Source organism: Pseudophryne corroboree, chromosome 8, assembly GCF_028390025.1.
Source record: "Pseudophryne corroboree isolate aPseCor3 chromosome 8, aPseCor3.hap2, whole genome shotgun sequence".
NCBI lineage: Eukaryota > Metazoa > Chordata > Amphibia > Anura > Myobatrachidae > Pseudophryne > Pseudophryne corroboree.
Window position 1 is genome coordinate 39,339,492 of NC_086451.1, and position 144,179 is coordinate 39,483,670.

The 144,179-nt window shown below is 47.2% G+C and overlaps 1 protein-coding gene and 2 pseudogenes across 3 annotated transcripts; 2 read left to right on the plus strand and 1 right to left on the minus strand.

Moving 5' to 3' along the window:
• Positions 1 to 14,147: 14,147 nt before the first annotated feature.
• On the plus strand, positions 14,148 to 104,626 carry LOC134948346 (histo-blood group ABO system transferase-like). 3 transcript variants are annotated; one of them, XM_063936272.1, is made up of 8 exons: positions 14,148 to 14,339; positions 74,217 to 74,295; positions 87,634 to 87,690; positions 89,587 to 89,628; positions 90,268 to 90,327; positions 91,962 to 91,997; positions 100,906 to 101,040; positions 102,583 to 104,626. In XM_063936272.1, exons 1-8 carry the CDS (start codon positions 14,324 to 14,326, stop codon positions 103,268 to 103,270), a joined length of 1,113 nt encoding a protein of 370 aa, XP_063792342.1. In that variant the 5' UTR covers positions 14,148 to 14,323; the 3' UTR covers positions 103,271 to 104,626. The 3 variants fall into 3 exon arrangements, with proteins under 3 accessions (XP_063792342.1, XP_063792341.1, XP_063792343.1); XM_063936271.1 differs by lacking the exon at positions 14,148 to 14,339 and adding an exon at positions 25,613 to 25,817; XM_063936273.1 differs by lacking the exons at positions 14,148 to 14,339; positions 74,217 to 74,295 and adding an exon at positions 25,614 to 25,817.
• On the minus strand, positions 97,083 to 97,202 carry LOC134951510 (5S ribosomal RNA; annotated as a pseudogene).
• LOC134951522 (5S ribosomal RNA) lies at positions 98,675 to 98,794 on the plus strand (annotated as a pseudogene).
• Positions 104,627 to 144,179: the final 39,553 nt, after the last annotated feature.

Here is a 144,179-nt window from a genome sequence, read left to right on the forward strand (position 1 = left end):
GTCAGTGCTCGTCCATAATTGTATACCTACCTGTGGTGGGGGTTTTTTTTCTATCTTCTTCATACTAGTAGTTTAGGAGTCTGCTGACAGTGTCCAGCAGGTCCGTCATTATATTATATATACCTGCAGTAGTGATATATATATATTTTTTATATCATTATCATCTCTATACTAGCAGACGCAGTACGGTAGTCCACGGCTGTAGCTACCTCTGTGTCGTCAGTCACTCGTCATCCATAAGTATACTAGTATCCATCCATCTCCATTGTTTACCTGAGGTGCCTTTTAGTTGTGCCTATTAAAATATGGAGAACAAAAATGTTGAGGTTCCAAAAATAGGGAAAGATCAAGATCCACTTCCACCTCGTGCTGAAGCTGCTGCCACTAGTCATGGCTGAGACGATGAAATTCCATCAACGTCGTCTGCCAAGGCCGATGCCCAATGTCATAGTACAGAGCATGTAAAATCCAAAACACAAAATATCAGAAAAAAAAGGACTCAAAAATCTAAAATAAAATCGTCGGAGGAGAAGCGTAAAATGGCCAATATGCCATTTACCACACGGAGTGGCAAGGAACGGCTGAGGCCCTGGCCTATGTTCATGGCTAGTGGTTCAGCTTCACATGAGGATGGAAGCACTCAGCCTCTCGCTAGAAAAATGAAAAGACTTAAGCTGGCAAAAGCACAGCAAAGAACTGTGCGTTCTTCGAAATCACAAATCCACAAGGAGAGTCCAATTGTGTCGGTTGCGATGCCTGACCTTCCCAACACTGGACGTGAAGAGCATGCGCCTTCCACCATTTGCACGCCCCCTGCAAGTGCTGGAAGGAGCACCCGCAGTCCAGTTCCTGATAGTCAGATTGAAGATGTCAGTGTTGAAGTACACCAGGATGAGGAGGATATGGGTGTTGCTGGCGCTGGGGAGGAAATTGACAAGGAGGATTCTGATGGTGAGGTGGTTTGTTTAAGTCAGGCACCCGGGGAGACACCTGTTGTCCGTGGGAGGAATATGGCCATTGACATGCCTGGTGAAAATACAAAAAAAATCAGCTCTTCGGTGTGGAAGTATTTCAACAGAAATGCGGACAACAGGTGTCAAGCCGTGTGTTGCCTTTGTCAAGCTGTAATAAGTAGGGGTAAGGACGTTAACCACCTCGGAACATCCTCCCTTATACGTCACCTGCAGCGCATTCATCATAAGTCAGTGACAAGTTCAAAAACTTTGGGCGACAGCGGAAGCAGTCCACTGACCAGTAAATCCCTTCCTCTTGTAACCAAGCTCACGCAAACCACCCCACCAACTCCCTCAGTGTCAATTTCCTCCTTCCCCAGGAATGCCAATAGTCCTGCAGGCCATGTCACTGACAATTCTGACGAGTCCTCTCCTGCCTGGGATTCCTCCGATGCATCCTTGAGTGTAACGCCTACTGCTGCTGGCGCTGCTGTTGTTGCTGCTGGGAGTCGATGGTCATCCCAGAGGGGAAGTCGTAAGACCACTTTTACTACTTCCACCAAGCAATTGACTGTCCAACAGTCCTTTGCGAGGAAGATGAAATATCACAGCAGTCATCCTGCTGCAAAGCGGATAACTGAGGCCTTGGCATCCTGGGCGGTGAGAAACGTGGTTCCGGTATCCATCATTACTGCAGAGCCAACTATAGACTTGTTTGAGGTACTGTGTCCCCGGTACCAAATACCATCTAGGTTCCATTTCTCTAGGCAGGCGATACCGAAAATGTACACAGACCTCAGAAAAAGACTCACCAGTGTCCTAAAAAATGCAGTTGTACCCAATGTCCACTTAACCACGGACATGTGGACAAGTGGAGCAGGGCAGACTCAGGACTATATGACTGTGACAGCCCACTGGGTAGATGTATTGACTCCCGCCGCAAGAACAGCAGCGGCGGCACCAGTAGCAGCATCTCGCAAACGCCAACTCTTTCCTAGGCAGGCTACGCTTTGTATCACCGCTTTCCAGAATACGCACACAGCTGAAAACCTCTTACGGCAACTGAGGAAGATCATCGCAGAATGGCTTACCCCAATTGGACTCTCCTGTGGATTTGTGGCATCGGACAACGCCAGCAATATTGTGTGTGCATTAAATCTGGGCAAATTCCAGCACGTCCCATGTTTTGCACATACCTTGAATTTGGTGGTGCAGAATTATTTAAAAAACGACAGGGGCGTGCAAGAGATGCTGTCGGTGGCCAGAAGAATTGCGGGACACTTTCGGCGTACAGGCACCACGTACAGAAGACTGGAGCAACACCAAAAACGCCTGAACCTGCCCTGCCATCATCTGAAGCAAGAAGTGGTAACGAGGTGGAATTCAACCCTCTATATGCTTCAGAGGTTGGAGGAGCAGCAAAAGGCCATTCAAGCCTATACAACTGACCACGATAAAGGAGGTGGAATGCACCTGTCTCAAGCGCAGTGGAGAATGAGATTTCAACGTTGTGCAAGGTTCTGCAACCTTTTGAACTTGCCACACGTGAAGTCAGTTCAGACACTGCCAGCCTGAGTCAGGTCATTCCCCTCATCAGGCTTTTGCAGAAGAAGCTGGAGACATTGAAGGAGGAGCTAACACTGAGCGATTCCGCTAGGCATGTGGGACTTGTGGATGGAGCCCTTAATTCGCTTAACAAGGATTCACGGGTGGTCAATCTGTTGAAATCAGAGCACTACATTTTGGCCACCGTGCTCGATCCTAGATTTAAAGCCTACGTTGTATCTCTCTTTCCGGCAGACACAAGTCTGCAGGGGTTCAAAGAACTGCTGGTGAGAAAATTGTCAAGTCAAGCGGAACGCGACCTGTCAACATCTCCTCCTTCACATTCTCCCGCAACTGGGGGTGCGAGGAAAAGGCTCAGAATTCCGAGCCCACCCGCTGGCGGTGATGCAGGGCAGTCTGGAGCGACTGCTGATGCTGACATCTGGTCCGGACTGAAGGACCTGCCAACGATTACGGACATGTCGTCTACTGTCACTGCATATGATTCTCTCACCATTGAAAGAATGGTGGAGGATTATATGAGTGACCGCATCCAAGTAGGCACGTCAGACAGTCCGTACGTATACTGGCAGGAAAAAGAGGCAATTTGGAGGCCCTTGCACAAACTGGCTTTATTCTACCTAAGTTGCCCTCCCACAAGTGTGTACTCCGAAAGAGTGTTTAGTGCCGCCGCTCACCTTGTCAGCAATCGGCGTACGAGGTTACTTCCAGAAAATGTGGAGAAGATGATGTTCATTAAAATTAATTATAATCAATTCCTCCATGGAGACATTCACCAGCAGCAATTGCCTCCACAAAGTACACAGGGAGCTGTGATGGTGGATTCCAGTGGGGACGAATTGATAATCTGTGAGGAGGGGGATGTACACGGTGATGAATCGGAGGATGATGATGAGGTGGACATCTTGCCTCTGTAGAGCCAGTTTGTGCAAGGAGAGATTAATTGCTTCTTTTTTGGTGGGGGTCCAAACCAACCCGTCATTTCAGTCACAGTCGTGTGGCAGACCCTGTCACTGAAATGATGGGTTGGTTAAAGTGTGCATGTCCTGTTTATACAACATAAGGGTGGGTGGGAGGGCCCAAGGACAATTCCATCTTGCACCTCTTTTTTCTTTCATTTTTCTTTGCGTCATGTGCTGTTTGGGGAGTGTTTTTTGGAAGGGCCATCCTGCGTGACACTGCAGTGCCACTCCTAGATGGGCCAGGTGTTTGTGTCGGCCACTTGGGTCGCTGAGCTTAGTCATCCAGCGACCTCGGTGCAAATTTTAGGACTAAAAATAATATTGTGAGGTGTTCAGAATAGACTGAAAATGAGTGGAAATTATGGTTATTGAGGTTAATAATACTTTGGGATCAAAATGACCCCCAAATTCTATGATTTAAGCTGTTTTTTAGGGTTTTTTGAAAAAAACACCCGAATCCAAAACACACCCGAATCCGACAAAAAAAATTCGGTGAGGTTTTGCCAAAACGCGTTCGAACCCAAAACACGGCCACGGAACCGAACCCAAAACCCGAAAAATTTCCGGTGCACATCTCTACATGCAGGTCTAATGTGTGATACTGCTTATGTGGGTCATGCTGCCAAATGCATCATGGCCCCACTCCTCCCCCCTGTCTCAGCCGACATCGGCAAGTGTATATGTCTTTGCCGATGTCGGGGGCCCCGCCGCAGACGATGTTGCATCAAGCGAACATCATTCTGATGTGTACACAGCCTTGCATCCAAATGTCAATAAGCCCCAGAGCAGTTAGTATGATCTACTGGTTGACGAAAATACACTGATACTTCTCAGGGCTTGCTCATGTATTGTGTTTTACAGGTGGTTCCATATAAGTGGCCACAAGAAACTTTAATTAAAAATACATGTTCCCATAGGAATCCTTGAGCCTGTAAACAATACAGGGAAATTGCACTGATGATTCCATTTGAATGTATATATCTCTCCTTTCTCCACCCCAACCCCCAAGAATATTACAGCTACATAATGTGGGTAAGGTGCAATCAGGGAGATTACTGTTATTTCAGGGAATCTCCTAGACCAGTGGTTCTCAAACTCGGTCCTCAGGACCCGACACAGTGCATGTTTTGCAGGTAAGCCAGCAAGTGCACAGGTGTATTAATTACTCACTGATACATTTTAAAAGGTCCACAGGTGGAGCTAATTATTTCACTTGTGATTTTGTGAGGAGACCTGCAAAACATGCACCGTGTGGGGTCCTGGGGACCGAGTTTGAGATCCTGTGTCACCTACATTGATCATCCAATACTGCCTGGACCCCTGAGGACTCCGCCAAACAGCGCAACTTTGCACCCCATCCATTTATAAGGACCGAACAGAAATTCAGCACGCAACACTGGTGAGGACATTTCCCATTGCATTGCTTACTATCGGGATAGACATTCCTCCAGCGTGGGTATCGGCCCAGGGATTGTGCCACAACCCTAGGATACGGGACATTGAATGTGCGGACCTTATGGGGACATTGGATAAAACAACAAACGATCAATAATCATATGTATGGTGACTATGAGCTTAAGAGTGCAGTGAAATTAGATTTTAACAATTTTTTAAAAATGTTTAGTAAATCATTGTTATTTTAATAAATAGTACAGTATTTTTACAATCCATCTCAGTTAGCGCTGTCTTACTTTGGTTTGTTTCTGTTTTGTATGATGTTGTAGGCGTGACTAGCCTATTCAGACAGCTGCTTATTACATATTGTTTGGAAACACAGCTTGAGCGCCCCTTCCAATTCGATTGGTTACATAGATTCTGTGAGGAGACCTGCAAAACATGCACTGTGTGGGGTCCTGATGACCAAGTTTGAGAACCCGTGTCCTAGACAATCAGGGAGATTTGGCAAGTATGCAGACAGGGATGTCCATGCTTCCTTTCTCGCCTAAACTCCCCTTGGAGGTTTCCATCAATGATTGGCAACCATCGATGGTCTGGTGAGTGTTTTCACCACTGATGGGAGGTCACATCAGTGGCTGATCCCCGATGGTGAGCACAGACCCCTCTATGCACATGCGCAGCCCATAGCCTAACCATCGATGGATTGGTGTATCTATAATGGGTATAAGATGTGCAGTGTAAACGGGCCCCTGGATCCAGGGGGCAGGGTCGGCTTTACTATTAGGCAGCTGCCTAGAGTGCCAGGATCTGGGTCTGCCTATCAAAAAATGAAGGATGTCTCTGAGAGTAGCATTCCTGTTGAACTTAATGCTTAATGCAGATGATAGTTGTTGAACTTCTAAAATGCCACCTAAGGGGCTTTAAGTGGGTATTGATGGCAGGTTTGTAGGTTGAAGTTTTGTCTAGGGTGCCAAGAGTACTTGCACCAGCCCTGCCAGGGGGGCCCACACTGCACACCTTGCACCCATAAAATTTTACTTACCCCTGGGGATGGCCGTCAGTGGATTACCCATCGATGGTCACCATCAATGGTACCATATACTGGTAACCTCGATGGTGGGAAACCATCTGCAAGGGAACCATTGATGGTTTCACCCACCAATGGTCAGCCATGTTTTACTATTCAATGTGCTGCGGGCCAATCAGAGCCCGGAACAGAGCTTCATGGGAGTGTCAGGGGTGGGGCTAAGCTCGTGTCCCGACACCTTGAACAAAAAAAATTAGATGACTGTGCATCATCTGTGGCGGGGAACCAGCTGGTTCTCCCCCGTCGATGAAAAAACGATTCTGCATTGGCCACAACCATTGATAATTTTGACTCATCGATGGTCAATGGCCATCCTTACCCTCCCCTCCAGAGTCCCACAGCAATCTGCTCTGTAGTCCGCAATGACCATACAAATGTCGCGGTGGCCATTTTCCCGGAGACCTGTGCATACACAACAAGGAACACAGGAACAAGGCATGGGCTCCATGTTCCCGGAGACCTGTGCATGCCCCAGTAGACTCTGACACAAAACCAGACTCTGCAGTGTTGCCAGAGAGGAGGAGGCCCTCATGGAGCCTACACATGAGCCCTCCCCTCTCTTAAAACACCCCTGCTTCAATAACTAATTACTAATGGTGAAAAATTATCGACTGTCACTTAGTGATGAGCGGGTTCGGTTTCTCGGAAACCGAACCCCCCCGAACTTCAACCTTTTTACACGGGTCCGAGCCGTGCTCGGATTCTCCCGTGTGGCTCGGGTAAACCGAGCGCGGCCGAACGTCATCATCCCGCTGTCGGATTCTCGTGAGACTCAGATTCTATATAAGCAGCCGCGCGTCGCCGCCATTTTCACAAGTGCATTGAGATTGATAGGGAGAGGACGTGGCTGGCGTCCTCTCCGTTATAGTAGAAAAGAGTGACTTAGTTATAATTGTGGGGAGGATTGGGGACGGGGAGCAGCTGTTAGGGAGTACAGTGCAGGGTTTTGATTATAATACCACCAGTGAGTTTAATCCGTTGTTTCTCTGCCTGGAAAAAACGCTCCACCATATCTGTGCTCAGTGTGCTGCACTGCTGCATGATATATCTGTGCTGAGTGCACTGCTCACACTGCCTAATTGTGGGGACTGGGGAGCGTTATAGCAGGAGTACAGTGCACAGTTTTGCTGACAGTGACCACCAGTCCAGTATACGTTTGTCTGCCTGAAAAACACTCCTGTGGTGGCTTTTTTTTTCTTCATACTAGTTTAGCAGTCTGCTGACAGTGTCCACCAGGTCCGTTATTATTATACAGTATATTATATATAGCAGTACGGTAGGCCACGACTGTACCTACCTCTGTGTCGTCAGTGCACTCGTCCTCCATAAGTAATATAATACTATACTATCCATCCATCTACATTGTATACCTGTGGTGGCTTTTTTTTTCTTCATACTAGTTTAGCAGTCTGCTGACAGTGTCCACCAGGTCCGTTATTAATTATTATACAGTATATTATATATAGCAGTACGGTAGGCCACGGCTGTACCTACCTCTATGTCGTCAGTACACTCGTCGTCCATAAGTAATATAATACTATACTATCCATCCATCTACATTGTATACCTGTGGTGGCTTTTTTTTTCTTCATACTAGTTTAGCAGTCTGCTGACAGTGTCCACCAGGTCCGTTATTATTATACAGTATATATATATATATATATATATATAGCAGTACGGTAGGCCACGGCTGTACCTACCTCTGTGTCGTCAGTGCACTCGTCGTCCATAAGTAATATAATACTATACTATCCATCCATCTACATTGTATACCTGTGGTGGCTTTTTTTTTCCTTCATACTAGTTTAGCAGTCTGCTGACAGTGTCCACCAGGTCCGTTATTATTATACAGTATATTATATATATATATATATATATATATATATATATATATAGCAGTACGGTAGGCCACGGCTGTACCTACCTCTGTGTCGTCAGTGTACTCGTCCTCCATAAGTAATATAATACTATACTATCCATCCATCTACATTGTATACCTGTGGTGGCTTTTTTTTTTCTTCATACTAGTTTAGCAGTCTGCTGACAGTGTCCACCAGGTCCGTTATTATTATACAGTATATTATATATAGCAGTACGGTAGGCCACGGCTGTACTTACCTCTGTGTCGTCAGTGCACTCGTCGTCCATAAGTAATATAATACTATACTATCCATCCATCTACATTGTATACCTGTGGTGGCTTTTTTTTTCTTCATACTAGTTTAGCAGTCTGCTGACAGTGTCCACCAGGTCCGTTATTATTATACAGTATATTATATATATATATATATATATATATATATATATATAGCAGTACGGTAGGCCACGGCTGTACCTACCTCTGTGTCGTCAGTGCACTCGTCCTCCATAAGTAATATAATACTATACTATCCATCCATCTACATTGTATACCTGTGGTGGCTTTTTTTTTTTCATACTAGTTTAGCAGTCTGCTGACAGTGTCCACCAGGTCCGTTATTATTATACAGTATATTATATATAGCAGTACGGTAGGCCACGGCTGTACCTACCTCTGTGTCGTCAGTGCACTCGTCGTCCATAAGTAATATAATACTATACTATCCATCCATCTACATTGTATACCTGTGGTGGCTTTTTTTTTCTTCATACTAGTTTAGCAGTCTGCTGACAGTGTCCACCAGGTCCGTTATTATTATACAGTATAATATATATATATATATATATATATAGCAGTACGGTAGGCCACGGCTGTACCTACCTCTGTGTCATCAGTGCACTCGTCCTCCATAAGTAATATAATACTATACTATCCATCCATCTACATTGTATACCTGTTGTTTTTTTTTTTTCTTCATACTAGTTTAGCAGTCTGCTGACAGTGTCCACCAGGTCCGTTATTATTATACAGTATATTATATATAGCAGTACGGTAGGCCACGGCTGTACCTACCTCTGTGTCGTCAGTGCACTCATCGTCCATAAGTAATATAATACTATACTATCCATCCATCTACATTGTATACCTGTGGTGGCTTTTTTTTTCTTCATACTAGTTTAGCAGTCTGCTGACAGTGTCCACCAGGTCCGTTATTATTATACAGTATATTATATATATATATATATATAGCAGTACGGTAGGCCACGGCTGTACCTACCTCTGTGTCGTCAGTGCACTCGTCCTCCATAAGTAATATAATACTATACTATCCATCCATCTACATTGTATACCTGTGGTGGCTTTTTTTTCCTTCATATTAGTTTAGCAGTCTGCTGACAGTGTCCACCAGGTCCGTTATTATTACACAGTATATTATATATAGCAGTACGGTAGGCCACGGCTGTACCTACCTCTGTGTCGTCAGTGCACTCGTCCTCCATAAGTAATATAATACTATACTATCCATCCATCTACATTGTATACCTGTGGTGGCTTTTAGTTGTGCGCATTAAAATATGGAGAACAAAAATGTGGAGGTTAAAAAAATAGGGAAAGATCAAGATCCACTTCCACCTCGTGCTGAAGCTGCTGCCACTAGTCATGGCCGAGACGATGAAATGCCATCAACGTCGTCTGCCAAGGCCGATGCCCAATGTCATAGTACAGAGTATGTAAAATCCAAAACACAAAAGATCAGTAAAAAAATGACTCAAAAATCAAAATTAAAAGCGTCTGAGGAGAAGCGTAAACTTGTCAATATGCCATTTACGACACGGAGTGGCAAGGAACGGCTGAGGCCCTGGCCTATGTTCATGGCTAGTGGTTCAGCTTCACATGAGGATGGAAGCACTCATCCTCTCGCTAGAAAAAAGAAAAGACTTAAGCTGGCAAAAGCACAGCAAAGAACTGTGCGTTCTTCGAAATCACAAATCCCCAAGGAGAGTCCAATTGTGTTGGTTGCGATGCCTGACCTTCCCAACACTGGACGGGAAGAGCTTGCGCCTTCCACCATTTGCACGCCCCCTGCAAGTGCTGGAAGGAGCACCCGCAGTCCAGTTCCTGATAGTCAAATTGAAGATGTCACTGTTGAAGTACACCAGGATGAGGAGGATATGGGTGTTGCTGGCGCTGGGGAGGAAATTGACAAGGAGGATTCTGATGGTGAGGTGGTTTGTTTAAGTCAGGCACCCGGGGAGTCACCTGTTGTCCGTGGGAGGAATATGGCCATTGACATGCCTGGTCAAAATACAAAAAAAATCAGCTCTTCGGTGTGGAATTATTTCAACACAAATGCGGACAACAGGTGTCAAGCCGTGTGTTGCCTTTGTCAAGCTATAAAAAGTAGGGGTAAGGACGTTAACCACCTCGGAACATCCTCCCTTATACGTCACCTGCAGCGCATTCATCATAAGTCAGTGACAAGTTCAAAAACTTTGGGCGACAGCGGAAGCAGTCCACTGACCAGTAAATACTTTCCTCTTGTAACCAAGCTCACGCAAACCACACCACCAACTCCCTCAGTGTCAATTTCCTCCTTACCCAGGAAAGCCAATAGTCCTGCAGGCCATGTCACTGGCAAGTCTGACGAGTCCTCTCTTGCCTGGGATTCCTCCGATGCATCCTTGAGTGTAACGCCTACTGCTGCTGGCGCTGCTGTTGTTGCTGCTGGGAGTCGATGGTCATCCCAGAGGGGAAGTCGGAAGACCACTAGTACTACTTCCAGTAAGCAATTGACTGTCCAACAGTCCTTTGCGAGGAAGATGAAATATCACAGCAGTCATCCTGCTGCAAAGCGGATAACTGAGGCCTTGGCAGCCTGGGCGGTGAGAAACGTGGTTCCGGTATCCATCGTTACTTCAGAGCCAACTATAGACTTGATTGATGTACTGTGTCCCCGGTACCAAATACCATCTAGGTTCCATTTCTCTAGGCAGGCGATACCGAAAATGTACACAGACCTCAGAAAAAGACTCACCAGTGTCCTAAAAAATGCAGTTGTACCCAATGTCCACTTAACCACGGACATGTGGACAAGTGGAGCAGGGCAGACTCAGGACTACATGACTGTTACAGCCCACTGGGTAGATGTATTGCCTCCCGCTGCAAGAACAGCAGCGGCGGCACCAGTAGCAGCATCTCGCAAACGCCAACTCGTTCCTAGGCAGGCTACGCTTTGAATCACCGCTTTCCAGAATACGCACACAGCTGAAAACCTCTTGCGGCAACTGAGGAAGATCATCGCAGAATGGCTTACCCCAATTGGACTCTCCTGGGGATTTGTGGCATCGGACAACGCCAGCAATATTGTGCGTGCATTACATCTGGGCAAATTCCAGCACGTCCCATGTTTTGCACATACCTTGAATTTGGTGGTGCAGAATTATTTAAAAAACGACAGGGGCGTGCAAGAGATGCTGTCGGAGGCCAGAAGAATTGCGGGACACTTTCGGAGTACAGGCACCGCGTACAGAAGACTGGAGCACCACCAAAAACACCTGAACCTGCCCTGCCATCATCTGAAGCAAGAGGTGGTAACGAGGTGGAATTCAACCCTCTATATGCTTCAGAGGATGGAGGAGCAGCAAAAGGCCATTCAAGCCTATACATCTGCCCACGATATAGGCAAAGGAGGTGGAATGCACCTGTCTCAAGCGCAGTGGAGAATGATTTCAACGTTGTGCAAGGTTCTGCAACCTTTTGAACTTGCCACACGTGAAGTCAGTTCAGACACTGCCAGCCTGAGTCAGGTCATTCCCCTCATCAGGCTTTTGCAGAAGAAGCTGGAGACATTGAAGGAGGAGCTAAAACAGAGCGATTACGCTAGGCATGTGGGACTTGTGGATGGAGCCCTTCATTCGCTTAACCAGGATTCACGGGTGGTCAATCTGTTGAAATCAGAGCACTACATTTTGGCCACCGTGCTCGATCCTAGATTTAAAACCTACATTGTATCTCTCTTTCCGGCAGACACAAGTCTGCAGGGGTTCAAAGACCTGCTGTTGAGAAAATTGTCAAGTCAAGCGGAACGTGACCCGTCAACAGCTCCTCCTTCACATTCTCCCGCAACTGGGGGTGCGAGGAAAAGGCTAAGAATTCCGAGCCCACCCGCTGGCGGTGATGCAGGGCAGTCTGGAGTGAGTGCTGACATCTGGTCCGGACTGAAGGACCTGCCAACGATTACTGACATGTCGTCTACTGTCACTGCATATGATTCTGTCACCATTGAAAGAATGGTGGAGTATTATATGAGTGACCGCATCCAAGTAGGCACGTCAGACAGTCCGTACGTATACTGGCAGGAAAAAGAGGCAATTTGGAGGCCCTTGCAGAAATTGGCTTTATTCTACCTAAGTTGCCCTCCCTCCAGTGTGTACTCCGAAAGAGTGTTTAGTACCGCCGCTCACCTTGTCAGCAATCGGCGTACGAGGTTACTTCCAGAAAATGTGGAGAAGATGATGTTCATTAAAATGAATTATAATCAATTCCTCCGTGGAGACATTCACCAGCAGCAATTGCCTCCAGAAACTGCACGGGGACCTGAGATGGTGGATTTCAGCAGTGGGGATGAATTAATAATCTGTGAGGAGGGGGTTGTACACAGTGAAAGGGGTGATGAATCGGACGATGATGATGAGGTGGACATCTTGCCTCTGTAGAGCCAGTTTGTGCAAGGAGAGATTGATTGCTTCTTTTTTGGTGGGGGCCCAAACCAACCAGTCATTTCAGTCACAGTCGTGTGGCAGACCCTGTCGCTGAAATGATGGGTTCGTTAAAGTGTGCATGTCCTGTTTATACAACATAAGGGTGGGTGGGAGGGCCCAAGGACAATTCCATCTTGGACCTCTTTTTTCTTTCATTTTTCTTTGCGTCATGTGCTGTTTGGGGAGTATTTTTTTGAAGGGCCATCCTGCGTGACACTGCAGTGCCACTCCTAGATGGGCCAGGTGTTTGTGTCGGCCACTAGGGTCGCTTAACTTAGTCAAACAGCTACCTCATTGCGCCTCTTTTTTTCTTTGCGTCATGTGCTGTTTGGGGAGTATTTTTTTGAAGGGCCATCCTGTGTGACACTGAAGTGCCACTCCTAGATGGGCCAGGTGTTTGTGTCGGCCACTTGGGTCGCTGAGCTTAGTCACACAGCTACCTCATTGCACCTCTTTTTTTCTTTGCGTCATGTGCTGTTTGGGGAGTATTTTTTTGAAGGGCCATCCTGCGTGACACTGCAGTGCCACTCCTAGATGGGCCAGGTGTTTGTGTCGGCCACTAGGGTCGCTTAGCTTAGTCACACAGCTACCTCATTGCGCCTCTTTTTTTCTTTGCGTCATGTGCTGTTTGGGGAGTATTTTTTTGAAGGGCCATCCTGCGTGACACTGCAGTGCCACTCCTAGATGGGCCAGGTGTTTGTGTCGGCCACTAGGGTCGCTTAGCTTAGTCACACAGCTACCTCATTGCGCCTCTTTTTTTCTTTGCGTCATGTGCTGTTTGGGGAGTATTTTTTAGAAGGGCCATCCTGCGTGACACTGCAGTGCCACTCCTAGATGGGCCAGGTGTTTGTGTCGGCCACTAGGGTCGCTTAGCTTAGTCACACAGCTACCTCATTGCGCCTCTTTTTTTCTTTGCGTCATGTGCTGTTTGGGGAGTATTTTTTTGAAGGGCTATCCTGCGTGACACTGCAGTGCCACTCCTAGATGGGCCAGGTGTTTGTGTCAGCCACTAGGGTCGCTTAGCTTAGTCACACAGCGACCTTGGTGTGCCTCTTTTTTTCTTTGCATCATGTGCTGTTTGGGGACAATTTTTTGGAACTGCCATCCTGCCTGACACTGCAGTGCCACTCCTAGATGGGCCAGGTGTTTGTGTCGGCCACTTGTGTCGCTTAGCTTAGCCATCCAGCGACCTCGGTGCAAATTTTAGGACTAAAAATAATATTGTGAGGTGTGAGGTGTTCAGAATAGACTGAAAATTAGTGTAAATTATGGTTATTGAGGTTAATAATACTATGGGATCAAAATGACCCCCAAATTCTATGATTTAAGCTGTTTTTTAGGGCTTTTTGAAAAAAACACCCGAATCCAAAACACACCCGAATCCGACAAAAAAAATTCGGTGAGGTTTTGCCAAAACGCGTTCGAACCCAAAACACGGCCGCGGAACCGAACCCAAAACCAAAACACAAAACCCGAAAAATTTCCGGTGCACATCACTATCACTGTAGCTCAGCTTCTAGCCAGTCAGAGGGGAGTAGATAGAGCAGGATAGTGAAGAAAGCGATGGGTGGGGGTGGGCCAAGCATTCTCAAGCAGGATTTCCAGGGAGAAACATCCTACAGCAGCTACACAAGCCTTTCAGCAGCAGTACGCTGAGGATAAGCCCACAGGCACTACACAGATTACAAACTCACAGTGCCAGCACGCAGATCGTCTCTGACCATCAAGATTGGGAGATGCTGCCAGCTCAAGGTAGGCACCATATGTCTCCGCTAATGATGGGATAGGTTTAATATGTGGGAGAAAGTGTGGAAATGTTGCTAAGTTAATGTTTGCAAACTCGAGTCTATGAAATCACATGAATGCGTTCCCTGGAGAAATGTTGATGACAGATAACAATCTATGGTTGTCCCAGCGAGGTCGCTGTTAGGAGGGTTGTTAGTAGCCATAAGGAAAGCACTGGCGATATCAAATGGCTGATTTTTGCTATTTTAGCATTATAAAATGGTAGAAACTGTTTCTAATCAAATTAAAGTATCTGGGCTACTGTATATACAGGTTGAGTATCCCTTATCCAAAATGCTTGGGACCAGAAGTATTTTGAATATCAGATTTTTCCGTATTTTGGAATAATTGCATCCCATAATGAGATATCATGGCAATGGGACCTAAGTCTAAGCACACAATTCATTTATGATTCATATACACCTTATACACAGAGCCTGAAGGTCATTTAATACAATATTTTTAATACCTGTGTGTATTAAACAAAGTTTGTGTACATTGAACCATCAGAAAACAAATGTTTCACTTTCTCTCACTCAAAAATTCCGTATTTCGGAATATTTAGATATGGGATACTTAGCTTGTATATCTATATATAGTTATTTTACTGTGTTTATATTAAAGAGTAAAAAGTTTAGGGGTCTATACTCTATTCATGAAGCAGTGAAAAGAGCTGAGAAGTGAGCGAGTGGAGAAGTTGCCCATGGCAACCAATCAGCTGTTCTATATTATTTTATAGTATGCAAATTATAAATGTTACATCAATGCTGATTGGTTGCCATGGGAAACTTCTCCACTAGCTCACGTCTCCACACTTTTCACTGCTTTATGAATAGAATCCTTAATTAAATTAGTTTTACTTCCCATCTGCAAGTTCAAAAACCCCTCTCCCATCAAACACCTCAACGTACCTGCCCCACAACATTTAATCCATTAATGAGCTTGTTGCAGACATTTCCCCTGAAAACTGTCTCACATGGAGCTTGAAGCTGAGGGGATTCGGAGCGAGTCAGGACAGGAGAGGCAGTCTATGTCATACTTCCCTACCTGACCCTCTCCATGAGGGAGAAAATGCTCTGTTCCTGGACTTTCCTGGTAATGTATGATTGCCATCACCTGTGGTGAGCTAGTTAATTGATAATAAAGGTATTTCACCACAGGTGATGGCAATCATACATTACCAGGAAAGTCCAGGAACAGAGCATTTTCTCCCTCATGGAGAGGGTCAGGTAGGCAAGAATGGCTCTATGTGTGTGGAAGTTAGACATATATATTGCTTTATAACACCTCTCAGGCTATTACTCCAGAGAAGAGCATGTGTAGGATACTTCACAATTGTTATTGTATGTAATTTCGGATGCTGTAGGACAAGCAGCAAGAGGCATATCTTCTTTTAGCTTTTATGGTCTGGCGTTACTTACAGTTTTGTATAGTAGTATAAATGTATTGCATTGTATTTATTTTTGCCAGGATGTGGAGAAGCAGACATAGAATAACAAGTGATATAGCATGTGCATGTCTTGTGTTATTGTGCAGTGCAAAGAAAACATGCACAGTAACATACCGAGTCCCAACATGACCCTCTCCAGGAGGGACACAATGCTCTGCTCCTGGACTTCCTTCTTAATGTATGATTGCCATCACCTGTGCTGAAACACCTTTCCTATCCATTAACCTGTTCAGCACAGGTGCCAGCAACATACCTCCCAACTATCCCAATTTTCGCGGGGCAGTCCCGTTTTATGGGGACTGTCCCGCTGTCCCACCCGCGGGCTGCAGTGTCCCGCGGTGGGGGGGCAGTTGGGAGTCTCTGACTCTCGCTGCCCTGCTTAGCAGAGCAGCGGTGAATAGATGCTGTGCGCATGTGCACAGCGTCTATTCATTGGAGACAGAGGGAGAGGGTGCATGCCAGCAGCTCACAGAGCGCTGGGCATGCCCCTTCAGTGACGAAAACGGGGGCGTGGCTTGCGATCGCGGGTCCTCCCGCGAAGCCACGCTCCCTTTTTGTCGGCCACGCCCCCTTTTCGGGAGCGCGTGCGGCTTCGCCGCGCGTGTGCCCCTCTTTACAGAAGGGAAAAGTTGGGAGGTATGCAGCAATCACAAATTAAGAGAAAAGTCCAGGAGCAGAGCATTGTGTCCCTCCTGGAGAGGGTTATGTTGAGAGGTATGCAGTAATAAATATTTTACTACAATCCCAGTATGTGAGGCAGATTGTCAGCATACACACTCCTTTCCCTTCCCCCTTTCCCACTAACATTCCCACCACCTGCTTACCTGCATTCCCCCCTCCCCCAGCAGACCAGCCCAAGCCACTGCCTCACCCAATACATTCAGTTATAGCCTGTCTGTGTCTATAGGTGCAGGAGATAACATCTTAACACAAACAGTAGATAATAACAAATGAATTACTTTAAGCTAGGGTCCTAAAAGCTTTATGCAGCTAAAACAATTATCCTAACGACGGAGTTATGTGTGTGTAAATATATATATATATAGTCATAATTTGTATGTACAGGTAGGGACACATGTGCATGTAAGTGTGTGTGTGTGTGTGTATGTATGTATGTATGTATATACAGGTTGAGTATCCCTTATCCAAAATGCTTGGGACCAGAGGTATTTTGGATATCGGATTTTTCCGTATTTTGGAATAATTGCATACCATAATGAGATCATGGGGATGGGGCCTAAATATAAGCACAGAATGCATTTATGTTACATATACACCTTATACACACAGCCTGAAGGTAATTTTAGACAATTTTTTTTATAACTTTGTGCATTAAACAAAGTGTGTGTACATTCACACAAATCATTTATGTTTCATATACACCTTATACACACAGCCTGAAGGTCATTTAATACAATATTTTTAATAACTTTGTGTATTAAACAATGTTTGTGTACATTGAGCCATCAGAAAACAAAGGTTTCACTATCTCACTCTCACTCAAAAAAGTCCGTATTTCGGAATATTCCGTATTTCGGAATATTTGGATATGGGATACTCAACCTGTATATATATATATATATATGAAACAAAATAGAGGAGATGGCGCCAAGGGAGTTGTATCAACGCCCTACCTAAAAACGGACCCTTACAGTACTCTCCGGATAAATTACGTCAGATAACAAATACTAACATAAATATTTATTAAAACAACATATAAACCCAACACAAATGTTCATAAGTATACAGAGTTGATACATTTGCATTATGCCCCAGCGGTGGGCTGGTGGTACTGGGCACCACCACCATATTTCTAAATGGTACTCCATACCACCCTGTACCACTCTACTTTCAGCACTGACTCTACGCCTGCGCAGATGTCGCGCTGCACATGTGCAGGAGTCAGGACTCCTCAAGCCGCAGTATGCTGTTTAAAGAGCCTGCATTTCCAGAAAATGGGGGGGGGGGGGGGCTTGTCTGCCTCATTTTCTGGGCGTGGCAAGACCTGCGCCTGCATCTTCCAATGCACATTTACTGGCCTCACAAATGGGCAGGAGGCGGCTTAGGCTCACTCATATGCATAATGCTGTCACCATTGCGACAGATGATCACGATGGTGATCCAATGATGAGTCTTTGGATGCATTGTGTTAAAGTGGACTGCAACATCTGAGAGATGTGTCATAAAAACGCCTTAAGGTGCGTACACACTATGCAATATCGCATATGATCCGGCTGATATCGGCCGGTTCATTGAGATATTGTATAGTGTGTATGCTCGATACAGGATACAATGTGCGCTCACCCTGCATCGCACGTTGGACCTACATGCAGGTAGAGATGAGCGGGTTCGGTTCCTCGGAATCCGAACCCCCCCGAACTTCAGCCTTTTTACACGGGTCCGAGGCAGACTCGGATCTTCCCGCCTTGCTCGGTTAACCCGAGCGCGCCCGAACGTCATCATCCCGCTGTCGGATTCTCGCAAGGCTCGTATTCTATCGCGAGACTCGGATTCTATATAAGGACCCGCGCGTCGCCGCCATTTTCACACGTGCATTGAGATTGATAGGGAGAGGACGTGGCTGGCGTCCTCTCCGTTAGAATAGATAGAGACACTTGAGTTGATTTACTACTAACTTAGTAATTTTGGGGAGCATTAGGAGTACTCAGAGTGCAGAGTTTTGCTGATAGTTACTAGTGACCACCACCAGTTTTATTTATTATTTAATATAATCCGTTCTCTGCCTGAAAAAAAAAAACAATACACAGTCACATACCATATCTGTGCTCAGCCTCAGTGTGCTGCATGATAATATCATCTATGTATATCTGACTGTGCTAAGTGCTCACTGCTCACACAGCTGAATTGTGGGGGAGACTGGGGTGCAGTTATAGCAGGAGTACAGTGCACACTTTTGCTGCCAGTGTGACTGACCAGTGACCACCAGTATATTGTCTGCCTGAAAAAGTTAAACACTCCTGTGGTGTTTTTTTTTTTTTAATTCTATAAACGCATTCTGCTGACAGTGTCCAGCAGGTCCGTCATTCATTATATTATATAAATATTTACCTGCAGTAGTGTTATATTTTTTTTGTTCATCTCTATCATCTTTATCATCTCTATATTAGCAGACGCAGTACGGTAGTCCACGGCTGTGGCTACCTCTGTGTCGTCAGTGCTCGTCCATAATTGTATACCTACCTGTGGTGGGGTTTTTTTTTCTATCTTCTTCATACTAGTAGTTTAGGAGTCTGCTGACAGTGTCCAGCAGGTCCGTCATTATATTATATATACCTGCAGTAGTGATATATATATATATTTTTTATATCATTATCATCTCTATACTAGTAGACGCAGTACGGTAGTCCACGGCTGTAGCTACCTCTGTGTCGTCAGTGCTCGTCCATAATTGTATACCTACCTGTGGTGGGGGTTTTTTTTCTATCTTCTTCATACTAGTAGTTTAGGAGTCTGCTGACAGTGTCCAGCAGGTCCGTCATTATATTATATATACCTGCAGTAGTGATATATATATATTTTTTATATCATTATCATCTCTATACTAGCAGACGCAGTACGGTAGTCCACGGCTGTAGCTACCTCTGTGTCGTCAGTGCTCGTCCATAATTGTATACCTACCTGTGGTGGGGTTTTTTTTTCTATCTTCTTCATACTAGTAGTTTAGGAGTCTGCTGACAGTGTCCAGCAGGTCCGTCATTATATTATATATACCTGCAGTAGTGATATATATATATTTTTTATATCATTATCATCTCTATACTAGCAGACGCAGTACGGTAGTCCACGGCTGTAGCTACCTCTGTGTCGTCAGTGCTCGTCCATAATTGCATACCTGCCTGTGGTGGTTTTTTTTTTTCTATCTTCTTCATACTAGTAGTTTAGGAGTCTGCTGACAGTGTCCAGCAGGTCCGTCATTATATTATATATACCTGCAGTAGTGATATATATATATTTTTTATATCATTATCATCTCTATACTAGCAGACGCAGTACGGTAGTCCACGGCTGTAGCTACGTCTGTGTCGTCAGTGCTCGTCCATAATTGTATACCTACCTGTGGTGGGGTTTTTTTTTCTATCTTCTTCATACTAGTAGTTTAGGAGTCTGCTGACAGTGTCCAGCAGGTCCGTCATTATATTATATATACCTGCAGTAGTGATATATATATATTTTTTATATCATTATCATCTCTATACTAGCAGACGCAGTACGGTAGTCCACGGCTGTAGCTACCTCTGTGTCGTCAGTCACTCGTCATCCATAAGTATACTAGTATCCATCCATCTCCATTGTTTACCTGAGGTGCCTTTTAGTTGTGCCTATTAAAATATGGAGAACAAAAATGTTGAGGTTCCAAAAATAGGGAAAGATCAAGATCCACTTCCACCTCGTGCTGAAGCTGCTGCCACTAGTCATGGCCGAGACGATGAAATTCCATCAACGTCGTCTGCCAAGGCCGATGCCCAATGTCATAGTACAGAGCATGTAAAATCCAAAACACAAAATATCAGTAAAAAAAGGACTCAAAAATCTAAAATAAAATCGTCGGAGGAGAAGCGTAAAATTGCCAATATGCCATTTACCACACGGAGTGGCAAGGAACGGCTGAGGCCCTGGCCTATGTTCATGGCTAATGGTTCAGCTTCACATGAGGATGGAAGCACTCAGCCTCTCGCTAGAAAAATGAAAAGACTTAAGCTGGCAAAAGCACCGCAAAGAACTGTGCGTTCTTCGAAATCCCAAATCCACAAGGAGAGTCCAATTGTGTCGGTTGCGATGCCTGACCTTCCCAACACTGGACGTGAAGAGCATGCGCCTTCCACCATTTGCACGCCCCCTGCAAGTGCTGGAAGGAGCACCCGCAGTCCAGTTCCTGATAGTCAGATTGAAGATGTCAGTGTTGAAGTACACCAGGATGAGGAGGATATGGGTGTTGCTGGCGCTGGGGAGGAAATTGACAAGGAGGATTCTGATGGTGAGGTGGTTTGTTTAAGTCAGGCACCCGGGGAGACACCTGTTGTCCGTGGGAGGAATATGGCCATTGACATGCCTGGTCAAAATACAAAAAAAATCAGCTCTTCGGTGTGGAAGTATTTCAACAGAAATGCAGACAACAGGTGTCAAGCCGTGTGTTGCCTTTGTCAAGCTGTAATAAGTAGGGGTAAGGACGTTAACCACCTCGGAACATCCTCCCTTATACGTCACCTGCAGCGCATTCATCATAAGTCAGTGACAAGTTCAAAAACTTTGGGCGGAAGCAGTCCACTGACCAGTAAATCCCTTCCTCTTGTAACCAAGCTCACGCAAACCACCCCACCAACTCCCTCAGTGTCAATTTCCTCCTTCCCCAGGAATTCCAATAGTCCTGCAGGCCATGTCACTGGCAATTCTGACGAGTCCTCTCCTGCCTGGGATTCCTTCGATGCATCCTTGAGTGTAACGCCTACTGCTGCTGGCGCTGCTGTTGTTGCTGATGGGAGTCGATGGTCATCCCAGAGGGGAAGTCGTAAGACCACTTTTACTACTTCCACCAAGCAATTGACTGTCCAACAGTCCTTTGCGAGGAAGATGAAATATCACAGCAGTCATCCTGCTGCAAAGCGGATAACTGAGGCCTTGGCATCCTGGGCGGTGAGAAACGTGGTTCCGGTATCCATCATTACTGCAGAGCCAACTATAGACTTGTTTGAGGTACTGTATCCCCGGTACCAAATACCATCTAGGTTCCATTTCTCTAGGCAGGCGATACCGAAAATGTACACAGACCTCAGAAAAAGACTCACCAGTGTCCTAAAAAATGCAGTTGTACCCAATGTCCACTTAACCACGGACATGTGGACAAGTGGAGCAGGGCAGACTCAGGACTATATGACTGTGACAGCCCACTGGGTAGATATATTGACTCCCGCCGCAAGAACAGCAGCGGCGGCACCAGTAGCAGCATCTCGCAAAAGCCAACTCTTTCCTAGGCAGGCTACGCTTTGTATCACCGCTTTCCAGAATACGCACACAGCTGAAAACCTCTTACGGCAACTGAGGAAGATCATCGCAGAATGGCTTACCCCAATTGGACTCTCCTGTGGATTTGTGGCATCGGACAACGCCAGCAATATTGTGTGTGCATTAAATATGGGCAAATTCCAGCACGTCCCATGTTTTGCACATACCTTGAATTTGGTGGTGCAGAATTATTTAAAAAACGACAGGGGCGTGCAAGAGATGCTGTCGGTGGCCAGAAGAATTGCGGGACACTTTCGGCGTACAGGCACCACGTACAGAAGACTGAAGCAACCCCAATAACGCCTGAACCTGCCCTGCCATCATCTGAAGCAAGAAGTGGTAACGAGGTGGAATTCAACCCTCTATATGCTTCAGAGGTTGGAGGAGCAGCAAAAGGCCATTCAAGCCTATACAACGGACCACGATATAGGAGGTGGAATGCACCTGTCTCAAGCGCAGTGGAGAATGAGATTTCAACGTTGTGCAAGGTTCTGCAACCTTTTGAACTTGCCACATGTGAAGTCAGTTCAGACACTGCCAGCCTGAGTCAGGTCATTCCCCTCATCAGGCTTTTGCAGAAGAAGCTGGAGACATTGAAGGAGGAGCTAACACTGAGCGATTCCGCTAGGCATGTGGGACTTGTGGATGGAGCCCTTAATTCGCTTAACAAGGATTCACGGGTGGTCAATCTGTTGAAATCAGAGCACTACATTTTGGCCACCGTGCTCGATCCTAGATTTAAAACCTACGTTGGATCTCTCTTTCCGGCAGACACAAGTCTGCAGGGGTTCAAAGAACTGCTGGTGAGAAAATTGTCAAGTCAAGCGGAACGCGACCTGTCAACATCTCCTCCTTCACATTCTCCCGCAACTGGGGGTACGAGGAAAAGGCTCAGAATTCCGAGCCCACCCGCTGGCGGTGATGCAGGGCAGTCTGGAGCGACTGCTGATGCTGACATCTGGTCCGGATTGAAGGACCTGCCAACGATTACGGACATGTCGTCTACTGTCACTGCATATGATTCTCTCACCATTGAAAGAATGGTGAAGGATTATATGAGTGACCGCATCCAAGTAGGCACGTCAGACAGTCCGTACGTATACTGGCAGGAAAAAGAGGCAATTTGGAGGCCCTTGCACAAACTGGCTTTATTCTACCTAAGTTGCCCTCCCACAATGTGTACTCCAAAAGAGTGTTTAGTGCCGCCGCTCACCTTGTCAGCAATCGGCGTACGAGGTTACTTCCAGAAAATGTGGAGAAGATGATGTTCATTAAAATTAATTATAATCAATTCCTCCATGGAGACATTCACCAGCAGCAATTGCCTCCACAAAGTACACAGGGAGCTGTGATGGTGGATTCCAGTGGGGACGAATTGATAATCTGTGAGGAGGGGGATGTACACGGTGATGAATCGGAGGATGATGATGAGGTGGACATCTTGCCTCTGTAGAGCCAGTTTGTGCAAGGAGAGATTAATTGCTTCTTTTTTGGTGGGGGTCCAAACCAACCCGTCATTTCAGTCACAGTCGTGTGGCAGACCCTGTCACTGAAATGATGGGTTGGTTAAAGTGTGCATGTCCTGTTTATACAACATAAGGGTGGGTGGGAGGGCCCAAGGACAATTCCATCTTGCACCTTTTTTCTTTCATTTTTCTTTGCGTCATGTGCTGTTTGGGGAGTGTTTTTTGGAAGGGCCATCCTGCTTGACACTGCAGTGCCACTCCTAGATGGGCCAGGTGTTTGTGTCGGCCACTTGGGTCGCTGAGCTTAGTCATCCAGCGACCTCGGTGCAAATTTTAGGACTAAAAATAATATTGTGAGGTGTGAGGTGTTCAGAATAGACTGAAAATGAGTGGAAATTATGGTTATTGAGGTTAATAATACTTTGGGATCAAAATGACCCCCAAATTCTATGATTTAAGCTGTTTTTTAGGGTTTTTTGAAAAAAACACCCGAATCCAAAACACACCCGAATCCGACAAAAAAAATTCGGTGAGGTTTTGCCAAAACGCGTTCGAACCCAAAACACGGCCACGGAACCGAACCCAAAACCAAAACACAAAACCCGAAAAATTTCCGGTGCACATCTCTACATGCAGGTCCAATGTGTGATACTGCTTATGTGGGTCATGCTGCCAAATGCATCATGGCCCCACTCCTCCCCCCTGTCTCAGCCGACATCGGCAAGTGTATATGTCTTTGCCGATGTCGGGGGCCCCGCCGCAGACGATGTTGCATCAAGCGAACATCATTCTGATGTGTACACAGCCTTACATCCAAATGTCAATAAGCCCCAGAGCAGTTAGTATGATCTACTGGTTGACGAAAATACACTGATACTTCTCAGGGCTTGCTCATGTATTGTGTTTTACAGGTGGTTCCATATAAGTGGCCACAAGATACTTTAATTAAAAATACATGTTCCCATAGGAATCCTTGAGCCCTGTAAACAGTACAGGGAAATTGCACTGATGATTCGATTTGAATGTATATATCTCTCCTTTCTCCACCCCAACCCCCAAGAATATTACAGCTACATAATGTGGGTAAGGTGCAATCAGGGAGATTACTGCTATTTCAGGGAATCTCCTAGACCAGTGGTTCTCAAACTCGGTCCTCAGGACCCCACACAGTGCATGTTTTGCAGGTAACCCAGCAGGTGCACAGGTGTTTTAATTACTCACTGACACATTTTAAAAGGTCCACAGGTGGAGCTAATTATGTCACTTGTGATTCTGTGAGGAGACCTGCAAAACATGCACTGTGTGGGGTCCTGATGACCAAGTTTGAGAACCCGTGTCCTAGACAATCAGGGAGAGTTGACAAGTATGTAGACAGGGATGTCCATGCTTCCTTTCTCGCCTAAACTCCCCTTAGAGGTTTCCATCAATGATTGGCAACCATCGATGGTCTGGTGAGTGTTTTCACCACTGATAGGAGGTCACATCAGTGGCTGATCCCCGATGGTGAGCACAGACCCCTCTATGCACATGCGCAGCCCATAGCCTAACCATCGATGGATTGGTGTATCTATAATGGGTATAAGATGTGCAGTGTAAACGGGCCCCTGGATCCAGGGGGCAGGGTCGGCTTTACTATTAGGCAGCTGCCTAGAGTGCCGGGATCTGGGTCTGCCTATCAAAAAATGAAGGATGTCTCTGAGAGTACCACCCACTAATGGTCACCCATGTTTTACTATTCAATGTGCTGCGGGCCAATCAGAGCCCGGAACAGAGCTTCATGGGAGTGTCAGGGGTGGGGCTAAGCTCGTGTCCCGACACCTTGAACAAAAAAAATTAGATGACTGTGCATCATCTGTGGCGGGGAACCAGCTGGTTCTCCCCCGTCGATGAAAAAATGATTCTGCATTGGCCACAACCATTGATAATTTGGCTTATCGATGGTCAATGGCCATCCTTACCCTCCCCTCCAGAGTCCCACAGCAATCTGCTCTGTAGTCCGCAATGACCATACAAATGTCGCGGTGGCCATTTTCCCGGAGACCTGTGCATACACAACAAAGATGTCCACAGGAACAAGGCATGGGCTCCATGTTCCCGGAGACCTGTGCATGCCCCAGTAGACTCTGACACAAAACCAGACTCTGCAGTGTTGCCAGAGAGGAGGAGGCCCTCATGGAGCCTACACATGAGCCCTCCCCTCTCTTAAAACACCCCTGTTTCAATGACTAATTACTAATGGTGAAAAATGATCGACTTTCACTGTAGCTCAGCTTCTAGCCAGTCAGAGGGGAGTAGATAGAGCAGGATAGTGAAGAAGCGATGGGTGGGGGTGGGCCAAGCATTCTCAAGCAGGATTTCCAGGGAGAAACATCCTACAGCAGCTACACAAGCCTTTCAGCAGCAGTACGCTGAGGATAAGCCCACAGGCGCTACACAGATTACAAACTCACAGTGCCAGCACGCAGGTTGTCTCTGACCATCAAGATTGGGAGATGCTGCCAGCTCAAGGTAGGCACCATATGTCTCCGCTAATGATGGGACGGGTTTAGTATGTGGGAGAAAGTGTGGATATGTTGCTAAGTTAATGTTTGCAAACTCGAGTCTATGAAATCACATGAATGCGTTCCCTGGAGAAATGTTGATGACAGGTAACAATCTATGGTTGTCCCAGCGAGGTCGCTGTTAGGAGGGTTGTTAGTAGTCATAAGGAAAGCACTGGCGATATCAAATGGCTGATTTTTGCTATTTTAGCATTATAAAATGGTAGAAACTGTTTCTAATCAAATTAAAGTATCTAGGCTACTGTATATACAGGTTGAGTATCCCTTATCCAAAATGCTTGGGACCAGAAGTATTTTGGTTATCAGATTTTTCCGTATTTTGGAATAATTGCATCCCATAATGAGATATCATGGTGATGGGACCTAAGTCTAAGCACACAATTCATTTATGATTCATATACACCTTATACACACAGCCTGAAGGTCATTTAATACAATATTTTTAATACCTGTGTGTATTAAACAAAGTTTGTGTACATTGAACCATCAGAAAACAAATGTTTCACTTTCTCTCACTCAAAAATTCCGTATTTCGGAATATTTGGATATGGGATACTTAGCTTGTATATCTATATATAGTTATTTTACTGTGTTTATATTAAAGGGTAAAAAGTTTAGGGGTCTATACTCTATTCATGAAGCAGTGAAAAGAGCTGAGAAGTGAGCGAGTGGAGAAGTTGCCCATGGCAACCAATCAGCTGCTCTATATTATTTTATAGTATGCAAATTATAAATGTTACATCAATGCTGATTGGTTGCCATGGGAAACTTCTCCACTAGCTCACGTCTCCACACTTTTCACTGCTTCATGAATAGAATCCTTAATTAAATTAGTTTTACTTCCCATCTGCAAGTTCAAAAACCCCTCTCCCATCAAACACCTCAACGTACCTGCCCCACAACATTTAATCCATTAATGAGCTTGTTGCAGACATTTCCCCTGAAAACTGTCTCACATGGAGCTTGAAGCTGAGGGGATTCGGAGCGAGTCAGGACAGGAAAGGCAGTCTATGATCATACTTGCCTACCTGACCCTCTCCATGAGGGAGAAAATGCTCTGTTCCTGGACTTTCCTGGTAATGTATGATTGCCATCACCCGTGGTGAGCTAGTTAATTGATAATAAAGGCATTTCACCACAGGTGATGGCAATCATACATTACCAGGAAAGTCCAGGAACAGAGCATTTTCTCCCTCATGGAGAGGGTCAGGTAGGCAAGAATGGCTCTATGTGTGTGGAAGTTAGACATATATATTGCTTTATAACACCTCTCAGGCTATTACTCCAGAGAAGAGCATGTGTAGGATACTTCACAATTGTTATTGTATGTAATTTCGGATGCTGTAGGACAAGCAGCAAGAGGCATATCTTCTTTTAGCTTTTATGGTCTGGCGTTACTTACAGTTTTGTATAGTAGTATACATGTATTGCATTGTATTTATTTTTGCCAGGATGTGGAGAAGCAGACATAGAATAACAAGTGATATAGCATGTGCATGTCTTGTGTTATTGTGCAGTGCAAAGAAAACATGCACAGTAATACAGGTTGAGTCTCCCTTATCCAAAATGCTTGGGACCAGAGGTATTTTGGATATGGGATTTTTCCGTATTTTGGAATAATTGCATACCATAATGAGATATCATGGTGATGGGACCTAAATCTAAGCACAGAATGCATTTATGTTACATATACACCTTATACACACAGCCTGAAGGTCATTTAATACAATATTTTTAATAACTTTGTGTATTAAACAAAGTTTGTGTACATTGAGCCATCAGAAAACAAAGGTTTCACTATCTCAATCTCACTCAAAAAAGTCTGTATTTCGGAATATTCCGTATTTCGGAATATTTGGATATTGGATACTCAACCTGTAAATATTTTACTACAATCCCAGTATGTGAGGCAGATTGTCAGCATACACACTCCTTTCCCTTCCCCCTTTCCCACTAACATTCCCACCACCTGCTTACCTGCATTCCCCCCTCCCCCAGCAGACCAGCCCAAGCCACTGCCTCACCCAATACATTCAGTTATAGCCTGTCTGTGTCTATAGGTGAAGGAGATAACATCTTAACACAAACAAAACAGTAGATAATAACAAATGAATTACTTTAAGCTAGGGTCCTAAAAGCTTTATGCAGCTAAAACAATTATCCTAACGACGGAGTTATGTGTGTGTAAATATATATATAGTCATAATTTGTATGTACAGGTAGGGACATATGTGCATGTAAATGTGTGTGTGTGTATATATATATATATATATATATATATATACACAGGTTGAGTATCTCTTATCCAAAATGCTTGGGACCAGAGGTATTTTGGATATCGGAGTTTTCCGTATTTTGGAATACAGGTTGAGTATCCCATATCCAAATATCCGAAATACGGAATATTCCGAAATACGGACTTTTTTGAGTGAGAGTGAGAGAGTGAAACTTTTGTTTTTTGATGGCTCAATGTACACAAACCTTGTTTAATACACAAAGTTATTAAAAATATTGTATTAAATGACCTTCAGGCTGTGTGTATAAGGTGTATAAGAAACATAAATGAATTGTGTGAATGTAGACACACTTTGTTTAATGCACAAAGTTATAAAAAATATTGGCTAAAATGACCTTCAGGCTGTGTGTATAAGGTGTATATGTAACATAAATGCATTCTGTGCTTAGATTTAGGTCCCATCACCATGATATCTCATTATGGTATGCAATTATTCCAAAATACGGAAAAATCCCATATCCAAAATACCTCTGGTCCCAAGCATTTTGGATAAGGGATACTCAACCTGTAATTGCATACCATAATGTGATATCATGGTGATGGGGCCTAAATCTGAGCAAAGAATGTATTTATGTTACATATACACCTCATATACACAGCCTGAAGGCAATTTTAGCCAATATTTTTTATAACTTTGTGCATTAAACAAAGTGTGTGTACATTCACACAATTCATTTATGTTTCATATACACCTAAACATCCTAATGATACTCGGTAGACCCCTTCATTCAAAGTAAAGCATTCATATACCTCAAATACCAAGAAATAATGACACGGAGACTTGAATTTGGCAGAAAAATTGCTAGCTATTTATTGTACCCTAACCATTAGCAAACCTGTAATTGAAAATTTTTGTTAACATGTCGATTCAGCCGGCATATGGTGGCAGCAAAAAGAACGGCTCTATTGAACTGACGCTAACCTTAAAAACGTTAAAATTCAAAACTATCCTAATTTAAATACAACTATAAAATCGGTAATAGGTGCCCAACTCAACCCCCACGGTGACTACCCACCCTGATGGGTGCCTGCCGCTGCCCCCGGAAGGGTGGTCGAGCGGCCCTAAAAGTCGACGGAGGTGAGTGCACCTAAACCACACCAAACTGTAAATCACTACAGCTAACAATACAAACTACAACCTGCCGTTCTTTTCCGCCAATAAATAGCCAACGATAAAACCAGCCAACAATTCAACGCCAAGGCACTCCGTGCCAGAACATCTACCAACAGGGAGGGAGGGCGGGAAGGCAATTCAGCAGCAAGAGAGACCAGGCTGGGCCTAGCATTCCCTATATATATTAACCCTCCCCTTTTTCCAAAGGCTGTACTTTCCTCACAGCTAGGTCCACCCCTCACAGGATGTTTAACTCTTTCCTTTCCTATGCAGTCAATTCTCTCTCCTTATATACACAGCCTGAAGGTCATTTTAGCTAATATTTTTTATAACTTTGTGCATTAAACAAAGTGTGTGTACATTTACACAATTCATTTATGTTTCACATACACCTTATACACACAGCCTGAAGGTCATTTAATACAATATTTTTGATAACTTTGTGTATTAAACAAGGTTTGTGTACATTGAGCCATCAAAAAACAAAGGTTTCACTATCTCACTCTAAGTCAATAAAGTCCGTATTTCGGAATATTTGGATATGGGATACTCAACCTGTATCATACTTGCCTACCTGACCCTCTCCATGAGGGAGAAAATGCTCTGTTCCTGGACTTTCTTGGTAATCTATGATTGCCATCACCTGTGGTGAGCTAATTAATTGCTAAGAAAGGTGTTTCACCACAGGTAATGGCAATCATACATTACCAGGAAAGTCCAGGAACAGAGCATTTTCTCCCTCATGGAGAGGGTCAGGTAGGCAAGTATGACCTGTGTATATATACACACAATCGTAGGACCGGCACTCCTGTTCTGATAAACAGCTGCTCCCGGTGCCCTCATAGAGGTAGATGTAAACTAGATGTAGAATGCGGCACTCAGAAAAAGAATAAATCGTAGACAAAGTTCGTATCAACGTTTCAATCTATTTAGATTGTCTTCAGGATACAGGTATAACAAGATAAACGTGACTTACCCGAACTTTATACCCCTCACAGTGTACAAACGGGATCGCGCCATTTCCCGCGCTGAGGCTCTGGCGGTGTCCCATTTAGATGACGTCATCGCGTATAGACGCGACGCACGTCCACCGGCCGGGTGGACGTGCGTCGCGTCTATACGCGATGACGTCATCTAAATGGGACACCGCCAGAGCCTCAGCGCGGGAAATGGAGCGATCCCGTTTGTACACTGTGAGGGGTATAAAGTTCGGGTAAGTCACGTTTATCTTGTTATACCTGTATCCTGAAGACAATCTAAATAGATTGAAACGTTGATACGAACTTTGTCTACGATTTATTCTTTTCCTGTGTGCCGCATTCTACATCTTGTTTACAACCTGTGTATATATATATATATATATATATATATTTATTATTAGTGATGTGCACCGGACATTTTTCGGGTTTTGGATTCGGTTCCGCAACCGTGTTTTGGATTCGGACGCGTTTTGGCAAAACCTCCCTGGAATTTTTTTGTTGGATTTGGGTGTGTTTTGGATTTGGGTGTTTTTTTACAAAAACCCCTCAAAAACAGCTTAAATCATAGAATTTGGGGGTCATTTTGATCCCATAGTATTATTAACCTCAATAACCATAATTTCCACTCATTTCCAGTCTATTCTGAACACCTCACAATATTATTTTTAGTCCTAAAATTTGCACCGAGGTAGCTGTGTGACTAAGCTAAGCGACCCAAGTGGCCGACACAAACACCTGGCCCATCTAGGAGTGGCACTGCAGTGTCAGACAGGATGGCAGATTTAAAAAAATAGTCCCCAGACAGCACATGATGCAAAGAAAAAAGAGGTGCAATAAGGTAGCTGTGTGACTAAGCTAAGCAACCCAAGTGGCCGACACAAACACCTGGCCCATCTAGGAGTGGCACTGCAGTTTTCTAGCGAGAGGATGAGAGCTTCCAACCTCATGTGAATCTGAACCACTAGCCATGAACATAGGCCAGGGCCTCAGCCGTTCCTTGCCACTCCGTGTCGTAAATGGCATATTGGCAAGTTTACGCTTCTCAACAGACGCTTTTATTTGATTTTTGGGTCATTTTACTGAACTTTTGTAGTATACTTGACGACACAGAGGTAGAGCAATGAACTACTGTACTGCTATATATATACTGGTAGTCACAGCAACATTCTGCACTGTCCCCTCCTACTATATACTGCGCACAACTAAAATGCAGCACAGGTATGGATGCATAGTATACTTGATGACACAGAGGTAGAGCAGTGGACTACTGTACCGTACTGCTATATATATACTGGTGGTCACAGCAACATTCTGCACTGTGCCCTCCTACTATATACTGCGCACAACTAAAATGCAGCACAGGTATGGATGCATAGTATACTTGATGACACAGAGGTAGAGCAGTGGACTACTTTACCGTACTGCTATATATATATATATATATATACTGGTGGTCACAGCAAAATTCTGCACTGTCCCCTCCTACTATATACTGCGCACAACTAAAATGCAGCACTGGTATGGATGCATAGTATACTTGACAACACAGAGGTAGAGCAGTGGATTACTGTACCGTACTGCTATATATATACTGGTGGTCACAGCAACATTCTGCACTGTCCCCTCCTGCTATATACTGCGCACAACTAAAATGCAGCACAGGTATGGATGCATAGTATACTTGACGACACAGAGGTAGAGCAGTGGACTACTGTACCGTACTGCTATATATATATATATACTGGTGGTCACCGCAATATTCTGCACTGTCCCCTCCTACTATATACTGTGCACAACTAAAATGCAGCACAGGTATGGATGCATAGTATACTTGACGACACAGAGGTAGAGCAGTGGACTACTGTACCATACTGGTATATATATATACTGGTGGTCACAGCAACATTCTGCACTGTCCCCTCCTACTATATACTGCGCACAACTAAAATGCAGCACAGGTATGGATGCATAGTATACTTGACGACACAGAGGTAGAGCAGTGGATTACTGTACCGTACTGCTATATATATATATATATATATATACTGGTGGTCACAGCAACATTCTGCACTGTCCCCTCCTACTATATACTGCGCACAACTAAAATGCAGCACAGGTATGGATGCATAGTATATTTGACGACACAGAGGTAGAGCAGTGGACTACTGTACCGTACTGCTATATATATACTGGTGGTCACAGCAAAATTCTGCACTGTCCCCTCCTACTATATACTGCTGTAACAGTATTGATTTCTGACCTACAGCTAACTATTTGTCTTCTATGTATAAAATGTGTACACATAGCCATATACTGTATTTGTGTTGTAAGACTTTAGTTTTCCATCTTTGTAGGAACAACCTGTTTGTTCTTAATAGTATGTTAACAAGCAATTGTTAACATTTTTAGCTTACATAATAGGCCAGACAACAGGTCTATGCATGATCAACAAACAGATGTTTACCTTTGATTAAGTGGCCTAGACATCTAAAATATGCAAAGGTAAAGGGCTATTTGTCCAACATTAGAATTCAATACAACAATAGATTTCCTAATATTGTACAAGTGACCAGGGACTCCAATGACATGTGGATGGAGATATGATCCCTTGACCACCTCTCAGAATTCTGGGTTAAATAGAGGGTCATGTCAGACTGATGGCAGCCTCCATTGAGACCTGAGATTGGCAATAGGGTTCCTTTGACTGACAAGACCTAGGCGCTACGTAGCGACAGGAGGCTCCCTGGGACTACACCTTATGCTAGGACTCTGATTATCCTGTATAACTGCCTTAAGGAACGTGGATAAGTATATTTTAATTATTGTCAATGATATTGTAAATAAATGATTTGTTAAACTGTATTGGTGTTCCTGACTCCTACTATACTTCCGATATAATAGTCCCACTGGGAACAACTAAAATGCAGCACAGGTATGGATGCATAGTGTACTTGACGACACAGAGGTAGAGCAGTGGATTACTGTACCGTACTGCTATATATATACTGGTGGTCACAGCAACATTCTACACTGTCCCCTCCTACTATATACTGCGCACAACTAAAATGCAGCACAGGTATGGATGCATAGTATACTTGATGACACAGAGGTAGAGCAGTGGACTACTGTACCATACTGCTATATATATACTGGTGGTCACAGCAACATTCTGCACTGTCCCCTCCTACTATATACTGCGCACAATTAAAATGCAGCACAGGTATGGATGCATAGTATACTTGATGACACAGAGGTAGAGCAGTGGATTACTGTACCGTACTGCTATATATATACTGGTGGTCACAGCAACATTCTGCACTGTCCCCTCCTACTATATACTGCACACAACTAAAATGCAGCACAGGTATGGATGCATAGTATACTTGACGACACAGAGGTAGAGCAGTGGACTACTGTACCGTACTGCTATATATATACTGGTGTTCACAGCAACATTCTGCACTGTCCCCTCCTACTATATACTGCGCACAAATAAAATGCAGCACAGGTATGGATGCATAGTATACTTGACGACACAGAGGTAGAGCAGTGGACTACTGTACCGTACTGCTATATATATACTGGTGGTCACAGCAACATTCTGCACTGTCCCCTCCTACTATATACTGCACACAACTAAAATGCAGCACAGGTATGGATGCATAGTATACTTGACGACACAGAGGTAGAGCAGTGGACTACTGTACCGTACTGCTATATATATACTGGTGGTCACAGCAACATTCTGCACTGTCCCCTCCTACTATATACTGCGCACAACTAAAATGCAGCACAGGTATGGATGCATAGTATACTTGATGACACCGAGGTAGAGCAGTGGATTACTGTACCGTACTGCTATATATATATATATATATATATATATATATATACTGGTGGTCACAGCAACATTCTGCACTGTCCCCTCCTACTATATACTGCGCACAACTAAAATGCAGCACAGGTATGGATGCATAGTATACTTGACGACACAGAGGTAGAGCAGTGGACTACTGTACCGTACTGCTATATATATACTCGTGGTCACAGCAACCTTCTGCACTGTCCCCTCCTACTATATACTGCGCACAACTAAAATGCAGCACAGGTATGGATGCATAGTATACTTGATGACACAGAGGTAGAGCAGTGGACTACTGTACCGTACTGCTATATATATACTGGTGGTCACAGCAACATTCTGCACTGTCCCCTCCTACTATATACTGCGGACAATTAAAATGCAGCACAGGTATGGATGCATAGTATACTTGACGGCACAGAGGTAGAGCAGTGGACTACTGTACCGTACTGCTATATATATACTGGTGGTCACAGCAACATTCTGCACTGTCCCCTCCTACTATATACTGCACACAACTAAAATGCAGCACAGTTATGGATGCATAGTATACTTGACGACACAGAGGTAGAGCAGTTGACTACTGTACCGTACTGCTATATATATATACTGGTGGTCACAGCAACATTCTGCACTGTCCCCTCCTACTATATACTGCGCACAACTAAAATGCAGCACAGGTATGGATGCATAGTATACTTGACGACACAGAGGTAGAGCAGTGGATTACTGTACCGTACTGCTATATATATATACTCGTGGTCACAGCAACCTTCTGCACTGTCCCCTCCTACTATATACTGCGCACAACTAAAATGCAGCACAGGTATGGATGCATAGTATACTTGATGACACAGAGGTAGAGCAGTGGACTACTGTACCGTACTGCTATATATATACTGGTGGTCACAGCAACATTCTGCACTGTCCCCTCCTACTATATACTGCACACAACTAAAATGCAGCACAGGTATGGATGCATAGTATACTTGACGACACAGAGGTAGAGCAGTGGACTACTGTACCGTACTGGCATATATATATATATATATATATATATATATATACTGGTGGTCACAGCAACATTCTGCACTGTCCCCTCCTACTATATACTGCGCACAACTAAAATGCAGCACAGGTATGGATGCATAGTATACTTGACGACACAGAGGTAGAGCAGTGGATTACTGTACCGTACTGCTATATATATACTCGTGGTCACAGCAACCTTCTGCACTGTCCCCTCCTACTATATACTGCGCACAACTAAAATGCAGCACAGGTATGGATGCATAGTATACTTGATGACACAGAGGTAGAGCAGTGGATTACTGTACCGTACTGCTATATATATATACTGGTGGTCAGCAAAATTCTGCACTGTCCTCCTACTATAAAATACTGGTGGTCCCCAGTCCCCACAATAAAGCACACTGAGCATAGATATTTGCAGCACACTGAGCACAGATATGGAGCGTTTTTCAGGCAGAGAACGTAGATATTTTCAGCACACTGAGCACAGATATTTGCAGCACACTGAACACAGAAACTGAGAGAACGCTGCACACGTCCTCTCCCTATCATCTCCAAAGCACGAGTGAAAATGGCGCTGATGCGCGGCTCCTTATATAGAATACGAATCTCGCGAGAATCCGACAGCGGGATGATGACGTTCGGGCGCGCTCGGGTTGACCAAGCAAGGCGGGAAGATCCGAGGCTGCCTCGGAACCGTGTAAAATGGGTGAAGTTCGGGGGGTTCGGATCTCAACGAACCGAACTCGCTCATCTCTAATATATATATATATATTAGAGGCCTGTCTGCAGGAATTTGAAAAGTAGATGTGGCCTATGTGAGAGGGGGTGTGGCTTAGTGGGAGTGCTGCGATCACGAGCCACGCCCCATTTTTGTCACTGAGGAGGCATGCCCAGCGCACTGTGAGTGTGAGCTGCTGGCATGCCCCCTCTCCCTCTGTCTCCACTGAATAGATGCTGTGCGCATGCGCACAGTGTCTATTCTCAGTGCAGGAGCCTCCCAACTGGCCCCACCCCCCCTCCCCCCAACGGGTCACTGCAGCCCGTGTGTGGGACAGTCCCAAAAAATTGGGACTGTCCTGCGATAATCAGGACAGGGAGGTATGCACATACCCTCACACTTTTCCATCCTCCTGACTCACACTTTCCCATCCTCCTGGTTCATCATTGCTGTGTGACTATATCGTACAGCCCACCAAGAACCTTTGCAATCGGGTGGACAACTATGCAATAGATGGCATCTATCCTTGTGTATACATGCCTATTTCCCTATAGACTGTAAGCTTGCGAGCAGGGCCCTCCTACCTCTGACTGTTATTACCCAGTTTTGGTTTTATCATTGTTGTTTCCAATTGTAAAGCGCAACGGAATTTGCTGAGCTATTTAAGAAACTATTAATTTATAATAATAATAATAATAATAATAATAATAATAATACATAGTGTCTGCTCAATATCAGTTTCAACTAATATATACTGTATATAGGCCTTGTGTGTGTGTGTGTGTGTGTGTGTGTGAGGCGCGGGTGCATTGCCTGCTGCCTTGCAGGTGTAGTCTCACTGCTTACCTCGCACCACACTTTCACCTTCAGGTCACGGAAACCTCAGCAGACCTGGAATCTTCACTGGAACCTGGACGTGTCGATCCCCTTCCAGAAGCAGAAGACGGACGAGCTAGGAAAGAGGATACTCCCGGAGTGGCAGCAACCTTCACCGGTTAGGTGAAAATCATCATCGGCATAAAGCCTCAGCCACCCAACTCTCACCTATGCAGCACTCACGCGCTGAGGTGTAGCTGGACCTTGCACGGCTGAGCAAGGTCCACTGAACCGGCGCTCAGGGGACAGACAGACACAGATGATGCTCACCGTTGCCAATCTTGTATTCGGATATTCTCTACTTACAGGTCCCTGTAGGAGGCAAATGGAAACAACAGCCATGCAGGGACAAAAGCTAACCTGGTGTGTGTCCGCTATACTAGCTTTAATTACAGATCCCTCAAACTAGCTCAGGTGTATGTGGTGCAACACAAACTATGCACAAACTGTAAACAAACTTTGCCTAGCACGGAAAACAGCACACATCCATACCTCCCAACTGTCCCGATTTCAGCGGGACAGTCCCGCTAATTGGACACTGTCCCGCTGTCCCTCCCGTGGATCGCAGTGTCCCGCGGGCGGGGGGGCAGTTGGGAGATCCCGTGATCACCGCTGCTCTGCTTTGCAAAGCAGCCGGTGATCACACTGAATAGATGCCGTGTGCATGCGCACGGCATCTCTCAGCACAAGGAGGGGAGCCGGGGGCTTTCCAGCAGCTCATGGAGCGCTGGACACCCCCCCCCAAAATGATGAAAACGAGGTGTCTCTGCAATAGGCCACACCCCCTTGTCAACAGACCCGCCCCTTTAAATTAAGCTCCACCCCCTTTTAGCCACGGCCAAGCCTCCGGCGTGGCATGTCCCCATTCCAGAGGAACATAAGTTGGGAGGTATGTACATCACAATATCACAGTACAAACAACGTCCTGTCCCTATAAATTCCTAACTCCTAGAGCTGTTGTGGCTACGTGTGTGGAGCTGGACCGCTACTCTAAACTTACTTTAGATTACTGGGGAGTGGGAGCCGTACAACCTGCGCACTTCCCCTTACGCTGTTTAATTGGGCCTACTGCCCAGAACAAGGCCTCAGGCTATTGCCTGCCTTAATGAGGTTCACTCTATTTATCCTGGGCCTACTGCCCCCTAGCTGCACACAGGCCAGAGGCCTGGGTTTATCCCACGGGCCTAGCGCCTGCCTAACCTGACCTGGGCCTAATGCCAGAATCACCTTATATACCTGATAGGGGGATTTACTGGAACTAGGGCCTAATGCCCTCTAATTGTCCCCACAGGCCTACTGACTGAATTATGCCCACAAGCCTAATGCCCGCCTAATTTGTGCCACAAGTGATCTTGGCCCAGAACTGGGCCCCAGTACTCCTAACTGACCCTCAGGCCTATTGCCTGTTTGTGCCCACAGATCTAGTGCCTGGTGACGTGGTGGTCTAGGGAGGAGGGGGATGGGGGTGACAAGTGCCCTCACCAAGGGCCTACCTGTCCCGGAAGGAGAGGCACCAGGGGGGAGATTTGTTGGCTCTTTTCCATTTCTCCCCTGGTCTCCTCTCCGGGACCTCAGCCGCACTCTTCTGTCTTGTACTGGCCGCTCGTCCGGGCCAGCGGCGCTGCCGCCGCCTCTTCACGTCCAGCTGCCATTGGACGTCTTCTGGCCTTTTCAGTGGCCACCGGATCTCTCCCGAGGCGTCCACTTCTTTCCGGCGCCGCCCGACTCTTCACCACTCTTCCACCCGGCCTGCTTCTTCTCTTCCCCGGCGGCGTCTGACATCAGATGGCAGGGGTTGGGCCAGGTGAGGTGCGGCGAACTCTGTTTCTCTCACCAAGGCCTCTTTCCATTGGCTGCCGCTCCGTGAGCCGTGATTGGCTCACGGAGGGCGCCAGTTTTGAAAGGCCGCAGGTGGCGCTTCCTATTGGCTGCCGAATCGGCGCCAAATTTGAAGCACCGCTGCCGTGGCGCTGTCCGTCGCTGCTAGAAGTCTGGTGCAGGGAACTAATACACAGCTCCTGCACCAGACACCCGCCGCCACTGCACAGCCAGCGCTGGGATCGGACACTTGATCCCAGCACTGTATGCCACAGGGTCTCGCTGGGGAGACAGTTTCCCCTCCGCCCGCTGTACTCCCAGCGCTGGGAGCGGACATACTGTCCCAGTGCTGGGGCTTATCTCCATATGTGTGTGTGTGTGTGTGTGTGTGTGTGTGTGTGTGTGTGTGTATATATATATATATATATATATATATTACTCTGTATATATTATAATGTGTATGTATTTAGTAGTGATGAGCGGGTTCGGTTTCTCGGAAACCGAACCCCCCCCGAACTTCAGCCTTTTTACACGGGTCCGAGGCAGGTTCGAACCTTCCCGCCTTGCTCGGCTAACCCGAGCGCGCCCGAACGTCATCATCCCGCTGTCGGATTCTCGCGAGGCTCGGATTCTATCGCGAGACTTGGATTCTATATAAGGAGCCGCGCGTCGCCGCCATTTTCACACGTGCATTGAGATTGATAGGGAGAGGACGTGGCTGGCGTCCTCTCCGTTTATAGAGAAGAGAGTAGAGAGTTAGAGACACTATTTGGTATTTACTAATTTTGGGGAGCATATTAGGACTGGAGTATTACTACTTGCTGATAGTGTGACCATTGACCACCAGTTTAATTAATCCGTTCTCTGCCTGAAAAAAAAGATACACAGTGTGACACAGTCACATACCATATCTGTGCTCAGCCTCAGTGTGCTGCATCATCATATGTAATACTGTATATCTGACTGTGCTAAGTGCTCACTGCTCACACAGCTTAATTGTGGGGGAGACTGGGGAGCAGTTAGAGCAGGAGTACATAAATAATATATTTTAAGTACAGTGCACACTTTTGCTGCCAGAGTGCCACACTGCCAGTGTGACTGACCAGTGACTACACTGACCACCAGTATATTGTGATTGTCTGCTTAGGACGGAGTACTACTTGCTGATAGTGTGACCAGTGACCAGTGACCACCACCAGTTTAATTAATCCGTTCTCTGCCTGAAAAAAAAAAAAACGATACACAGTGTGACACAGTCACATACCATATCTGTGCTCAGCCCAGTGTGCTGCATCATATGTAATACTGTATATCATTATCTGACTGTGCTGAGTGCTCACTGCTCACACAGCTTAATTGTGGGGGAGACTGGGGAGCAGTTATAGCAGGAGTACATATTTTAAGTACAGTGCACACTTTTGCTGCCAGAGTGCCACTGCCAGTGTGACTGACCAGTGACCACTGACCACCAGTATATTGTGATTGTCTGCTGACCACCAGTATATTGTGATTGTCTGCCTGAAAAAGTTAAACACTCGTCGTGTGGTGTTTTTATAAACGCATTCTGCAGACAGTGTCCAGCAGGTCCGTCATTACATAATATATATACCTGTCCGGCTGCAGTACTAGTGTGATATATATATATATATATATATATATATTTTAATTTTATCTCATTATCATCCAGTCTATATTAGCAGCAGACACAGTACGGTAGTCCACGGCTGTAGCTACCTCTGTGTCGGCAGTCGCTGGTCCATCCATAATTGTATACCACCTACCCGTGGTTTTTTTTTCTATCTTCTTGATACTAGTAGCTTACTTTAGGAGTCTGCAGTGCTGACAGACAGTGTCCAGCAGGTCCGTCATTACATAATATATATACCTGTCCGGCTGCAGTACTAGTGTGATATATATATATATATATTTTATTTTTATCTCATTATCATCCAGTCTATATTAGCAGCAGACACAGTACGGTAGTCCACGGCTGTAGCTACCTCTGTGTCGGCAGTCGCTGGTCCATCCATAATTGTATACCACCTACCCGTGGTTTTTTTTTCTATCTTCTTGATACTAGTAGCTTACTTTAGGAGTCTGCAGTGCTGACAGACAGTGTCCAGCAGGTCCGTCATTACATAATATATATATACCTGTCCGGCTGCAGTACTAGTGTGATATATATATATATATATTTTAATTTTATCTCATTATCATCCAGTCTATATTAGCAGCAGACACAGTACGGTAGTCCACGGCTGTAGCTACCTCTGTGTCGGCAGTCGCTGGTCCATCCATAATTGTATACCACCTACCCGTGGTTTTTTTTTCTATCTTCTTGATACTAGTAGCTTACTTTAGGAGTCTGCAGTGCTGACAGACAGTGTCCAGCAGGTCCGTCATTACATAATATATATATACCTGTCCGGCTGCAGTACTAGTGTGATATATATATATATATATATATATATATATTATTTTTATCTCATTATCATCCAGTCTATATTAGCAGCAGACACAGTACGGTAGTCCACGGCTGTAGCTACCTCTATGTCGGCAGTCGCTGGTCCATCCATAATTGTATACCACCTACCCGTGGTTTTTTTTTCTATCTTCTTGATACTAGTAGCTTACTTTAGGAGTCTGCAGTGCTGACAGACAGTGTCCAGCAGGTCCGTCATTACATAATATATATATACCTGTCCAGCTGCAGTACTAGTGTGATATATATATATATATATTTTAATTTTATCTCATTATCATCCAGTCTATATTAACAGCAGACACAGTACGGTAGTCCACGGCTGTAGCTACCTCTGTGTCGGCAGTCGCTCGTCCATACATAAGTATACTAGTATCCATCCATCTCCATTGTTTACCTGAGGTGCCTTTTAGTTGTGCCTATTAAAATATGGAGAACAAAAATGTTGAGGTTCCAAAAATAGGGAAAGATCAAGATCCACTTCCACCTCGTGCTGAAGCTGCTGCCACTAGTCATGGCCGAGACGATGAAATGCCAGCAACGTCGTCTGCCAAGGCCGATGCCCAATGTCATAGTACAGAGCATGTAAAATCCAAAACACCAAATATCAGTAAAAAAAGGACTCAAAAATCTAAAATAAAATTGTCGGAGGAGAAGCGTAAACTTGCCAATATGCCATTTACCACACGGAGTGGCAAGGAACGGCTGAGGCCCTGGCCTATGTTCATGGCTAGTGGTTCAGCTTCACATGAGGATGGAAGCACTCAGCCTCTCGCTAGAAAAAAGAAAAGACTCAAGCTGGCAAAAGCACAGCAAAGAACTGTGCGTTCTTCGAAATCCCAAATCCACAAGGAGAGTCCAATTGTGTCGGTTGCGATGCCTGACCTTCCCAACACTGGACGTGAAGAGCATGCGCCTTCCACCATTTGCATGCCCCCTGCAAGTGCTGGAAGGAGCACCCGCAGTCCAGTTCCTGATAGTCAGATTGAAGATGTCAGTGTTGAAGTACACCAGGATGAGGAGGATATGGGTGTTGCTGGCGCTGGGGAGGAAATTGACAAGGAGGATTCTGATGGTGAGGTGGTTTGTTTAAGTCAGGCACCCGGGGAGACACCTGTTGTCCGTGGGAGGAATAGGGCCATTGACATGCCTGGTGAAAATACCAAAAAAATCAGCTCTTCGGTGTGGAAGTATTTCAACAGAAATGCGGACAACATTTGTCAAGCCGTGTGTTGCCTTTGTCAAGCTGTAATAAGTAGGGGTAAGGACGTTAACCACCTCGGAACATCCTCCCTTATACGTCACCTGAAGCACATTCATAATAAGTCAGTGACAAGTTCAAAAACTTTGGGCGACAGCGGAAGCAGTCCACTGACCAGTAAATCCCTTCCTCTTGTAACCAAGCTCACGCAAACCACCCCACCAACTCCCTCAGTGTCAATTTCCTCCTTCCCCAGGAATGCCAATAGTCCTGCAGGCCATGTCACTGGCAATTCTGACGAGTCCTCTCCTGCCTGGGATTCCTCCGATGCATCCTTGCGTGTAACGCCTACTGCTGCTGGCGCTGCTGTTGTTGCTGCTGGGAGTCGATGGTCATCCCAGAGGGGAAGTCGTAAGACCACTTTTACTACTTCCACCAAGCAATTGACTGTCCAACAGTCCTTTGCGAGGAAGATGAAATATCACAGCAGTCATCCTGCTGCAAAGCGGATAACTGAGGCCTTGGCATCCTGGGTGGTGAGAAACGTGGTTCTGGTATCCATCATTACTGCAGAGGCAACTAGAGACTTGTTGGAGGTACTGTGTCCCCGGTACCAAATACCATCTAGGTTCCATTTCTCTAGGCAGGCGATACCGAAAATGTACACAGACCTCAGAAAAAGAGTCACCAGTGTCCTAAAAAATGCAGCTGTACCCAATGTCCACTTAACCACGGACATGTGGACAAGTGGAGCAGGGCAGGGTCAGGACTATATGACTGTGACAGCCCACTGGGTAGATGTATGTACTCCCGCCGCAAGAACAGCAGCGGCGGCACCAGTAGCAGCATCTCGCAAACGCCAACTCTTTCCTAGGCAGGCTACGCTTTGTATCACCGGTTTCTAGAATACGCACACAGCTGAAAACCTCTTACGGCAACTGAGGAAGATCATCGCGGAATTTCTTACCCCAATTGGACTCTCCTGTGGATTTGTGGCATCGGACAACGCCAGCAATATTGTGTGTGCATTAAATATGGGCAAATTCCAGCACGTCCCATGTTTTGCACATACCTTGAATTTGGTGGTGCAGAATTATTTAAAAAACGAGAGGGGCGTGCAAGAGATGCTGTCGGTGGCCAGAAGAATTGCGGGACACTTTCGGCGTACAGGCACCACGTACAGAAGACTGGAGCACCACCAAAAACGCCTGAACCTGCCCTGCCATCATCTGAAGCAAGAAGTGGTAACGAGGTGGAATTCAACCTATATATGCTTCAGAGGTTGGAGGAGCAGCAAAAGGCCATTCAAGCCTATACAATTGAGCACGATATAGGAGGTGGAATGCACCTGTCTCAAGTGCAGTGGAGAATGATTTCAACGTTGTGCAAGGTTCTGCTGCCCTTTGAACTTGCCATACGTGAAGTCAGTTCAGACACTGCCAGCCTGAGTCAGGTCATTCTCCTCATCAGGCTTTTGCAGAAGAAGCTGGAGACATTGAAGGAGGAGCTAACACAGAGCGATTCCGCTAGGCATGTGGGACTTGTGGATGGAGCCCTTAATTCGCTTAACAAGGATTCACGGGTGGTCAATCTGTTGAAATCAGAGCACTACATTTTGGCCACCGTGCTCGATCCTAGATTTAAAACCTAGCTTGGATCTCTCTTTCCGGCAGACACAAGTCAGCTGGGGTTCAAAGACCTGCTGGTGAGAAAATTGTCAAGTCAAGCGGAACGCGACCTGTCAACATCTCCTCCTTCACATTCTCCCGCAACTGGGGGTGCGAGGAAAAGGCTCAGAATTCCGAGCCCACCCGCTGGCGGTGATGCAGGGCAGTCTGGAGCGACTGCTGATGCTGACATCTGGTCCGGACTGAAGGACCTGCCAACGATTACGGACATGTCGTCTACTGGCACTGCATATGATTCTCTCCCCATTGAAAAAATGGTGGAGGATTATATGAGTGACCGCATCCAAGTAGGCACGTCAGACAGTCCGTACTTATACTGGCAGGAAAAAGAGGCAATTTGGAGGCCCTTGCACAAACTGGCTTTATTCTACCTAAGTTGCCCTCCCACAAGTGTGTACTCCGAAAGAGTGTTTAGTGCCGCCGCTCACCTTGTCAGCAATCGGCGTACAAGGTTACTTCCAGAAAATGTGGAGAAGATGATGTTCATTAAAATGAATTATAATCAATTCCTCCGTGGAGACATTGACCAGCAGCAATTGCCTCCACAAAGTACACAGGGAGCTGAGATGGTGGATTCCAGTGGGGACGAATTGATAATCTGTGAGGAGGGGGATGTACACGGTGATATATCGGAGGATGATGATGAGGTGGACATCTTGCCTCTGTAGAGCCAGTTTGTGCAAGGAGAGATTAATTGCTTCTTTTTTGGTGGGGGTCCAAACCAACCAGTCATTTCAGTCACAGTCGTGTGGCAGACCCTGTCACTGAAATGATGGGTTGGTTAAAGTGTGCATGTCCTGTTTATACAACATAAGGGTGGGTGGGAGGGCCCATGGGGGTGGGTGGGAGGGCCCAAGGACAATTCCATCTTGCACCTCTTTTTTCTTTAATTTTTCTTTGCGTCATGTGCTGTTTGGGGAGTATTTTTTTGAAGGGCCATCCTGCGTGACACTGCAGTGCCACTCCTAGATGGGCCAGGTGTTTGTGTCGGCCACTAGGGTCGCTTAGCTTACTCACACAGCTACCTCATTGCGCCTCTTTTTTTCTTTGCGTCATGTGCTGTTTGGGGAGTGTTTTTTGGAAGGGCCATCCTGCGTGACACTGCAGTGCCACTCAGTGGCGTAACTAGAAATTTTTCTCCCCCAAGCCAAAAAATCCTTCGGCGCCCCCCCCCCCCCCCCATACACCCCGTAATTGCCTGCGGCGCGCGCTGGCAAAAAGGGTGTGTGGCTTTGTCGAAATGGGCGTGGCTTTGCGTGGAGGGCGTGGCATTGCAGGAAAAGACTACCTTATACCCCAGTTTTGCAACATGCACGCCCAGACGTTGGCCACCACAGGAAAGAAAAATAATCCTGATTCATGCCCCTTACATTATTTGTCATTTTTCCTCCTTATAGTAATGCCCAGTATACATTATTCCACATACTGCAATGGCCCTTAGACATTATTCCACACACAATCAGTGATCGCGCTGAGCCAAAAAAAAAGTGGGTCCCAGGGACCCTTCACTTTTAAAAATTGGGGTCCTACCGGTCTTTTTCTGGGTCCCATTGGAATAAAGGTTCTTATTAATTTTAATCTTGTTTGGACACTACAAAAGTGTTGCAAGATGGGGGGGATGGGGTGACAATGCTGCTGGGCTGTGTAGCATGCAGGACACCCTGCACCAGAGCTGTAACTAGACATTTTGGTGCCCTTAGGCAGAAAGTGAATTGGTGTTAGACCACTCAGACCACAAAGAACAGGCAGTGCGCGCCGTAGGCGCGCCACAAAATTTTAGGGGCGTGGCTTCATAGGGAAGGGGCGTGGCCACATAATAGTGTCAATTCACATTACACCACACAGTAGTGGCGCTTATACACATTGCACCAGGTAGAACCTCCTATGCACACTGATCCAGGTAGATCACGTCATACACTTTGCTCCAGGTACAGCACGTCATACACTTTGCACCAGGTACAGCACGTCATACACTTTGCACCAGGTACAGCACGTCATACACTTTGCACCAGGTAGAGCACGTTATCATACACATTGCTGCTAGGTAGAGCACGTTATCATACACAGTGCACCAGGTAGAACACGTTATACACACTGCGCCAGGTAGAGCACGTTATCATACACATTGCGCCAGGTAGAGCATGTTATCATACACATTGCCGCTAGGTAGAGCAAGTTATCATACACATTGCATCAGGTAGAGCATGTTATCATACACATTGCCGCTAGGTAGAGCAAGTTATCATACACATTGCCGCTAGGTAGAGCAAGTTATCATACACATTGCGTCAGGTAGAACACGTTATTATACACATTGCGCCAGGTAGAGCACGTTATTATACACAATGCGCCTGGTAGAGCACGTTATCAGCCACATTGCGCCAGGTAGAACACGTTATTATACACAATGCGCCTGGTAGAGCACATTATCATACACATTGCGCCAGGTAGAACACGTTATTATACACAATGCGCCTGGTAGAGCACGTTATAATACACATTGCACTAGGTAGAGCACGTTATCATACACATTGCGCCAGGTAGAACACGTTATCATACACATTGCGCCAGGTAGAACACGTTATCATACACATTGCGCCAGGTAGAGCACGTTATCATACACATTGCGCCAGGTAGAACACGTTATTATACACAATGCGCCTGGTAGAGCACGTTATAATACACATTGCACTAGGTAGAACACGTTATTATACACAATGCGCCTGGTAGAGCACGTTATTATACACATTGCACTAGGTAGAGCACGTTATCATACACATTGCGCCTGGTAGAGCACGTTATTATACACATTGCACCAGGTAGAGCACGTTATCATACACATTGCGCCAGGTAGAACACGTTATCATACACATTGCGCCAGGTAGAACACGTTATCATACACATTGCGCCAGGTAGAATACGTTATCATACACATTGCGCCAGGTAGAGCACGTTATCATACACATTGCGCCAGGTAGAGCACGTTATCATACACATTGCGCCAGGTAGAGCATGTTATCATACACATTGCGCCAGGTAGAGCATGTTATCATACACATTGCGCAAGGTAGAACACGTTATTATACACATTGCGCCAGGTAGAACACGTTATTATACACATTGCGCCAGGTAGAACACGTTATTATACACAATGCGCCTGGTAGAGCACTGAGGCACATTGCAGTAACCACTCACTTATCACCTCCAGTTGCACGAAGGGGCCGTTTGACACAAGTGGTTCCGCCCCCAGCAGCAACTCACTGACACTCACCATTTTTTCTGACAGCACAGTGCAGTGAGTGCACTGGCACAAGTAGCCAGCCTGCGCCTGTAGTAGCCGCAGCCTGGAGGAGCTCTATGTGAAATCGCAAGCAGAGGCTGTTCTCTGGCAAGAAGGAGCTCGTCCAATCGCTTCCCCTGACGGGCTGGCCACTGCTAAATATACCGATAATCAGTTCCAACTGTGTCAAAGTAGTGGAGCCCCAGGTGCAATGGGAAAGTCAGTGTCACTGCACAGTTGTACTGATATACTGGTATATTTAGCAGTGGCCAGCCCGTCAGGGGAAGCGATCGGAGGAGCTCCTTCTTGCCAGCCTCTGCTTGCGATTTCACAGATAGCTCCTTCATGCTGCGGCGCCGGCTGGCTACTTGTGCCAATGCACTCACTGCACTGTGCTGTCAGAAAAATGGTGTCAGTGAGGCCCTGACACTCTGAGCGGCCTCACATTGCACACACGGAGCTTGCAGCCCCCGGACATCCCGCATCTGCACCAGCTACTCCAGTTGAAGCGGGGCGATGCAGCACTGTCTACTGCTTACCTACAGCGGGAGCTGCGCAGCCCGGACGGCTCCTGCTGGAAGGTAGTTGTCGGGTCACGGTGGGGCGTTGAGCGGGTCCCGGGTAGGGGGGTGGCGGCGGGCAGATCCGGAGCTGTACTCCCAGTCGCAGAGGAGGGTGCTGGCGGCAGAGCGGCAGTGGAGCCGGATGAGCGGGGCCAGTCTGTTAGCCCTGCAGCACAGATTCATGTGCTGGCGGGGAGCAGGATTCAAAGCGGGAGATGCTGCAGGCTGTGATTGGATGGAGACTACAGGAGGTGATTGGCCGAGGAAACAGCCAGTCACCTCCTGCATTCCGCTGACAGGCTTAACACATGCAAACACATATTCAGATGAGCGCGTCCTGTGGGACCCGCTCATCTTCTAAATGTGAGTCCCGGGCGGCTGTTTCTGGGTAAAATACGCGCCATGGCGCGTTTTTGCGATCATTGACAATAATGCACATGACACAATATGCACACACCGTAATGCCCCCTACACATTATGCCACACACCGTAATGCCCCCGACACATTATGCCACACACCGTAATGCCCCCGACACATTATGCCACACACCGTAATGCCTGTGACACATTATGACAGGAATCGCAAAGCCAGTTATACATTATGCTACACACTGCAATGCCCCTGATACATTATAGCACACACAATGTCTGTGACACAGTATGACACACACCACAATGATCCTGAGACATTATACCACATACCACAATGCCCGTGATATAGTATACAACACACCGTAATGCCTAATACATTATGACACACACCGCAATGTCCGTGATACATTATGCCACACACCGTAATGCCCATTACACATTAAGTTCTACAGTAAGGCTTCCAATTACTTTTAAATTACCTCCTCGTTGCCAGGGGTTTCATGCTCTTGGTTCCATGCACGGTGCCAGGGGTTTTCATGCTCAGGGTGTCATGCTCGTTGCCAGGGGTTTCATGCACTGGGTGTCCTGCTCGTTGCTAGGGGGTAGTGCTTGTTGCTAGGGCCGTGCTCCCAGTGCCACATATGCTCCCAGTGCCAGATATTCCCCCACAGTGCCAGGTATATGCACCCAGTGCCAGATATTCCCCCACAGTGCCAGGTATATGCACCCAGTGCCAGATATTCCCCCACAGTGCCAGGTATATGCCCCCCCCCCCCCCAGTGCCAGATATTCCCCCACAGTGCCTGCTTCCCCCCCAGTGCCAGATATTCCCCCCCCAGTGCCAGGTATATGCCCCCAGTGCCAGATATCCCCCCCTCCAGTGCCAGGTATATGCCCCCAGTGCCAGGTATATGACCCCCCAGTGCCAGATATTCCCCCCCCCCCCAGTGCCAGGTATATGCCCCCAGTGCCAGATATTCCCCCACAGTGCCAGGCATATGCCCCCAGTGCCAGATATTCCCTCCCAGTGCCTGCTTCCCCCCCCAGTGCCAGGTATATGCCCCCCCAGTCACGGGTATATGCCCCCAGTGCCGGGTATATGCCCCCCCAGTGCCAGGTATATTCCCCCCAGTGCCAGGTATATGCCCCCCCAGTGCCAGGTATATGCCCCCCCAGTGCCAGGTATATGCCCCCCCCAGTGCCAGATATTCCCCCCCAGTGCCAGGTATATGCCCCCAGTGCCAGGTATATGCCCCCAGTGCCAGGTACATGCCCCCCCAGTGCCAGTTATATGCCTCCAGTGCCAGGTATATGCCCCCAGTGCCAGATATTCCCCCCCAGTGCCTGCTTCCCCCCCAGTGCCAGGTATATGCCCCCAGTGCCGGGTATATGCCCCCCCAGTGCCAGGTATATGCCCCCAGTGCCGGGTATATGCCCCCCCAGTGCCAGGTACATGCCCCCAGTGCCAGGTACATGCCCCCAGTGCCAGATATTCCCCCCTAGTGCCTGCTTCCCCCCCAGTGCCAGGTATATGCCTCCAGTGCCGGGTATATGCCCCCCCAGTGCCAGGTATATGCCCCCCAGTGCCGGGTATATGCCCCCAGTGCCAGGTACATGCCCCCAGTGCCAGGTATATGCCCCCCCAGTGCCAGGTATATGCCCCCAGTGCCAGGTATATGCCCCCAGTGCCAGGTATATGCCCCCCCAGTGCCAGGTATATGTCCCCAGTGCCGGGTATATGCCCCAGTGCCTGCTCCTCCGGCCCCCCCCCCTATGTGTTGGAGGGACACGAGCGCATCGCGCGTATCTCCTGTGTCCCTCCTGGCTCTCCCCCAGCTGTCTAATAAAGGAAGTGCCGTTCGTGAGCCAATCAGAGCTCACGAACGGCACTTGCTTCCTTAGACCGGCCGGGGGAGAGCCAGGAGGGACACAGGAGAGACGCGCGATGCGCTCGTGTCCCTCCAACACATGGGGGGGGAGAGCCGGGGGAGCAGGCACCGCAGCAAGGAGGGAGAGGAGATCGCAGATTGACATGCGGACGCTCGTCCGCATGTCAATCTGTTCTAAATCAGTGGCGCCCCCGCAGCCCCTCGCCCCCAAGCCACCGCGAGGACTGCGGGGGCAGTAGTTACGCCACTGGTGCCACTCCTAGATGGGCCAGGTGTTTGTGTCGGCCACTAGGGTCGCTTATCTTACTCACACAGCTACCTCATTGCGCCTCTTTTTTTCTTTGCGTCATGTGCTGTTTGGGGAGTGTTTTTTGGAAGGGCCATCCTGCGTGACACTGCAGTGCCACTCCTAGATGGGCCAGGTGTTTGTGTCGGCCACTAGGGTCGCTTAGCTTACTCACACAGCTACCTCATTGCGCCTCTTTTTTTCTTTGCGTCATGTGCTGTTTGGGGAGTGTTTTTTGGAAGGGCCATCCTGCGTGACACTGCAGTGCCACTCCTAGATGGGCCAGGTGTTTGTGTCGGCCACTAGGGTCGCTTAGCTTACTCACACAGCTACCTCATTGCGCCTCTTTTTTTCTTTGCATCATGTGCTGTTTGGGGAGTGTTTTTTGGAAGGGCCATCCTGCGTGACACTGCAGTGCCACTCCTAGATGGGCCAGGTGTTTGTGTCGGCCACTTGGGTCGCTTAGCTTAGTCATCCAGCGACCTCGGTGCAAATTTTAGGACTAAAAATAATATTGTGAGGTGTGAGGTGTTCAGAATAGACTGAAAATGAGTGGAAATTATGGTTTTTGAGGTTAATAATACTTTGGGATCAAAATGACCCCCAAATTCTATGATTTAAGCTGTTTTTTAGGGTTTTTTGAAAAAAACACCCGAATCCAAAACACACCCGAATCCGACAAAAAAAATTCGGTGAGGTTTTGCCAAAACGCGGTCGAACCCAAAACACAGTCACTACAATGCAGCACAGATATGGAGCATTTTTCTGGCAGAGAACGTATAATACTGGTGGTCACTGGTCACTGGTCAGCAAAACTCTGCACTGTACTCCTCCTATATAATACTGGTGGTCCCCAGTCCCCACAATTAAGCAGTGTGAGCACAGATATATGCAGCACACTGAGCACAGATATGGAGCGTTTTTTTTCAGGCAGAGAACGGATAACTGGTGGTCACTGATCAGCAAAACTCTGCACTGTACTCCTCCTATATTATACAGCTGCTCCCCAGCCCTCCCCACAATTAAGCAATAGTGCACAATCAAGTTCAACAATAACGGAGAGGACGCCAGCCACGTCCTCTCCCTAACTATTTCCAATGCACGAGTGCAAATGGCGGAGACGCGCGGCTGCTTATATAGAATCCGAATCTCTCGAGAATCCGACAGCGGGATGATGACGTTCGGGCGCGCTCGGGTTAACCGAGCCATACGGGAGAATCCGAGTATGGCTCGGACCCGTGTAAAAAGGGTGAAGTTCGGGGGGGGTTCGGTTTCCGAGAAACCGAACCCGCTCATCACTAATATATATACAGATTACAATGAGTAAGCAATGAGAGCTTCATATTTACACAAAGACGTGATCTGGCTAGGGAAAAATATGGAGACTTGCCCAGTTTTGTGTTGGGCTGTGATTAGAGAGGAAATAGATTTGATATGTTTTATGCCCTTACCTGGAGGAGATGTATTGTAATCAAAGCGGTAAATTCACTTCTTTTATCATCTAGATAGATACTGTAGATATATTTGTAGTCCCATCCACTCTGTACGCCTGGGTGTGGATCGATGGGTTGGCCAGAAATAGGTCGACCCCATATGGTTGACATGCAATAATTCGACTGGGTCAAAGGGTTAACATGAAACAGGATGACCCAGTCAAAAGGTCAATGTGGAAATGGTCGACACAATTTTTTTTAAGCTTATTTGTGTAATTTTGTATGTTTAACCTCATGTTAGCCAAATTAGTGAAAACGTGTACCCTCGTGTCCTTTCTTAGTTCGCACGCTTCGGGCAAGGGGGTTCATTCCGAGTTGTTCGCTAGCTGCTTTCGTTCGCTGCGCAGCGATCAGGCAAAAAAGCGGCACTTCTGCGCGTGCGGCACAATGCGCACGCGCGTCGTACTATTACAACAAACGATGTAGTTTCACACAGGGTCTGGTGAAGCTTTTCAGTCGCACTGCTGGCCGCAGAGTGATTGACAGGAAGTGGGCGTTTCTGGGTGTCAATTGACCGTTTTCAGGGAGTGCTCGGAAAAACGCAGGCGTGCCAGGAAAAACGCAGGCATGGCAGGGCGAACGCAGGGCGTGTTTGTGATGTCTAAACAGGAACTGAACAGTCTGAAGTGATCGCAAGCGCTGAGTAGGTCTGAAGCTACTCTGAAACGGCACAAAATTATTTTGTAGCCGCTCTGCGATCCTTTCGTTCGCACTTCTGCTAAGCTAAGATACACTCCCAGAGGGCGGCGGCATAGCGTTTGCACGGCTGCTAAAAACTGCTAGCGAGCGAACAACTCGGAATAACCACCAAGGTTACTATTCCCAATCGTAGTCCATGCAGATGATAAATGAAGAAAAAAAAATTGTTCCGACCTTCTGAACCTACCAATCTTTTGTACCTGCAGAATGAATTTCGACCATATGGGGTTGACCAATTGACTGTTCACCAAATGACTGTCACGCTATCATCCGACAACCTTTACACTTAAGCTCACAGAGTGCAGTTATTCCCTGTGGACATCATGTCAAATTTGACTGTCACACAGTGACTGCATGACGCAGTTTTTGCCACGGCCAGTCTGAACTGACCACCTCCTCGTCCTCCTCCTCTTGACTGACTTATGGCTGGGCTGTGGAGGTGGAGCCGGAAGGAGGGAGCCGGACAGTGACATGCTGGACTGTACATTCTGCAACTGCAATGTAGATGATTTCAGTAGCTGCAACAACAATTCCATTTGCTATGAACCAATTGAAGCAAAAAATCCTCTCCTATATACTTCATGTTTACTTGTGAGTGATTGGCATAGACAGGTCCCTCTTTACAGCACTGCAGGCCCTGTGCAAAGCAATGCAGTGGGACCCTACACACCCATTCATGGGGATGCGGTCAAGATCCCGCCAGACGGGATCCCGGCAGTTGGAATCCTGACACCGGAATCCCGACCGGCACAATCCTGACATATTCTCCCTCTGTGGGTGTCCACGACACCCATAGAGGGAGAATAAATTAGTGTGCCGAGCATAGCGAGGCACCGTGCCCGCAGTGTGGCGAGCACAGCGAGCCCGCAAGGGGCTGCGTTGCGCTCGCCCCCCTGTCGGGATTATGCCGGTCGGGATCCCGGTATCGGTATTCCGACCGCCGGGATATCGTCCGGCGGGATCTCGTACTGATCCCCATTCATGCGAATACAGTACATTTAAAAACAAATGATAACTTACTACTCCTGCGGTCCTGCGCCTTCTCTCCACATACTTCCATACAGCGAATTGCTGTCAGCACTCTGATTGGAGGATAGCTCTGGCCATCCACCAATCAGCATATTGACAGCCATTCACTGTCTGGTTGGTAGGCAGGTAGAGAATGCTGCCTGTCTGCTCTGTGTGACCACCACCCAGCCCTGCTCAGAGGCCCCCTAGAATTGTGGGACCCAAGCAGTGTCGGACTGGGACATAAAGGGCCCACCGCGGGAATGCTGTTGTAGGAGCCCATGGTTAAGGGTGTGGCCAGGCTACACTGGGGTGTGGCCAGCCACCACAGAGGTTTGGCTACCCATTACAGAGTACATGTTCTGTACCCCTTGGTAAATATACAATAAACCGTATTCTTGTGAAGTATAATATAACATAAGTATAATGCATAATTCAAGTGCACTAGGATAGAGTCTGGAACCTGATCCCTAGAGGAGGAGGAGGGCCCACAGGCAGTGGGGCCCACCAGTGGTTTCCCCTGTTCCCCTGTGGGCCAGTCCGAACCTGGACCCTAGGCAGCTGCCCAGTGTGCCTGTATGTTAAGACAGCCCTGGCCAAAGGAGCTACTTCCAAAAAATAATAAAAAAATTATGTTCTCCAAGATAAACTACAAATTCTATGAGGAAGACCTTTGTTATCAATTGAAACCGAGACTCTTGCAATGGTGGATTCCTGTGGGGATGACAGTGTTCATTTTGACAAGTATTTTAAATGTAGTTTTAGTCTTGGTTGCTTAAAAATGTGACTGGTTTACAGTAGTGATGAGCGGGTTCGGTTCCTCGGAATCCGAACCCCCCCGAACTTCAGCCTTTTTACACGGATCCGAGGCAGACTCGGATCTTCCCGCCTTGCTCGGCTAACCCGAGCGCGCCCGAACGTCATCATCCCGCTGTCGGATTCTCGCGAGGCTCGGATTCTATCGCGAGACTCGGATTCTATATAAGGAGCCGCGCGTCGCCGCCATTTTCACACGTGCATTGAGATTCATAGGGAGAGGACGTGGCTGGCGTCCTCTCCATTAAGATTAGAAGAGAGAGAGTGAGAGTGAGACACTTGATTTACTGGAGTTTAGGAGTACTCAGAGAGTGCAGAGTTTACTAGTGACTGACCAGTGACCACCAGTGCAGTTTTATTATATTATTATTTAATATAATCCGTTCTCTGCCTGAAAAAAACCGATACACAGTGACACAGTAACAGTATACCATATCTGTGCTCAGCCTCAGTGTGCTGCATCATCTATGGATATCTGACTGTGCTGAGTGCTCACTGCTCACACAGCTTAATTGTGGGGGAGACTGGGGAGCAGTAGCAGGAGTACATATTATTTAACAGTGCACACTTTTGCTGCCAGAGTGCCACTGCCAGTGTGACTGACCAGTGACCACTGACCACCAGTATATTGTGATTGTCTGCCTGAAAAAGTTAAACACTCGTCGTGTGGTGTTTTTATTCTATAAACGCATTCTGCTGACAGTGTCCAGCTGGTCCGTCATTAATTATATAATATATACCTGTCCGGCTGCAGTAGTGATATATATATATATTTTTTATATCATTATCATCCAGTCTATATTAGCAGCAGACGCAGTACGGTAGTCCACGGCTGTAGCTACCTCTGTGTCGGCAGTCGCTCGTCCATCCATAATTGTATACCACCTACCTGTGGTGTTTTTTTTTTTTTCTATCTTCTTGATACTAGTAGCTTACTTTAGGAGTCTGCAGTGCTGACAGTGTCCAGCAGGTCCGTCATTATAATATATACCTGTCCGGCTGCAGTAGTGATATATATATATTTTTTATATCATTATCATCCAGTCTATATTAGCAGCAGACGCAGTACGGTAGTCCACGGCTGTAGCTACCTCTGTGTCGGCAGTCGCTCGTCCATCCATAATTGTATACCACCTACCTGTGGTGTTTTTTTTTTTTCTATCTTCTTGATACTACTAGTAGCTTACTTTAGGAGTCTGCAGTGCTGCTGACAGTGTCCAGCAGGTCCGTCATTATATAATATATACCTGTCCGGCTGCAGTAGTGATATATATATATTTTTTATATCATTATCATCCAGTCTATATTAGCAGCAGACGCAGTACGGTAGTCCACGGCTGTAGCTACCTCTGTGTCGGCAGTCGCTCGTCCATCCATAAGTATACTAGTATCCATCCATCTCCATTGTTTACCTGAGGTGCCTTTTAGTTGTGCCTATTAAAATATGGAGAACAAAAATGTTGAGGTTCCAAAAATAGGGAAAGATCAAGATCGACTTCCACCTCGTGCTGAAGCTGCTGCCACTAGTCATGGCCGAGACGATGAAATGCCAGCAACGTCGTCTGCCAAGGCCGATGCCCAATGTCATAGTACAGAGCATGTAAAATCCAAAACACCAAATATCAGTAAAAAAGGACTCAAAAATCTAAAATAAAATTGTCGGAGGAGAAGCGTAAACTTGCCAATATGCCATTTACCACACGGAGTGGCAAGGAACGGCTGAGGCCCTGGCCTATGTTCATGGCTAGTGGTTCAGCTTCACATGAGGATGGAAGCACTCAGCCTCTCGCTAGAAAAATGAAAAGACTCAAGCTGGCAAAAGCACAGCAAAGAACTGTTCGTTCTTCGAAATCACAAATCCACAAGGAGAGTCCAATTGTGTCGTTTGCGATGCCTAACCTTCCCAACACTGGACGTGAAGAGCATGCGCCTTCCACCATTTGCACGCCCCCTGCAAGTGCTGGAAGGAGCACCCGCAGTCCAGTTCCTGATAGTCAGATTGAAGATGTCAGTGTTGAAGTACACCAGGATGAGGAGGATATGGGTGTTGCTGGCGCTGGGGAGGAAATTGACCAGGAGGATTCTGATGGTGAGGTGGTTTGTTTAAGTCAGGCACCCGGGGAGACACCTGTTGTCCGTGGGAGGAATAGGGCCATTGACATGCCTGGTGAAAATACCAAAAAAATCAGCTCTTCGGTGTGGAAGTATTTCAACAGAAATGCGGACAACATTTGTCAAGCCGTGTGTTGCCTTTGTCAAGCTGTAATAAGTAGGGGTAAGGATGTTAACCACCTCGGAACATCCTCCCTTATACGTCACCTGCAGCGCATTCATCATAAGTCAGTGACAAGTTCAAAAACTTTGGGCGACAGCGGAAGCAGTCCACTGACCAGTAAATCCCTTCCTCTTGTAACCAAGCTCACGCAAACCACCCCACCAACTCCCTCAGTGTCAATTTCCTCCTTCCCCAGGAATGCCAATAGTCCTGCAGGCCATGTCACTGGCAATTCTGACGAGTCCTCTCCTGCCTGGGATTCCTCCAATGCATCCTTGCGTGTAACGCCTACTGCTGCTGGCGCTGCTGTTGTTGCTGCTGGGAGTCGATGGTCATCCCAGAGGGGAAGTCGTACTCGTAAGACCACTTTTACTACTTCCACCAAGCAATTGACTGTCCAACAGTCCTTTGCGAGGAAGATGAAATATCACAGCAGTCATCCTGCTGCAAAACGGATAACTGAGGCCTTGGCATCCTGGGCGGTGAGAAACGTGGTTCCGGTATCCATCATTACTGCAGAGCCAACTAGAGACTTGTTGGAGGTACTGTGTCCCCGGTACCAAATACCATCTAGGTTGCATTTCTCTAGGCAGGCGATACCGAAAATGTACACAGACCTCAGAAAAAGACTCACCAGTGTCCTAAAAAATGCAGTTGTACCCAATGTCCACTTAACCACGGACATGTGGACAAGTGGAGCAGGGCAGGCTCAGGACTATATGACTGTGACAGCCCACTGGGTAGATGTATGGACTCCCGCCGCAAGAACAGCAGCGGCGGCACCAGTAGCAGCATCTCGCAAACGCCAGCTCTTTCCTAGGCAGGCTACGCTTTGTATCACCGCTTTCCAGAATACGCACACAGCTAAAAACCTCTTACGGCAACTGAGGAAGATCATCGCAGAATGGCTTACCCCAATTGGACTCTCCTGTGGATTTGTGGCATCGGACAACGCCAGCAATATTGTGTGTGCATTAAATCTGGGCAAATTCCAGCACGTCCCATGTTTTGCACATACCTTGAATTTGGTGGTGCAGAATTATTTAAAAAACGAGAGGGGCGTGCAAGAGATGCTGTCGGTGGCCAGAATAATTGCGGGACACTTTCGGCGTACAGGCACCACATACAGAAGACTGGAGCACCACCAAAAACGCCTGAACCTGCCCTGCCATCATCTGAAGCAAGAAGTGGTAACGAGGTGGAATTCAACCCTCTATATGCTTCAGAGGTTGGAGGAGCAGCAAAAAGCCATTCAAGCCTATACAACTGAGCACGATATAGGAGGTGGAATGCACCTGTCTCAAGCGCAGTGGAGAATGATTTCAACGTTGTGCAAGGTTCTGCAACCTTTTGAACTTGCCACACGTGAAGTCAGTTCAGACACTGCCAGCCTGAGTCAGGTCATTCCCCTCATCAGGCTTTTGCAGAAGAAGCTGGAGACATTGAAGGAGGAGCTAACACAGAGCGATTCCGCTAGGCATGTGGGACTTGTGGATGGAGCCCTTAATTCGCTTAACAAGGATTCACGGGTGGTCAATCTGTTGAAATAAGAGCACTACATTTTGGCCACCGTGCTCGATCCTAGATTTAAAACCTACCTTGGATCTCTCTTTCCGGCAGACACAAGTCTGCTGGGGTTCAAAGAACTGCTGGTGACAAAATTGTCAAGTCAAGCGGAACGCGACCTGTCAACATCTCCTCCTTCACATTCTCCCGCAACTGGGGGTGCGAGGAAAAGGCTCAGAATTCCGAGCCCACCCGCTGGCGGTGATGCAGGGCAGTCTGGAGCGACTGCTGATGCTGACATCTGGTCCGGACTGAAGGACCTGACAACGATTACGGACATGTCGTCTACTGTCACTGCATATGATTCTCTCCCCATTGAAAGAATGGTGGAGGATTATATGAGTGACCGCATCCAAGTAGGCACGTCAGACAGTCCGTACTTATACTGGCAGGAAAAAGAGGCAATTTGGAGGCCCTTGCACAAACTGGCTTTATTCTACCTAAGTTGCCCTCCCACAAGTGTGTACTCCGATAGAGTGTTTAGTGCCGCCGCTCACCTTGTCAGCAATCGGCGTACGAGGTTACATCCAGAAAATGTGGAGAAGATGATGTTCATTAAAATGAATTATAATCAATTCCTCCGTGGAGACATTCACCAGCAGCAATTGCCTCCACAAAGTACACAGGGAGCTGAGATGGTGGATTCCAGTGGGGACGAATTGATAATCTGTGAGGAGGGGGATGTACACGGTGATATATCGGAGGATGATGATGAGGTGGACATCTTGCCTCTGTAGAGCCAGTTTGTGCAAGGAGAGATTAATTGCTTCTTTTTTGGTGGGGGTCCAAACCAACCCGTCATTTCAGTCACAGTCGTGTGGCAGACCCTGTCACTGAAATGATGGGTTGGTTAAAGTGTGCATGTCCTGTTTATACAACATGAGGGTGGGTGGGAGGGCCCAAGGACAATTCCATCTTGCACCTCTTTTTTCTTTCATTTTTCTTTGCGTCATGTGCTGTTTGGGGGGTGTTTTTTGGAAGGGCCATCCTGCGTGACACTGCAGTGCCACTCCTAGATGGGCCAGGTGTTTGTGTCGGCCACTTGGGTCGCTGAGCTTAGTCATCCAGCGACCTCGGTGCAAATTTTAGGACTAAAAATAATATTGTGAGGTGTGAGGTGTTCAGAATAGACTGAAAATGAGTGGAAATAATGGTTATTGAGGTTAATAATACTTTGGGATCAAAATGACCCCCAAATTCTATGATTTAAGCTGTTTTTTAGGGTTTTTTGAAAAAAAAAAAACGAATCCAAAACACACCCGAATCCGACAAAAAAAATTCGGTGAGGTTTTGCCAAAACGCGTTCGAACCCAAAACACGGCCGCGGAACCGAACCCAAAACCAAAACACAAAACCCGAAAAATTTCCGGTGCTCATCACTAATTTAGTACTGCCTATCTCCCCTTGCCCCAACTATCTAATACCCTTCCTACTCCCCCAGTACTGTCTCTCCCAATAAACCTCCTTGCCCCCAATAGTGCCCTAACTACTAGCCACCCTTACCATCTCCCTACCACTCAGTGTTACCTGCCTCTAACCCCCTCCTTGCCCTCCAGTACTGCCCCAGCCGCTATCTACCCTTATCCCCACCCTATCCTCAGCACTGCCCCAACATCTGCATGACCCCCTCCCCCACACACACACACAAAAATGCCAATAATATGTTATGGGACCCAGAAATGGTGAAGTGTGACCCCAATTTTCTATAGTGAGGGGTCCCAGGGACCCACAATTTTTTTTGCTCCGTGCGATCACTGATGTTGCTCCGGTCCCAGCTCGGCTGCCTGCGGCTGTGTAGAGCGCTTTACTAGCTCACAGCCATACGCCGCTCACCACCGCCAGCCACTCACTGCTCACCGCTCACCATCTGCCAGCCACCAGCCGCTCAGCCACAACAAATGAGTCAGGTAATGTTCCCCTGCTGTCACCCTGTCGTTACTGTCCCTGTCCCTACTGTCACTCTCTCTCTCCCTGTCATCACTCTCTCTCTCCCTGTCGTCACTCTCTCTCTCTCTGCTGTCACAATTTCGGCTCATTCAGTGTGCTATAATGTGTTATTTCGTCTCATTCAGTGTGCTACAATGTGAATTTCGTCTCATTCAGTGTGCTATAATGTGTTATTTCGTCTCATTCAGTGTGCTACAATGTGAATTTGGGCTCATTCAGTGTGCTATAATGTGAATTTCGACTCATTCAGTGTGCTACAATGTGAATTTCGACTCATTCAGTGTGCTATAATGTGAATTTTGGCTCATTCAGTGTGCTACAATGTGAATTTGGGCTCATTCAGTGTGCTACAATGTGAATTTCGGCTCATTCAGTGTGCTATAATGTGAATTTCGGCTCATTCAGTGTGCTATAATGTGAATTTTTGCTCATTCAGTGTGCTACAATGTGAATTTCGGCTCATACCGTGTGCTACAATGTGAATTTCGGCTCATTCAGTGTGTTATAATATGAATTTCGGCTCGTACCATGTGTTATAATGTGAATTTCGGCTCGTACTGTGTGCTATAATGTGAATTTCGGCTTGTACCGTGTGCTATAATGTGAAAGGGGCACCAGTACTAGATAGTATAAGGGGTTCTACTCAGTGGCGTAAGTTCGTCACAATTGCCCGGAGGCAAGATAAATATTGGTACCCCCCTATTTCCTAATATATGTATGTATGTGCGTGTGTGTGTATGTGTGTGTGTGTGTGTGTGTGTGTGTGTGTGTGTGTGTGTGTGTGTGTGTGTATGGAGTGTTCTGAAAAAAAATTAGATACTGTATTTATACATTTAATTGTCTTTTATTTTAAATCACACATTTCTTAGCAGTCATACCCAGGATTAGAACCCAAGACCTGTTACACTAACAGCAGACACTTTACTGATGCAGTTATTTGCTCCTGTAGAGGAAGCATGAGAATTCTAACTATGGGGGTCATTCCGAGTTGTTCGCTCGCAAGCTGCTTTTAGCAGCTTTGCACACGCTAAGCTGCCGCCTACTGGGAGTGAATCTTAGCTTATCAAAATTGCGAACGAAAGATTCGCAATATTGCGAAAAGACTTCTCTGTGCAGTTTCTGAGTAGCTCGAGACTTACTCTGCCAGTGCGATCAGTTCAGTGCTTGTCGTTCCTGGTTTGACGTCACAAACACACCCAGCGTTCGCCCAGACACTCCTCCAGCCACTCCCGCGTTTTTCCCAGAAACGGTAGCGTTTTTTCACACACTCCCATAAAACGTCCAGTTTCCGCCCAGAAACACCCACTTCCTGTCAATCACATTACGATCACCAGAACGAAGAAAAAACCTCGTAATGCCTGGGTGTGACACTTGTAAAATGTGTATAATAAAGAGGGTGTGATTTGTAAGGTGCAGGGACCAGTGAGGAAGTCGGCCACTGAAATAACAGCGGCAGCTATCAATTAACTTAATTCAATGGTGTCACAGAATGGGAGGAGAGGTGCCCCCCTTCAGAGCAGGAGCCCGGCGGCAGATGACTCCGTTGTCTCCAAGAGTTCTGCCTCTGGTTCTACTACACTGGATATGCCCCCTTTTGGATGACCACACCCCCTTTTCTGGAGCGCGTGCGCATAATTGCGTCCTTGACTCTTGCATACCCCCACTTAAAAATTTCCACTTCGACCACTATATATATATATATATATATATATATATATATAATATATATGCATACATGCAAAAGTCCCGGCACTCCTCTTAAGGTAAATACGTGATGCGGTGCCCTCCCAGGGGAATGAATCCTCTATGCATAAACGTGGAAGAATGGCGGCACTCGGACAGTATATATATATATATATATATATATAAATATATATATAATTATTTTTTTCATTTGGTTTTCTTTGAGGGGGGGGGGGGGGGGGGGGGATTTGCCGAAGATTTGCCTAGGGTGCTGGGAAACCTTGCACCGGCCCTGCTCCTACCACCTAGACTTTAAATAGGAACAGTGCGCACATTCGGCGGACAGTTCAAAAAGGGGTGTGTGCTTGCTGGGAAGGGGTATGGCAACACAATAGTACCCCCAATTAAAATTATGCCACACAATAGTGCAACTTTATTCACATTATATCATGCGATAGTGTCCCTTATTCACGTTTCATCACACAGTAGTACCACTTTACCTTATATACGTTACTCCTCACAGCTTATTCACTTTCCATCACACTAAATTGATCCTTATTCACATTACACCACACTATATTGCTCTTTATTCACATTAGACCACACAGCATTGCCCTTTTTATATGGTACGCCACACAGTAGAGCACCTTATACACATAATGCCACACACTAGTAATGCCTTTATACACATAATACCACACAGTAATGCCCCTTACACATACTGTATGACACACATTATTAATGTCCTTATAAACATAATATGCCTTACACATTATGTCAACCTTTATTAATGCGTTATGCACATAATGGGGTAAATTTACTAAGGTGGGAGTTTTATTTAAGATGGGATGTTGCCCATAGCAACCAATCAGATTCTACTTCTCATTTATCTAGCACCTTCTAGAAGATAATACCTGAAATCTGATTTGTTGCTATGGGCAACATCCCGTCTTAAATAGAACTCCCATCTTAGTAAATTTACCCCAATGTCTCTTACACATACTGTATGACACACATTATTTATGCCCTTATACACGTAATGACACACATAATGTCCTTTACACATATGCCACACATTATTAATGCATTTATACATGACACACGTAATGACCCTAACACATATGCCGAACACTACTGCACAACCAACCCACCTGTACACAGTACTCACATGGCCACTAACACTGTGACCTCTGCCTCTGATTGGATACAGATGTGTCCTCATACATCTTATCTCAATACCCCATGCAGCAGGAGATGCCTGGCGTGAGTCAGCTGGCAGCTCTAGTCCAGCTCTGCTAACGTCGGGCACCTTTTTTATTCAGAAAATGCATGTTATTTCCATTGCTATGTGACTAGGAAGCACAAGCATCTTCTGCTAATTAAAATGATATGCGGCATGCCTATATTCTGTGTGCGACTGTGACTGTATCTGCATACGAAATGCTACGCTACAGTGATTTCCAGTAATACACTTTCGGATGCAGATACAGCCGCATTCCCACAGAGAATATAGGCATGATGCATATCATTTTAATCAGCAGAAGCTGCTTGTGCCCCTAGATATTCTAAATGCCGTAGGCATTTGCCTAGTTTGCCTATGCCAAGGGCCGGCTCTCTCTGTGACTGGTCCCCTAGTCTAATGCAGGACAACACAGCAAAAATGCAAGCCAGCAGCACTGGGGACATATAGCAGCAGAGGACACCAACATTGTGACTGGATGGACTGATGCAGCCATTGGCGTTTCTATAATGGGTGCAGTGCACACAGGCCCCTGGGTCTAGTGGGGGCCCACACTGCACCCACTGCACTCATTTTAACACTTACCTTTCTAGAGTCCAGCGCTGGGACCTGCAATTGTGGCGGAAATCGCAGCCAAAATGGCCGCCGCGCATGCAGGTAGCCAAATTGGTCTCCGGATAACGGCGGGTGCCATGTTTCCGGAGACATGCGCATGCGCAGTAGCCTCCAGCACAATGCCGGAGTCTACAGCGCCGTACAGAGGAGGGGGCCCACCTGGAGGTGCACACGGGCCCCCTCTTCTGTAGAAACGCCCCTGGATGCAGCACAATACACTGACTACACTGGACTGGACAGCACAACACAGCACTAGACTCGCCACCCCACTTTCCCGCCCCCACACAGACACTGACCACTGAGAACACGTCCTCTCAATACACTCTCCGAGACTGGAGTGAAAATGGCCGCGACGCACGGCTCCTTATATGGAATCCAAATCCAGTGAGAATCCGACAGCGGGATGATGATGTTTTGCCTCGTTCGGGTTTCCGAGTCAGGCGGGAAAACCCGAGCCTGACTCAGATCCTGGCTTGGAAGGCAAAGTCCGGTAGGGTTCGGTTCTCTGAGAACCGAACCCGCTCATCTCTACTCTTAACCCACAAAATGTTGGGGTGCAGCTGCATTGTTACAAAACCCAGCAAGTACATTAATATACTGTATGCTGCCTTTCAAAAAGACATCATTTTCCCTTTTAAATTACTAGATTAAATGAAAAGACTTTGGTGCCTATTTATCACCATCCGCATCCAAGGATGCGGATGGGGTGTGATAAAATCGCTCGAATCTGCACTGCGATAATTATATAATTAATAATTTTCGCATGCAAGGACTGTCCCTGCGATGACACTCCGCAGCATCGTCTGGGTATTTTTCGGGAAAAATACCCCCGATGTCCTGCTGAGCATGTACCGCCACCGCTCACATCGCCGCTACCGGGTAAATCCCCCTGTGTGTCGTGGACCCCCCCCATCCCCTCCATGGTAAATATACTTACCAATCCAGGGAGCCGGTCATCGCTGCTCCTGCTGGGCTTCCGGGTGCCGGATCCTGTGTGATTCTGTGACCCCAAGTGCTGTAAAGTGAGCTGCCATTTTGCAGCATCACTTTGCTGCATCGGGGGTCACAGCTCAGCATATGGAGGGCCCGGCAGCCTGCAGCGGAGCAACGATCACCGGCTCCTAGGACTGGTGTTTTTTTGTACTTTTTTTGTTGTAGTTTTAAACAGTGATCAGCTTGTGATCAGACCGCAAAGTTCCCACCATTGGATACAATGGAGCACCTCTGCGCTACATTGTATCTACAGTGCGCAGCCTGACTGACAGCTCAGGCGCGCACAGCCAATCAGGAGAGTGCCATGACATGGCGCTCCCTGATTGGCTGAAGGGACCCTCTTTGACAGCAGTCACGGGGGGTCCCACCAGTCGGGGAAAGGGGATCCATGTGTAAACATGGATCCCCTTTCAGTGCGTGGTTCGGGTAATCCGTTTTTTTATTTTGCCAAGTCCCTGGATTACAAACTTATAGAAGAGGACCGATCTACAAAGGATTTTTCGTGAGTATAATATTTATTTACAGGTACCCCAGGATTCTACTGGAGAAGAGGACCGACTCTTCGTGTCAACATAGGTAAGTATGTATGAATGTATGTGTGCATGTATGTTTAATAAAATTGTACTATCAAGGTGTGTGTGTTTTGTTTTTATTTGGGTATTTTTTGTGTAGTAGAACTACAGGTACCAGCGGGCCCGTTTTCCCCGCATGCTGGTACTTGTGGTTCTCCAAGTACCAACTTGCGGGGGAAGCTTTCTGGGACTTGTAGTACTGCTACAGAAAACAATATTCTTTTTTTTTACACAAAAGGCTATCAGCCCCCATCCGCTGCCTTTGGATGGGGGGGGGGGACAGCCTCGGGCTTCACCCCTGGCCCTTGGGTCGCTGGAGGGGGGAACCCCTTGATTTAAGTGGTCCCCACTCCTCCAGGGTACCCCGGCCAGGGGTGACTAGTTGGTGATTTAATGTCAGGGCCGCAGGGACCAATATAAAAGTGTCCCCCGGCTGTGGCATTATCTCTTTGACTAGTAGAGCCCGGTACTGGTGTTAAAAATACGGGGGACCCCTATGCTTTTTGTCCCCTGTATTTTTTGCACTAGGACCAGGCGCAGAGCCCGGTGCTGGTTCTTTAAATATAGGGGAACCCCTGTCAATTTTTTCCCTGTATTTTTACAACCCGGACTGGCTCAAAGAGCCCGAGGCTGGTTATGCTTAGGAGGGGGACCCCATGCAATTGTTTTTTCTGATTTTTAACTCTTTCCCACCCCTTCCCACTGATAGGCATGCACGGATTTCACTGATCCGTGCATGCCTATCAGAACACGGTAAAAAAAAGCAGGTCTATTTTAAGACTTCTTTTTTTTTTACGATTTGTATTTTTTCAGGGCAGTGTTTGGCTATTGCCGGCAGTGTTTGTGAATTCGAATTTTTAGTAAATTACCGAGTTGTATAAAATAACAGGCGTATTTGACCGATAGTGTATTCATTTGTATTTTTTTTCTTTGATTTCCAAAAAAATACGAATGCCCTCATCACTGCCGAGATTTGAGTTTAGTAAATTCCCGAGATGACACTTTGATGAAAAAACACCAAATCGGTCAAAATCGGGAGCTAAGTTAATATACCCCATAGCAGTGGTTTCCAAACTTTTTTGAATCACGGCGCCCTAGAATATCAGAATTTTTTTCACGGCACCCCTGGGCCAAAAATTTCTTATTGAGAAATTTAGAAAGGAATATTACATTAAGTAGAGTGCGTTTATATGTCATGCTTAGGGTCAGTTGTGTGGTGAGGGACAAGATTTGCTTCTGTTAGGTCACATATTTTATGACTGGCAGCCACCAGCACTGGTTTTGCCTATTATATTGACCATGAATAATTTGAATTGGTCCTGGACCACCAACCCAGGGCACCCCTGCAAGTGTCCCGAGGCACCCCAGGGAGCCACGGCACACAGTTTGGGAACCTCTGCCCCATAGAGTTACACAGAAGCCTTCTTGCAGATTTGAGTAGCTAGCTAGTGTCTGACAAACAAACATAGAATGTGACAGAAGCCTGTTCACAAATTTGCAGTTGCTATTGGCTGACCTTGACACAGATGTCTGCTAACTCTCCACCCTTCCCACCCACTCCAACTTCCTACAACTCGATCTAATGGTGACTAGTGTTGTTGCAACAAGCACAACTACAGCCCACGCCTTCACCATACACTTTCCAGTCTGAAATGGCACCTGATGACTTGGGAGGGCCTCTCATCTCTAATATAATGTACCTCAGGTTCTGAACCTTTACCAGTAAATTGGTACAGTCAGATTGAAAGGTCCAGTCACACAATGTTGACCTGGTGGGCAGTGGGTCACTTAAGTGTTAAATGAGAGAAGAGCTGTACAGTGTGATGGAACCTGGTGGAGTGGAGGTATTATAATTAGTATATTAGCTTTAGGCAAGTTATGCAGTGGTTCTGGAATTTGAGGGGTTTGCCAATAGATGTCATTTTTCAAAGAACGCTTCAAGGTTACAGGAAAGTATTGTTGTCTAAGACATAAACCCTCTATCATTCTCGGGTCTACTTTCATCCAAGCACACATGCATATACTTGAAAACACACATGAAATAGAAGATAAGAACAACCAGATTGTCAATTACAAGGACAGTTTTATTTCTAAAACTCCATTAGGGAGTATGGAGTAAAAAGGAGGTCGGCCTATTTAAGAAATAGACCATGTGCAAAAATCACAAACAAAGGAGGTGATTCAGACCTGATCGTAGATGTGCTAAATTTAGCACACCTACGATCAGATTTTCTGACAGGCGGGGGGAACGCCCAACACAGGGCTAGTCCGCCCCGCATGTCAGGCCCTACCCCCCCCCTCTCCCCCCCCACACAGGTACAAAAGCATTGCACAGCGGCGATGCTTTCGCACTTGCCAAGTAGCTCCCTGCCTGCGCAGCAGGTGGCTACCTGCTACCTGCCATGTTCTAGGTCGCAGCGGCTGCATGTGACGTCACGCAGCTGCCATGGCCCACCCCAGCAAAGGTCCGGATATACCTCCGTTGTCCGGACAGTGCCCCCCCTTCCCAATGGCGTTCTAATGCCGTTGGCACGCCCCCTCTCGCCCCGCGACCACTTCTGCCTGTCAATGAGGCAGAGGCAATCGCAGCAGTGAGATATTTTCGCATCTCACTGTGTGCGCACGCACACTGCGGCCACTGCGCGTGCCCACAGCCAAAAGTGCTTAAGGCTGCAATCGCTGCCGTTGCAAGCAATCGGGTCTAAATTAGGCCCATAATCCTAAACAAACCCAAAATATGTTACCAGCAAAACTCAACCTAAAATTTACATAAGATGATGGACTCAAGCTCCATCCCAACCTCCACACCAACTGGAAAGGGGGGACAGTAGCCAACTGCCAACCCCTATCAGAAGCTACAGACAATAAGGATGGTGGCCACCCCATGGGAAAAATGAGCACACCTGGCCTGTTAATACCTCAATCCCCCACAGGGAAATCGCCACACACACACACCCAAACACCTCAGGGTACCCTAAAACTTCAGCCACATGCCAACTAGACCATCCCACCCACAAAGCCAACACCGACCAATTGGGATGGGAGGGCAGGTTAACGTCTTCCAGCTAAAAAGAACACCTAAATCCTGATCATAACTTAAGAACACATAACCACCCATCTTTCTACCTCAAAGACGTAGGCTACCTCTTGTAAACTAGCAACCATAACTCCACCCCCCCCCCCGACCCCCCCCGATGTGTGCCATCTACCAAGCAGCCCCTTGTTCTAGAGTTTAATGACCCCATGGTCATATCAAATGCTCTCCATTTATTTTCCATGGAGCAGGTGCATGGAAAAGGTCTTGTAAACATAAAAGACGAGAAGGTAAGGAGAGTGGGCGAGAGATACAGGCCTTGCTGAGAGCACAGGGGTCAAGCCGAAAGATAAGTGAAAAGACATAGGTTGGTTGTAGTGTGGTTGATGGGCTTCTATGTGAGCAGAAGTATTTATATGGAGTTCAGTACAATACATTCATCCATCCAATCTAGGGGCTGACCGAGTGGACTAGCAGACACTTGATTTGCAATAGAAATGATCTAGCCACTGGCATTTAAAATAGACAATGGAAAAAGGACAGGAAGGCGATTATCGCAGTAATGAGTGCATGATTTTCATGTTTATTTTGCATGGTTTCTTGTGTGAGGTATGTGTGTATTCTTAGGGTATGTAACATGATCTGCAAACAAATCACAAGAAATAGTGATGTCAGGTGTGGCAAAGAATCAACACAGTAAATCTGGTATTTATCTGCACAATACTGACATATGAAAGAGTTGAGTTGTTTTCCCAAAAGAGGTGGTGTAGATAGAGAAAGGCAGAGAACTTTAGGACTGAGCCTTGTGCAGGTTTGGACTGGCCCACAGGGGTACCAGGGAAACCACCGGTAGGCCCCCCTGCCTGAAGGCCCACTCCTTCCTTCCTCTAGGGATCAGGTTCCAGACTGTGCACTAGTATTGTACATGGTAGATATGTTGCATTACACTGCAATAAACCATTGTGTATGTCAAGCCTCTGTGGAGGCTGGCCACACACCCTTTGTAGGCTGGCCACACCCCTAAGTATGGGCCCCTATAACCGCATTCCCCCGGTGGGCCCTTCATGTCCCAGTCCGACACTGGCCTTGTGGTCTCCAACCAATAGAGGAAGTGGAGGGAAGGTGAATCCAGAGGGTACAGTATGCAGTCATAATGTCGGCATCATCTGCAGATTGACATTATGTTCAAAATGTCGGCCTGTGAAATGTTAACATTATACAGAGCGATTTGCAAGATAAACACCAGGATAGGACTGTTTAATTAAGTACCTAGGGAATGTAGAGTTTGTTAGGCTGTAAATGCCCCTAACCACTAGGAAATTTATAGAAGGCTTAAGGTGCATACACATTGGGGGGTTTTGCCCAGCGTGTATGCACATCGATGATCGCTGACATCGCTGGGCTGAAAATCGCTCAGTGCATACACACTGAGCGCTGTTCCCCCCTGCCCAGCGATGTCAGCGGGGGTGAACGGCTTTCCATAGCAGGACGCTATGGAAAGCCGCTCACCCCGCCGTTCACCTACTGGTAATACCAGTAGATGAACGGTGGGCGCCAGCGATGAAGCGGGAGCGCACATCAGCGCTCACCGCTCATTGCTTGTGCATACACACTTTAGGGTAGCCTGGCCCACCTCTTCCTCACTTGCCCTGTAAATAAATAAAATGGTGACGTGATTTTTGCCCACACACATCACCAAGTGATTTATGGGGGAGCCGGAGGTCCAGCCAAGTGTTGCTGTAACATAAGGGAGATTGGGGCCGTTTTACCGGCGGCTGGGATCCCGAGGATCAGCTTTCCGATGCCGGGATCCCGGCAGCAGAATGCCAGTGATGGGGGCGAGCGCAATGAAGCCGCTTGGTCGTGGGCACCCACGAGTGGGAATAGTCCTTGTTAGACTGCATGCCGTCTGTTGGGATTTGCAGGGTTCAGGCTGTAGTGGTCGGTATTGTGACTGGTGGTTACATAACTACATCCCTATAAGGGGGAGGGGCACCAAGGGCCCTGCGGGCCAGCAACACAAAGAGAACGTGACGGGCAGGGATGCCTGTTCTACCCTTCTCACCTAAGATCCCCTGAAATGACCCTATCACTCCAGCCTCAAGGGTTATTTGTTGCTACAGTACAGTACGTATGTGTCTACCAATGGAGCGCAGGTTATAGAGAGTAGACACCAGTGGAATCCAGATACAGCAGGCGGTTTGGTTTATTGTAGTGTAGCATTATGTTTGTACAGCCCTTCTCAGTTATACACTCATGGGATACAGTTAGCATCCCTTTACTCAAGGTGCCGGGATGTCGGCGCCGGACACTGACCGCCGACATCCCAAATTTAAATATCTGGACAACTGTTCGGGTTAATCTAATACACACCATTAGTTTAAATGTAAAATACATAATATAAACACAACCCCCACCCCAGAAACACATTGGTGCACTTTCACTATGCAGTGCCATAGTAGGGGCAGGCAGGATGACAAATGGGGAGGGGGTGCTGACAAGATGTGGAGGACCAGAGAAGTAGAGGCGCCCCCCCCCCCCCCCTCCCCCCCACACAAGATTTAATCCGGTCCTGGTGGTGGCCATTTTGGGAGGATGCTTCACTTATAGAGCATTTATTGAGACAGCGCAGTAGCACTCTCCATATTTCAACAATATTGACCTGCATTTCAGGCTCCTTCAAGAAGCAAATTCTCTATTTCTTTTTTTATTGCAGTGTAGTTTTCCCACTTGCAGTTTAGTGTTAAAGAGCACATGAGAGAACGGTCTCTCTCATATCCCTTTCACACCGCCAATGCCGGATCCCACCTGGGAATTGGAAACGGGTCCTTCCGGGGTGGGATCCGGCATTGGCCGCTGCTGCAGGCTTCCCCGACCCGGCAATATGCCGGGCGGGTTGCCATAGCAGCGGGGGTGGCGGAGCCGGCGGCGGGGGCAGAGGAGGAGGCGGCGCTGGGAGATGAGATCATCCCCGCGCCGACTCTCCCTGCTGTAGTAAACTGGTCACGTGTCGCATCGACCTGGGAGCCCGTTTACACAGCCACTGACCGGGTATTCAACCCGGGTATAACACTGCTTTATTCCCGGGTTGAATTGCCGGGTCAGGCGACCCGCGATTTCGACTATGCCCCTTTTACACTGCACGCCGACCCGGCAATATGCCAGGTCGATAGCGGGTTATTTGTGCGGTGTGCAAGGGGTATTAGTTACACTGATACTGGAAATCTAGCTTGAGATTCCAGTTCCAAATTTACAATAAATATTGTGGGGTTTTATTGTTTGATGTTTTTTATGGTCCCCCCCCCCCCCCAAAAAAAAAAAAGGCTAAAAATAAAAGAGAAACATAGAAAATGAAATTCTGGAAAAAAATATTTATTTTAATAACGAAGCATGGGTTTAGTTCAAGGTTGATTGCAAAAGGGGGTGTAGCCTCATCAAAAGGGGGCATGGCTTCACGGGAATGCCGTGGCCGCCCCTGTTTTTGTCACTGAGGGGGCATGCCCAGCGTTCTGTGAGCCGCTGGCATGCCCCCTCTTCCTCTGTCTCCTGTGAAGAGATGCTGTGTGCATGCGCACAGCGTCTATTCACCGCTGCTCTACAGCAGAGCCACCCCCCCAACACGGGGCACTGCGGCCTCCGAGGGTGTGACAGTCACAAAAAATCGGACTGTCCCGCGAAAATTGGGACAGTTGGGAGGTATGGTGGGGTGTGTTCAAAGTGAAATCTATATTACAGTGTAAGAATAAAGCAGCCAGTATTTACCCTGCACAGAAAAAAAAAAGGAACTCATCCAAACTGCAGTGCACATGGTTTTGCCCATTAGGGGAAAGTGTTATTTTGCAATCAACCTGGAATAGGCCCCATGTCCTTTGCCCTGACAATAAGTGCTCAGGGGTGCAAGGGCCTACTGGCATTGCAGGAAAAACATCTCTGATTAGTAACTTTTTCCCCCTATGGGCAGTGGCGGATCCAGACTTAACTTTTAGGGGGGGGGCGGTTTAAGAATTATGACCCCTCCCCCTAATCATAGCCCCTCCTACTTAGTAATGCCCTTCCCGTTCGCTTCTAAATTTCCTATTGTTGCCATTACTAACAAAATGTTGCCAGTTAGTGGAGAGAACCCTGCGCACTGGTGATACAGACTGGCGAATCGCCATTCCTTCCATCAGGGGTGGTAGAGGCTAAGACAGTAGGGCAATTTAAACATGCATGGGATAGACATAAGGATATTCTTACAAAGAAATAAGGATCAGGTAAGGTTAGAGATAAAAAATAATGTAAAAAAAAAAAGGGGGCAGACTAGATGGGCCAAGTGGTTCTTATCTGCCGACAAATTCTGTTTCTACAGCACACAGAATGAGCCGAAATTCACATTATAGCACACTGTATGAGCTGAAATTCACATTGTAGCACACAGTATGATCCGAAATTCACATTATAGCACACTGAATGAGCCGAAATTCACATTGTAGCACACTGAATGAGCCGAAATTCACATTATAGCACAATGAATGAGATGAAATTCACATTATAGCACACTGAATGAGCTGAAATTCACATTATAGCACACTGAATGAGCCGAAATGCACATTATAGCACGCAGAATGAGCCAAAATGCACATTATAGCACGCAGAATGAGCCGAAATTCACATTATAGCACGCAGAATGAGCCAAAATTCACGTTATAGCACGCAGAATGAACCGAAATTCACATCATAGCACACTGAATGAGCCGAAATGCACATTATAGCACGCAGAATGAGCCAAAATGCACATTATAGCACGCAGAATGAGCCGAAGTTCACATTATAGCACGCAGAATGAGCCAAAATTCACGTTATAGCACGCAGAATGAGCCAAAATTCACGTTAGAGCACACTGAATGAGCCGAAATTCACATTATAGAACACTGAATGAGCTGAAATTCACATTATAGCACACTGAATGAGCCGAAATTCACATTATAGCACGCAGAATGAGCCGAAATTCACATTATAGCACGCAGAATGAGCCAAAATTCACGTTATAGCACGCAGAATGAGCCGAAATTCACATCATAGCCCACTGAATGAGCCGAAATGCACATTATAGCACACAGAATGAGCCGAAATGCACATTATAGCACGCAGAATGAGCCGAAATTCAGATCATAGCACAATGTATGAGCCGAAATTCACATTACAGCATGTAGAATGAGCCGAAATTCACATTACAGTACACTGAATGAGCCAAAATAATGCAGGGACATATACACTTTAGTTAGGAGAAGAGGGGGGAGATATGGAACACAGGCACTTTAGCTAGGAGCGGAGGGGGGAGACATGGAACACAGAGGGCACACACACACACACACACACACACACACACTTACTTTAGCTTGGAGGGGAGGAGACATGGCATACACTGACAGTGACACCTACTCATATTTTGGCAGCAGCCAGCAGCATGAGGAGTCGGATGGAGGCCGGGTCCCGCCGCGGTATTGGGAACGGGGTGGAGAGCGGTGCAGCGCGGCGGGGGACGGGGAGAGAGAGAGAGCGCGTCCTGACGCGCGTACAGGAAGGAGGGGGCGTGGTCAGAACAGAGGCCGCTGTATGCGCGTCAGGACGCTCTCTCTCTCTCCCCTTCCCCCGCCGCGCTGCACCGCTCTCCACCCCGTTACCAACACCGCGGCGGGACCCGGCCTCCATCCCGGTGCCGGTATGTGTAGGGGGGGAGTTCGCCCTAATCGCCCCCCGCTAAATCCGCCACTGCCTATGTGGGAGATTTAGCAAATCTTGGAGAGAGATAAAATACCAACCAATCTGCTTTTATGCATTTTTCTAGCGCAGCCTCTCTCTCTCTCCCTCATTTTCTAAGTCTTCCCCTATGTGTTCGAAACGTTTAGCTCTTTTGATCTGTATACTAAGAATATTAATTTTCGTTTCAACTTTTCTTGTTGTAGGGAGGACCATCTGTCTAAGGAGGCAATGCATTGTTGTATTTTCTGTCACGCTGTGTATACTGCTTTTTTCAATATCTTGGTAAGTAAATACATAAATCAAATAATGGTCATTTCTTTTAGCTATGCAGTTCTGTGCAGAAAAGTGGGTGTGGTATAATAGATATACAGATTTTAGATAACCAGCACCTACAGATAGGTCCACAGTTATCTTGGCTAGTTTGCTGCGCCTAGGCACAACATGGTTTATTAACATAAACCCTTCATCTATTGTTCTCAGCTGCAATACAATACAGAGAACAATACAGCAGGGGATTAAGTCATGACAGCAGGGAATAAAGTCCGACTGCCCAGTCTCAGTTAATCCTATTAAAGGTCAAGATAAACATGGACCCATCTGTATATGGTCAGCACGCAAAAGGTCAATATGTCGACAGTAAAAATGCAAGCTGTATGTGTAACCCCCTAAACATTCAAATGGTCGACACAGAAAAGGTCGACACACGTTTTATTAGTTTTTGGGGTGTAATTTTGTTTCATCATATGTGACCCCAATTAGTGCCCTTTGTTGCACATAAGAAAGATGTGGTTACAATTTGTTTTTAATCCTACTGGTTGAAAAATCCGGCACTGGTAAAAACCACGTGGATTGGGGAATTCGTCCCCGATACTCGTGTTTTCTCAAATTTGCCGGTGTTTTTGCCCGTTTTTGGTCCATTTTTCGCCCGCACTGATTCTGCAAAAAAAAAAAGTGATAAGGCATGGGTGAAAATGGATTCAAAAACAGGCGAAAAGGCCCGCTATTGAATACAGATGGTCGAGTTAGTGCCATTTTTCAGCTAGCAGAAAAAACTGAACTTCAGCGTTGTATTTTTCTGTGGATTTTCCTGCCTTTTATTAACTGAATTTTTTTTTTAATTATTGGCGGGATGGGGGGCGTGGCTTGACACAGCATGGTGTAGGCAGCTTCCTGCCTGAGCTCCTGCTAATATCCTGATCTATCTCCTGTTTCCCTGGTGTTCTGTGGCTGAAAATTTCTGCAAGAATGCAGTACACCCCTCGGTGCCACGAGTCCTATCTTACTGGCTGGTGAAGTCTCTGACTGGATCCTGAGGCAGACTCTGTTCTCAGTGTGGCTGGTGCTCCTGCTGCAGTTCTGCCCTCACTCAGCTGCTGGGGCCAGTGTGCTCTGCAGAGGTTTCGGTGACAATATCCTGTGGATTTCTGTGCCCTGTCTCCAGCTTTGTCATAATGTGCGAATTCTACCACAACTCTGTAGCTGGTGAGCAGGATGGCTTTGCTTCTATGTCCTTTTATCCTGATTCAGTGCAGCAGCTCTCAGGGCCCCTTAGTGAGACTTTATCTGCACCACTTACTATTACACTCAGAGGCGTCGGAACTGGGGGGGCAATGGGGCAGCTCGCCCCCCCAAAAAAAATAGGAGAGGCGCTGCCGCCAATATACAGGAGGAGCGAAGTGCGGTCTTTCAGCTGACCGCACATCGCTCCTCCTTGCAGGGACTGAGCACCAGCGGCAGGATGCGGCTGTGTGCAGACCCTCCTCCCAGACTCAGTTCAATAGGGCTGCCTGCCGCCCTCTCACCCCCTCCCCAAGGCTGGCTCACGGCACAGAGAAGTGCCGCGATTCGCGGGTGTTAAAGGGGGCGTGGCCTAATGCCGAGAAGTGCCTGCCTTCCCTTCATTACAGACCTGCTGTGGCTGGGACTGGGTTGAGTCAGGTAAGAGACTCTTCCACCCGCTCCCACTGACCCACTCTCTCTCTCTCCCTCTCCAATGGCTAATGCAGGATTTGTACGGGGTGGGGGGATCCTTATATGTACTTCATATAAAAAAAATACATATATATATATATATATATATATATGAAAGAGTGGTAGAACCCGGCGCCTTTTGTGTTGTGTGGTTTTCAAGTGAAGCTAGAATAATACTAAGCGTACCGCATCTCAAGTGTGTTCAAGCCTGTAGAATGGATGTAACTTCTCCTGGTCGCGATCTTCTTACTTCCCCGGTTACTCCGTGGGTGGACCGTGAGGGGATTTAAAAACCACAATAGTGTAATATTGCAAAACAACAATAACAGGTGTGCTGGTATAGAAAACGTTTTTCAAATATGATGAATAGTGGGAGAATAATTCACCCAGTGTCAATTTCATAAACACAGTGGTGTATCCGCAACCTAAGGTAGTTTAAAAATAAGTACCATCAGGACTTGTAGATCTTGCATATAGTATGTTCCTTTATGGTGTCCCTCTCCCGTGGTGTGGAGTTCAGGGCTTCTTAACAAGGTGTGAACTTGGCACAAGGGAGTGTTATCATCAACTGGATTACTGATTTATAGCTGATAAACCCAACGCGTTTCATCTGTATGACTTCATCAGGGGTAGCAACAAAAAAAAAAAACTTATTGGGATCAAAATATTACATCAATGGTTCTGCAATAAGGATGTTTAAAAAGCGACCTTTATATAAAGGCTTCATATATAGAAGGAAAAAATGGACCTTAAAAAGTGGTTTCCCACTTAGACTCTAATAAGAGCCTTTTCATCTTTAGTACTGGAACAACCTAGACGCATGAAATGATTCAGTGCACTGGATTAAAATTTTTATAAGAAGATACGGAAGCATCAAAAGGTATATCCAAAGTAAAGATAATTATTATAAAACACTGGAACTTCCAGAAGGACCCACAGTTGTATCATAAAGGATCTCCCAACCTGCAACCATGGGTGTGGAAATGAAGAAGTCTTTTGAGATGAAACGCGTTGGAGAAATCCTGTACCTACCTCACCTAAGATAAGGAAAATCCATTTTACTTGGTTTTATTACACTTTTAAGGTTTCATGTAAGTGTTTTTAGTCCAGCTGTGTATGTGTTATTGTCCCATTTTTATATATGCCTTTTATGTATGCTTCTTTTATGTTTATGTTAATGAATGTTTTTATATAGAAGTAGCAATGGTACATTTTATCAACACTATAGTCGCTATATATCCCACATCCCCCCTTCTTTTTACATTGTTACAGGGGCTTACCACCCCTGTATTTTTTGAGGGACTCAGCAGACGCCCCATCAATAATAGAGGGGAGTGTTTTCTAGGTTGCCGGTTGCACAAACATATCTGTGTTCTAGCACAAGTGGCGCAATGTTATTCCTTGCTTGTATATATATATATATATATATATATATATATACATACATACAGTGCTCAAAATGGGTCGAGCACTGACTGAAGAAGATCCCTGCCTCCGCATGTCACAGACCTCTCTCAAACTGGCAGCCAATCAGGAGCAGCCGCTCCTGATTGGCTGCCGGCCCATGGCAGATTTGAAATAGTAGTGGCGGTCATAGGAACCACACTAAAGGTCGCCGACCACAGCCGTCTGCTCTGTTGCACCGCAGCCGCCATCTGCCTCCTCCACTGCATCACCGCCGCCCTCTGCCTCCTCCGCTGCATCACCACTGCCCTCAGTCTCCTCTGCACCTATGCCAACTCCCACAGCCTCCTCCTCTGCATCATCTTGAATGCCCACAGCCTCCTCATCCACCGCACTGCAGACCACAGCCTCCTCCGCATCGCCACTGCTCAATAGGTAATTTTTACTCTGTTGCCTTTCTCCCTTTGTCCCTGCTGTCACTCTCCCAAACCCTCTCTCCCTATCCCACTGTCACTCTCCCTGTCCCTATGTCACTTTCCCTCTGTCACTCTCCCTGACCCTGTGTCACTCTCCCTGTCCATCTCCCGGATGGTATGTAGGTTGCCGGCTGTTGGGATCCCGGCGCACAGTATACCAATGCCGGAATCCCGACACCCGGCATACCGACGCCTTTTCTCCCTCTTGGGGGTCCACGACCCCCCTGGAGGGTGAATAGATAGCGTAGCGCGCCACCATGCCCGCAAGGGGCTCATTTGCATTTGCCCAGCTGTTGGTATGCCGGCGGTCGGGATTCTGGCTCCGGAATGCTGGCCGCCGGGAGCCCGGCCATACAGCATACCATACTACACCACCCTCTCCCTGTACCTACATCCCTGCTGTCACTTTCCCTGAATTGTGTCTCATTCCGTGTGGCATAATGTGAATTTTGGCTCTTACCGTGTGCTATAATGTGAATTTCGTCTCATACCTGTGATATAATGTGAATTTCGGCTCATACTGTGTGGTATAATGTGAATTTTGGCTCATACTGTGTGGTATAATGTGAATTTCGGCTCATACCGTGTGCTATAATGTGAATTTCGGCTCATACCATGTGCTGTAATGTGAATTTCAGCTCATACCGTGTGCTATAATGTGAATTTCGGCTCATACTGTGTGCTACAATGTGAATTTCAGCTCATATCGTGTGCTTTAATGTGAATTTCAGCTCATACCGTGTGCTATAATGTGAATTTTGGCTCATACTGTGTGTTGTAATGTGAATTTCGGCTCATACTGTGGTGTAATATGAATTTCGACTCATACTGTGGTGTAATATAAATTTCAGCTCATACTGTGTGTTGTAATGTGAATTTTGGCTATTACTAATGCCTCATAAAATCTATATGTATATATATATATAAATAGTATATTACAGTATATATATATATATATATATATATATATATGTAAAAAAAAATATGGCCTCCATAGACCGGCAGCAAGACCCCCCTTCCTCCCCTCCAGGGACTGATAGCACACAGGCACCACAACCACCACCCCACCACATAGACAGTACACAGGCTGGCACCATGATCATTCCTCACTATCCCCCCGCCACGTTCCCTGCACTCATGCTGGTCAAGGAGAGCTTAATTCATTATTAGATACCGGCGCCCACCCGCCCCTGCCATGGACACATCACCTTGCTGCTCTGAAGTCAGTGCTGTGGCAGGGAGTGAAGATATGGAAGACTGCACCACTACCATGCGCCAAGTTCTCACCTCGCAAGCTCCACCATGGGAGATCAGCCTGAGAGGATTCCCCTGGATCGTTGGCCAGGGGGGCTATTAGGTACTCAGATCCCCCCTGCGTGCATGTATGCTTGCTCTCCCTAACACTCTCTCTCCTCTTGCACCTCTCTCCCTGACACTCTGTCTCTTGCTCCTCTCTCTCTCTCTCGCCGACACACTCTTTGTTTCTCTCTCACTCCCCTGTCTCTCCTGCTCCCCTAAGGGGAATTGTAGTGGCAGTGGATGGGGATGTATGGTGTCGAGGTGGGGAAGGGGGACAATAGATATCTGTGTACTAGGCCCCAATATTTCTGTTGCCGTCCCTGCCTGCTCCCGGGGGCCAGCCTCACCTACACAATGGTGCTTGCCAGCGCAATGCTGCAGTCCCAGGCTCCTCCTTTCCCCTTCGCAGCACCTCCGTCAGTGGGACACCCTGCCTCCATCTACATGGTGCTGCCAACTTTTCATCCTCATAGTATCGCCTCCAACCCCAGGGGCACCAAAATGAGGATCTATCTTGCCCCCCCCCCAACCTATAAATGTTCTGACTCCCCTGATTACACTACAGCAGGTGCTTACAGCTGTGGGCTCTTCCGAGCAACGAATTACTAATAGACTGGAGGAGCTGAGGGATGACCTTACGCATATTCACCGTGAACTATGGCTGGTGATGGCGCGTGTGGACCCTCCAGCGGTCTCCGTTTCTTTAGTGGTGATTCCATGGTCCCACGTGAAGATTCAATCTGCAGTCACACAGAGTCACTTATCCGATGAAGAGGGAGAATGGCGATGTAGCATCCTCCAGTTTGCTGACAGTCCGCGAGAGGGAATGGCTTTCCGCTCTAATATTTATTTGGAACAATGTTTCGGTGTAACCCGTGGATGGAGGTTTTTGTCCCTAATCCGGTTTTCTTCAGATGCCACTTGTCCCTATACGTTTATTTGGACACAGCTGTGTGTGATGGCTGATGGCCCAGTTTATCCTTCTGCCCACTCTCGAGGGACTGTCATTTGGCTGGATTACTTTGTTCCAGGGTGGACTCATCCTCCGGACTGATTTTGCTCACCTTGGGACTGGGAACCATTTCATTGGCTGCTGAGACCCTGACTGTGCTCTGTTCTGTATACTGATTCTCGTTAGCTACTGCATAATTTAATATTGTTTGTACATCCTTTCATAGCTCCAGTTGTATTATACAGCTATTCTTGTGCTCATTCTAAATAATTATTTGCATACAACTAATTATTTTCCAGGAGAATTCTGCTATAATATTTAAGGCCATTTATTTAGTGTTATTGTCACTTATATAATTATTCATCTGTTTTCCGGCTCAGTGTATCTAAACCTACTGTATGTGCATTTTTCACTATTTTGCAGGAGCAACTTCCCATATACAGGTTGTGGTCATTTATTTTAATGCTGCAGCCACTTCTATTTATATTATGTCTGTTCTTTACACTCAGTTATCTTGGTATTTGCATAATACTTTACTATTCTATGGGTATTACCTGCTCTATTTAGTTTATGGTCTTTTATTTAATTGCCCCTGTTATTTACAGTATATCGTGTGCTTATCCTGTAGCTACACTTTTGTTGTTCTGCTATCCTTGTGCTCAGTATAGCTAAATATTTGCATGCAACACTTACTTTCCAAGAGAATCCTGTTCTAACTGGTGTATGGCCCTTTATATCGTGTTACATTAGTATTATGTCTGTTTACCAGCTCCTTGTATCTAAGAACGTGTGCACTTTATTATTTTGTGGGAGAAGCTTGCCATATGTAATCTGTGGTCGCTTGTTTTAGTTCCACAGCCATTTATATTTATATTCTGTCTTTAAGCTCAGCTACCTCAGTATTTGCATACTACTTTACTATTCTGCGGGGGTAACCTGCTCCACTTAGTTTATGGCCATTTATTTTAGCTGCCCCTGTCAATTATACGGTATACTTATCCTGTGTTATGGGGTTGGGGGGTGGGGGGATGTTAGGCATTTAGGTATAGTGTAGTTAGGGATGGGGTTCTTATGGGGATCCAGGTATGCCTAGGTTGGGGTTAGGTTATACAGGGTGGGGGGTTCTTGGGAGGTTTGCTTTGGGTGTCTTTATTTTATTTTGTGTATTTGTTTTGTTTGTAGGTTAGGGTATATGGGGTGGGGGGGAACGTGAGGCTTTTTGTTTTGATATTCTGATGGATGTGAGTTATTTATATTTTCATTTATGGCATGTCACCTATGACCCATTATAAATCTGGTTCTCTCATGTGTACACCCGAATGGCGCCTTCGGGTGGCGATTAAATTATCAGTGTTTGATTTGGGGTATTCTGTATGTCATTGTTTTTACTATATCCTGCTATTGTTCCATTTCTCATGTCCGATGGCTTGGTGTTTTGTTATATTACACAATTCACTGAGAAATTGTAAAAATAAACTCTAATTACTAGCGCTTTCAAATTTGTATTGCTTCCATTTGTGTGTCGACCTATTGAACCTGTTGACCAAAGACACAGTCGACATTTCACATTTTATGACATTTTACCAAATAGCGTTGACTTATATAACTATACACTGTCTATCCAGTGTCTGTAACCCAATAAAAATGTATTCCTGTGTATTCTAAGATATTTATATTTCTTTTATGAAATTACTGCAAATTACTTTTATAATTGTATCAAAAAACATAATAAGCCTACTGTAGAGCTATGGATATATTTTATACATACCCAGACCAAAAAAAAAATTGTCAGCATGGGAAAAACAGTGAGACTTCCCTCTGTAGTTATATATCCTGTTGGGTGTAGTACGGGTGACCGGCGGTCTCCTGACCGCCGGTCACCTTACCGACGCCGGGATCCCGGCAGCATACCGACGCCGGGATCCCGGCGGGGAGGGGCGAGTGCAGCAAGCCCCTTGCGGGCTCGCTGCGCTCGCCACGCTGCGGGCTCGGTGGCGACCTGCGGTCGCCACGGGTTCTATTCCCACTCTATGGGTGTCGTGGACACCCACGAGTGGAAATAGTCCCTGTTGGTCGGCATGCCGACCATCGGGATAGTGAGCCGTCGGGCTCACGGAGGAGGTCATGTGACTGTCGGTCAGCTGACAGGCGGTCTTATGACTACCACCCATCCTGTTAATGATGATTATTCATTATATATATATATATATATATATATATATACATATACACATATATACATATACACATATATACACAAACAAAAAACTCGGCACTCACCAAAGTAAGCTCACTTATCCTCAACAATTTAATAAATAAATGATGGGGGTTTAGTTAGTGGATTGGTCAATGCACGGAAGCCTGCATACCGATCTCCAAGGTACCCCACCTTCATGCAGGTCCTACACTATCACAGAGTCTTAAAACCTGACTACTTCACTGCTGTTACACACATCATCTGCCTGCTAGATTTAATGTGTACCTGCCACACCTTTATGGCTTTTATAGGTACACTAGTCACCTGACACTGGCTAATAGATTGCTAAGGAACAGCTGAAACAGGTTCAGGATAATAGAGTCCACACAGGGGTGCATGAGAAAGCTAGTGGCCACGGTTAATAAGAGTTAACCATAGATTAACCCCATCGTATACACACAGAGAGAAAACCACAGCACTCGCCACCCCAGAAGCGGGGTACAGCTATGCACTTACCACTCAGAGGGTGGGGTGCATGTAACACAGCACTCTCCACCACAAAAGCAGGGTACACAGCTGTACTTACCACTCACAGGGCGGGGTGCATGTAGCCCATGACCACATCGCTCAAATAAATACAAACAAAAAACTCAGCACTCACCAAAGTAAGCTCACTTATCCAAAGTAAGCTCACCTCAGTTGACCTTCCATTTTTAAGATAAGCACCTTTCTCTTATCTCAAATATACTTTTATATTTTTATTGTTCCAGATATGTTTTTATGTGTTAGTCAGCCTGAATTTATGTTTTAATTGATTAAACCCACCTTTTTTATTCCATCCCATTTTTTTAACAAATATTGTTATTAAATTGTCTGTTTTATAATAAATACCCCCCCATTTTTTTAGAAATACGTATTGCATCATTCTTCATATATATATCCTTTAAGTGTAGACACTGTTAGTCGCTAGTACCCCTACCCTCCCTTTATATCTATATATGTGTGTGTGTGTATATATGTATATATATTTATATATTATATATATATATATATATATATATAGAGAGAGAGAGAGAGAGAGAGAGAGAGAGAGAGATTTATATATCTCCTATATAATAGGCCAGATATGTGACTTTGTGCCTCACTTGCTAACGCTGGGCGGAGTCACAACACTGGGCGGAGTTAGTCAAATTAGTCACAGATCTGGGCAAATCTATAGAAGACTAGGAGCAGAAGCAGATGGTATGGGCATGGCACAGGCAGGGGTGCATACCTCCCAGCTTTCTTCAGCCAGAAGGAGGGACACATGCGTGGCGGAAAAGGGGTGTAGCTTTGTGGGAGGACCCGCGATCACGAGCCATGCCCCCATTTTCATCAGTGAGGGGGCATGCCCAGTTCTCTGTGAGCTGCTGGCATGCCCCCAGGGGCGGATTATGAGTCCGGGGAGCCCAGAGCACTTGAGACAGGGGGGCCCTATCTCATTGCTATGCCTGCTGTGGGTTTGGGGGCATGGCCTAATCGCGGGACGCGTGGCCATGCCCCCTTATACAAATTCCGGGAATTGTTTTTTTTAATGGGATTTCTGCCCCTCAGCTAGGGGTAAATCCAGAGGGGGTGGTCGCTTCCCCCTACACACCCGCACAGTCAGAAGACAGAACCAACACCACAGTTCTGCCAACACGCAGCAGCGTGTGCTGACTGTAGCACAATGCTGCTGCTGTTGCTGGCAGGACGGGGGAGCTTCAGAGCTGGGACAGAGCTACTCCAGCCGGGGGACCCCTAAAACTGTGGGGCCTCCGGTACGTACCCCCTGGGTCCCCCCTTAATCCGGCTCTACTGCCAGACCCCCCCCCCTTTAATCCGTAACCCCTGATGCCCCCTCTCCCTCTGTCTCCACTAAATAGACGCTGTGCGCATGCGTACAGCATCTATTCACTGCTGCTCTTCTAAGCAGAACAGAGAGTACAGGAGCTTCCCAACTGCCCCCCACCGCGGGACACTGCGGCCCGCGGGTGGGACAGCGGGACAGATTCCAAAAAATGGAACTGTCCCGCGAAAATCAGGACAGTTGGGCGGTATGGGGGGGTGTGAGGGGGTATGCCGTACACACAGACGGGCAACGGCTCACTGTGTGCTTGACCCCCCACACCAGCAAACTCAGCAGGGTCTCTCTGGCGCGAAGGAGCGTCACTTTCTGGGACACTCCACGCTTCTTAGCTGCAGTTTTGTGGGGCACCTGCCGCTGTGCAGGTTCCGTACTGCCTCTGTTATCTCCAGCCCCACTTTGCCCTGTCACCCCTGGCCTTGCCCTGTCACCCTTATCCTGGCCCTTTCACCCTTATCCTGGCCCTGTCACCCCTTTGCTTGCCCTGTCAACCCTATCCTGGCCCTGTCACCCCTGTCCTGGTCCTGCCGCCCTTACCCTGGCCCTGTCACCCCTATCCTGTCCCTGTCATTTCTGTCCTGGCCCCGTCGCCCCTGTCCTGGCCCCGTCACCCCTTTCCTGGCCCCGTTACTGCATACCCTCCAGCTACCTTTTTGGCAGGACCAGTATCTGCAGCGCCTCCAGACCCCTCCCCAATGTACCACACCTCAGCACCTTCCCCTCCACCACATGCAGCACTCCACCCCTCCCCAACAGTCTCCCTACACCACCCGCGGCTCCCACTCCCCTGCCCCTCCACCACCCCCTCCTCACCCACCCCTCCCCCACCCATGGCACCCCCGCAACTGCCGCTCCACCACCTGCAGCGCCTCCAGACCCCCTACCCCGTCCGCCGCACCACTCGCACCTGCCCCTCCCCCACCTGCGGCGCCTCCGGACCCCCTACCCCACCCCCGGCACGCCCGCCCCTTCCCATCCCACAGCACCTCTGGAACCCTTCACTCATCTGCAACATCCCCGCACCTGCCCCTCCCCCACCCGTGGCACCCCTGCCCCTCCCCCACCGGCAGTGCCTCCGGACCCCTCCCCCATCTGCAGCCCCCACTCCTCTGCCCCTCCCCTACCCGCAGCACCTCCCGACCCTTCCCCATCCAGGCCCCACCCGCAGCATCTGCAGACACCCTCCCCCATCCGCAGTCCCCCCCGCACCCGCTACATTCTGTACATCGTGCCCTGCAGCTGCTGTTCATGCCGTCGCAAGGGGCTGCGCCTCCTTCACCATCGCACGCCCTTTCATTGTGCAATATTTAACCACTAACAAAGGAATGCAGGTAATACTCCATATAATACAAATATAGAACCCCAGATAGGCATGCAAGGGTTAAGGGGGCGTAGCCCCTTGCGACTGTGTGAAGAGCGCCTGTAGGGCGCGATGAAGCACCTAGTGTGTGTGTATGTGTATATATATATATATATATATATATATATATATATATATATAAATCATTTTTATTATTATTTTTTAACATACCTTCATAGAAGTTCTGGGCGTACTTAGTCATGAAATAAAATTATTGTAAGTGATGAAAGTAGTGTGATAAATATAATAAAATGAATGTCCGCTCACAAAAGAGAAGTTTGTTTAATGTTTTCTCTGGTAATAGACAAATTATTTACTGTGGTGAGCCTTATTCAGGGTTAGATGCAAACTTACATTGTGACTGGTGAAAAATTTGTATATTGCAACCTATTTTGAGTTGGCCGTTGGTTCAAAAATGCGACCAACATAGCATAGGTACCAACAAGGCTCCTTCCCCACATAAATATCACCAGAAAATGCGCCCAGAATATGACAGACATTGGTCAGTCATGGGTAGTAATCCTGTACCCAATGCAGGGGTGAGTAAACCGAGTCAGTCACTGTAAGGGAGAAGGAAACAAGGTAGAGAAGAACTGATGACATGAATTGTGCTAGGAGAGCACCCCTTCCCCTAAGTATGTAAGCTCTCTAAGGAAGGAGGGCCTTGCCTTTGATATTACATACTAAGGGGAAAGGGTGAACAGTTGGAGGGTTGGATGCTTGAAGCAAGAGGGGGAAAATATTGGTGGGTTTGTAAGTTTTAATAAAAAGGTGGGTTTTTAATAGGTACGTCTCGAGGTGGGAAGACTGCTAGAGAGTCTGACTGGATGAGGTTGTGAGTTCCAGAGGGGGTACCTTGAGCAAATTCTTAGAGGCAAGCATTAGAGAAGGTGACCTAGGTGGAGGAAAGGTAGTAGTCAGAGGAGGAGCAGAAAGGGCAAGAGGGAGCGTGGACAGAGATGAGGCTAGATGTAGGGAATGGCACAAGTGGTTTAAGACTTTGTAAGTGAATGTGAGATTAAACTATTTTCTGAGGGTGATAGGGAGCCAGTGAAGCAGGTGGTAGAGGAAGGAGACAGTTGCTGGACTGATGAAACAGGGAAGTCATGAGAGTGCGATTGAGGGTATTTGGTGGAATGGGGAAGGAAGGGGGGTGGATTCTGCAAATGTTCCAGTGGTAGAAGCAGCAAGATTGGCATGTAAGTGGGGAGTGAAGAAGAGAGTGAAGTTTAGGATGACACTGAGACACAGGACTTGGAAGGCAGAGGAGAGGGTGATGTTGTCAGCAGAGGAAGAAGAAAGACAATGAGTTTGTCTTTTTCCATGTTAAGTTTCATAAAGTGTTAAGACATACAAGAGGAGATGGCAGACAGGCAGTTTGGAGATGGGAGAGAAGTCTGGAGAGAGGAATAGATTTGAGAGCTATCAGTGTATAGACTGAAGGAATTGATGAGCTTTCCAATGTATCAGGAGTAGGGGGAGAAGAGGAAGGGTGGCATGACCATAATCTTAGGCAAAGCCAAAAAGTGGGGTGGAGGTGGATACGGGGTAGAGACATAAGGTTAGTTAGTAGTTGAACCATTATTGGACAGAGTCATGGAAGCCAATGGAGTATAGAAGTGGAGAAGAGTGGTAGACTGTGTCAATGGTAGTAAAAAGATTAAGGACGATGAGGAGAGAGAGAGAGAAGACCCTTGGATTTGGATGTGTTCTTGGTGCTTGAATATCACTGGAGTGGAGGGGCAGAATCCTGTATTGGTTAGTGGGTGGAATGGAATGAGGTGAGCTGGTTACAGACCGTACTGTCAAAGAGCTTTGAGGTCTAGGACAGGAGAGACATAGGGCAGTAGTTATAGTATATACAGTAAGTGGTAAGATATTGTCCCTCTCAGAGATGGGGAGCCTGGTGCCCACAACCACTGTGCCCCATCTAATAAGCCTGTGGCTCTAATGTATAAGCAATGTTCATCAGCCCACTACACCAGTACTCCCTGTACCATGTCCACGTCCTTCTATTGGATTTATTTTGTCATTGCAATTCATTTTACTAAACTGAACCTTTCTAATGTTGTTTAGGCACAACTATAAGGGAACAGAATGGCATTCGTTTACTATCTTTTCCTGCAAACAAGAGTGAGTATATGTATTGTGGTTAATATTCTCATAATATTTCATCTTGTCTCCCTCGGGCACATTTATAATGGGCACAAACCAGGGATGTGTGGTGAGCTAAAAGGCTAAGGAGGCACTAGCTAGCACCAAAGCCAGATTTACACACAATATATGAGCCAAAGGGTACATCTGGGCATTATACACAGGTGCAGCAGTATAAACTCCTGGAAATTTGGTGAAAGGCTCTGCCTCACCTGCCTCACCCCACCCTGGGGGTCATTCCGACCTGATCGCTCACTGCAGTTTGTCGCAGCGATCGGGTCGGAACTGTGCATGCGCCGGCGCCACAGTGCGCCGGCGCATGACAGCTTTCGTTACCTAGCGTTCGTCTCTGAGACAGAGGCGGTCGCTAGGCGGGAGGGGGCTGAACGATGGCTTTTTTAAAAGTCGGATTGACATTGGGGGTCATTCCGAGTTGTTCGCTCACTGCCGTTTTTAGCAGAATTGCGATCAGGCTAAAAAAACGGCAATTTTACACAGGGCTGTGCGAAGCTTTTCAGTCGCTCTGCTGATCGGTGAGTGATTGACAGGAAAGGGGCGTTTCTGGGAGGTAACTGAGCGTTTTCCGGGAGTGTGTTAAAAAACGCAGGCGTGCCAGATGAAAACGCAGGAGTGGCTGGGGAAACAGGGGAGTGGCTTCCAAACGCAGGGCGTGTTTGTGATGTCAAACCAGGAACCAAACAGTCTGCAGTGATCGCAATCTAGGAGTAGGTCTGGAGCTACTCAGAAACTGCAGGGAAATATTTAATATCAGAACTGCTAATCTTTCGTTACCAATTCTGCTAAGCTAAGATACGCTCCCAGAGGGCGGCGGCCTAGCGTGTGTAATGCTGCTAAAAGCAGCTAGCGTGCGATCAACTCGGAATGAGGGCCATTGTCGGAAATGGGGCTAAAACCTGTCGGGTTTGATTCCGCTTCCGACAATACACGTTGATCGGCGTCTGAAGCTGCCGATCTGCGTGTATTCCGACAGCCTTCCGACAAGTCAGATTTCTCGATTTGTTGGAAAAAAGCTGCCGGTCGGAACCCCTTCCAACCTCAATCAGTTGGAAGCTGCCGTCTTTCCGACAAGACAGCAGCTTCCGACTGTTATTGAATACAACCCTAAATCTACGTTTGACTTGTCCAACCTTATTCAGTACAATATGGGGGGGGCCATTCCGACCCATTCGCACGCAGCGGTTTGTCGCTGTGGTGTGAACGGGTCCGGAATGCGCATGCGCGGCGACTGCAGTGCGCGACATTGCCTGGCGACAGGGATTGCCGGGTTACGTCGCGTCCTACGAAGGAAGCGGTCGCAGAGCTGACCGCAAAGAAGATTGACAGAAAGAAGGCGTACCTGGGCGGATCCGGACCGTTGAAGACCATTTTCGGGGAGTGGAGAAGAAAACGCAAGCATGTCCAGCAGAACGGAGGGCGGATGTCTGAAGTCAAAGCCGGCCCCAGCATCGCAGAGATCATCGCACAGGGTGAGTATGTCCAGGGATAGTCTACTTTTGCTTAAAATTGTTTTAGCTTAGCAGGGCTGCACAAGTGATCGCAGCCCTGCTACGCTAAAATACACTCCCCCATAGGCGTGGACTAGTTGATCGCAGCAGCAGCAAAACGTTGCTGGCTGCGATCAACTCGGAATGACCACCACAGTGTCTATTCAATGTCAGTTTCAACTACATGTGTGAGTGTGTGTGTGTGTGTGTGTGTGTGTGTGTTTGTTTGTATATGTATGTATGTGTATACAGTATGTGTGTATATATATATATATATATATAAATATATATTTGTGTGTGTTTAAATATATAATTTATATACACCGTATAGCAGTATTGATGATCAACTCTCATAATTGCTTCTTCGCAGTATCTCCATGGAAGATCTCAGAAGAGAAATGATACTTTACAGGTAACATTGTATAATGTATCATTAGTACTCTGTATGAGCAGGTGTTTTCACCCTTAGGGGCATATCCAATTCCCCATGGCTAATTGTCAGCACGGACCCATGCAATTAGGTCCAGCAGTCCTGCGCGTAGCAAAAGTTTTTCATTGCACCCTCAGCAACTGAGAGGAAAAATCCATGGTAAATGTACAGGCTGGGTTGTAACATGCAGGTCATACTTACCGACATTTTTAATCTGTTCTCCGGGAGATGCCTGGAGAGGAGAAGCAGGTGGGTGGTGGTGAGGGGGTGGCCGAGCTAATTATGTAATTAAGTAGGTAAGTATGATGCAGTGTTTCACACTGAGTTTATGGATTACTGCTCGTTACCCGGGGAGAATGCAGAATGATTGTATGGCTTTTAAACCCAGAGCTTTTCACTGCACAGTAAACCTTGTGCTAAATTGAATATTCGCTTTAATGTTTTCTGCTGCTACTACTATCATCTAGGTTCAGTAAATGTATTTAATCTGAAGCAGCCATTTCCAAACAATAGGACATTTATCTGGTCATAGAAATGAATCAAGATGACATTTTTGTCTGCAATGCTCATTATATGTAGAATTGTAATTTCTAATGAATTGTCTCTCTATCACTCCTGTAGTTATAAAAACAGCTCCAGAAGACTGCCTGTAAACTTATTTCAGGATGTGAAACTTCAGAGGTGAGATGATAGATAGATAGATAGATAGATAGATAGATAGATAGATAGATAGATAGATAGATAGTTCCAGCATCCCTGAACCACTAGCCATTTGCACTAAACACTCACCGACTGGTGAGCTGTATAAAACCCCACTCCGGTCAAATTTATTCCATTGCATTCCATGCATGATGTGAGGCCATAGTTGCCTACCCTCCCGTATTCTGCAGGAGACTCCCTGAAATAGTAGCAATCTCCCTGACTCCCTGAATAGTCCATCAATCTCCCTGAAAACACTTATCCCCATTATGTAGCAGTTACATTCTTGGGGGGGGGGAGAAATCAGAGATACATACATTCAAATGGGCTGATCAGTGCCATTTCCCTGCATTGGTTATAAGGTACATTGATCCTTATGACTACATGCATTTCAAATAAGGTTTATTGTGGCCACTTACAGTATATGGAACCTCTTGCAAAACCCAATACACAAACAAATCCTGAAAAATATCACTGTCTTTTCTTCAACACATAGATCTTACTAACTTTGGGGCTCATTTACATTTAGATGTAAGCCATTTTCATAACACGCCTCTCAGATCTAGCAGTACACGTCCGCGCTGATAGGTGTTATTTTCACACTCTCCCTGAAATGCTTTTTTCAAAGTAGGCAAGTATGTGTGAGGCGGCTTTTGTAATGCGGATTATTCTGTATACAAGAGACACAAGATTGTGTATGTGGGAGGGAATATTACATTGACATACCTACCAACTTTGATGAGGGAGAAACCGGAACCCCTGCGCTGCGAAAGCCGCAAGCGACCCAAAAGGGGGCGTAGCTTAATGTGGGAGGGGCGTGGCCTCGGTCGAGTGGGCATGGCTGAGCGTCACAGACCCATTTTTGGGCATTTTGGGGTCGTACCCAGCGCTCCCCGAGCAGCTGGGCAGCCCCCTGCTCCCCCCTAGCATTGAATAGATGCCGTGCGGGTGTGCACGGCATCTATTCAGTGATCACCGGCTGCTTTGCAGAGCAAAGCAGTGGGTGATCAAAGGCCCCCCAAATGCCCCCCCCCCCCCCCGCCCATGGGACACTGTGACCCGCGGGAGGGACAGCGGGACAGTATCCAAATAGTGGGACTGTCCCGCTGAAATTGGTACAGTTGGGAGGTATGCATTGAGGGTGGGAGTCTGCAGATGTTGGGGACGGTCCTTATTTTGCAGAATTAAAAGAATGCAATGGCGAGGTAAGGAGTTTATCTGCATTAAACCCAACTTAGGGATTGATTCATGTGTGTAAGTAAAGCAAAAAAATCAAGCAACTGGACAAAACCATGTCGCACTGCAGGTGTGGTAGATGTAACATGTGCAGAGAGCGTTAGATTTGGGTGTGTGCAAACTGAAACTAAATTCCAGCGAAAAAATAAAGCGGTCTAACATGTGGGCTACATGCAAAAGCAGTCAGTATTTACCCTGCACAGAAAAAAATATAAATGTATTTACTCCCCTTGAATGGCAGCATGGTTTATTCCAGACACAGGTACTTGCCTTTTTTGCTTTACTTACAAGCATGTGTCAGGCTCTTAGTCTCAGAATAAATAGAGAATAAAGCAATCTGTGGCACTACTAACACTGTTTTTCCTTCAAATATTTTTTAGAATGCAATATGACAAGCCCGACGCCCTCAAACCACCGTAAGTTTTTAATATCCAGATGTTCATAGTTATTCTCAGTAACTAAACATGTCGTCAAGTACAGGATTTGGGATACAGTCGCTAGGTCAACATACACAAGGCGAAGAATTAGAAAATGATAATGTTGATACCGAAATGCCAACATTTTCAAAATGTTGACATGTGGAGTCTAGACAGACCCATGTATGTTGGCATTTGGGTTACGCGGTGGGATGGGAGGGTTAGGGTTTAGTTGGGGGGTGGGGGGGTGGGATTAAGGTTAGGGATAGGAGGAGAATACTCACCAGAATGCTGCTCGTCAGATGTCTGCGCAGAAACTGCTCCACACGTAACCGCGGGGACCCAGAAGTCGCCGCTGAAGAGGTCAATGACATCAGGAGCAGGTAAGTCACCGCTAAACCTCCAGGGGCAGTTTGTCAACATTCTATCATGTCAACATTTCAGTACTGTCCACATGATGAATGTTGACACAGGATATACACAAGTCCTAAGATAAATATAGGAAAGCTATAGGTCCTACGAGAGTATACTCACTAGGGAATACTGTAGGATGCCTCCAGCAGCCGATTGGTTGGTGATTTATCTTGCTCCATTTTGTTCCTCTACAAACTGTGATACAACTCACCATGGGAATAAGTGTAATACGCCACTAGTAATCAAGTGTGGGTGGGTAGTTCATACCTGTATTTCCTGGCCGCTGTCGTATGTCCCGGTGTTCCGGGTGTCTCTTGATCACGCATGCTTCTGGACTCCCTAAGCGGTTAGGCAGAGCGGACCCCCAGAAACACCCAGGCAAGCCACCACATGTGTGGACAGTGACTTAATACTGTATTTAGCTGTAACGAAGGGTCACTGTCATAGAACATAATAATGAGAGTACATACATTACAGTTTACAAACTCTATTTAATTGCGACAGGTTCTCTAGTATCTCACAAATACTATAACCATATAACTGAACTGTAATACCTCTGTCCTGGGTATGGGGCTGATGGGTGGTCTTCAGTTTGCCGGCGGCCGGGCTCCCGACGACCAGCATACCGGCGCCGGCATCCCGACCGCCGGCATATTGACAGCTTTTCTCCCTCTTGGGGGTCCACGACCCCCGTGGAGGGAGGATAGATAGCGCGGCCGCAAGGGGCTCATTTGCGCTCGCCCAGCTGTCGGTATGCCGGCGGTCAGGATTCTGGCGCTGGTATGTTGGCCGCCAGGAGCACGACCGCTGGCATAACATACTACACCCGGGCTGATAATGCAAGTTTGTGTAAGTGGCACACTGTCCCTGTACATTAACAGATCCTCAGCTGCAGTGTCTCCCTACACGGTGGTAAAGAACCAACAAACCCCTAACTGTCGTTTTTTAAACACAGCTTGTGACATGTGACATGGCAGTTATGAGTTGATTGGATGAAATACTGGTGGGCCAGTCCCATGGTCACTGCTCTGTAGGCTTGCGGTATCTGCTGCTGTGGATATTTTTTTTTTTTAAAGGGCGTGGCCACAGTCCGTAATTAGACCACACCCCCAACTATGCCGAGCGGCCTGTCAGTGGCCCTGCTTGCTCCTCATGTAGCTGGCTCCTCTTCGTCTGGCAGCCCCTTCCAGCGCTCATGCAGACATGCACATTTGGCTCCTGCTCAGTCAGAACGGGACCCAGACAGGCCCACTGCTGCCACAGAAACTGAGAAGAGAAAGGTGACTGGGGTAGGGTTGGGGTGCAGGTGTGCAGGGCTGGGGTATATTGTGTGAGGGAGGTTGCTGGGTGCAGGGCTGGGGTATATTGTGTGAGGGAGGTTGCTGGGTGCAGGGCTGGGGTATAGGTGTGTGTGTTGGGGTGCTCAGAGCCGGCCCTAACCAATATGATGCCCTAGGTAAGATTTTGGCTGGTGCCCCCTAGCACCACCGCTGGTTCCGCCTCTGACCTTGCACCTCTTTCCCAGCACCATCACCCCTCACCCATAGCAGTCCTTATTTTGGTGTTTGTACCCCCTATATTTTAAATAGGAACAGTTTGCACATTTTCCGCACAGCCCAAAAAGGGGTGTGTTTTTGCTGGCAAGGGGCATGGCCACACAATAGTAACCCCAATTCCAATTACGCCACACAGTACTGCAACTTTATTCACATTTGATCATGCGATAGTGTCCATAATTCATATTACATCCCACAGTAGTGTCACTTTACCTTATAAACGTTACTCCTCACAGTAGAGCCCCTTATTCACATTACATCACACTGAATTGCTCCTTATTCCCATTACACCACACTCTATTGCTCTTTATTCACATTAGACGACACAGTAGTGCCCTGTCTATACACAACGCCACATAGTAGAGCACCTTATACACATAATGCCACACAGTAATGCCCCTAACACATATGAGACACATTATTAATGCCCTTTTACACATAATGTCCCTTACACATATGCCGCACATTATTAATGCCCTTATACACATAATGACACACATAGTGCCCCCTACACATTTGCTGCACATTATTAGTGCCCCTATACACATAATGACACATATACAGTAGTACCCTGTTACACATATGCCGCACATTATTTATGCCATTATACACATAATGACACACATAGTGCCCCTTACACATATGTTGCACATTATTAATGCATTTTTACATAACACACATAATGATCCTTACACATATTCCAAACACTGCTGCACAACCAACCCACTCGCATGCACACAGCACTCACACTGCCACTAACACTGTGACCTCTGCCTCTGCTTGGATATAGATGTGTCCTCATAAATCTTGCCTCAATGCTAACGTCGGGCACATTTTTTTTAATGAAAATGCATCTTATTTGCATTGCTATGTGGTTAGGATGCACAAGCAGCTTCTGCTAATTAAAATGATATGCAGCATGCCTATATACTGTGTGAGACTGTGGCTGTATCTGCATATGAAATGCTACACACAGAATATAGGCATGCCACATATCATTTTAATCAGCAGAAACTGCTTATGCCCCTAGGCATATCAAATGCCCTAGGCAATTGCCTAGTTTGCCTATGGCCGGCTCTGGGGGTGTTGCCGCCAGAAGTCAGTGCCTCACCAGTCACTGACCTCACTGCATGTCACTGGAAAGTAGAAAAAACTCCTAGGAGAACGTTGGGCTCTGTCCACTTCCAGCAGTGATTCATGGTTAAGCAGTGGCGCACCCAGGGGGGGGTTTCTGAGCGCCCAGAAACCCCCCTCCACCCAAAAAATAAATTAAAAAATTATTATTATTTATTATTTATTTTTTTGCTGCATGAGTATTATTAATGGCTGTCTGGCGTCCTCTGCAGCCTGCTGTCTTCCTGGTGGCACTTGTAAGTGTTTAATAAAAGTTTACTTTATTTTAATTATAGTACATACAGTATATATCCATGTGCATGCATATATATGCACATGTATATAAATACATATAAACACACACACACATGATATATATACATGTGTGTGTATATATATACGTGTAGTGTGTGTGTATATATATATATATATATATATATATATATATATGTGTAAAAAATAGGAGTACAGCGCCACATGTGAGGGAAAACAATACCTGAAATTGAATATATTTATATGTAAAAAACACTCCCTTGTAGGTAATAGGGTGTCAGCCGTCCTCTAAGCAGTTTTACAGCATTGGTGAGATGCTGTATGGAGTTAAATGAATATGGATAGATAGGGGTACTGGCGACCGGCTGGTGTTTTTATTTACAAAAAATATTTAGCGGACTCGAGTATCAAATATAAAGGACTGGAATAAGAAAAAAACTCCTTTTTATATAAAAGAGAAATAACAATTTATTTTATCAATAATAAAAAATATTTAACAATTGCTTTCTAAAAAATACATACAAAACCGATTCCTCTACAATTGTAAAAAATGTATTAAAACGGATTATATAGTAAAAAGCAGTTGTATAAAAATATTTTAAGACGTATAATGAAAAGGAATAAAAATATTTTCTAAAAAGTTAGTAGTTAGTAAAAAGCAGCTTAACTTTGGGTAGAGGGTCATACAGGAGATCCCAACGCGTTTCGTCTGTCTGACTTCATCAAGGGGTAGTGACTCAATGATCCTAGTGGGCTTAAATACCCACTGATAAGGTGCTAATGGCTATGACATCACTTCCTGTCAATTGGTAATGGGAAGGTATAAACTACATACAAATTATATTTATAACACATATAACAATGATGGAGCAGTGAAATGAAAGACATGGGGAGGCTTCCCATGTATACAGAACATAAAAACGAGTATTATAACGTTATTTGATGTTTAAAACAGAAGTTTGAGGTAAAATAGCGCACTTCCGCCACACTTCCGGTTTTTGCCAGTCTGTAGTGCGCATGCGCAGATGCCCCACTTCCGGTTTCGCGTCTCCGGAGTGCGCATGTGCAGCCGCCGCACTTCCGGTTTTCGCGTCACATTGAACGAGTGTATTCAGGGCTTCATGCCCCACTTCCGTCCTGGCAGTTCTGACGTTTTTTGTCCCCACTTCCGGTTTAGCATGTCCGGAATCACATGGTGCTCAGTCTTGCTGTGAGGGAGTTTGGGAGAGTTCCTTTTTTGAACGGCGGCCATTTTAATGAAGTCCATAGGGGCGGACATGTATTCTCCATACAAATTTCCCATTGACATGAAATAAAGGGAAATAGAAATTCATTAATATCGATGTGCTTTGGAAAACGAGTCTTAGTGCATTTCTAGCATAGAGTATGTTAACTAACCACTCTTAACATGTAAGGCAATATATTTGGATAAATAAATCACATTTTATTAGTGATAATTTGCAGAAGGAAAAACGGACATTTAAATCTAGTTATAATGTCATATAGTGTTCAGAGGCAAAAAATGGCTATTCTTGAGTCTACTTGATTTATATCTTAGATATGATATGTGCACTTGTGAATATATCTATATGTATTAGTGCATATATCTAATCATGTGCTTTTATTATTAAATAAATAATGGTCTATGCTAAATTAGGTGCTCAATTGGTAAGAAAAACAAACGTACAAAAATGGAACACATTTAGACACATTAGTGTTTACAAACCATTTTTTACAGTACTTTAGCTTCCCAAGCGGTCACCCTCTTGGTACTGTTAAAGCCCAACACTGCTTAGCTTCCAAGATCGGACGGAATTGGGCGTGGAGCCAGTGTGGTATGACTGTATCTTATTGGCTATAAAAAACACGCTCATTCCTGTGTCAAGTATTTTTATTTTTGTGTTCATATGTACAATTAGTTAAAAATAGGTGTAGTAAAATCGTAGAATGAGTTGTGATGATAAAAAAAAAAAAAAAAAAATGACCTTATAGGAAGGGGGCGATTTCATACCCCTCATTAAATCCTGCTGGGTGCATCGTGTTGAGCTGGTAAATCCAAAACATCTCTCTTTGGGATAGTTTATTCGCCAAGTCTCCGCCTCTTTCTCCAATTTGTACGTGTTCTATTGCTTTGAAGGATAAATCTTCTGGATTTGAGTTATGTTCCAAAAGGAAATGTCTGTAGATAAGATGGGTATCGAGCTTGTTCTTGATGCTCCTGATGTGTTCCTGGATTCTTAGTTTGAGTGTGCGCTTCGTTTTCCCCACATATTTTTTCTTACATGTGCATTCCAATAAATAGATGACTGAGCTGCTGTTGCAATTGAGAAATTCCTTAATCTTGAATTCTTTAGCCTCTCCGGAATCCGAAAAGGTTTTCCTGTTTGGGTTTAAAAATTTGCAAATGTTGCAACGTCCGCATTTGAATGCTCCCGTGCACTTCATAAATGTTTGGGTGGTTCTTTCTTTGTTGGTATTGCCTAGCATGCTCGGTGCGAGGTGGTCTTTAAGACTTTTAGATTTGTTAATCAACATGAGAACCATATCAAAACATCTCTCAGGGAACATTGGAAAATCTTGCGTATGGACCCTGTACTAAAGGAAATTCTGCCGGAAAAACCACAGATAGTGTTCCGTAAATCTAAAAGTCTTAAAGACCACCTCGCACCGAGCATGCTAGGCAATACCAACAAAGAAAGAACCACCCAAACATTTATGAAGTGCACGGGAGCATTCAAATGCGGACGTTGCAACATTTGCAAATTTTTAAACCCAAACAGGAAAACCTTTTCGGATTCCGGAGAGGCTAAAGAATTCAAGATTAAGGAATTTCTCAATTGCAACAGCAGCTCAGTCATCTATTTATTGGAATGCACATGTAAGAAAAAATATGTGGGGAAAACGAAGCGCACACTCAAACTAAGAATCCAGGAACACATCAGGAGCATCAAGAACAAGCTCGATACCCATCTTATCTACAGACATTTCCTTTTGGAACATAACTCAAATCCAGAAGATTTATCCTTCAAAGCAATAGAACACGTACAAATTGGAGAAAGAGGCGGAGACTTGGCGAATAAACTATCCCAAAGAGAGATGTTTTGGATTTACCAGCTCAACACGATGCACCCAGCAGGATTTAATGAGGGGTATGAAATCGCCCCCTTCCTATAAGGTCATTTTTTTTTTTTTTTTTTTTTTTTTTTTTATCATCACAACTCATTCTACGATTTTACTACACCTATTTTTAACTAATTGTACATATGAACACAAAAATAAAAATACTTGACACAGGAATGAGCGTGTTTTTTATAGCCAATAAGATACAGTCATACCACACTGGCTCCACGCCCAATTCCGTCCGATCTTGGAAGCTAAGCAGTGTTGGGCTTTAACAGTACCAAGAGGGTGACCGCTTGGGAAGCTAAAGTACTGTAAAAAATGGTTTGTAAACACTAATGTGTCTAAATGTGTTCCATTTTTGTACGTTTGTTTTTCTTACCAATTGAGCACCTAATTTAGCATAGACCATTATTTATTTAATAATAAAAGCACATGATTAGATATATGCACTAATACATATAGATATATTCACAAGTGCACATATCATATCTAAGATATAAATCAAGTAGACTCAAGAATAGCCATTTTTTGCCTCTGAACACTATATGACATTATAACTAGATTTAAATGTCCGTTTTTCCTTCTGCAAATTATCACTAATAAAATGTGATTTATTTATCCAAATATATTGCCTTACATGTTAAGAGTGGTTAGTTAACATACTCTATGCTAGAAATGCACTAAGACTCGTTTTCCAAAGCACATCGATATTAATGAATTTCTATTTCCCTTTATTTCATGTCAATGGGAAATTTGTATGGAGAATACATGTCCGCCCCTATGGACTTCATTAAAATGGCCGCCGTTCAAAAAAGGAACTCTCCCAAACTCCCTCACAGCAAGACTGAGCACCATGTGATTCCGGACATGCTAAACCGGAAGTGGGGACAAAAAACGTCAGAACTGCCAGGACGGAAGTGGGGCATGAAGCCCTGAATACACTCGTTCAATGTGACGCGAAAACCGGAAGTGCGGCGGCTGCACATGCGCACTCCGGAGACGCGAAACCGGAAGTGGGGCATCTGCGCATGCGCACTACAGACTGGCAAAAACCGGAAGTGTGGCGGAAGTGCGCTATTTTACCTCAAACTTCTGTTTTAAACATCAAATAACGTTATAATACTCGTTTTTATGTTCTGTATACATGGGAAGCCTCCCCATGTCTTTCATTTCACTGCTCCATCATTGTTATATGTGTTATAAATATAATTTGTATGTAGTTTATACCTTCCCATTACCAATTGACAGGAAGTGATGTCATAGCCATTAGCACCTTATCAGTGGGTATTTAAGCCCACTAGGATCATTGAGTCACTACCCCTTGATGAAGTCAGACAGACGAAACGCGTTGGGATCTCCTGTATGACCCTCTACCCAAAGTTAAGCTGCTTTTTACTAACTACTAACTTTTTAGAAAATATTTTTATTCCTTTTCATTATACGTCTTAAAATATTTTTATACAACTGCTTTTTACTATATAATCCGTTTTAATACATTTTTTACAATTGTAGAGGAATCGGTTTTATATGTATTTTTTAGAAAGCAATTGTTAAATATTTTTTATTATTGATAAAATAAATTGTTATTTCTCTTTTATATAAAAAGGAGTTTTTTTCTTATTCCAGTCCTTTATATTTGATACTCGAGTCCGCTAAATATTTTTTGTAAATAAAAACACCAGCCGGTCGCCAGTACCCCTATCTATCCATATTCATATATATATGTGTATTCATGTTTAATATGCTATGTATATGTGTGTGTGTATATATATATATATATAGCTGTATATACGGTATATATATATATATATATATATATATAATATGTGTGTGTAGATATGTGTGTAGATATGTGTGTGTATGTATATATATATATATATATATATATATATAGCAATAGTTTCACAGGCGGCACTCGAGCAGACTCAGCAACAATATTAAATCAAGTCATTTATTGTAGCCAACATGTTTCGGGGACAGCGCCCCGTCCTCAGGGCCAGACTTGTCCCCTACTGGACCTCTAGTGACAGGGAAATGATAGAGGTGCATGACACCATGAACGGGGGGGTGTCTTCAACATTTTCGGGGAGGCTGTGTGGTCACACGCAGCCGTTTCAACTAAAAAATGGCGGTGGGCCTCCTGTTGTCGCAGCCAAGCTGTGCCGGCAGGAGTCTTCCAGAATTTCTGTGATCCTGCTGTAATTGCGGCGCGATCGCAATTACAGAGTGATCGCACTGTTTGGGTGGTGGCCTACACACGGGGCAGCAGTTCTCTGTGATGGGCGGCCCTCAGCATGCAAAAAAAGGATTGTAAGTTCTGCTGTTTAACAGAATTTACAATCCTTACTGAATGAGGTCCTATGTTTCTATGTAAAGAGGTTGAAAAGTAAACTAAACCTATTTGAACTGACACTGAGTTTTCTTCCCAGGAGAGCAGATGTGCTGATGGTAACGCCTTGGTTTGCACCTATTGTTTGGCATGGAACGTTTAACAGAGATATACTGAATGCGCAATTCCATCAGATCAATGTCCGCGTTGGTCTAACTGTGTTTGCTATTAAAAAGTAAGTTCTAGGAGTCAGTGTCGGACTGGGGCATGTAGGGCCCACCGGGGGAATGCAGTGGTAGGGGTCCATGTTAGGGGTGTGGCCAGTCTGCAGAGGGGGTGTGGCCTTCCACCTCATTGGTTTGACTAACCATTAGAGAGTTCAAGGTCTGGGCCCCTTCATAAATATATACAATAAATTCAGCTGCTGCATGCATGATAATGTACCAGATTAATAACAGCAATGCACTGTAGAATATACACCATAGTCCAGTATAAGGGAACATATGTATAATGTATAATTCAAGTACATAGTCTGGAACCTGATCCTTAGAGCAGGAGGTGGGCCCCCAGGTAGTGGGGCCCACCGGTGGATTACCCTGTACCCCTGTGGGCCAGTCCAAGCCTGATAGGAGTACTGATAGGTAAATAAGTGTTACAATATGAAGGATTTTATACAACAATTTCCTCCTCTTTTTCTTTGGGGAATACCCACTTTTGGATACCCCTGATACAGCAGATAGGGGAGTAGGTCAGGTTCCGGATAATCTCACATCCTGATTTTATCTCCCCTTTCCTCCAAGAATGCCAGACAAGTTACAGAAACTCTGGGCATGCAGAGTCCTATGTGGCAGAAGGGATGATGTAAGCTCAGTGCGTATTCATTTATTTTTTTAGTATGCAGTGGCGCACGCAGGGGGGGTTTCGGAGTACCTAGAAGCCCTCCTGCAAGGCTGATTCATACCACAGTTTTGTCTGTTTTTTTTCCTTGTGAGACGGAGAGCTTAGTCTCTGTTTCTTCTGGCTGCCGCAGCCCATGTGCTGCCTTCAGAGCTCCGAACAGCCTAGATCTTTCTGTGATATGTTCATGGCATATTTGGCCCCATTTTCGTCACAAGCACGTGGATCGGCAGCTATTCTGCCGATCCACATGCTTTTCGACAAGTCAAATTCCTCGACTTGTCAAATAATTTGGGGTTAGATTGAATAAGTCGGAACCCCTTCCGACCTAAAAAAGTCGAAAACTGCCGTCTTTTCGACAGATGGCAGCTTTCGACTTCAATTGAATATACCCCATAGGCTGTGTTTGAAAAATGACAGTAAGGAGCTGGTTGGTTGATACTTTTTCTCCATCCAAGGCTTAATAAATATGTAGACTAAAGGCTTGCCATTCAATTTTTTCTTGCAAATTCTTAAATTAACCATGTCACATTACTTTTAATATTGCTTTATTATCACCTAAAGATATCCCTTACCACATTTTCTGTGTTAGCACTACATTGTCGGGATGCGGTTAGCATAACGGCGTTGGGATGCTGGCAGTCGGAAAGCCGACACTGGTCGGAAATGCCAATGCCGGGATCCTCATCAACTATGTTACTATGTTACCTTCCAGGTGTCTGGTTCCTACACATCGGGATGCTGCTGTCAGTATTCTGACCTCCGGCATTCCAAACGGCAGGATCCCGATACCATCCCACATTGTTTTTTCCTAAAAATATGACATTATGTATTTTGTTTTATAACACACTATCATTTGCTTTATTTTGTTCTCTTTTAGATACATAATGTTTTTAAAAACATTCATTGAAACGGCTGAAAAGTTCTTCATGGTGGGCCACAAGGTCAACTATTACGTGTTCACCGATCATGCCAACGACACCTTTAATTTCACTCTTGCCGAGGGGAGACAACTGGTCATTCTGGGAGTACCCGCCTACAAAAGGTGGCAGGATGTCACCATGAGGCGGATGGAGATGATACGAGACTTTGCTACGAAGCGGTTTATCAATGAAGTAGACTACTTGGTGAGCGTGGACGTAGACATGGCTTTCTACGATGATGTTGGGGTGGAGATCCTAAGTAACGTCTTTGGGGCTTTACATCCAGGTTTCTTTATGGCATCGAATAAGCAGTTTACCTACGAGCGAAGGCCACAATCCGTGGCCTACATTCCATCTGGTTTTGGTGACTTTTATTATGCTGGAGGAAATTTCGGTGGTATCATAGAAGAGGTCATCAAATTGACAAATTACTGCCACAATTCCATGATGATGGACAAAGAGAAAAACATTGAGGCTCTTTGGCATGATGAGAGTTATTTAAACAAATATTTTTTATCCCACAAGCCAACAAAAATCCTCTCTCCCGAATATATTTGGAACGATTACTATGGATCTCCGGCTGCTTTAAAAACCAAGAGGTTTGCTGGTATAGAGAAAAATTACAATGAAGTCCGATTCAGATGAGAACTCAATGACCAAGAGATAAAAAAAAGCTTCTAATGCATGATCGCTATGACAGAGGGTGGAAATAGGAATTTTTTTATTTATGTTCCTCCAGTAGACCAAAAGACTGCTCATGAGCTATTCCTCAATTGTACAATGAAAAATCACAGATGCCATTTTTTGTGTGTATTTATTTAATATTTTTATAGGTCCCCTCTAATATTATGCCCCTTGTACAATTTGTCTGCACATTTTGATCCACCCAGTTAGATTTATTGTAGCTTCTACCATGGAAAAGTGGAGGTGTTTACCATTGCAAACAATAAGATTCTAGCTAACATTTATCTAGTTCAGTCTAGAAAATGATATCTAAGATCTGATTGGTTGCTTTGGGCGCTAAACAGGGGGCGTCATTCAGATCTGGGGATAGGGGGGATTGCACATCAGCATCACACCTTGCTGAATCGGTAAGCCGGTCCCTCATCCAGCACCATCTTCCCAGAGGTATTCAGGAAGTTAGAACATTTGCACTAGGGAGCACAGGGAAGATGGCGCCGTGGAGGAGGAGGGAACCGCTTCCCGGAACAAGGAAAGTATACTGGATGGGCGGCCCTCTTACATGCCTAAATACTTAGTACCCGGTACCCCATGCCCTCTCTTGGCACCAATGAACATAATTTAGCATTTATGATGCTTGCAATGTCCAAGGTAGAGAGAGAACTACAACGTAGATCTTTGGGGCAGTTACACACTAGGCCCAGAAAGTTCCAGCATGCACTTCCGGCTGTAAGAAATTGCAGGACTTGTTGTAGCCAAGCCTGTGGTCATATGCCAATGGGAATATCAGGCTCCCTCTGTAGAAAAAGATATTTGGGGCGCATGGGGAATTCAAGAACTTGGGACATATGTTAACTTGTATACAGTGTATTGTAGTGAGAGGAGCATGTGGGGCAAATGTCGTGCTTTGTAGCGCACAGTGACTCTTCATGGCGCCGTGCATAGTGATTTGGACTTTAAAAAAAAAAAAATTCTCGGATGGGGGCTTGGCACCTCCCAGATTTGGCAAAGCCCGGGTTGATGATTCAACGGCCCTGTGCGCTAAACTGTATATCTTTCTTACATTTGATCACAGGCTAAACACACAAAGTCATATAAAGGTCAACAAAGCCCATGAAAATAGAGGAGAAAGCAAACCCAGCTGAATATCAGGACTTTATTCAACATTTGAATGTTTAGTTTTGACTGTTTATCAAATTGGCGTGACTTGTTATTGCTTAAAAAGGAAGGCGTACAGTACTTTATGATTATTTTTATACAGTTAATTTTATATTGCAAATTACATGTTTCTTAATAAAGGTTGCTCATTGTATAAATAAAGTAAGGTTTAACAATAAAACTTTATTTGAAAAAAAAATTTATATAAAATATTTGACTGCAGGGGAAAAAAAACTCTCATTAATTTTGTGGTATCTCAAAGAGTAGGGTATTTTTTTATATGTAAGGACACTCCTGAGTGGGTGTGGTTCACCACACTTAGGCTGACAGTGTCTAGGTCGACCACTATTGGTCGATAGTAACTATGTCGACACCTGAAATACAGTGCATCCAGAAAGTGTTCACAGCGCTTCACTTTTTCCACATTTTGTTATGTTATAGCCTTATTCCAAAATGGAATAAATTCTTTTCCCTCAAAATTCTACACCCAATTCCCCATAATGACAATGTGAAAAAAGTTTTTTTGAGATTTTTGTAAATTTATTAAAAATAAAGAACTATGTACAGACTCTGCCATGAAGCTCAAAATTTAGCTCAGGTGCATCCTGTTTCCACTGATTATCCTTGAGATGTTCCTACAGCTTAATTGGAGTCCACCAGTGGTAAATTCAGTTGATTGGACATGATTTGGAAAGGCACACACCTGTCTACAGTATATAAGGTCCTACACTTGACAGTGCACGTCTGAACACAAGCCAAGCATAAAGTCAAAGGAATTGTCTTTAGACCTCCGAGACAGGATTGTCTTGAGGCACAAATCTGGGGAAGGGTACAGAAATGTATCTGCTGCTTTGAAGTGCCCAATGAGCACAGTGGCCTCCATCTTCTGTAAATGGAAGATGTTCAGAACCACCAGAAATCTTCCTAGAGCTGGCTGGCTGTCTAAACTGAGCAATTGGGGGAGAAGGTCCGTAGTCAGAGAGGTGACCAAGAACCTGATGGTCACTCAGTCAGAGCTACAGCATTCCTCTATGGAGAGAGGAGAGCATTCCAGAAGGACAACAATCTCTGCAGCAATCCACCATTCAGGCCTGTATGGTAAAGTGGCCAGACGGAAGCCACTCCTTAGTAAAAAGCACATGGCAGCCTGCCTGGAGTTTGCCAAAATGCATCTGAAATTCTCTGGTCTGATGAGACACAGATTGAACTCTTTGGCGTGAATGCCAGGCGTCATGTTTGGAGGAAACCAGGTACCACTCATCACCAGGCCAATACCATCCCTACAGTGAAGCATGGTGGTTGCAGCATCATGCTGTGGGGATGTTTTTTGGTGGTAGGAACTGGGAGACTAGTCAGGGTAGAGGGAAAGATGAACGCAGCAATGTACAGAGACATCCTGGATGAAAAACTGCTCCAGAGCACTCTTGACCTCAGACTGGGGCGACAGTTCATCTTTCACCAGGACAACGACCCTAAGCTCACAGCCAATATATCAAAGGAGTGGCTTCAGGGCAACTCTGTGAATGTGCTTGAGTGGCCCAGCCAGAGCCCAGGTTTGAATCTGATTGAACATCTTTGGAGAGAACTGAAAATGGCTGTGTACCAACGCTTCCCATCCAACCTGATGGAGCTTGAGAGGTGCTGCAAAGAGGAATGGGTGAAACTAACCAAAGATAGGTGTGCCAAGCTTGTGGCATCATATTCAAAAAGACTTGAGGATGTAATTGCTGCCAAAGGTGCATCAACAGAGTATTGTGCAAAGGTTGTGAATACTTATGTACATGATTTCTTGGTTTTTTATTTTTAAGAAATTTGCAAAAATCTCCCAAAAACTTTTTTCACGTTGTCATTATCTGGTATTGCGTGTAGAATTTTGAGGGGAAAAAAATATTTTATTCCAGTTTGGAATAAGTCTGTAACATAACAAAATGTGGAAAAAGTGAAGCGCTGTGAATACTTTCCGGATGCACTGTAGGTCGACACAAACATTAGGTCGACATAATAAAAGGTCAACATGACTTTTAAAAAAATGTTGGTGTTGTTTTCTTCGTAGAGTCACTGGGAACCCCAATTAGTGCACCGTGTCCCCTCGCATGGCTCGTTTCACTCACCATGCTTCGGGCAAGGTGCCTCGCTGCGCTTGGCACAGGTTACCGTTCCCAATTCTAGTCCACGTGGATCGTAAAGTATGACTAAGTTAAAAAATGAAAAAAATTGTAAAAAACTAATTTCGCCCTTTTGTCATGTTGATCTAGATCATGTCGACCTAGTAACCATGTTGACCTAGAAATCATGTCGACCTAATTCATGTCAACCAATAGTGGTCGACCTAATGCATGTCGACCTAAGTGTGGTTGACCTAGAGACTGGATACCCTCCTGAGTACACAGGTTTACTTAGAGTAGGGCGAGCCCCTGTGTTTTTTTGTCTAGGGGTTTATAGATAGGGAAATTTTATAGTGAGTGGTGGTGTCCCATAAAAAGCTACAGTATAGGAGCATTTGAGTGAACTTTGAGTGACCCATCCTTTAGGGCCTGTTTTGCGCATGTGCTAATGTAGGCAGCCAGTGACGGGTGGAATGAAGGGTCTAAGGAGGGCTACCCTACTCATCTTTAGGACCCCATCAGGACTCTGGCGGCAGAGGACAATGAGAACTGATTCAAGGAAGTGGAGGAATTGGGAACTTTGAGAACCCAGCTCTCAGACCCAAGAGGATCACAGGCGGTGGAGTCGGGAGGAGCACCAGCATTGTGGAGGACAGACCACATTCGAAAGGACCCCTGCAGTGAGCACCCCACGAGACCCTTGCACTGTCACTCCACAATACCTCCAAGGGAAAGGAGCCTTCTACTGCCCGGCAACCCTGGTCTATGCAGCCATCAAGGAAGCATCAAGAAAGAGATATGAGCCTGGGGTGAGAAACCTTGTGGTGCCAGCTAGAACATGATAGTTGAAACTTAGGGTTCTACTTGCGAGTAGGAGAACTTAGGGCCTGATTTATGTTTGTAAGTAAAGCAAAAAAGCAAGCAACTGGGCACAACTATGTTGCACTGCAGGTGGGGCAGATGTAACATGTGCAGAGAGTCTTAGATTTGGGTGGGGTGTGTTTAAATTGAAATCTAAATTGCAATGTAACAATAAAGCTGTCTAACATTTGTGGGCTACATGCAAAAGAAGCCAGTATTTATTTACCCTGCACAGAAAAATATAAATGTATTGCTCCCATTGCATGGCATCATGGTTTGTTCCAGACACGGTTACTTGCTTTTCTCTAACGTCCTAGTGGATGCTGGGGACTCTGTAAGGACCATGGGGAATAGACGGGCCCTGCAGGAGACTGGGCACTCTAAAAAAGAATTAGTACTACTGGTGTGCACTGGCTCCTCCCTCTATGCCCCTCCTCCAGACCTCAGTTAGAATCTGTGCCCGGACAGAGCTGGGTGCATTTTAGTGAGCTCTCCTGAGCTTGCTAATAAGAAAGTATTTTAGTTAGGTTTTTTATTTTCATAGAGCTTCTGCTGGCAACAGACTCTCTGCTACGTGGGACTGAGGGGAGAGAAGCAAACCTACTAACTGCGGCTAGGTTGCGCATCTTAGGCTACTGGACACCATTAGCTCCAGAGGGATCGAACACAGGAACCTGACCTTGTCGTCCATTCCCGGAGCCGCGCCGCCATCCCCCTCGCAGAGCCAGAAGACAGAAGCCGGCGGGTTGAAGCAAGAAGACGTCAAAATTAGAGATGTGCACCGGAAATTTTTCGGGTTTTGTGTTTTGGTTTTGGGTTCGGTTCCGTGGCCGTGTTTTGGGTTCGAACGCGTTTTGGCCAAACCTCACCGAATTTTTTTTGTCGGATTCGGGTGTGTTTTGGTTTCGGGTGTTTTTTTCAAAAAACCCTAAAAAACAGCTTAAATCATAGAATTTGGGGGTCATTTTGATCCCAAAGTATTATTAACCTCAATAACCATAATTTCCACTCATTTTCAGTCTATTCTGAACACCTCACACCTCACAATATTATTTTTAGTCCTAAAATTTGCACCGAGGTCGCTGGATGACTAAGCTCAGCGACCCAAGTGGCCGACACAAACACCTGGTCCATCTAGGAGTGGCACTGCAGTGTCACGCAGGATGGCCCTTCCAAAAAACACTCCCCAAACAGCACATGACGCAAAGAAAAAAAGAGGCGCAATGAGGTAGCTGTGTGAGTAAGCTAAGCGACCCTAGTGGCCGACACAAACACCTGGCCCATCTAGGAGTGGCACTGCAGTGTCAGGCCGGATGGCCCTTCCAAAAAATACTCCCCAAACAGCACATGACGCAAAGAAGATAAAAAAGAGGCGCAATGAGGTAGCTGTGTGACTAAGATAAGTGACCCTAGTGGCCGACACAAACACCTGGCCCATCTAGGAGTGGCACTGCAGTGTCACACAGGATGGCCCTTCCAAAAAACACTCCCCAAACAGCACATGACGCAAAGAAAAATGAAAGAAAAAAGAGGTGCAAGATGGAATTGTCCTTGGGCCCTCCCACCCACCCTTATGTTGTATAAACAGGACATGCACACTTTAACCAACCCATCATTTCAGTGACAGGGTCTGCCACACGACTGTGACTGAAATGACGGGTTGGTTTGGACCCCCACCAAAAAAGAAGCAATTAATCTCTCCTTGCACAAACTGGCTCTACAGAGGCAAGATGTCCACCTCATCATCATCATCCTCCGATTCATCACCGTGTACATCCCCCTCCTCACAGATTATCAATTCGTCCCCACTGGAATCCACCATCACAGCTCCCTGTGTACTTTGTGGAGGCAATTGCTGCTGGTGAATGTCTCCATTGAGGAATTGATTATAATTCATTTTAATGAACATCATCTTCTCCACATTTTCTGGAAGTAACCTCGTACGCCGATTGCTGACAAGGTGAGCGGCGGCACTAAACACTCTTTCGGAGTACACACTTGTGGGAGGGCAACTTAGGTAGAATAAAGCCAGTTTGTGCAAGGGCCTCCAAATTGCCTCTTTTTCCTGCCAGTATACGTACGGACTGTCTGACGTGCCTACTTGGATGCGGTCACTCATATAATCCTCCACCAGTCTTTCAATGGTGAGAGAATCATATGCAGTGACAGTAGACGACATGTCAGTAATCATTGGCAGGTCCTTCAGTCCGGACCAGATGTCAGCACTCGCTCCAGACTGCCCTGCATCACCGCCAGCGGGTGGGCTCGGAATTCTGAGCCTTTTCCTCGCACCCCCAGTTGCGGGAGAATGTGAAGGAGGAGATGTTGACAGGTCGCGTTCCGCTTGACTTGACAATTTTCTCACCAGCAGTTCTTTGAACCCCTGCAGACTTGTGTCTGCCGGAAAGAGAGATCCAAGGTAGGTTTTAAATCTAGGATCGAGCACGGTGGCCAAAATGTAGTGCTCTGATTTCAACAGATTGACCACCCGTGAATCCTTGTTAAGCGAATTAAGGGCTCCATCCACAAGTCCCACATGCCTAGCGGAATCGCTCAGTGTTAGCTCCTCCTTCAATGTCTCCAGCTTCTTCTGCAAAAGCCTGAAGAGGGGAATGACCTGACTCAGGCTGGCAGTGTCTGAACTGACTTCACGTGTGGCAAGTTCAAAAGGTTGCAGAACCTTGCACAACGTTGAAATCATTCTCCACTGCGCTTGAGACAGGTGCATTCCACCTCCTATATCGTGGTCAGTTGTATAGGCTTGAATGGCCTTTTGCTGCTCCTCCAACCTCTGAAGCATATAGAGGGTTGAATTCCACCTCGTTACCACTTCTTGCTTCAGATGATGGCAGGGCAGGTTCAGGCGTTTTTGGTGTTGCTCCAGTCTTCTGTATGTGGTGCCTGTACGCCGAAAGTGTCCCGCAATTCTTCTGGCCACTGACAGCATCTCTTGCACGCCCCTGTCGTTTTTTAAATAATTCTGCACCACCAAATTCAAGGTATGTGCAAAACATGGGACGTGCTGGAATTTGCTCATATTTAATGCACACACAATATTGCTGGCGTTGTCCGATGCCACAAATCCACAGGAGAGTCCAATTGGGGTAAGCCATTCTGCGATGATCTTCCTCAGTTGCCGTAAGAGGTTTTCAGCTGTGTGCGTATTCTGGAAAGCGGTGATACAAAGCGTAGCCTGCCTAGGAAAGAGTTGGCGTTTGCGAGATGCTGCTACTGGTGCCGCCGCTGCTGTTCTTGCGGCGGGAGTCAATACATCTACCCAGTGGGCTGTCACAGTCATATAGTCCTGAGTCTGCCCTGCTCCACTTGTCCACATGTCCGTGGTTAAGTGGACATTGCGTACAACTGCATTTTTTAGGACACTGGTGAGTCTTTTTCTGAGGTCTGTGTACATTTTCGGTATCGCCTGCCTAGAGAAATGGAACCTAGATGGTATTTGGTACCGGGGACACAGTACCTCAATCAAGTCTCTAGTTGCCTCTGCAGTAATGATTGATACCGGAACCACGTTTCTCACCGCCCAGGATGCCAAGGCCTCAGTTATCCGCTTTGCAGCAGGATGACTGCTGTGATATTTCATCTTCCTCGCAAAGGACTGTTGGACAGTCAATTGCTTGGTGGAAGTAGTAAAAGTGGTCTTACGACTTCCCCTCTGGGATGACCATCGACTCCCAGCAGCAACAACAGCAGCGCCAGCAGCAGTAGGCGTTACACGCAAGGATGCATTGGAGGAATCCCAGGCAGGAGAGGACTCGTCAGAATTGCCAGTGACATGGCCTGCAGGACTATTGGCATTCCTGGGGAAGGAGGAAATTGACACTGAGGGAGTTGGTGGGGTGGTTTGCGTGAGCTTGGTTACAAGAGGAAGGGATTTACTGGTCAGTGGACTGCTTCCGCTGTCGCCCAAAGTTTTTGAACTTGTCACTGACTTATGATGAATGCGCTGCAGGTGACGTATAAGGGAGGATGTTCCGAGGTGGTTAACGTCCTTACCCCTACTTATTACAGCTTGACAAAGGCAACACACGGCTTGTCAAATGTTGTCCGCATTTCTGTTGAAATACTTCCACACCGAAGAGCTGATTTTTTTGGTATTTTCACCAGGCATGTCAATGGCCATATTCCTCCCACGGACAACAGGTGTCTCCCCGGGTGCCTGACTTAAACAAACCACCTCACCATCAGAATCCTCCTTGTCAATTTCCTCCCCAGCGCCAGCAACACCCATATCCTCCTCATCCTGGTGTACTTCAACACTGACATCTTCAATCTGACTATCAGGAACTGGACTGCGGGTGCTCCTTCCAGCACTTGCAGGGGGCGTGCAAATGGTGGAAGGCGCATGCTCTTCACGTCCAGTGTTGGGAAGGTCAGGCATCGCAACCGACACAATTGGACTCTCCTTGTGGATTTGTGATTTCGAAGAACGCACAGTTCTTTGCTGTGCTTTTGCCAGCTTAAGTCTTTTAATTTTTCTAGCGAGAGGCTGAGTGCTTCCATCCTCATGTGAAGCTGAACCACTAGCCATGAACATAGGCCAGGGCCTCAGCCGTTCCTTGCCACTCCGTGTGTTAAATGGCATATTGGCAAGTTTACGCTTCTCCTCCGACGATTTTATTTTAGATTTTTGAGTCCTTTTTTTACTTTTATTTTGTGTTTTGGATTTTACATGCTCTGTACTATGACATTGGGCATCGGCCTTGGCAGACGACGTTGATGGAATTTCATCGTCTCGGCCATGACTAGTGGCAGCAGCTTCAGCACGAGGTGGAAGTGGATCTTGATCTTTCCCTATTTTTGGAACCTCAACATTTTTGTTCTCCATATTTTAATAGGCACAACTAAAAGGCACCTCAGGTAAACAATGGAGATGGATGGATACTAGTATACTTATGGATGACGAGTGACTGACGACACAGAGGTAGCTACAGCCGTGGACTACCGTACTGCGTCTGCTAGTATAGAGATGATAATGATATAAAAAATATATATATATCACTACTGCAGGTATATATAATATAATGACGGACCTGCTGGATACTGTCAGCAGACTCCTAAACTACTAGTATGAAGAAGATAGAAAAAAAAAACCCACCACAGGTAGGTATACAATTATGGACGAGCACTGACGACACAGAGGTAGCTACAGCCGTGGACTACCGTACTGCGTCTGCTAGTATAGAGATGATAATGATATAAAAAAAATATATATATATCACTACTGCAGGTATATATAATATAATGACGGACCTGCTGGACACTGTCAGCAGACTCCTAAACTACTAGTATGAAGAAGATAGAAAAAAAAACCCCACCACAGGTAGGTATACAATTATGGACGAGCACTGACGACACAGAGGTAGCTACAGCCGTGGACAACCGTACTGCGTCTGCTAGTATAGAGATGATAATGATGTAAAAAAAAAATATATATCACTACTGCAGGCATATATAATATAATGACGGACCTGCTGGACACTGTCAGCAGACTCCTAAACTACTAGTATGAAGAAGATAGAAAAAAAAACCCCACCACAGGTAGGTATACAATTATGGACGAGCACTAACGACACAGAGGTAGCTACAGCCGTGGACTACCGTACTGCGTCTGCTAGTATAGAGATGATAATGATATAAAATATATATATATATATATATATATATATATATATCTATCACTACTGCAGGTATATATAATATAATGACGGACCTGCTGGACACTGTCAGCAGACTCCTAAACTACTAGTATGAAGAAGATAGAAAAAAAAACCCCACCACAGGTAGGTATACAATTATGGACGAGCACTGACGACACAGAGGTAGCCACAGCCATGGACTACCGTACTGCGTCTGCTAATATAGAGATGATAAAGATGATAGAGATGAACAAAAAAAATATAACACTACTGCAGGTAAATATTTATATAATACTAGGTGCTTCATCGCGCCCTACGGGCGCTCTTCACACCGTCGCAAGGGGCTACGCCCCCTTAACCCTTGCATGCCTTTCTGGGGTTTAATATTTGTATTATATGGAGTATTACCTGCATTCCTTTGTTAGTGGTTAAATATTGCACAATGAAAGGGCGTGCGATGGTGAAGGAGGCGCAGCCCCTTACGACGGCGTGAACAGCACCTGCAGGGCACGATGTACAGAATGTAGCAGGTGCGGGGGGGACTGCGGATGGTGTCTGTAGATGCTGCGGGTGGAGGGGAGGCAGAAGTGGGGTTGGGGCCCGGATGGGGAAGGTTCGGGAGGTGCTGCGCGTGGGGGAGGGGCAGAAGAGTGGGGGATGCAGATGGGGGAGGGGTCCGGAGGCACTGAAGGTGGGGGAGGGGCAGGGGTGCCACGGGTGGGAGAGGGGCAGGTGTGGGGGATGTTGTGGATGGATGAAGGGTTCCGGAGGTGCTGTGGGATGGGAAGGGACGGGAGTGCCGGGGGTGGGGTAGGGGACCGCAGGCACCATGGGTAGGGTAGGGGCAGGTAAGGGTGTTGCGGCGGATGCGAAAGGAGGTCCGGAGGTGCTGCAGGTGGTGGAGGGGCAGGTGCGGGGGTGCCATTGGTGGGGGAGGGGTGGGTGAGGGGGGGACCGCAGATGGAGGAGGGTGTCTGCAGATGCTGCGGGTGGAGGGGGGCAGGTGTGGGGGGAGACATATAAGGGGGGTGAATGGTGGAAGGGGCCTGGAGGTGCTGTGGGTGGTGAAGGGGTGGAGAAGTGGGAGTCACGGGTGGTGTAGGGGGTCTGGAGGCACAGCATGTGGGGGAGGGGTGGAGTGCCGCATGTGGTGGAGGGGAAGGTGCGGAGGTGTGGTGCATTGGGGAGAGGTCTGGAGGCGCTGCGGGTACTGTACATGCCATAAAAGGTAGCTGGAGGGTATGCAGTAACAGGGCCAGGACAGGGGTGACAGGGTCAGAACAGGGGTGACGGGTCCAGGACAGGGGTGACGGGGCCAGGACAGGGGTGACGGGGCCAGGACAGAAATGATAGGGACAGGATAAGGGTGACAGGGCCAGGATAAGGGTGAAAGGGCCAGGATAAGGGTGACAGGGCAAGGCCAGGGGTGACAGGGACATGACAGAACACAGGGCACGGGAGAGATTGGTATTAGGGACAAAACAGTGGTGACAGACAGATGTGTCTTACCGGAGTCACTGCTGCTGGCTGCTGCTGTTCCACTCCAACCTGTTGGGATCTGCTGCTGCTGGAGACTTGGCATGGCTGACGCTCTCAGGCTGGAGTCCTGCTTCCTCTGCCCGTCCGCATCCCTCCCCCCCTCCTCAGTCACACACCGCAGACCTCGCGCAGCTGCCGGGCACTGTGGTAAGGTGAGACTGGAAATGACTGGTTAGCCCCCAGGAGATGCTGCGGCTGGAGGGAGGAGGGGGTCATAGCATGCACGTGGCGCGGACCTCACGGCTTCCGGGCACTGTGGTAAGGGGAGACTGGGAGTGACTGGTTAGCTCCCAGGAGACGCTGCGGCTGGTGGGAGGAGTGGGTCAGAGCCTGCAAGCAGCTCGGATTTCTGCAGCGCTACCCGCCAGCTAAAGTGTGTGAATGAGCTGGGCGCACTCCACTGCGGGTGGCAGCGCTGCAGCTAGCGGTGGGGTTGCCGGGGCTGGAGATAACAGAGGCAGTATGGAACCTGCACAGCGGCAGGTGCCCCACTAAACTGCAGCTAAGAAGCGTGGAGTGTGCCAGAAAGTGACGCTCCTCCCTGCCAGAGAGACCCTGCTGAGTATGCCGATGTGGGGGGTCAAGCACACAGTGAGCCGGTGCCCGTCTGTCTGTATGACATACCCCTCACACACCCCCATACCTCCCAAATGTCTTGATTTTCGCGGGACAGTCCCATTTTTTGGGGTCTGTCCCGCTGTCCCACCCGCGGGTCGCAGTGTCCTGCGGTGGGGGGGGGGGGCAGTTGGAAAGCTCCTGTACTCGCTGTTGTGCTTAGCAGAGCAGCGGTGAATAGTGGAGACAGAGGGAGAGGGGGCATCAGGGGGTACGGATTAATGGGGGGGTTCCAGCAGCAGAGCCGGATTAAGGTGGGGGGGGCAGGGCATACGTACCATTGGCCCCACAGTTTTAGGGGACCCCCCGGCTGGAGTAGCTCTGTCCCAGCTCAGAAGCTCCCCCGTCCTGCCAGCAACAGCAGCAGCATTGTGCTACAGTCAGCACACGCTGCTGCGTATTGGCAGGTCTGTGGTGTTGCAGGGAGGCAGCAGTCTCCCTGCTTTCTTCTCCCTGTGCGGGTGTGTAGGGGGGAGCGACCACCTCCTCTGGATTTAGCCCTAGCTGAGGGGCCAAAATCCCATAAAAAAAATAAAAATAAAAAAATGAAATTTGCATAAGGGGGCGTGGCTGCGCGGGCGCGATTAGGCCACGCCCCCAACCCACAGTAGGCACAGCAATGAGATAGGGCTCCCCTGTCACAAGTGCCCTGGGCCCCCCGGACTCATAATCAGCCCCTGGGAGCATGCCAGCAGCTCACAGAGCGCTGGGCACAGTGGCGTAACTACTGCCCCCGCAGTCCTCGCGGTGGCTTGGGGGCGAGGGGCTGCGGGGGCGCCACTGATTACAGCAGACTGACATGCGGACGAGCGCCCGCATGTCAGTCTGCTTTCTCCTTCCCGCCGCACCTTGTTGGAGGGACACGGACGGCACAGCGTGTGCCTCTCCTGTGTCCCTCCTGCATCATCTCCGGCGGCCGCAGGTCTAATAGGGGGAAGTGCCGTCCGTGAGCTCTAATTGGCTCACGGACGGCACTTCCCCCTATTAGACCCGCGGCCGCCGGAGATGATGCAGCAGGAGGGACACAGGAGAGGCGATCTGTGCCCTCCGTGTCCCTCCAATAAGCGGCGACGGCGGCACTGGGGGGAATATCTGGCACTGGGGGGGGGATGTCTGGCACTGGGGCATATATGGCACTGGGGGGGAGATGTCTGGCACTAGGGGGGATATCTGGCACTGGGGCATATATGGCACTGGGGGGGGATATCTGGCACTGGGGGGGATGTCTGGCACTGGGGGGGGGGATGTCTGGCACTGGGGCATATATGGCACTGGGGGGGAGATGTCTGGCACTAGGGGGGATATCTGGCACTGGGGCATATATGGCACTGGGGGGGGGATATCTGGCACTGGGGGGGATGTCTGGCACTGGGGGGGGATATCTGGCACTGGGGGGGGGATGTCTGGCACTGGGGCATATATGGCACTGGGGGGGAGATGTCTGGCACTAGGGGGGATATCTGGCACTGGGGCATATATGGCACTGGGGGGGGGGATATCTGGCACTGGGGGGGGATGTCTGGCACTGGGGGGATATCTGGCACTGGGGGGGATGTCTGGCACTGGGGCATATATGGCACTGGGGGGGATGTCTGGCACTGGGGCATATATGGCACTGGGGGGGGGATATCTGGCACTGGGGGGGGATGTTTGGCACTTGGGCATATATGGCACTGGGGGGGAGATGTCTGGCACTGGGGCATATATGGCACTGGGGGGGGGATGTCTGGCACTAGGGGGGATATCTGGCACTGGGGCATATATGGCACTGGGGGGGGATATCTGGCACTGGGGGGGGGGTGTCTGGCACTGGGGGGGATATCTGGCACTGGGGGGGGGATGTCTGGCACTGGGGCATATATGGCACTGGGGGGGGGGTCTGGCACTGGGGCATATATGGCACTGGGGGGGGGATGTCTGGCACTGGGGGGGATATCTGGCACTGGGGGGGGATGTCTGGCACTGGGGCATATATGGCACTGGGAGGGGGGGATGTCTGGCACTGGGGGGGGATGTCTGGCACTAGGGGGGATATCTGGCACTGGGGGAATATCTGGCACTGGGGGCATATGTGGCACTGGGGGGGAATATATGGCACTGGCGGCATATCTGGCACGGGGGAATATCTGGCACTGGGGGCATATGTGGCACTGGGGGGGAATATCTGGCACTGGGGGCATATGTGGCACTGGGGGGGGGGGGTATATGTGTACCTGGCACATGGGGGGGCTATATTTGGCACCGGGGGCATGTGAGTACCTGGCACCGTGGGGGAATATCTTGCACTGGGGTCATATGTGGCACTGGGAGCACAGCCCTAGCAACAAGGACTACCTCCTAGCAACGAGCATGACACCCAGTGCATGAAACACCTGACAACGAGCATGACACCCAGTGCATGAAACACCTGGCAACGAGCATGACACCCAGTGCATGAAACCCCTGACAACGAGAAGGTAATTGAAAAGTAATTAGAAGCCTTACTGTAGGACTTAATGTGTAATGGGCATTACGGTGTGTGGCATAATGTATCACGGACATTGCGGTGTGTGTCATAATGTGTCACAGGCATTACGGTGTATGGTATACTATATCGCGGGCATTGTGATATGTGGTATAATGTCTCAGGGTCATTGCAGTGTGTGGCATAATGTATCACGGACATTGCGGTGTGTGTCATAATGTGTCAGGCATTACGGTGTGTGGTATACTATATCACGGGCATTGTGGTATGTGGTATAATGTCTCAGGGTCATTGCAGTGTGGCATAATACATAACGGGCATTGCGGTGTGTGGCATAGGGTATAACGGGCAGGGCATTGCGGTATGTGTCACAGGCATTACGGTGTATGGTATACTATATCACGGGCATTGTGGTATAATGTCTCAAGGTCATTGCGGTGTGTGTCATAATGTGTCACAGGCATTGTATGTGCTATAATGTATCAGGGGCATTGCAGTGTGTAGCATAATGTATAACGGGCATTGCGATTCCTGTCATAATGTGTCGGGGGCATTACGGTGTGTGGCATAATGTGTCACAGGCATTACGGTGTGTGGCATAATGTGTCACAGGCATTACGGTGTGTGGCATAATGTGTCGGGGGCATTATGGTGTGTGGCATAATGTGTCATGTGCATTATTGTGTGTGGAATAATGTCTAAGGGCCATTGCAGTATGTGGCATAATGTATACTGGGCATTACTATAAGGAGGAAAAATGACAAATAATGTAAGGGGCATGAATCAGGATTATTTTTCTTTCCTGTGGTGGCTAACGTCTGGGCGTGCAGGTTGCAAAACTGGGGTATAAGGTGGTCTTTTCCTGCAATACCACGCCCCTTTATGAGAAACCACGCCCATTCCAACAAAACCACGCCCCTTTTTTTACAGCGCGCCTTCGGCGCGCGCATATTTATCCCTTTCTTGCTCCCAATTATGCGGCGGGTGGGGGGGGGGGGGGGGGGGGGCGCCAAAGAATTTTTTGGCTTGGGGGAGAAAAATTTCTAGTTACGCCACTGGCTGGGCATGCCCCCTCACTGACGAAAACGGGGCCCTCCCGTGAAGCCACGCCCCCTTTTCGACGAGTGTGTGTCTCTCCTTCTGCCTGAAGAAAGCTCCTGCAGAAAGCTGGGAGGTATGCACCCCCTGCCTGTGCCATGCCCAATGCCCATGCTATCTGCTTCTGCTCCTAGTCTCCTGTAGATTTGGCCAGATCTCTGTGACTCATTTGACTAACTCCGCCCAGTGTTGTAACTCCGCCCAGCATTAGCAAATGAATCACAAGGTCACAGAATAGGGCTATTATATAGGAGATAATGAATGACGGACCTGCTGGACACTGTCAGCAGAATGCGTTTATAGAATTAAAAAAAAAAACACCACAGGAGTGTTTAACTTTTTCAGGCAGACAATATACTGGTGGTCACTGGTCAGTCACACTGGCAGCAAAAGTGTGCACTGTACTCCTGCTATAACTGCACCCCAGTCTCCCCCACAATTCAGCTGTGTGAGCAGTGAGCACTCAGCACAGTCAGATATACATATAGATGATATTATCATGCAGCACACTGAGGCTGACCACAGATATGGTATGTGACTGTGTATCGTTTTTTTTCAGGCAGAGAACGGATTATATTAAATAATAAATAAAACTGGTGGTGGTCAGTCACTAGTAACTATCAGCAAAACTCTGCACTCTGAGTACTCCTAATGCTCCCCAAAATTACTAAGTAATCAACTCAAGTGTCTCTATCTATTCTAACGGAGAGGACGCCAGCCACGTCCTCTCCCTATCAATCTCAATGCACGTGTGAAAATGGCGGCGACGCGCGGCTCCTTATATAGAATCCGAGTCTCGCGATAGAATACGAGCCTCGCGAGAATCCGACAGCGGGATGATGACGTTCGGGGCGCGCTCGGGTTAGCCGAGCAAGGCGGGAAGATCCGAGTCTGCCTCGGACCCGTGTAAAAAGGCTGAAGTTCGGGGGGGTTCGGATTCCGAGGAACCGAACCCGCTCATCTCTAGTCAAAATCGGCGGCAGAAGACTCCTGTCTTCATATGAGGTAGCGCACAGCACTGCAGCTGTGCGCCATTGCACCCACACTAACCCACACACTCCGGTCACTGTAGGGTGCAGGGCGCAGGGGGGGGCGCCCTGGGCAGCAATTAAGTACCTCCTGGCAAAAGCAGCATATATACAGTTGGACACTGTTATATGCATGAGCCCCCGCCATTAATTTTCTTCCTCAGCACTCACCAGCGCCATTTTCTCTCCACAGCTCCGCTGAGAGGAAGCTCCCCAGGCTCTCCCCTGCAAATAGAGAGGGTGGAAAAGAGAGGGGGGGCACATAAATTTGGCGTAAAAACAATATATGCAGCAGCTACTGGGTTAACACTAAGTTACTGTGTGATTCCTGGGTCATATAGCGCTGGGGTGTGTGCTGGCATACTCTCTCTCTGTCTCTCCAAAGGGCCTTGTGGGGGAACTGTCTTCAAATAGAGCATCCCCTGTGTGTGTGGTGTGTCGGTACGTGTGTCTCGACATGCCTGAGGTAAAAGGCTCCCCTAAGGAGGAGATAGAGCAAATATGTGTGTGAGAGGGTGTCTCCGTCGACAACGCCGACACCTGTTTGATATGTGTAAGTGCTAAGGTGAATTTGTTGCACAAAAGATTAGAGAACAGACAGGAAATCTACCCATGTCTGTCCCTATGGCACAGAGACCTTCAGAGTCTCTCAATGCTCACTATCCAAAATAATAAACACTGATATCGACACGGAGTTTGACTCCAGTGTCGACTACGATAATGCAAATTTACAGCCAAAATGGCAGAAAAGTATTCAATATATGATTATTGTAATAAAAGATGATTTGCATATCACTGATGACTCATCTGTCCCTGACACAAGGGTACACATGTTTAAGGGGAAGAAAGCTGAGGTAAATTTCCCTCCTCTCATGAGGAAAAAGAGTGTGAATCTCCAGACAAGAGACTGCAGCTTCCCACAAAGAATTCTCAGGCAGTATCCTTTCCCCACTAGGGCCAGGATGTGATGGGAATCTTCCCCTAGGGTGTCACGTTTGCCCAGAAGGTAGCACTAGCTATTCTCAGGGATCCTGCAGATAGCGTGCACATTCTGGTACACTACTCAGACCGGCGATTGCGTCGGCATGGGTTTATAGCGCTGTGGCAGCGTGGACAGGTACCTTATCAGCAGAGATTGAGACCCTAGTATGCATATAGATATATATATGTATATATAGAGATATATATATTAAAGATGCTGTCTTAAGAGATATGTACATATATAAAACATGCCCAAAGAGACATGAGTATACTGGGTCCTAGAGTCAAAGCTATGTCGATTTCTGCTTGACGTGTCCTGTAGAATATGCAATGGACAGATGATGCCGACTTAAGAGGCATATGGAAGGCTGAGGATTGTGTGGAGAAGGGTTCTCGGACCTGGTCTCCACAGCTATAGCTGGTAATTCTGATATTTTGCCTTATATTCCTGCACAGCCTAGGAAAGCACAACATTATCAAATGCAGCCTTTCAAATAAAGAAACAAGAAAGTCCGAGGTGCGTCCTTTCTTGCCAGAGGCAGGGGCAGAGGAAAGAAGCTGCACAACACAGCTAGTTCCCAGGAACAGAAGTCCTCCCCGGCCTCTACAAAAATCCACCGCATGTCGCTGGGGCTCCACGGGCAGAGCTGGGCCAGGTGGGGGCACGCCTTCGTAAGTTCAGCCACAAGTGGGTTCACTCCCTGTTAGATCCCTGGGCAATAGATATTGTGTCTCAGGGATACAAGCTGGACTTTGAGAAGATGCCCCCTCACCGACGGCCCTGCCGGCATCCCCCCACGAGAGGGAAACAGTGTTAACTGCAATTCACAAATTGTATCTTCACCAGGTGGCGGTCAAGGTTCCCCTCCTTCAACAAGGAGGGGGTTATTATTCGACCATGTTGTAGTTCCGAAACCAGACGGTTCGGTCGGACCCATATTAAATTTAAAATCCCTGAACATATACCTGAAAAGGTTCAAGTTCAAGATGGAATCGCTAAGAGCGGTCATTGCAAGCCTGAAAGGGGGAGATTTTATGGTAACTCGGGACATAAAGGATGCATACCTTCATGTCCCCATTTTTCCACCTCATCAGGCGTACCTCAGAATTGCGGTACGGGATTGTCATTACCAATTTCAGACGTTGCCGTTTGGTCTCTCCACGGCCTTGAGAATATTCACCAAGGTAATGGCGGAAATTATGGTGCTCCTGCGGAAGCAAGGTGTCACTATTATCACGTACTTGGACGATCTCCTCGTAAAAGCGAGATCAAGAGAGCAGCTGCTGAACAGCGTATCACTTTCCCTGGAAGTGTAATGGCAACACGGCTGGATTCTATATATTCCAAAGTCGCAGTTGGTTCTTACAGCTCATCTGCCTCTCCTAGGCATGATCCTAGACACAGACCAGAAAAGGGTTTATCTCCCGATAGAGAGAGCTCAGGAGCTCGTGACACTGGTCAGGAATCTATTAAAACCAAGACAGGTGTCAGTGCATCACTGCACTCGAGTCCTGGGAAGGAGGGTGGCATCATACGAGGCCATTCCCTTCGGCAGGTTCCATACGAGAACCTTCCAATGGGACTTACTGGACAAGTGGTCCGGATCACATCTTCAAGATGCATCGGTTAATCACCCTATCCCCCAGAGCCAGGGTGTCTCTCCTGTGGTGGCTGCAGAGTGCTCACCTCCTCGAAGGTCGCACATTCGGCATTCAGGACTGGGTCCTGGTGACCACGGATGCAAGCCTCCGAGGGTGGGGGGCAGTCACACAGGGAAGAAATTTCCAGGGGCTGTGGTCAAGGCAGGAGACTTGCCTTCACATCATTATCCTGGAACTAAGGGCCATATACAATGCCCTAAGTCAAGCGGAGACCCTGCTTCGCGACCAACCGGTTCTGATTCAGTCAGACAATATCACCGCAGTGGCTCATGTAAACCGCCAAGGCGACACAAGGAGCAGGGTGGCGATGGTAGAAACCACCAGAATTCTTCGCTGGGCGGAGAATCACGTAAGCGCACTGTCAGCAGTGTTCATTCCGGGAGTGGACAACTGGGAAGCAGACTTCCTCAGCAGGCACGACCTCCACCCGGGAGAGTGGGGACTTCATCAAGAAGTCTTTGCGCAGATTGTAGGTTGGTGGGAACTGCCACAGGGGGACATGATGGCATCCCGCCTCAACAAAAAGCTACAGAGGTATTGCGCCAGGTCAAGAGACTGTCAGGCGATAGCTGTAGACGCACTGGTGACACCGTGGAGGTTCCGGTCGGTTTATGTGTTTCCTCTTTTTCCTCTCTTACCCAAGGTGCTGAGAATCATAAGGAAAAGAGGAGTGAGAACAATATTCATTGTTCCGGATTGGCCAAGAAGGACTTGGTATCCAGAGCTGCAAGAAATGCTCACAGAGGACCCAGGGCCTCTGCCTCTAGGGCAGGATCTGTTGCAGCAGGGACCTTGTATGTTCCAACACTTACCGCAGCTGCGTTTGACGGCATGGCGGTTGGACGCCGGATCCTAGTAGAAAAAAAGGATTCCGGATTAGGTTATTCCTACGCTGATAAAGGCTAGGAAGGATGTGACGGCTAAACATTATCACCGTATACGGCGAAAATATGTTGCTGGGTGTGAGGCCTGGAATGCCTCTACAGAGGAATTCCAGCTGGGCCGTTTCCTTCACTTCCTACAGTCGGGAGTGACTTTGGGCCTAGAATTGGGGTCCATTAAGGTCCAGATTTCGGCCCTATCCATTTTCTTTCATACAAAAACTAGCTTCTCTACCTGAAGTTCAGACGTTTGTAAAGGGAGTGCTGCATATTCAGCCCCTTTTTTGTGCCACCAGTGGCACCTTGGGATCTTAACGTGGTGTTGAGTTTCCTGAAATCTCACTGGTTTGAGCTTAAGACCGTGGAGTTAAAATATCTCACGTGGAAAGTGGTCAAGAATTGGCGGCTTTGTCATGTAAAAGCCCCTATCTGGTTTTCCATATGGACAGGGCAGAATTACGGACTCGTCCGCAATTTCTGCCAAAGGTGGTGTCATCTTTTCATTTGAACCAACCTATTGTGGTGCCTGTGGCTACTACTGACTTGGAGGATTCCGAGTTGCTTGATGTGGTCAGGGCTTTGAAGGTTTATGTAGCCAGAACGGCTAGGGTCAGGAAAACATTGTAGCGCTTGTGGACTACTCCATATTTCTGTATTATATGTAAAGTAGTGAGTGGTGATCCTAGGGAAGTGGTACAAAGCAGCTACAAGGCGCAAGTTATACCACTCTTGTTTTTGTTGGACATCAGGAAAACAGAGTCGTTGTTTATCCTGTATGCATCCAACAAGCTTGGTGCTCCTGCTTCAAAGCAAACTTTTGCTCGCTGGATCTGTAACACGATTCAGCAGGCTCATTCTGCGGCTGGCTTGCCGCCTCCATAATCAGTAAAGGCCCATTCCACAAGGAAGGTGGGCTCTTCTTGGGCAGCTGCCCGAGAGGTCTTGGCATTACAGCTTTGCCGAGCAGCTACTTGGTCGGGTTCAAACACTTTTGCAAAGTTCTACAAGTTTGATACCCTGGCTGAGGAGGACCTTGTGTTTGCTCATTCGGTGCTGCAGAGTCATCCGCACTCTCCCGCCCGTTTGGGAGCTTTGGTATAATCCCCATGGTCCTTACGGAGTCCCCAGCATCCACTAGGACGTTAGAGAAAATAAGATTTTACTTACCGGTAAATCTATTTCTCGTAGTCCATAGTGGATGCTGGGCGCCCGTCCCAAGTGCGGACTTCTTCTGCAATACTTGTATATAGTTATTGCTTAAATAAGGTTTATGTTATGGTTGCATAAGGTTTGTCTGATGCTCTGTTGTTGTTCATACTGTTGACTGGGTATGTTATCACGAGTTATACGGTGTGATTGGTGTGGCTGGTATGAGTCTTACCCTGGATTCCAAAATCCTTTCCTTGTAATGTCAGCTCTTCCGGGCACAGTTTCCTTAACTGAGGTCTGGAGGAGGGGCATAGAGGGAGGAGCCAGTGCACACCAGTAGTACTAAATCTTTCTTAGAGTGCCCAGTCTCCTGCGGGGCCCGTCTATTCCCCATGGTCCTTACGGAGTCCCCAGCATCCACTATGGACTACGAGAAAAAGATTTACCAGGTAAGTAAAATCTTTTTTTTTTTTTGCTTTAATTACAAACATGAATCAGGCCTTTAGTGTGAAAGTGTCATGGTGGTAGATGCACATGCACAATATATTGGGAATAGAATGGTCACCACCGAGCCCACAGTGTGGCAAGCGCAGCGAGCCCGCAAGGGGCATGTTGTGCTCGCCCTTCCCTGCTGGCATTCCACTGCCGTGATCCCGCTGGAGGTATGCTGACCGGTCATACATACCCAACTCACATAACTACATCCCGTCATAAAACATGTCATGCCCAACCTGGTTTGTTCTGGGTCTGTTTTGCCTGGGGTGCCTCATACCTCATTTTATCAGTAGATAAGATCTCTTTGTAATAGCTAATTTATGATCCCTGACTTGGCCTATGGGGGTAATTCCAAGTTGATCGCAGCAGGATTTTTGATAGCAATTGGGCAAAACCATGTGCACTGCAGGGGAGGTAGATATAACATGTGCAGACCAGGGCTTAAAGTGGTCCTGGAGAGGTGGGGGAACTCACCTCCCCCACGACCCCGTGCGCCGTGACTCACAGTGCACCCCAGGCAACCCCCATGCCACCCGGGTACTCACCCCCTGTGCTTTTTTCCAACTGCAACTTTTGTGTGGCCACGCCCCTTCCTTGTAAGGTCACACCCCTTTCTGACACATGAAACATTATAAACATTAAAGTATTCACAGTCAGTGGCAGGTGCACTCATACCTTTTTCAGAGGCACTGCCCTAATAGACTGAAGCTGCAGGACACGGACCCCATCCCCGATTAGCAGCTACTAGGTGGTCACCTCCGATAAGCAGCAGCAGACAGTCACAAATCCTGCTGGAAAACTGTGCCACCATGTAATACATTAGTAATCCCACGACTTGGCTTCCCCTGGCAGGAGAGGGGTGGAGGTGGGACCCCGTAGGAGATGCGGTGTTAGTAGCGGCTGGGGGAGGAGATGCGGTGTGACTGAGTGACGGCTGGGGGGGGGGGAAGGTGTGAGATGTGATGTGAGAGGACCGGGCAGGGCTGCTATTGGAGAAAGCGAGGCTGCACTTTGATTGTGCGCCATTCACGGCTCCCAGACCGCCAGCTAATGAGAAGCTGACACTTGGCAGCTTCTCATTGGCTGGCGGTCCGCAAGCCGTGATTGGCTCACGCCCGATTTTAAAAATGCCGCCCCTTCTTTTGATTGGTGCAGCAGCCGGTCCGCGAGCCAGGATTGGCTGGCGGCCGCTGCCACCTTTACAATGCAGTGGGGACCTGATGCTGTGGCCGGACGGAGGCGGAACTGGTTCCGCCTGCAATTAGAGGTGACGGAACGCAGTTCCGCCCCGTTCCGGCCCACTTTAACCACTGGTGCAGACAGAGTTAGATTTGGGTGGGGTGTGTTCAATCTGCAATCTAATTTGCAGTGTAAAAATAAAGCAGCCAGTATTTACCCTGCACAGAAATAAAATAACCCACCCAAATCTAACTCTCTCTACACATGTTATATCTGCCTCCCCTGCAGTGCACATGGTTTTGCCCAATTGCTATCAAAAATCCTGCTGTGATCAACTTGGAATTACCCCCTATACCGGGCAATAGACAAACCAGTTTTAGGATTGCCATAGATGTTTTGAAGCTTGATTTCAATCTAAAAGTAAGCACACCTGTGAATTCCAGTGTCCAGGAGACCAACAGAGTTCTAAGTCACATACCTGCAGTATTCTCATATATGGCCTAAAACCTGTACAGACTACCCCTGATCAGACATATAATACATATACTACATGTACAAGCGTTACCAAATTGCCTAATATATATATATATATATATATAAATATATATATATATATACACACACACACACAAAAAATAATAATTTTATATATATATACGGATTCAGGGGGAGGGCACTCGGGCCCGTGCCCCCCCCCCCCCCCCCTGACGTTTCTGACTTCTTATTTTTTTCAAAAGGAGAACAGCAGCAGCACTACTGCTATTTCCCTCAGTCAGATTTGATAAAAGAGTCTGCAGGCACTAGGACCCGCCGTGGTAACCAAGTCCGTGTGGTAACCAATGGGGAGCCTCCCCCTGCTCACACAACAACCTACCTCCCCCACTGCCAGCCAGCCAGAGTCCAGCCCAGGTGCGGGATTCAAATGCCAGCATCAATTAGGACTGTTACTTATGACGGCGCAGAAGGCTTCATTAGCCCTCACTGCACCGCACAGTTTCCTGGTGCTTCCTCCTCCACTACCTTTACCACCATGCTAGGTGCAGTCACACTCAGCCTCAGCTTTGAGAAGGCGGCCCGTGTGATTGTGACAGGGCTGTCCTGCAGATGTCTTATGCTGCTTGTTGGAGATCCAGCTGGCTGATTCTGCTAATCAAAGATAGGCAGTTCATGTCCTGCAGTCTGAGTCTCAGTGCAGTGCCCAAAACAAGGTATGCTGCACCTGCCCCCACCAACTGAAAGCTATAATAATTATATTGTGCTGGGGTGCCTTCCAGGCTCCCATAACTAATGGAACAGGTGACCAACATTTCAAGGCCCAAGCAGCCTTTTCATCAGGGTGAAACATTGGCAATAAACCAGGATGCGCTCCTACAGCCAATCATTACCTGATGGCGTATTCTGTGAGGCCACGCCCCCTGTGATACCACGCCCCCTGTGATACCATATATATATATATATTTCATGCAAACTTTAGTATTTAGCCGGACATAATGTAACATATGTCCTGGCTTCATTCCACAGGAATCAGCAGCCTCCACAGCATGCCACACACTGCTCAGCCTGTCAATCGTCCTTTAGCCCACCCCCAGACTCCTGTGAAACCAGCAAATGGGAGTCTGGGGGCGGGCTAAGTGACGACTGACAGGCTGAGTAGTGTTTTCCATGATGCTGCGGCTGCTGCTGATTCCCGGGAGAAGAAGCCATGTCATATGTCATTGCCAGCTCTACCCTTTAGCTTTTGGACTGGGGAAGCAGCAGCTGCTGCTTCTCGCCTCTGCAAGATTTAACCAGACCACGGAAACTATCCCCCTTTTACTCACTACTGACCCTCCCCACAGGGACACGGAGAAGGGAGAAGCTTATACAGAAGGACCGGTACTAGGGTGTTTGGTGCCCCCCTGCAAACTATAAAAACTGCACCCGCCTTCAAATATGTCCTCTTGACAGGTTGGGGGCTGGGAGATCGGTGCTCGGGATCCCGGAGGTCAGCATACCGACCCCAGGACCCCGGCAGCAGAATGCCGGCAGGGGGGTGCGAGCACAACAAAACCCCTTGTGGGCTGGCTGCGCTTGCCACAGGTTCTATTCTCACTGTATGGGTGCCATGGACACTAGACACCCACGAGTGGGAATAGTCCCTGTGGGTTTGCATTTTGTCTGCCGGCATTTTGATTGTTCGGGATCCCGGCGTCGGCATGGTGACCGCCGGGATCCCGAGTGGCGGTCACATGACCGCATCCCCTCTTGACATGTCTCCTTACAAGCGCCAGATTGTAGCTTCAGCACCCAAGCATAGGAATCTCCTCCACAACATCCTACCCTGGGGAGGGCCATCAACTATTGATGGTTTCAAACCGATGGTTAGCACACAAATGGCCAAACCTATCCCACCCAAAGTGGGTATGAGTCGTTGGGTCGACCCAACTTAGGTCGACAGTCATTAGGTAGACCACTGAAGGTCGACATGGGCATTAGGTCGACATGTACTAGGTCGACAGCTGAAAAGGTCATTTTCTCTGTAAAGTGACGAGGAACCCCAATTAGTGCAACGTGGTCCCTCACTTTGCTCGCCATGCGGCATAGGTTACCGTTCCAATCGTAGTCCACGTGGATCGTTAAGTATGAAAAAATAAAAAATGTGATTTCAAAAACAAACAAAACTCATGTCGACCTTTTGATCTGTCGACATAGTACATGTCAACATAATGGCCATGTCGACCTAGTGCATGTCGACCTAATGGCAATGTCGACCGTCAGTGGTCGGCCTAATGACTGTCGACCTAAGTTGGGTCGACCTAACGACCTTATAACCCCAAAGTATGCCAGGCAGAATGCTTATGCAGCTATAGGAAAGAAAGAGAAAACTCACATTGGTTTGAGGACCCATAGTCTCTCCAGTAGTAATCAAAGCATATTCAGACAACACTTGATTTGATCTGTCTTTGATATCAACTAATAATTACCAAGGGAAAGTTTCCCCCTCAGTTAACTCCTTATGATTACTGTTTTTTTTCCTGTCAAATAACATAGTAAGATCTGTATGTGGGTCTGGGACTCCAGGTCGACAACAAAAAGGTTGACACACCTTAGGTCGACACCAATTGGTCGACACACCTTAGGTCGACATGGACAAAAGGTCGACAGGGACAAGGTCGACAGGGAAAAAGGTCGACATGCGTTTTTTATGTTTTTTGGTGTCGTTTTCTTCGTAGAGTGACCGGGATCCCCAATTAGTGCACCGCGTCCCCTCGCATAGCTCGCTTCGCTCGCCATGCTTCGGGCATGGTGCCTTCGCTTCGCTAGGCACAGATTACCGTTCCAATCGTAGTCCACGTGGATCGTTATGTATGAAAAGGTTCCAAAAAAGAAAAAAATTGTTAAAAACTCATGTCGACCTTATTCCATGTCGACCTTGCTCCTGCTGACCTTTTGTCCATGTCGACCTAAGGTGTGTCGACCAATTGGCGTCGACCTAAGGTGTGTCGACCTTTTTGTTGTCAACCTGTAGTCCGGATACCCTGTATGTTTACAGAATACTTTATAGAGCAAAAAGCTGTTAAACAGTATACCTAATGGCCACAAGATGGCGATGGAAAAGAAAAAAGCCTTTCCTTAACTATACATTTACTACAGTATGGCCCTCATTCCGAGTTGTTCGCTCGTTGCCGAGTTTCGCTATATTGCGATTAGTCGCTTACTGCGCATGCGTAAGGTTCGCAGAGCGCATGCGGGTAGTTATTTTACTCAAAAGTTAGGTATTTTACTCACGGCATAACGAGGATTTTTCATCGTTCTGGTGATCGGAGTGTGATTGACAGGAAGTGGGTGTTTCTGGGCGGAAACTGGCCGTTTTATGGGTGTGTGCGGAAAAACGCTGCCGCTTCTGGGAAAAACGCAGGAGTGTCTGGAGAAACGGAGGAGTGTCTGGGCGAACGCTGGGTGTGTTTGTGACGTCAAACCAGGAACGAAACTGACTGAACTGATCGCAGTGTAGGAGTAAGTCCCGAGCTACTCAGAAACTGCAAAGAAATTTCTATTCGCAATTATGCGAATCTTTCGTTCGCAATTCTGCTATGCTAAGATACACTCCCAGAGGGCGGCGGCTTAGCGTGTGCAATGCTGCTAAAAGCAGCTAGCGAGCGAACAACTCGGAATGAGGGCCAAGGTTCCCAATTGTAGTCCACGTGGATTGTAAAGTATAAAAAAGTTCAAAAAATGGGGAAAAAAGTGTTTTAGGTGTCGACCAGAGGTGTGTCGACCAATTGACGTTGACCTATTGCCACTGCCTGCACCATGCTGATCACTATAGCGTTGATGGCAGCTGTTGTGATTTATATGTGGGGTCACATGACCTGGCACCACCAGCGGTTGATGCAGTAAAGTTTTTTTTTCTGTTATTATGAGACAATGCATGCGATGTCATGACGTCATGCCGAACCGCTGAAAATCAGTGGAGCTGCAGCATGAACAGGATCAATCATAAGACACAGATGGAGGTAAGTGCCTGTGGCCTGGAGCCAGAGGGATGAGGGGACAGGAGCTGGAGAGAAGTGGTGGAAGTAGAAAAACATTCTTAATGGTCCTGTGTGCGTACACATGCAAAAAAAATGGGCGTGGCCACCTGCCACAAGGGGCGTGTCCCATTTCTCATCAATCTGAGAACATTAATTTCCGGTCCATATGCACCTTACCTATATGGTGGTTTCTCACAATGGGGAACCTCTGAAGAAATGTATCCTCCCTGGGCAGATGGCGTCTTCAGTCGGTATTCACTATTCATGTAAGAAATCGCATGGTCTGGAAGATGCCTATTTGTGTAGGAATATAACCAAAGTCATCGTCATACAACAGCGCAGGGGCGGATCCAGAAGAAAATGATTGGGGGGGCACCATGGAAGGGGCAAGTACATTTGCGTGCAGCTTCGGTGCATGTGAGGTGGAGCTTCTTATACAATGCCCACAGTTGTAGCGCACATTATGCAATGTCCACTGTACTGGTAGTGCCCCTTATATAGACCCCATAGTAGTGGTGCCCCTTATGCAATGCCCGTATTGCCCCCAGTAGTAATGTTGCCTGTAGTAATGCCCGCAGTCATTTAGCGCCCTAGTAGTTATGCCCCCAGTCAGGGGTGTATCTTCCTATTGGCCAGGATGGCACTTGCCAGGGGCGCCGGCCAAGAGGGGGGCACCACCTGGCAGTGCCACCCGTGCCAGGGCGTAGAATTACATAGTAGTTCTCACTGAATACATCCCTTAGTAGTGCTCATCCACTGCGGGACTCCCAGAAGTGTATTGCACTCTGACACTCTCTGTGACTACAGTCACAATGATAGTGAATATAGCCAGGGAGGGGGGTACTTCCAGGTATGGGGAGGGGCGAGGCACCTCCTCTTCCTCATCCGCTCTCCTTCTCATTGGTCCCACACGGTCTGTCACCAAACACCAGCCGCTACAATCAGCACCAGTCAGCAGTGCAGTATGAGCAGACCTGTACATTTTCTGCAGTACCGTAGCTGCACTGCATGGTCTATCCTGGCAGTCTGGATCACAGCTTACAAAGAGCTCTGTATAGAGAGGTATCTAGACCAGTGACTGCCTGTCCCGCTGTGTTGAGACTACAAGTCCCAGCACACCTTGTCAACTGGATTTGCTGGGACATGTAGTGCCATCACACCTAGAGAGGGGTTTTTAACTGTATGTATGTGTGCATATATCCCCTTGGTGTCCCTGACTGCACCCTCCTTGTAATTCCCCCTCAGTGTCCCTGCCCGCACCATCCATGCAACTGCCCCCTTCAGTGACCCTGCCCATACACTCCTGTAATTCCCTCTCAGTGTCCTTGCCCGCACCCTTCCCATAATTACCACTCAGTATCCCTGCCCGTACCCTCCCCGTGTCCCTACCCGCACCCTAACTGTAATTCTCCCTCAGTGTCCCTGCCTGCACCCATCCCTGTAATTCTCCCTCAGTGTTCCTAATCTCAGCCTCCCTGTGACTCCCCCCTCAGTGTCCCTGCCCGCACACTCCCGTAATTCCCTCTCATTGTCCCTTCCCGCACCCTCCCTGTAATTCCCTCTCAGTGTCCTTGCCCGCACCCTTCCCATAATTACCACTCAGTATCCCTGCCCGTACCCTCCCCGTGTCCCTACCCGCACCCTAACCGTAATTCTTCCTCAGTGTCCCTGCCTGCACACTTCTCGTAATTCCCCCTCAGTCTCCCCGCCTGCACCCTCCCCGTAATTCCATATCAGTGTCCCTGCCCGCACCTTCCTCGTAATTCATCTTCAGTGTCCCCGCCTGCATCCTCCCTGTAATTCTCCCTCAGTGTTCCTGACCTCATCCTCCCTGTGACTCCCCCCTCAGTGTCCCTGCCCGCACACTCCTGAAATTGCCCCTAAGTGTCCTTGACCTCAGCCTCCCTGTAGCCCCTCCCTCTCATTTTCCAAACCCGAACCCTTCCTGTAATTCTCCCTCAGTGTTCCTGACTGCAGCCTCCCTGTGACTCTCCCCTCAGTGTCCCTGCCCACACCCTCCTGTAATTGCACCTCAGTGTCCCTGCCCATACCCTCCCCGTAAATTTCCCCTCAGTGTCCCTGCCCACACCCTCCTGTAATTGCACCTCAGTGTCCCTGCCCATACCTCCCCGTAATTTCCCCTCAGTGTCCCTGCCCACACACTCCTGTAATTCCCCCTCAGTGACCCTGCCCACACCATCCCTGTAATTCCCCTCAGTGTCTCTGACCTCAGCCTCCCTGTAAGCCCTCCACCTCATTGTCCCTACCCGCACCCTCCCTGTAATTCTCCATCTGTGTCCCTGACCTCAGCCTATCTGTACCTCCCGCCTCTGTGTCTCTGAGTGAGGGAGGTGGGGGGCGCCAGTTCCTTACTTTGCCAGGGGCGCCCAGACCCCTAGATACACCCCTGCCCCCAGTGGTAATGTCCCTGCAGTTATGACCCCAGTAGTTTACCCCCCCTTTAGTTTAGCCTCCCAGTGGTAATGCCCCCAGTAGTTTGCCTGCTTGTAGTTTAGCCACCAGTAGTAATGCCCCCCTGTAGTTTTCCGCATTGTAGTTTAGCCCCTGTAGTTATGCCCCCTTTGTAGTTTAGCCTCCAGTAGTAATGTCCCCAGTAGTTTGGCCCCTGTAGTTATCCCCCTGTAGTTATGCCCCCAGTAGTTTGGCCCCCCTGTAGTTTAGCCCCCAAGTAGTAATGCCCCTCTAATTACGCCGCCAGTAGTAATGCCCCTGTAGTTACGCCACCAGTAGTAATGCCTCCCTGTAGTTTGCCCCCAGTAGTTAGCCCCTTTGTAGTTGGCCCCCAGTAATAATGTCCCCCAGTAGTTTGCCCCCAGTAGATGCCCCCCAGTAATAATGTCCTCCAGTAGTTTTCCCCCGCCCCAGTAGTAATGACCCCTAGGAGTATGCCCCCAATAGTGCAGTGCCAAATCCACAATTGCACCCACAGTGCCAGATCCACAATTGCCCCCACAGTGCCAGATCCACAAATGCCCCCACAGTGCCAGATCCCAAAATGCCCCTACAGTGCCAGATCCAAAAATGCCCCCACAGTGTCAGGTATACAAATGCCCCCACAGTGCCAGTTAAACAATTGCCCCCACAGTGCCAGGTAAACAATTTGCCCCCACAATGCCAGGTATACAAATGCCTCACAGTGCCAGGTATACAATTGCCCTCACAGTGCCAGGTAAACACATGCCCCACAGTGCCAGGTATACAATTGCTCTCACAGTGCCAGGTATACAATTGCCCTCACAGTGCCAGTTAAACAATTGCCCCCACAGTGCCAGGTAAGCAATTGCCCCCACAATCCCAGGTATACAAATGCCCCACAGTGCTAGGTATACAATTGCCCTCACAATGCCAGGTATACAAATGCCCCACAGTGCCAGGTACACAATTGCCCTCACAGTGCCAGGTATACAATTTCCCTCACAGTGCCAGTTAAACAATTGCCCCAACAGTGCCAGGTAAACAATTGCCCCCACAATGCCAGGTATACAAATGCCCCCACAGCAGTGCTGCAGCTGCTTACCGCTGCTGCTGCTTCTCTGCCCGGCTCTGAGGGTGTCAGGAGGAGAGCGCGGCTATGTCTGGCGCCGGGCGGTGTGTAGGACTTCAAACTCGCGGACCGGCGGCTCCTGATTGGCTGCCGGTCCGCGAGCTCTGATTGGCTCACGAACCGGCGGCTGGTTTGAAGTCCGCTACACGCCGCCAGACATAGCCGCGCTCTCCTCCTGACAGCTGAGACACGCTGCCGCCGGACTGAACGGCAGCGTGTCTCAGTGACACAAGGGGGGGAGACCGCCGGGGGACGGGGTGATGGACGGGGGACTGGGCCACAAATGACAGGGGGGGCACGGGCCCGAGTGCCCCCCCCTGGATCCGCCACTGCCAGCGGTTCAACCAGAGTCATGCCACCTGTATTACCTTCTACCCCCTGCATCTCTCAGCCACACCATTATCTTCCTCCCTGCATCTCCCAGCCACACAATCATCTCCCCCCTTCATCTCTCAGCCACACCGTCTTATCTCCCCTCCTACTCTCAGCCACAACGTCATCTCCCCCTCCTACTCTCAGCCACACCATCACCTTCCTCCTGCATCTCTCAGCCTGCCCCCTTTAATTCTGTGTCTCTCAGCCTGCGTCCCCTCCTCCTTCACTCTGTGTTTCTCAGCCTGCTAATCCCCCTCCTTCACTCTGTGTCTCTCAGCCTGCGTGCCCCCCTCCTTCACTCTGTGTCTCTCAGCCTGTGCTCCCTCCTTCACTCTGTGTCTCTCAGCATGTGCTCCCTCCTTCACTCTGTGTCTCTCAGCATGTGCTCCCTCCTTCACTCTGTGTCTCTCAGCCTGTGCTCCCTCCTTCACTCTGTGTCTCTCAGCATGTGCTCCCTCCTTCACTCTGTGTCTCTCAGCCTGCGTGCCCACCTCCTTCACTCTGTGTCTCTCAGCATGTGCTCCCTCCTTCACTCTGTATCTCTCAGCATGTGCTCCCTCCTTCACTCTGTATCTCTCAGCATGCGCTCCCTCCTTCACTCTGTGTCTCTCAGCATGTGCTCCCTCCTTCACTCTGTGTCTCTCAGCCTGCGTGCCCCCCTCCTTCACTCTGTGTCTCTGAGCCTGCATCCCCCTCCTTCACTCTGTGTCTCTGAGCCTGCATCCCCCTCCTTCACTCTGTGTCTCTGAGCCTGCATCCCCCTCCTTCACTCTGTGTCTCTCAGCATGTGCTCCCTCCTTCACTCTGTGTCTCTCAGCATGCGCTCCCTCCTTCACTCTGTGTCTCTGAGCCTGCATCCCCCTCCTTCACTCTGTGTCTCTCAGCATGCGCTCCCTCCTTCACTCTGTGTCTCTCAGCATGTGCTCCCTCCTTCACTCTGTGTCTCTCAGCATGCGCTCCCTCCTTCACTCTGTGTCTCTGAGCCGGCATCCCCCTCCTTCACTCTGTGTCTCTCAGCATGCGCTCCCTCCTTCACTCTGTGTCTCTCAGCATGTGCTCCCTCCTTCACTCTGTGTCTCTCAGCATGTGCTCCCTCCTTCACTCTGTGTCTCTCAGCATGTGCTCCCTCCTTCACTCTGTGTCTCTCAGCCTGCATCCCCCTCCTTCACTCTGTGTCTCTGAGCCTGCATCCCCCTCCTTCACTCTGTGTCTCTGAGCCTGCATCCCCCTCCTTCACTCTGTGTCTCTCAGCCTGCGTGCCCCCTCCTTCACTCTGTGTCTCTCAGCATGCGCTCCCTCCTTCACTCTGTGTCTCTGAGCCTGCATCCCCCTCCTTCACTCTGTGTCTCTCAGCATGCGCTCCCTCCTTCACTCTGTGTCTCTGAGCCTGCATCCCCCTCCTTCACTCTGTGTCTCTTAGCATGCGCTCCCTCCTTCACTCTGTGTCTCTGAGCCTGCATCCCCCTCCTTCACTCTGTGTCTCTCAGCATGTGCTCCCTCCTTCACTCTGTGTCTCTCAGCATGTGCTCCCTCCTTCACTCTGTGTCTCTCAGCATGCGCTCCCTCCTTCACTCTGTGTCTCTCAGCATGTGCTCCCTCCTTTACTCTGTGTCTCTCAGCATGTGCTCCCTCCTTCACTCTGTGTCTCTCAGCATGTGCTCCCTCCTTCACTCTGTGTCTCTCAGCATGCGCTCCCTCCTTCACTTTGTGTCTCTCAGCATGCGCTCCCTCCTTTACTCTGTGTCTCTCAGCATGCGCTCCCTCCTTCACTCTGTGTCTCTCAGCATGTGCTCCCTCCTTCACTCTGTGTCTCTCAGCATGTGCTCCCTCCTTCACTCTGTGTCTCTCAGCATGCGCTCCCTCCTTCACTCTGTGTCTCTCAGCATGCGCTCCCTCCTTTACTCTGTGTCTCTCAGCATGCGCTCCCTCCTTCACTCTGTGTCTCTCAGCATGTGCTCCCTCCTTCACTCTGTGTCTCTCAGCATGTGCTCCCTACTTCACTCTGTGTCTCTCAGCATGCGCTCCCTCCTTCACTCTGTGTCTCTCAGCATGTGCTCCCTCCTTCACTCTGTGTCTCTCAACATGTGCTCCCTCCTTCACTCTGTGTCTCTCAGCATGCGCTGCCTCCTTCACTCTGTGTCTCTCAGCATGTGCTCCCTCCTTCACTCTGTGTCTCTCAGCATGCGCTCCCTCCTTTACTCTGTGTCTCTCAGCATGCGCTCCCTCCTTTACTCTGTGGGGCTAATTCAGACCTGATCATAGCCGCACAAAATTGCTACACTGGTAAGTGACTTTTCACTGTGTCCTGGGTCACAGCGGCTATGTGTGACATCACACAGCCGCCGCAGCCCGCTCCCTGCACTGTCCGGGCATGCCTGTGTTGCCTGGACTGCGCCCCCAAAACGTCAATCGAATGCTGCCGGCCCGCCCTCTCCCACCCAGTGAACGTCTCTGCCTGTCAATTTGCCTGGCATGCACATGCGCACTGCGGCGCATGCGTAGTTCAGACTTGATCGCCTGCTGTGCGAAAACAGGCTCTTCCTTCAGCTGTGACGCTGCACTCCCAGCCCTGGCCGGAGGCTGAGCTAGCTTCCACACACCCACTGAGCACAGTGCTCTGCAGAGCAATATAAACAGCGGTTGCAAGGTGGTCAAAAGGTACGGCATACTGGCTGCGAATTAATTAACGGTACACTGTACTGCCATATTTGCACCACTAGTACACAGAACTGTACCCACTCAGACCCAGAAGGGGGCGGGGACTGGAGGTGACTCCAGAGCCAGCTGTTGAGCCTCAGGCCGTGGCCTGTCAGAGGCCGCCCCAGTAATATATGCCTCAGCAGCAATGGCCGAGCACGGCCTGTGATCCCAGCCCAGGACACAGATTCCCTTCCCCCAGCCACCGCGGTAAGCAGCAGCAGCCCCCTTCCCTGCAGCGGCCAGGCTGCGCTCTGAGCCCATATTCACTCTGAATGGGCTTGTAGTATATGCTTATTCACAGCCCGCACCTACCCTCACACAAGCAACAAGCAGGAGACCCCTGGCAATGCATACAAAACCTCTGGCAACACGCACAAACCCACTGGCAACGTGCACAAAATCCCTGACAAAGTGCATTGAAAACCCTGGCAACACGCAGGAGACCCCTGACAATGCGCATGAACATCCCTGGCAACGTGCATGAAACCCCTGGCAACATACACGAAAACTCCTGGCAATGCACTTGAAACCCCTGGCCATGCACAGGAGACCCCTGGTAACAAGCATGGTACCCATAGCATGAAACCCCTGACAATGTGCATGAAACCTTTGGCAACAAGCATGCGACCCCTGACAACAGGCATGTAATTTAAAAGTAATTAGAAGTCTTACTCTATGACATAATTTGTAAGGGGCATTATTGTGTGTGGGGCATAAAATGGTGTCAGGGCCATAACTGTTTGTGGCATAATATGTAATGGGCGTAACGGTGTGTGGCATAACGCATAATGGGTGCTACAGTGTGTAGCATAACATGTAATAGACATTACGGTGTGTGGCATAATGTGTAATAGGCATTACGGTGGGTGGCGTAATGGGCATTATGATGTGTGGCATACTGTGTAATGGAAATTACGGTGTGTGGCATAATGTGTAATGGGCATTATGGTGTGTGGCATATTGTGTAATGGGAATTATGTGTGTGGCATAATGTGTAGTGGGCATTACGTGTGTGGCATAATGTGTAAGGGGCATTACTATAAGGAGCAAAAATGACAAATAATGTAAGGGGCATGAATCAGGTTTTTGTTTTCCCTGTGGCTGGCAATGTCTGGGCATGTGCGCTGCAAAACTGGGGTATAAGGTAGTCTTTTCCTGCAAGATCAAGGCCCTTGCAGCAAAGCCACGCACCTTACAGTAAGGCCACACCCCTTTCTGGGAACATGCCTGCGGCACGTGCAAATTCTTTATTCTTCCATAGGTGCCCCCCACTGTAGCTCCCCCTACATTACCCACAGCTCTGCCCACCACTGCCCACCCACGGCAGTTCCTGAACCTATTTTTCTACAAAAATAGCACTGAACATATATGTGCAATAACGAATGTTAAGCAAAGCTCTAAACCAGAAGCAGGAAATGATTAATGTGACTGTCCACGTTTGGGATCCTTGGACCCCATGCAGGGAGTCCCAAGGGCAAGGAGAGACTAATGGTCCCTACACACTGGCCAATTACACTGAAAGATATGAACGATCTCGTTCATTAATGAACGAGATATCATTCATATCTTTCAGTGTGTAGGCACCAACGATGAATGATGCGCGGCCCCATGCTCGTTCATCGTTGGTGCCGGCTCGTTTATACCTGCAAGCTAATATGGACAATATCGTCCTTATTAGCATGCATGCCTATGGGGCCGGGTGACGGGGGGAGTGAAGAAACTTCACTCCCCCCATCTCCACCCCCCCTTTCCCCGCCGCCAGTTGGGCACCTCAGCGGCACATCACGCTGTGTGTAGGGCCCATAACTCCTGCCTAATGTTGGTGAAAGGCCCCTGACAGTACATACCCCAGAGGCAGGAGTTCTTATCTCCCGCCCCAGTTCTTATGAAAGATGGCAAACATTGGAATTCTACTGACACATGGGGAAGGCGAGGACGGCTTTTATACCAGACACCCCACACTGAGGCTGACACGTATTTGAATGACTGATATGGGAGATGCAGAGCACTACCCTACATGTGGGGATCAGAGACTCACCGCCAGGCTTATAGGACTGGAACACCTGCTAAGGGCGTTTTGTTTCCAATAGCAGATTGAACATGTAGGAGGACTTAACCCCCTCCCCCCAAGCACAGTTCTATTGGACTGTCTTCTTCATCTCCGTAAGACTGTTCCAAGTAGTCGTGAACCTCATAGTTTTTCACTAACCGGCAGCAATCTAGTGGGACCACACCTTCCAAGTCCTAGAGAGACAGAAGGGAGCTGGAAAGGCACTGTGGGGCTGTAGAGACACTGCAAAGCTGGAGAGGCAGAACTTGAAGGGGGCTGTCTGGAGCTGGAGAGGCAGAAGGGGGCTGGCTGGAGCTGGAGAGACAGAAGGGGGCTGTCTGGAGCTGGAGAGACAGATGGGACTGAATAGACAGATATTCTTCCAGCAGCTGGCAATCTCAGATGGGCCTCCCTGCCCCTGCTGCACCTTTGGATCTTCACCCAGAATGTGCCAATCACTCCTAGTCATAGTGATTGGGCAGCCTGGTGGCACCCCCACCCGGTGGTTGCAAAGAGGAGCAGCCAGTTGGTAAATCCAGACTGCCACCAATGTATGCATGGCACCTGCAGACAGGGCCACCATCAGGGTAGGGGACATTCAAGACTTCAGTCCCCGGCCTGGAATGAGAGGGGACCCAAGTGGTAGCTCTGCAGTGTGGATTGGGTCAAGCCAGCTGCGCAACGGCAGGCAGTCATGGAGGGAGAGAGCAGCAGCAGCAATTTGAACTTAGTGCCTGTTGTAAGCCAATCAGAGCTCGCGGACTGTCAGCCAATCAGGAGTTGCCACTCAGCAGTGTGGGGCAGTATGGGGCAGTGTGTGTTTGTGTGTCTATGTGGCAGTTTGTGTCTATGGGACAGTGTGTCTATGGGGCAGTGTGTGTGTGGCTAATTGGCTGTGTGTGTGTGTGTGTGTGTGTGTGTGTGTGTGTGTGTGTGTGTGTGTGTGTGTGTGTGTGTGTCTGACTATGGGACAGTGTGTGTGCTGGGCCTTGCAGCATGGAGGAACAGATGCCAGGGAAATGTAAAGACAGTAGTGCCTCTCGTCATTGTGTTTTGGTTTGGGCAAAACCACCCTCAAGTATGTTGGTTCAATTCAGATTTTGGTTTAAAATCGACAAAAGCAATCGATAATCATTGATAAAAAAAATCTACAAAAACAGCTAAAATCATATAAATTTCAATCTACAACCCATAATTCGGATTTAAAATCCGAATTCTGAACCGCGGGAAGAGTTTCGGATCTCCTCCGGGAATCCAAACCAGGTTTTGGTTCGGTTCAGATCCACAAATCCGTGTGGATTTGGATTTCTGGAGAAGCAAACTGCACATCTCTACTAAAAACTGTCACACAAAGAAATATAGAAATAAATATATACATAAAACTTCACATTTATTGTATTCATATAAAATATCTAATATTGGGCAAAGAATCTGCAAAATATTAAAACCAGATACACATATAAATTTGGATCAAAGAAATGCAACTCAGAGTTAAAAACAAGAGAAGTCCCACTGTGTATTATCTTATACTGTATATAAAAATACACTAAACAATCTTTCATACAGTTGCGTGTGTGCTTATTTATGCTATAGTCCAATACATGAAGAACCTTGTTGCACAGTTGTAGGAGTATTTAACACACAGGTGGGTGTTATATAATGTTCTCACAAATATTCATGTCTGCTGCGAGGGGCCGTTCATGTCGGCATCATCATGCTGTGTTAGATAATTGCCTGTTGAAGGATATTACTAGGTGATAAAATATAAATGTTCGGTTGGAATAGATAACATACGGTGATTCAGTAGATAATTCCCCATATTTAGATATAATTAGAGTTGGCCCATAATTAGAGTTGGCCCATTAAGTTGGCCCATTAAGCTGTTTATGGATCAAATGTTTCTGTGTAGTAAAATTAAGAAACAAATCTTATTGTTGAATCTGTAATTACAGTATATTAATGAATAATTCATATTATATTTGCATGGCAGATTGTTATGTACCTTACTTACACAATGATCTTTAGTATCATTCAGGTAAAATAAAGCAAATTATTCATAGCTGTTCTTACAACTGATATAATCTCCTGGAACGAATATCTCATGCACGGACTAGAATCTCAGTTAGCAGTGGCATAACTACCATTGATGCAGGGGATGCTGCTACGGGGCCCGGGATGTTTGTGGGGCCCGATGCTCCCCTGTACCCACAGGCTTCCCCACGGCTGCTGTATCTGCTCAAAGTCCTCGCTGCTCAAAACTCCACCCCAGAGGCATCCAATCCCTCCTTCGCCCCTCACACGCACAGGCTCCTCTCTCCTCACTTAGAAGCTGATTGGCTGGTACTTTGGGCAGGATGCAGCAATGTCACGAATACAGTCAAACTTCTGGAAATCCTATTTTATGAGTTTTGACGGCATTCACCATATGCAGCAAGCTCTGGAAAGTGAACCTTTCTGGAGCTTGGACCCAGTAGGCAGCATGATCTATAGATGGCGTTGCCTAATGGAAGCCTATGGACTTCTCTGTGCAATGTTCCTAGAGAGGGATCCAATTAGATCCCTCCCAGTGTCTCCCGTGGCTCGCGCATACACTGTGATAGAAAATATTTGAAATACAGAATAAAAGTGCTCCAATAAGACCCAGTTCCACAAATATACCCCCAATAGGTGAATGATAAACAATTGCTGTACCATATTTCAGGCGTGTTACATGTGTTATAAAGAGTCCTTAAAACATCAATTGGCTCCCAGAAATAACCTTTCAACACCTGTAACAGATTGTATCCTCTTCGTATAGATAAGGGCTCCAAAGCCCATAAAGGAGCACAAAGAGAAAAAGTGCAATAGTGCAATTATCCTTTTAATATCACACAAATTTATTTATACACTGCACTTACAATAGACAGACGAGATAAAAGCGTGTAAACATCCCCGTAGGCATAAACAGCAACTGGCCAAAGAGTCCTGGAAACGCCCAGATGGTTAAGAGCACCCTGGAGAAACGGCTCTGGAAACTGGGATCCAGCACAGTGACTCGATGCCAGGTGAAGATGGCGGCCTCAGCGGGATGGTAAAGCGGAGAGATAATTACGCTTAACGCGTTTCAGACAAGTATAGTCCTTTCTCCGAAGCATTTCCAGGACTCTTTGGCCGGTTGCTGTTTATGCCTATGGGGATGTTTATATGGTTTTATCTCGTCTGTCTATTGTAAGTGTGTTGTATAATTATTATTATTTATTTATTACCAGTTATTTATATAGCGCACACATATTCTGCATCGATTTACAGGGAATATTTGTCCATTCACATCAGTCCCTGTCCCAGTGGAGCTTACAATCTATATTCCCTACCACATGCACACACAGACACAATCACACTAGGGTTCATTTTTTTGTTGGGAGCCAATTAACCTACCAGTATATATTTTTTTAACTCTTTACTTGTAAAAGTGGAGAATAAAAATGTACAGTATCTATAAAAGCTTTGTACATATGAACAGAAAACAACAAATGTATCAAACTGCGTTATACAATAAGGTACATCATAATCAACAAAAAATATCAACAATTCCACTTAAGTTTTATGTTTTATAAGGGGAAAACAACATTAAAGGCAACAGCTAATGTGTTACACTGTGGGTTGAGGGGAGGGATTGGGTGATAAAAATAAAACAAAAAAATGGTTAAGTATGGGGTGGGGGATGGAGAAGTAGGGGGTGGGGAGGGAACAATACCACTACAGACCAAGCTGCAAAGAGAAGGGGTACATCAAAACTACCGGCAGAGGTGTCAGACTAGCATCTATACCAAATTGGAATAGCCATTTACCGGGTGCCTGGCAGTTGTCTATTAAAATTAAGATACCATGGGCCCCAAGTTGCTAAAAATGTAGTCATAGAATCATGAAGTAGGGCAGTAATGTACTTCATCAACGCTACAAACCAAATTTTATTGATCACTGCTTGTAAGGACAGAGCTGCAGTGTGCTTCCAATGGGTCGCTATGAGCAGTTTAGCTGCGTTAAGTATATGAGTGCAGAGTTTACTAGAGGGTCTAGAAATCCCCTCCACCGGTCTACAGAGTAATGCGTGTAAGGGCCCAATAGAAGAGGAAGTCTGGAGGACCGTATCAATGAGGGTGAAAACGCTCTTCCAGTAAGAACTAATCACAGGACAATCCCACCATACATGTAAGAATGAGCCCTTGGAACCACACTGTCTCCAACATAAGTCAGAACACAACGGAAAAATATGATGGAATCTTTCAGGAACTAGATACCATATAGACCTTAAAGGCATTTTCCTTAATATTGGTATTTATAGATGTTTTGGCTATTGAGCCTCTGATCGTTGACCACTCTTCCTCCTCCAAAGTAATGTCCAAATCCTGTTCCCAGGCCAATTCAAATGGTTCTTTGGGAGCAGAGGAGCTAGCCAGTAGAGAATACAGAAGAGAAATAACTCCCCCACGCCCTGGGTCATAAATACATAAACGTTCAAATAAAGTCGGGGGCCTCAATTTAGAAGACTTGCTTATGGAGCGAACAAAGCTGGTGATCTGCATATAATCAAAGTATCTAGACTCCTGTATACCATATTTCTCTCGTAATGCTGAAAAAGTTTGCAGAGCAAACTCTCCAGTAACGTGCAAAATTCTAGTTATACCCGCTGTAACCCATGAGTGCATGTAGGAAGACCCACATACCATGGATAAATGGGGGTGATGCCATAAGAGGGTCAAGGAGGAAGGGTATGGTGCCAAGTGGAGTTTCTTGTTCAGACTGTCCCATATCTTAAGAACA

Coding starts and splice junctions, on each gene's coding strand:
- LOC134948346 (XM_063936272.1), top strand. Junction 90,328..91,961: donor CAGGATGTGAAACTTCAGAG/GTGAGATGATAG, acceptor AATATTTTTTAG/AATGCAATATGACAAGCCCG. Junction 101,041..102,582: donor ACTGTGTTTGCTATTAAAAA/GTAAGTTCTAGG, acceptor GTTCTCTTTTAG/ATACATAATGTTTTTAAAAA.